This window comes from Chenopodium quinoa, unplaced genomic scaffold (assembly GCF_001683475.1).
Source record: "Chenopodium quinoa cultivar QQ74 unplaced genomic scaffold, ASM168347v1, whole genome shotgun sequence".
In the NCBI taxonomy this organism is placed as follows: Eukaryota; Viridiplantae; Streptophyta; class Magnoliopsida; order Caryophyllales; family Amaranthaceae; genus Chenopodium; species Chenopodium quinoa.
This window is the reverse complement of record NW_018742815.1, coordinates 5,854,639-5,978,129: the sequence shown is the minus strand read 5'-3', so window position 1 is coordinate 5,978,129 and position 123,491 is coordinate 5,854,639. Positions and strand designations below refer to the sequence as shown.

General features: G+C 36.9%; 8 protein-coding genes and 1 long non-coding RNA gene across 18 annotated transcripts; 1 reads left to right on the top strand and 8 right to left on the bottom strand.

Moving 5' to 3' along the window:
- Positions 1 to 2,942: 2,942 nt before the first annotated feature.
- On the bottom strand, positions 2,943 to 21,744 carry LOC110725893 (sterol 3-beta-glucosyltransferase UGT80B1-like). The gene is made up of 14 exons (XM_021905367.1): positions 20,853 to 21,744; positions 18,890 to 19,044; positions 17,911 to 18,153; positions 16,913 to 17,024; positions 9,905 to 10,075; positions 8,775 to 8,838; positions 7,631 to 7,688; positions 7,362 to 7,539; positions 7,093 to 7,223; positions 5,973 to 6,075; positions 4,614 to 4,690; positions 4,276 to 4,323; positions 3,755 to 3,904; positions 2,943 to 3,146 (listed from the first exon to the last, which is right to left on the bottom strand). Exons 1-14 carry the CDS (start codon positions 21,073 to 21,075, stop codon positions 2,943 to 2,945), a joined length of 1,917 nt encoding a protein of 638 aa, XP_021761059.1. The 5' UTR covers positions 21,076 to 21,744.
- Positions 21,745 to 23,510: 1,766 nt separating this feature from the next.
- Positions 23,511 to 38,525, bottom strand: LOC110725892 (sister-chromatid cohesion protein 3-like). Its single transcript, XM_021905366.1, has 22 exons — positions 38,259 to 38,525; positions 38,001 to 38,172; positions 37,304 to 37,416; positions 37,034 to 37,126; positions 36,584 to 36,747; positions 36,264 to 36,500; positions 35,199 to 35,343; positions 34,550 to 34,728; positions 34,319 to 34,464; positions 34,109 to 34,230; positions 33,812 to 33,985; positions 33,549 to 33,710; positions 33,260 to 33,460; positions 33,025 to 33,162; positions 32,734 to 32,934; positions 32,453 to 32,597; positions 31,207 to 31,313; positions 30,877 to 31,014; positions 29,745 to 30,010; positions 29,536 to 29,660; positions 25,018 to 25,318; positions 23,511 to 23,856 (listed from the first exon to the last, which is right to left on the bottom strand). Exons 1-21 carry the CDS (start codon positions 38,307 to 38,309, stop codon positions 25,065 to 25,067), a joined length of 3,333 nt encoding a protein of 1,110 aa, XP_021761058.1. The 5' UTR covers positions 38,310 to 38,525; the 3' UTR covers positions 23,511 to 23,856; positions 25,018 to 25,064.
- Positions 38,526 to 39,140: 615 nt separating this feature from the next.
- LOC110725525 lies at positions 39,141 to 40,517 on the bottom strand. Its single transcript, XM_021904990.1, has one exon. It carries the CDS (start codon positions 40,515 to 40,517, stop codon positions 39,141 to 39,143), a length of 1,377 nt encoding a protein of 458 aa, XP_021760682.1.
- Positions 40,518 to 44,572: 4,055 nt separating this feature from the next.
- Positions 44,573 to 47,186, bottom strand: LOC110725891. Of its 4 annotated transcripts, none has more exons than XR_002512248.1 (8): positions 46,867 to 47,186; positions 46,344 to 46,605; positions 46,159 to 46,258; positions 45,931 to 46,058; positions 45,777 to 45,855; positions 45,588 to 45,699; positions 45,131 to 45,506; positions 44,573 to 45,050 (listed from the first exon to the last, which is right to left on the bottom strand). XR_002512248.1 is itself a non-coding variant. In XM_021905365.1 (8 exons), the coding sequence occupies exons 3-7, from the start codon at positions 46,031 to 46,033 to the stop codon at positions 45,229 to 45,231; spliced, it is 501 nt and encodes a 166-aa protein (XP_021761057.1). In that variant the 5' UTR covers positions 46,034 to 46,058; positions 46,159 to 46,258; positions 46,344 to 47,186; the 3' UTR covers positions 44,573 to 45,050; positions 45,131 to 45,228. The 4 variants fall into 4 exon arrangements, 3 of the variants coding, with proteins under 3 accessions (XP_021761057.1, XP_021761055.1, XP_021761056.1); XM_021905365.1 differs by having other exon boundaries at positions 45,131 to 45,251; positions 45,323 to 45,506; positions 46,344 to 47,186; XM_021905363.1 differs by having other exon boundaries at positions 46,344 to 47,186.
- Positions 47,187 to 48,177: 991 nt separating this feature from the next.
- On the bottom strand, positions 48,178 to 49,472 carry LOC110725479 (probable glucan 1,3-beta-glucosidase A). The gene is made up of 2 exons (XM_021904949.1): positions 48,468 to 49,472; positions 48,178 to 48,262 (listed from the first exon to the last, which is right to left on the bottom strand). The coding sequence occupies exons 1-2, from the start codon at positions 48,830 to 48,832 to the stop codon at positions 48,244 to 48,246; spliced, it is 384 nt and encodes a 127-aa protein (XP_021760641.1). The 5' UTR covers positions 48,833 to 49,472; the 3' UTR covers positions 48,178 to 48,243.
- A 946-nt stretch (positions 49,473 to 50,418) lies between these two features.
- On the bottom strand, positions 50,419 to 52,816 carry LOC110725524. Its single transcript, XM_021904989.1, has 3 exons — positions 52,619 to 52,816; positions 50,579 to 52,391; positions 50,419 to 50,513 (listed from the first exon to the last, which is right to left on the bottom strand). The coding sequence occupies exons 1-3, from the start codon at positions 52,814 to 52,816 to the stop codon at positions 50,419 to 50,421; spliced, it is 2,106 nt and encodes a 701-aa protein (XP_021760681.1).
- Positions 52,817 to 66,498: 13,682 nt separating this feature from the next.
- LOC110725890 lies at positions 66,499 to 69,393 on the bottom strand. The gene is made up of 4 exons (XR_002512247.1): positions 68,974 to 69,393; positions 68,134 to 68,221; positions 66,798 to 67,123; positions 66,499 to 66,707 (listed from the first exon to the last, which is right to left on the bottom strand). It is a non-coding gene; the product is annotated as an uncharacterized LOC110725890 (long non-coding RNA).
- A 4,242-nt stretch (positions 69,394 to 73,635) lies between these two features.
- LOC110725888 lies at positions 73,636 to 80,983 on the bottom strand. 7 transcript variants are annotated; one of them, XM_021905357.1, is made up of 8 exons: positions 79,929 to 80,983; positions 79,515 to 79,580; positions 76,495 to 76,635; positions 76,114 to 76,344; positions 75,574 to 75,766; positions 75,376 to 75,480; positions 74,407 to 75,288; positions 73,637 to 74,293 (listed from the first exon to the last, which is right to left on the bottom strand). In XM_021905357.1, the coding sequence occupies exons 4-8, from the start codon at positions 76,312 to 76,314 to the stop codon at positions 73,800 to 73,802; spliced, it is 1,875 nt and encodes a 624-aa protein (XP_021761049.1). In that variant the 5' UTR covers positions 76,315 to 76,344; positions 76,495 to 76,635; positions 79,515 to 79,580; positions 79,929 to 80,983; the 3' UTR covers positions 73,637 to 73,799. The 7 variants fall into 7 exon arrangements, with proteins under 7 accessions (XP_021761051.1, XP_021761052.1, XP_021761049.1 ...); XM_021905356.1 differs by having other exon boundaries at positions 79,515 to 80,009; positions 80,789 to 80,983; XM_021905358.1 differs by having other exon boundaries at positions 80,789 to 80,983.
- A 2,239-nt stretch (positions 80,984 to 83,222) lies between these two features.
- On the top strand, positions 83,223 to 88,874 carry LOC110725887 (GPI mannosyltransferase 3-like). The gene is made up of 9 exons (XM_021905355.1): positions 83,223 to 83,650; positions 83,757 to 83,874; positions 84,053 to 84,157; positions 84,713 to 84,999; positions 87,036 to 87,317; positions 87,404 to 87,605; positions 88,132 to 88,283; positions 88,376 to 88,538; positions 88,612 to 88,874. Exons 1-9 carry the CDS (start codon positions 83,427 to 83,429, stop codon positions 88,693 to 88,695), a joined length of 1,617 nt encoding a protein of 538 aa, XP_021761047.1. The 5' UTR covers positions 83,223 to 83,426; the 3' UTR covers positions 88,696 to 88,874.
- Positions 88,875 to 123,491: the final 34,617 nt, after the last annotated feature.

Here is a 123,491-nt window from a genome sequence, read left to right as displayed (position 1 = left end):
CTGCCCCTCCTCCCTTCTCTCACCACCGAAACCGACGAATTTAACAAGGGTGATCTGGGTTGGTGGTTGCGGCGGAGGAGAGATAATCCAACGGTGGTGTTGGTGCAGATTTGGGTTGGTGGTTGCGGGCTTGCGGCGAGGATAGACGGTTGCAGGCTTGTGGCCGGGGAAGGAGGATGGTTTTTCGATGAGGATAGGGAGGAGGGGATGGGGCTGGGGAAGGGGACGGTGTCCTGGTGGTCGGATTTGGGAATGAAGGGTTAGCTGTGGTGGCTGAAGGGAGGAGGGGTGGTTGGGCTGATTTTTGTTTTTGTTAAGCCAATCATGTGTTGACATGTGGCATTTAAAAAACAAAAAAAAAAGTTTACCTTTTCAGCAGGTAACCGGTTTTTGGGACTGCTGGAGGAAAACTGACTTAATAGTTGGGATTATTGTAGAATAAACGATAGTTGGGATTATTGTTTATAAATCGCCCATAGTTGGAATTATTAAAGTGTATTTTTCCTAATTATTAAAGAAATACAGAGTATTGTGTCACGAGAATCATCAAATAAAATACATTAGACTTGTACTTTCTTTGTTAGTTGGTTTTTTTGTTTTTTGTAAGATGCATCATATGCGGAAAAAAAAAAATCCTCAGTTTTTTTAGCTAAGAAGAATCGTAGTAGAAAAAAAGAGGACTCATGTGATATGAGAGAGCTAGAGAGAGCTTATAACCTAAAAAGGAAAATGATGCATCTAATTTGAAACTTCCTTATTTGGAATTGATACATTTATAAAGAATCAGAGGAAGTTTATGATATACATGCATAAAGAATGTGACTTAGGGCCTGTTCTCATACAATTATTTTCAGTTTTCAGTTCTGTTTTGTTCTGTTCAGTTCACTTCAGCTCAACTCTAATAAGTTCAGTTCAGTTCAGCTCCTAATTTCCTTTTCTTATAAAATATTCATTTGAGTTCATGAGATCAGGCCCTTACTTTTTCACCTTGGTTCTCATGTTATGATTACTAAAAGTAATATGGAGTGTGTCACAAAAACCATCGCTCAAAACATGTTAGACTTTTGTGTGAAGTATAACCATACAAAACGTTTATGTGAAGTAAAGATGGCACTGGGACGGGCCGGCCCGAAGAACGCAGCACGAAAAAAGCACGGCACGGCTCGGGCACGAAAAAAGCACGACATGATACTATGCATGTGGATCGTGGGCTGCCTTTATGTGGGAGAAGCACGATAAGGCACTGCACGATCGGGATGGCATGTCAAAGCATGCTAAAATCAATGCAATTTTTCTTAGGCACGCAAGCTCGGCACGGCCAACACAATGGCACATGAGCTTGGGTCGTGCACGAGCCAACCTTTTCAAAAACTTTGGCCCGACACCGGTACGAAACTCATGGGCCAAGCCTAACTAACCCCAAAGCACGTGTTTTGGCACGGCCTAGAGCCATCTTTATTGTGAAGCTTTGGAAGCATACGCATAAGGAACGTGACCAACCATGTTTAGGAAAAAAATGACATATAGTGATGTGCTACCGTTTCAATACTACATTATAGTGATGGTTTTGCCCTTGCTTTTTTTTTTATCCTTTCCTTTTTCTTATTTCCCTTGTTGATTGAACAAAAGATTTGTCCACACACCTAAATAATGTTTTGGAATAAAATCACTTTTGGCTTACAGTGATTTATAAAATAGTTTGAAATATTGTATTACCAGGATCACTACACAATACACATGTCAACTAAGACGCATGCAAATGCACAAAGGATTACCATGATTTACACACACCTTTCCTTTAAAAATTTATTACAATTGAAATTAAGGATGCGTTTTCTATTTATTCACGAGTCTAAAAAAAAATATCTATTCACAAGCCTTAATATAATTTAGAAATTGGAATGAATTGACTTATGATTTCAAATTATTTGAAAGTGAACTGAGTATCGTGTTATACATCCTGAACATGACTAAGTTTTTACAACGGTTTTGGGGTGATAATTATTAATAGTAATATGGAGTGTCGTGTCTCGAGAACCAACGTAGATAACACATTAGACGTGTGTGAAGTATACACATCAAGAACATGACTTTGATTTTGACCTCAGTTCTTAGGTGATAATTATTTAAGTAATATGAAGTTTCTTGTCGCAAGAACCATTATATATAACACGTTAGACTTGCATGTGAAATATATGCATAAAGAAGTGACCTGTTATGGTTTAGTAAAAAGGTGACATTTAATTCTGTCAAAAAAAAAAAAAAAGTGACATTTAAGATTAAGACTGAGTGAACAATTTTTTCATGCTCCTTGGTGGTAAATAGGAGTGCAACTTTTTTTAATTATAGAATTTTGTAAATTAGTATGAAATACTATGTTAACTTGTGTGTAAATGAACAAGATTATTGCGTGATGTATGCTTTTGATAAAACATGACATTTATTCACGTGTCTTAATACAATTTGGATTGAAAAAATTTGCCTTGCTTTGAAAAAATGTTTAACTTTCTATTATATTGCAATGCTTACACCTTAATACTACGAATTGTATTGCAATGCAATTTCTATGTTGTAGAATATAAACTCTATGTTTAAAGTGCTATAGATTATTAGGATAATTTGCCTTGTGATTAGTGCTTAAAACTCAGGTCAATTGGTCTTCAAACAACCTTTAATTTATGCTAAAATAGAAATCAAAATTTATATGAAACAGAATTTGATTACATGAATCATTTATTTCCCTGGTGAAAGAGAGGTCAAGCACCAAAAACAATATGTATACATAATCAACCCCCGCCACCCAAAAAAAAAAAAGTTTCAGCAACTAGTTTTCTTCTCAAGCTAAGCCATTCCGTAAATTAAATCAAGACGCGAATAAATTGCACATGAGCAGGATGAAAATCTATGTAACTGTACAAAACCTCTAGCACCAGCAGAAAAACCTATGAACAAACACGGCAACAAAAGTTTCCGATCTGCAAAAACAACCACTGAATTGGGTTCAAATATTCATCTTCTGCTGGTTCTGCTGCTGCTGGAGGTACAGGCATTTCATGAGGTAAATGCCGATGAAATGCATCAACTGCAGCAGCAACACCATCTTCATTCTCTATCAGCTTAGCAAGCTCCATCACCCGTGTTTTGACCTGAAACATTACAGTGTGAAGCTAATTTGTATCACCAACTTTAGGCGAGAAACCAGAATATTAACCCCCAGTAATTGTGTATAATCCAGCAATTCTATTATGTTTCTTTTTTTCCAGCAGTAGAAAGAAAAACTTCAGCCCAACTTCAGTGTGTAGTAGCTTAATGCAAGACAGAATTACATATCAATTCATATTTATGTATCCTAATGTCATATTTCTTCCCCAGTGTTTAATTTCTCCATAAGTACTCTCCAAGCAGAACAGTTCACATAATGTCAATCGCAGTATATATTATCCTAGAAGGCTCATGATGTCAGGTCCACAGAGAGCCTTTAAATCAAAGACATCTCCACCTCAAATAACATATGCCATTCAATACAAGAGAGCTTGCTTGAACATGGCTTGTATCTATTCTACGTTCAAATACAAAATTGCAATCAGAAATGTATAGATCAGGTAAGTGGGAAAAACAGCAACTGACGAATATAGTTAAAAATACATGGCATGTATCTATTCTACGTTCAAATACAAAATTGCAATCGGAAATGTATAGATCAGGTAAGTGGGAAAAACAGCAACTGACGCATATAGTTAAAAATGGAAAGTACCTCAGGTTGGAGCATAAATCGTATAGCACTTGACAGAGCGTCGATGCTGAGCTGAGCAATAGGAATTGGTTCAGGTCCCAGACCTTTCTGATGAATTCTATCACCCCAAAAGAACTGATCGCCAAAAAATGGTACTACAGTTGTTGGGCACTGCAAAAAATAACATAGGCAGTCAAATTACTTTCTCAACTACATCGGGGTTGTAGCATATGAAAATATACGTCTTCAGCATCAAATTCTGACTGCCAAAAGGCAAACAGCAGAAGCTATACATTGCTGATTATTAAATCCAGAATATTACAAGTATTACTTAAGCAATTAGATAACAAGCCCGATAAGAGTGGGCTGAATATATGATTCAATAGTCTTTAATGTCACTGAAAGATGGAAAACGAAGGATTTAGAACGCAGGCAAGTTCAGCTTTTCCCAAGGGTGCATGAAGCAAGTGAATTTTAGGCATGGATAACATAAGATATTCACATGTTCCAGAAATGAGCAACGAACAAGCTGAAAAACTTACACCAGCTCTTAGTCCAGTGGCTGTCGTTCCAGCACCACCATGATGAACCTGTTTATTTGTGGAAAACAATTGAATTAGCGTTAATTCACTGAGAGCATAAGGCACACTATTTATTATATCCATATAAAATAATATTGCATATGATGTAACATAAACTGAACAGTGAACAGCTATTTTCAACCACAACCATTGAAGGTCACAATCCAAGTTGGTAAACCTTAATTCAAATTGGGACAAGAAGCTTCATATTATATCCATGAAGCTAGATTTCAATCTTTTTTCCCAAAATACAAATCCAGACATGATACAAGCAACTAGCATGAGATAGTCTAACTCACCACGGCAGAACATTGAGGAAAAAGCCAATCATGAGGGCAGTTCTCGAGAAGGAAGATATGATCCGGAATTTCTGAAACTGCATGACACAGACTATCATTTAGATGAATAATAGAGCAGATATAAAATTAAGGCTTGGAGGTTAATTATCTTTCTTATTTAGTTTTCTTATGTGTCCTGGACAGGGAAAGAACCGTTATCAATTTATTTTTTATGCCAATTGTGCCCATGAAGTCTTGACTTTTGAGTGCTAAGTGCTGATGGATGAGAACCAAGCCAAAAAATATGAACTCTCACTCATGTTGCACTAGAAAGGTTTAGGGCTAGCATTATATAGCAAGACTATAAAAAGCCTTTAGTAGATAAGGAAAAAACTTGCAGAAAGCTATAGAAGAAATCAAGAAATGGAGTTATTACAAAAAAAAACATCATTTTCGAGCATGTTCTGGGGAATAAAGGGATGTTGGATAACCATGAAGTGGTTAGCTTAATGCAAGTCCAATATATTCAATGTGCTTCACCACTTCTTTCCTTAATTCAATTATATTCTTGCTCTGAGTCTTTGTAAATGTTGTTGCATTGCTTGGGACCATTTGTTGTATCACTTAGTACTTTATTAGTGAAGTATTGTGCATTTTACTGGCTTACAGAGCCACAGCAGATGTTCTAATTTTGTGTTTCCTCCCCCATTATTGTGGAATTTGAAAATTGTAAGCTTTCCTTAATCTATAAGGTTAATGGAATCGATCTCTTATCTGAACATTAACACCAGAGTTATAATCACTCTCTTATTTGAACATTAACACCAGAGTTGTATGTTCATGAAGCCTGGATCTGTTAGACTACTTGAGATACAGCTAGAACAAGTCTTATAAGAAATCCACAAGCACCGACTTCTAGAGGAAAGGCAGCAGTGCCAACAGAGAAGCAGAAGAAGACAAAGAAAGCAAAGGAGCAGCAGCAGAAAATAATAGAAGCAAGTGGTGAACACTGACAATAGGCAGGGGCAGGGCTGATTGACAATAGAAATCATATTGTGGTGAAGAGAGCCAGAAAGGGTAGCAGCCAAGATGACACTTTCAACTATTCTCTCTTGGGCATAATCTATGGGAAGACTTTCTGGTTACATATTTATCTAATCCACTAGCAAGTCTAATAGTCAGTTCTAAATCTATGCGCCTCCAACCCCATTCAACCTATGGGTAGACATTCAGGTTACAAAAAGATAATAAAGTAGTCATAATTTTAACGAGTTTTTCATTTATATTACAAAGCCGCAAAATAATGGAAAGACAGTTATGATAACTGCAGACAGAAATGATCAATTGACAAGGAAAGGTGGCCAGGAAATGAACACTTACAAATACCAAGGTCTCCCCAGCCACGATCGAGTATTCCACGTTGTCCAGTATCTTTTAATGCTTCCAATATGATACTGGTCGTTTTGCTGGGATCTTCAAGAGGCTATACATGATAAAATAATGAGTAAGAACACAGCAAGAACTCCTAAAGACAAAGTGGTTTAGGGTAAGATGTAAAACTACGGAGTAATATATTATCAAGCAATCCATAGTGCTTCTTGTTCTTACTTAAATTAAGTAGGGAGCTTCTTTTATTTTTTAAAATCCTTAAATTTGGTGGGATTTTGGCTATCCAAATCCAACAGAGTACAGCAGCTGTAGAAGGCTGGAAGTTTTCAATCAATAAAGAAAGTAAAGTACGAATATAAATGATAAAACCTAGAGGGTCCAGCTTTCACATGACAGAGAGGAACATCAACAACCAAGGGAAAAAAAATCACAGATGAAGCTGCAAAAGTGGCTTTTGTAACGAATGAATGGAACAGATTGCAGCCTCCACAATGTGATTTTTTTTTATATTTTTTAAATGAACACATTAATGGATTTTAGCCTTATTTTTGCTTTTTAAAATTTTAAGAAGTATTCTTTTAACACAATACAAACCAACCTACAATACTCCCTTTGTCCCAGATTACTCACATCATTTTGACTTTTTGCACTATTCACATACACCACCTAGAACATCTTTTTATGCTAATGAGAGATATGAAAACAAATACTAATATGTAGATGGTGTTGGGTTCATTTAATGTATATATTCAAAATATTATTCGTTTCATAACTTTATTACTGCAATTGATAATTATAGATCTTAATAGTCAACGTTTTGAATTGGCAACATGTCCAATCAAAGTGATGCAAGTAATATTGAAAAAAGGGGAAAATACAACAGGATTGTATATTTGGCTAATGAATAACTTGAACTTTAAATGCTCCAAACTTTATTATTACTCCATACGCCTTTTTTGTATGCACCATTAGTGTTCAACTGTTAATATTCACCATTACAGACGTGTCATGAAGGATGTGATTTTTATTGCGGCATTATATAACGGCATTTTGAAAAGTGGCAAGTTTTACATAACTGTTAGTGTTCATAGAAGGATTAAGGTGGTCTTACCATACTCCCAAATCCAATATAGATGGGTCTCTGCCCTTTCTTTATCCACTCAACAAATGCTCCCTTTGGTTGATACTTAGAACCAAGATTTAAGAAACAATAACCAACAACATCAACCAAGGGACCCCAATCTGTAAAACATAAGTACATTAGAGATCTAAAAGTAAGAAGTCCAACCAACAGAGAAAACAATAAACAACATTAAGCAGATATCTTGTCATTGCACCAATGGCTTGAATATGACATGGTTATTAAATCAATACAGTTACCTTTTGGTTTTGGAACAACATGAGGACTCCACATGTATCCTGTAGGCAAATGAGATATAGATCCATGGTACATGCTAAAGTATGCAATAGGAGGAAGTTTCAGCTTCCTTTTCCTGAAGTCATTGATATAGCTCCTTATGCCCCACCATATCAGCAAGTCAACAATTATGTATGACAACTGTTCAGGAGGTGCAAACAAAAAAAAAATGTTAGAGAAAACGAGTTGGGGTAAGAGAGGGCCAGGAAATATACCAATTACAGTAACATACCCAGTTACCATAGCTTTGTGGTACACGAGCCAGTGGATGTGGGAACTCATACGTTGGCCTGCCTATTATAAAGAAGTGTAAGGAGAAATTATAACATATTACAATTTTTTCAGGAGCACATGAAAAATTGCTACTCCCTCCTTCCACAATTAATAGTCTTCTTTCTCTTTTGCAAAAGTTTTAGAAAGCTAAAAGAAATGTGGGGTTCAATTAATTAACGCTGAATATATAAAATAAGATAGTGGAGTTTGGTTGAATAAAAGTAACTATAAATAAGATGGGGGGGCTTGGTAGGTTATATATGAATAAAAACAAAATAGATAAATGTGAAATGGGACCTTTATTTAGGGACAAGGTTTTTGGTTGAAATGGAACTTTTATCTAGGGACAGAGGTAGTGATTAGTAATGATATGAAGATATTTCATTTTTCAGGTAAAAGTAAACATGTTCACAAAGAAGTATTGACAGACTGCCTGAAGTAGTGAACTGCATATGCATGTCGATATTAGTAAAATCCCTAAATCCCTTTTAACACATGCCTCAATATGCTACATCAAAAAATTGATCTGGAGTTCAAATATAAGGATGTGCCCAAGAAGATTCTTGTGCTCATTTCCAAAATGTGCAACAAGAAGCCTGTAAAGAAAGCATTGCCCATTTTTTCAAACCCAGCTGATTTTGCTAAATTACCCACATTAATAGCTGCTAGAAATATCTGCCTTACCAAGTGTCCTGAATTACCTATTTCAAAGCTGTTTTGACACATGGAACCAGAAATTTTTCAAATTTGGCTTGGGCTTAAAGGACAAGGTAGATCCGATATATGATCTTAATGTATTCAGTTTTTATATGATCTTTCAGATTAGCTATAGATTGCTCGGACTAAGTATAGAGCAAACTTTTGGTGGATTTAAAATTTCTTCTCCCTTTTTTACAGTATTACATCTTCAAGCAGATGCTAAAATACAGACAGCATGCATCGACACTTTACAAAAATATAAGTTCCAAATTCATGGTTTTGGGTCTATCTTGGCCTCCCCCTGCCCCCCTCCCCCATTAACTACTCCAAGAAACCCACTTGTGGCGCAGAGACAATGTACATCCAATTTAATAAGATAATACAGGTGAAGTGTGAAAACTTACGTCCATGGCATTGTGAAGAATATGTGTAGAGGTACACCAAGAGCTTCTGCAGCATGCACATGCCCTGCAATATATATCAACTTATTATTAGACTACCTTATAAGAGAAATAAAGAAAATGATCAAAAGTGCCTATCAGACAACAAATGAACCCCGTTATGACAAATTGACAAATGCTCACAATGCATAGACAGCTTCAAGATATGTATACAACCAACTCTTCCAGGTACACTTTTGCTCACATTCAATTATAGACTATGTTGCTCAAAGCAGTTGAGCAGTTAATCAGTTGATGTATTTTCCTATATAATATATCATCTATCTTTTATGTTATGCATGTTAAGAATAAAGTTTTATTACAAAGGTTCACTAGTTACCACTGGCTAGTAAACTAGTACTCCCTCGGTCCCCTATTGATAGTCCCTTATGGGCATTTTTCACGGGAATTAATAAACACACATAAGAATAGTTAAAGTACATTGAAAAAGTAAATTAACATTGGGTATGCAAAAAAAAAAAAAGAGGGAGAAAGTAATAAAAGTACATGGGAAAACAAAATTTACATGGGAAAGTTAAACTTGCACAAATATTGTTGCAAATTGGAGGGAATTTTGGTAAAAATTTAATTTAATGGTTGTTGGAAAAAACAAATGGGGTGAACATTTTGGGACTAAAATGTGTCCATAAGGGACTATCAAAAGGGGACGGAGGGAGTAGTATTTTATTGATATTTCATCCTTATAAGTGACAACTAAGATTGCACTAAATACTTTAAAGTGACGACAATAAAAAATTAAAAATTAAAAAAAAACGTCAATTGGATAGAAAATATAGAACGGAGGAGCACAAATATCTAAGCAAAGTTCAAGACCATGTTATGTGGTTCCAAAATTTTAAAACAATGTTGGTATCAGTTGCAAGTCTTGCAACCACTATAAAGAAGCTATAAAGGTATATATCCCTGCATCCAACCACAACCCTGAAATAATAAAATATCACAGAAGGATTTGAGACATTTACGATAGAAAGCTATTATCAAACTCCAGCAATAACTTGATAATTGGGAACGTCACATTCATATATGATGCGTCAACACTCATTTTTCAAGCCTGTCATGACTCATGAGCTTACCATAAGCAGGAGGATTAGCAATGATTGCTTGAGCTCTAAAAGGCATGCTAGTCTCTGTATCTGGTTCTGTACATGCAGGAAGAAGTGATTCTATAATAGCCTTCAATTGCTTCCGTTGAATTGAAATTTCTCCTGGGGCAGAGGGAATAAGCCCCTTATTTCTTGCCATATCTGATTCCCGGAAAGCAATGGAAAAAAGCTATCTCAGTGGTCTAAAAGATTTAGATGCAACAAAAAACAAGCTACCATGTAACAAATGGGCGTGATAATAAATGACGAGCTACAGCATCTATGCAATGCAAACAAAATTTCTAACTATTTTCTAAGGGCTTGTTTGGCATTGTTTTTTGTTTTTAGTTTCCGGTTTTTTGAAAACTAAAAACCAAAAACAGAAAACAAGAAAAAGGTGTTTTCACTTTTCTGTTGTCAGTTTTCAAAATTATCATGATTTTAATAAGTTTGACTAATTTTTGATTCATTATATGATATATATCATATGATTTTAAAAAACAAAAACAGAAAACCACAGTGATACCAAACGAACCCTAAACAAATAGTTATGTGTAGAGTCATGCAACGTTGATGTAGAAACAATTTGTATAATTGTATATAGACCACAAAATCAAAGTATAGTATTCAATTTTATTAAAAACATTATTCATAAGAAATTGGAAAAATTGTATGATTTGGTAATTGTTGAAAGGCCATGCAGAATGCAGACATAGGCTAAGTGTTAGAATCCAACCTCTTTGTTATGTATTCTTCTTTATTTTCCTTATATTTTCCTTATGTAATGTCTCTTTAGTCTTTCTTTTTATTTTTCTAGACCCTAGGGAGAATTATTGTGTTACTGTCATTTCAACGTTCACTTGTAATTCTCTACTAATGCAATATAAAGCTCTTTAGGGAGCGAATGGTTATTCAATCAAAGCTCTCTACCCCGTTGTTATTGCTTTAAGACTTGTGTGTTGTTTAAGCCTTTATAGATATTGTGCTTGCCTTGTTTTAAAGCATCCCCCATCAAACCAAGAGACCCTAGAGACGTCCTCATTTTCGTCGGTTCCGCTTGTGCCCGCTTCGAAGTATCGGCCGTCACAAGCCCCGACTCCGCACTCGTTGTTCTCGTGCGCCCTCTTGAGACACCGTAGGTCCGTGTTGCTGTGTGCTCACGAACCTCCTTGCTTTAGGCTTGCGCCCTTGTCGCCAAAAGACGAGAGCGCGCCGCACGATCTGGTGTTGAATCACTCGGACCGTGACAGTTTGGTATCAGAGCCAAGTTTGCCGTAGAGATGGCAGAAGAAGAAGAGATGCATGAATACACATTCGAGGAAAGACTTGCTTGGCTTGAAGGCAAGTCCGAACAGTGGGCTATGCTTGAAGAAAGGCTGCCCAAACTCGAGGATATTGTAATAAAACAAGCCGACCAAATAGAGAGGCTTGCCGCTACTGTGGATGGGTTAACGGAGCAACTTAACTTCGTGCAAGGCGTCGCTGATGAAGCACATGATAAATGTGCAATCTTAATGCGTGCCCAGAGAGGGCTCGGGGGAAGTGGAGGTGCCAAGATAAAACCTCCCAAGCCCCGGACCTTCAATGGCACGAGAGATTCAAAAGAAGTCGATAATTTCATTTTCGACATGGAGCAATACTTTCGGGTCTGTCAGTTGGAGAATGAGTTAAAAGTTGATACCGCCACTATGTATTTGGTGGATGATGCAAAGCTTTGGTGGCGCACCAAGTACACCGACATCCAAGCTAAGAGGACGTCAGTGGATACTTGGGAGGATCTGAAGAAAGAGCTGATGGCCCAATTTTATCCCGAGAATACCGAGTTTGTTGCTCGCACCAAGCTCGCTGCTTTGCAGCATAAGGGTTCCATCCGGGAGTATGTCAAAGAGTTTTCAGCGTGCATGTTGGAGATCCACAATATGTCCGAGGAAGATCGCCTATTCAACTTTGTGCGTGGTCTTAAGGAATGGGCCCAAAGAGAAATTTGGCGCCAAAAGATTGATACTTTATCGGGAGCCATCGCTGCAGCCGAAAGGTTGATGGACTACTCCTCAGAGAAAGGACAAGGTTTGAAGAAAGGGAATAGCGGGCCGACACCGAACCCTCCTAGGAACTCCGGACATGGCTCGCAAGTGAGCTCCAACAACTCGAACAATAGATACAATAGGAGTGGGGGAGAAGACTCTCGGAAAAGTGAAGCTTCTTCCTTCTCTAGTAGAGGAAGCACCCCTAGTTCATCTTCGACAGCCAGGCCATTGACGTGTATCCTTTGCAGAGGACCGCACAAGTGGTTTGAATGTCGACACAAGGGAGAAATTGACAATCTCCAAAAGAAACTGTCCTCCATGTCCTTAGAAAACCCCGAGGGTGAAGAAGCCGATGAGGTAGTACCTAGTGAAGGGGAACATTCCAGACTGGGGGCCATTCGCATGATGTGCGCTATGGGAAGAGAAGGCTCTGAGGGCCAACCCAAAAACTCTGGATTGATGTATGTGAATGCGTTGGTAAACGGAAAGGAAACTCGTGCCATGGTGGATACCGGTGCTACCCACAACTTCATTTCAGAAAAGGAGGCAAAAAGACTTGGGTTGAAGCTCCTACCAGAAGGAGGCAGTATGAAAGCGGTGAATTCAGTTGCCAAACCGATCCACGGCGTTGCCAAGAAAGTAACAATGAAGCTGGGAGATTGGAGCGGACAGGTGGACTTTACCGTTGCGCCAATGGACGACTTCAGCTTGGTGCTCGGCATGGACTTCTTACACTTTAGTAAGGCAGTCCCGATGTCGCATCTTAGATCTATTCTGGTGCCCGGGCAGCAACCATGTCTCCTCCGAACCTGCGATTCGGGAAAAGGGCCGAAAGGGCCCCTCCTTTCAGCAATGCAATTGGAGAAGGGGTTGAAGAGGAACGAGCCCACGTTCCTAGCAACACTTTCCACGAAGGAAGATGAAGCAAGTGGAGACTTTCCGCCTGCAGTTGCCGAGCTACTATCAGAGTTCCAGGATCTCCTCCCGAAAGACCTATCAAAAGTTCTCCCACCTAGAAGGACAGTGGACCATGAGATTGAGCTGGTTCCAGGGGCGAAACCCCCAGCACGAAGCCCTTATCGCATGGCCCCCCAGAATTGGCTGAACTCCGGAAACAATTGGAGGACTTGCTTGAGGCAGGCTTCATCCGCCCATCAAAGGCTCCTTATGGGGCTCCTGTGCTTTTTCAGAAAAAACAAGATGGAAGTCTTCGATTGTGTATCGACTACCGAGCATTAAATAAGGTTACGGTGCGCAATCACTACCCTATCCCTTTGGTGGCGGATTTGTTCGATCAGTTAGGGGATGCAGTGTACTTTACAAAGCTAGACTTGAAGTCTGGCTATCACCAAGTTCGTATCGCCGAAGGAGATGAACCAAAAACTGCTTGTGTGACGAGATACGGGGCATACGAATGGCTAGTCATGCCCTTTGGCTTGACGAATGCACCTGCTACGTTCTATACTCTGATGAACCAAGTATTTCGAGAGTACTTAGACAAGTTTGTGGTCGTGTACCTCGATGACATCGTTGTCTACAGCAAGACTTTGGAGGAGCACCTCGAGCACCTAAGATTGGTCTTCGAGAAGCTGAGAGAACATCACCTTTTTGTGAAATAAGAAAAGTGTGCCTTTGCGCAGGAAGAAGTCGGATTTCTTGGACACTTTGTGGGGAAGGGTCGATTGAGGATGGACCCAAAGAAGATATGTGCTGTTCGCGATTGGCGGGATCCCAAGAACCCCTCTGAGCTGCGATCCTTTCTAGGACTGGCGAACTATTATAGGAGATTCATTAAGGGATACTCAGAGATCGCAAGTCCCCTCACCGACCTATTGAGGAAAGATTGTCGTTGGGAATGGTCAGGGCCCAGAAGGAAGCTTTCCAGAAGTTGAAAGAAGCAATGGTGAAGGAGCCGGTCCTTGCCCTTCCAGACATAACCAAACCATTCGTGGTCGAGACGGATGCTTCGGATTTTGCTTTAGGAGGAGTGCTCCTCCAAGAAGGACATCCTATTGCATTCGAAAGTAGGAAGCTGAATAATGCGGAGAGAAGGTATGCGGCACAAGAAAAGGAGCTACTAGCCATTGTGCACTGCCTAAGAGGATGGAGGCACTACTTGTTGGGGTCAAAGTTTACCGTCCGCACAGACAACACCGCGGCGAGTCACTTTCTCACCCAACCCAAGCTGACAGGAAAACAAGCTCGGTGGCAGGAGGACTTAGCTGAGTTCGACGTGGAGTTCACCTATAGAACGGGATCCAGCAATAGAGTTGCCGATGCCCTGAGTAGGCGGGCCGATCTTGCTGCGATGTACAAGTTAGCGCCAATGACGGCAAGCAGCATTGCCACATCCGTTAGAGATCAAGTTTGTGCTTATCTCCCACATGATCCGATGACAAAAACCATAACAAGGATGATTGAAGAAGGGAAGACTAGACGCTTTTGGTTGGAAGATGGCCTCATCTTCACCAAAGGTACAAAGCTGTTCATCCCCAAAGCAGGGGGATTGAGGATATGTTGTTGAAGGAATGCCATGATACGCTGTGGGCGGGACATCCAGGTTGGCAGAGAACCCTCAGTCTACTCGCGATGGGGTACTACTGGCCAGGAATGAAGGAAGATGTGATGAGCTACACCAAAACCTGCCTTGTGTGCCAGCAAGACAAGGTTGACAGACAGAAGCCCGGGGGCCTCCTTGAACCTCTTCCTGTACCAACTCGACCGTGGGAGAGTGTGTCGATGGACTTCATTAGTGGCCTCCCGAAGGTTGGCCAGTTCTCTTCTATCATGGTGGTGATAGAAAGGTTCTCAAAATACGCAACGTTTGTACCCTTGCAGAAGGCTTGCGGAGCAGAAGAAACGACATCTCTCTTCTTTAAGCATATTGTGAAGTACTGGGGATTGCCAAAGAGCATAGTAAGCGACAGGGATACCAGATTCACGAGCATATTCTGGTCTGAGCTATTCCAAATGATGGGGTCTGACCTCAACATGTCGTCATCTGATGGGATGGGCAGACAGAGAGATTCAATGGGGTTCTCGAGGAATACTTACGTCACTTTGTGAGCGCCAACCAGAAAGATTGGGTGAGACTCTTGGACGTCGCACAACTTTGCTTCAACGCTCAAAGGAGTTCTTCTTCCAACAAAAGCCCCTTTGAGTTGGTCATGGGTCAACAACCTCTCCTCCCGCACACAGTGGCTGACTGGGAGGGCGGTAGGAGTGCTCAGGCTCGAGATTTTACAAGAGAGTGGAAGCAAAACACCGACATTGCAAAAGCCTACCTAGAGCGAGCATCGCGCCGGATGAAGAAATGGGCTGATCAAAACAGAAGGCCAGTTGATTTTGCTATTGGGGAGAGATCGTCGCCTCATTCGGAAATATGAAGGCCCCATCCGCATCACTAAACGGATTGGGAAGAACGCATACAAGGTAGAACCGCCTGCGTGGATGAGGATTCACCCCGTCTTCCACGTTAGTCGTCTAAAACCCTACCATCCAGATCCCGACGACAGCAACCGCAACGTCAGCTACCACGCCAACATCAGAACCAGGACAAGAGCCACCCCTACAACAGAAGACTGAAGCTGCTAAGATCTTAGTGTAGATTTTGTAAGTCGACGAGGACGTCGACGACTTAAGTGGGGGAGGATGTTAGAATCCAACCTCTTTGTTATGTATTCTTCTTTATTTTCCTTATATTTTCCTTATGTAATGTCTCTTTAGTCTTTCTTTTTATTTTTCTAGACCCTAGGGAGAATTATTGTGTTACTGTCATTTCAACGTTCACTTGTAATTCTCTACTAATGCAATATAAAGCTCTTTAGGGAGCGAATGGTTATTCAATCAAAGCTCTCTACCCCGTTGTTATTGCTTTAAGACTTGTGTGTTGTTTAAGCCTTTATAGATATTGTGCTTGCCTTGTTTTAAAGCATCCCCCACCAAACCAAGAGACCCTAGAGACGTCCTCATTTTCGTCGGTTCCGCTTGTGCCCGCTTCGAAGTATCGGCCGTCACAAGCCCCGACTCCGCACTCGTTGTTCTCGTGCGCCCTCTTGAGACACCGTAGGTCCGTGTTGTTGTGTGCTCACGAACCTCCTTGCTTTAGGCTTGCGCCCTTGTCGCCAAAAGACGAGAGCGCGCCGCACGATCTGGTGTTGAATCACTCGGACCGTGACACTAAGGCTACAATTTCTTCTTTAGTCAAAAAGTCACTATTGTCTATACTCAGTACCTGCAAATAGTGGAAGTCTAGTAATACCTCAAAGTCATGATACTTCCCATTCCACGAATGTTTGACACAGTCACAGATCACAGAGCAAAAAAATAAACCATTGTAATTTTTGTAAAAAACTAACAACAATATCAAATGGAAATTAGTGTAGTTTTGAAAACATTCAAGATTATCAGTGTTGACAATAGTGTCAAACAATAGAGGATGTCTAGCATGCATTAATTCTCCAATCACAGGTAAAAACCCAGAGACCATTTGAAACTCGCTGATATGCAAAACACCACATTGCTTACAAACCACAATTATAATGAGGCAAGAACATGAAAAGTGAACTATTTGGATTGAAAAAAAATATATATATATTGAGCTTTAGACAAGCTAGTCTCTGTTATAATCAATCTGACTTTAGCCATGGCTCACATTTATAATCTGGTACCATGGTCATATGGATCAGTAAGCTATAATGGATGTATAAAACAAATATTAATAGAGCTATTGACTTTTGGTCTTTTGCAATCAATACAAACAAAATCAAGGTCAATCTTTAATTCTTTAGGATAGCTATTCCTAGTCGATGCTCAGCTCACAAAATAACTCACGGAGGCCAACTGTAAAACAGTAATCAGCAGATAAAGCTATAAGGGGGTAGATGATAAAGCTAATGAAGCAGAAAAAAAAAAAAAAAAAAAAAAAAAAAAAAAAAAAAAAAAGAAGAATAAAAGATCTGAGACAACTTACATCCTGCCAGAACTCGAGGATCACCACCTAAGGGATAGAATTCAACACCAGCAGATTTGACAAAATCTCTAAAGTTGGCATGCGTAGCCAATCGAACACGATGACCAAATTCCTGCACGTAGAATAGATGAACTTTTAGCCCCGTAAATTTGCAAAAGACTTACAAGAAAGACCCACATTAACAAGGAAAACAATGCACGAAGATATGCGACAAAATTTAGTAACAGCACACTTAGTCTCTCTTGACAAAACACAATACCGATATAGTTAGTAATATAGCCAACTATGATCAAAGTGAGCAATTTCAGCAAAGGCGTAATTCTGCAAGCTTTAAAGCAGCATGAATAAGTGCAAATCAAGAGAAGAAAAAGGTATATTTCTCACATCTCATTGTCAGTGAAGGGTTCTAGGATAAAAAAACTCAATTACTCACACAGGTAATCCAAAATATGATCAAAGTGAGCAATTTCAGCAAAGGCGTAATTCTGCAAGCTTTAAAGCAGCATGAATAAGTGCAAATCAAGAGAAGAAAAAGGTATATTTCTCACATCTCATTGTCAGTGAAGGGTTCTAGGATGAAAAAACTCAATTACTCACACAGGTAATCCAAAATAATCATGTCACATAAGTATGTAATGTTGGATATTCATGCAACACTCCAAACACTCCCCCAACTCCTAGCCAAATAAAATTTTAGCAGTATGAAGCAGTCAGTCTCACAAAGTTCTGACTAGTCCCCCATCCCTCGTTGATCGCACACAGAAACTTAATTTTCACCAGAAGGGCGGAAGTTAGTTTGAGGTGCAAACAAGTTAACTAGTTAAAGGTCACTCCAAACATTACTTCCAACCCACACACACACACAACAAAATTCCCTTTCAGATGTACGAAAGTTCATTGTTGGTACATTTTGTAAGCTAAAAGCATGATCATCAACAATCAGTTAAAAGAGCATCTAACAAAAAAGAGACAAATTTGATTAAAGCTTGTGAGCCTGCCTGAAGTCTCTTTGCCATAGCTAGAAAAGGTTGAACATCTCCTCTTGTCCCAACAACAAGAAAGGCAATTTGCAATCTTGGTACAGATTTATTGTGATTAGGAACAATTTCATCAGCAGGAAGAGAAGCACTTTCAACAGAATGAAGCTCCAAAAGCTCAGAAGTTACAGACGAATTTCTAGATAAATCCACCTCCACAGTTCCATCATTCTGTATTTTGACTAAGTTTGCAATAAGCTTTTCCTGAGATTAACAAGAACAATAAACATCATCAATGATACAGCAACTCCATGCAATCTGTACGTCTGAAAGCTACTAGCAGAGGAAAATTTACAATGAGTTTTGACTTCTTTAAGGTACAATGAATGTAAACTTAAGAAAGCAGGACTCTTTTAAAAGTAGCAAATAAATCAACATTATACCCATCAGCTCATTACCAGAAAAAATAAATAAATAAATAAATATCTCATAGTGCCTGCACGCTGCATCTGACAAAGAAATATATGGTATAAAGACATAATTTATTATTTAAGGGGATAAGGTCTTTACTATCTCAAAGCCTTTGAGTCCATAACTAGTCAATCGGAATAAAAATGATAACTTTCTGAAACAAATTCCTGGAAATTGACATTCCAATTTAATAAATAATAACCTTTGATGATAATCTCAGTTTAAATACTACTACTTTTGAAATTTGTTCCACTTGGACATTTTACATCAACAGAGTTGATTCTTCCATAAAACCTCAATGATGAAGACAGCTCGTTGTACCTTGTATGTTTAGTAAATTTAGAAAAACAATAATTATTAAATCAGGTACATTGATTTCAATGAGCCTACCGTCCCTGTACATTTTGACAACATTGATCATTAGCCAATTCTAGCTATAAAACACATTGTCACTAAATGAATAGAAACAGGTGCTAACTTTAGGTTTGAAAAGACACCTGCAGTAGCAGATATATTCAACTTATATTACCTTATCATGCTGTGATAGTCTATCCAATCTCATATCATGTCTTCTGCTATCCTGATGACTCTTAGACTTGCTCATTATGATGTCTTTTTTATCAACCAATAAACTTTTATGGGCTTCAATACCACCTGAAGGTGCTGTAATACTGTGATCCAACACTGCCAGGAGAGATATTGAGCATTGTAAGAACATCAGTGCAGATATGAGTGAGATCACACTGCTTAAAGGTTAAAGGTTTTTATACTTTTATAATAACAAGTTATATAAGTATTTTTCAGGTATCCAACTCTGACTGCTGAACCACTTTTTTACAATGGCTAATAATACAAAAGACCACCGCCCACATTATGTACAAGTTTAAAAGCACATGGTCCTTGAAATACATGATAGCGACCTTATAGGATTTTGAATGAGATTCATTTACGGTGTGTTTGGATTGAAGCAAATGGAGGGAAAAGAAGGTAGAGAAATGGAGAGATTAGGCATCTTTCATTTGGATAACAAATGAGGGAGGAAGGGAATTGGAGGGGAGAGAACTGCAGGGATTAAATTGTAGGAAATTCATCCCTCCAACAATGGAGAGATTTGGAAGGAAAACCCACCATTCTTCCCTCCCTTCCCTTTCCCTCCTCTCCTCTTCTCCTCCCTCCCCTTCTTTTCCTTCCCCTTTCTCTATCCAAACACACTGTTAATGAAAGTAGATAGCTCCAACAGCAGTGCCTCTTCACAAATTCCCAGATTGAACATCTATAGTTCATAATAACAGATACAGCAAATTTGACATTTGGACCTCAGGATACAAAGTCTAAGTATCTACAGCACAGGTCAAGACGATTGACTAGCTAAGTATTCTAATCAAATTACTAAAAACGGAGTTCAAGAATAAAAGAAGGAATTGAAAAGTTGAAGATAGAAATCTATAGAAGAATATATTCCAATACATTCCTTTATAAGAAAGATACAAGCCAGAAATTAACTTTTGTACATTCGATCTACTAAACTGAGGTACTGCGTAGCTATGGATCAAACTCCAACGAAAGTAAGACTTTTTTTTTGTTTTGTTAGGAAAGAAATTATTTTTACATAAGCTTCAATACAAAACCAAGACAGCTGCCTTGCAGAAAATAATATACCAAGCTCTGTAAGATAAATGAAAAACTGATTAAATCAAATTGAGATTTAAACGATTATTTATGTTTCATGTTACTGTTAGAATTAATTCTTTGGGGAAGACCAATCATATAATATAGTCATTGTATCCGTTCTAGACTTTCTAGTACTTCTCACGATCATGAATAACCACAATATGTATATGAATGATATTATTTTTTACCTCTGTTGGCTACAAGGTGAGGAACAGTGATTAGCCAACTACATGATATCCAAGACTCCTTCATAACACTAGAATTAGAGACAAGGGCATATTATAATGGATGTAACTGTCAATAACTTAATTATGCACTTGCTTTGTCTATACCCTTGCACAGGATGACCTCAACAATTTCTAGACTAAATACTAATACAACTGTACAACAAGATTCCGACTGAACTCGAAACTAGCTCCACAGCTATCATCTGACTAAACTCAAATTTAGCTCCACAAGTCCACAACATTATTCTCACTAAACTCGGACTTTCCAACCAAACTCGAACTTAGCACCATGGCATCATTATTATTCTGACTAAACTCGAACTCTCCTACAGTCCTACTAAACTCGAATTTAGCTCCACGGAAATATTCTGACTACACTCGAATTTAGACCACAACTATGCTCTAACTAAACTCGAAATTTGTGACTAAACTCGAATTTAGCTCCACATATAACATTATGACTAAAGTCGAACTTTCCAACTAAACTTGAATGTAGCTGCCTATCAACAAAACTTTCCAACTAAACTCGAATTTAGCAACACAACAAAGTTTAACAAAACAAAATGATCACAAAAGCAATAACAAGAAATATACCTCTTTTTGGAGGATTGGAATGAATTTCTGGAAGTGAAGATTGCCTCAAATAATGCACATGATGATCTTTCTTCACATCATCATTATTATGTAAGACTTTATTGTCTGCCTCGGAATCGGCAACAACTCGAATTTCATGTTCCTCAACAATGCTAATTTCTTCCCCAATATCATATCTTTCTTCTAAATTACTTGCCTGATTATAACACCCTTTATTCTCCATTTCAATTATATCATACACAATTTCTCAAGCTAATACCCAAAATTGCCCACAAAAATCAGAAGCAAACCCAAAAATTTAAATATCAAAAAATTGAAGAATTTAACCCAAAATCTTAAATATAATTAAAACCCAATTCAACCAGAAAAATTCAATTGAATAAACTAAAAAAATAAATTAATTGAACCAATCAAACATAAATCCCCTGAAACAGTAGATATGGCCAGAGTTTAAACCGCTAGTCAAAATCAAAGTATAAAAAGACTATTAGGTGCAGCAACTTTTCTGCGTAAATTTAAATTTGCAACCCAAAAAAAAAAACACAATCTTTATAAAAAAAAATTCCCAGAAAAGTGGGGGTTTTGAAGTGGGTTTTTATAGAATTAATTACTCCATACTTTTGTATTATTGAGAAGTTTAAATTGTATAGTTGTAGGCTAGTTTTAGGAATTGAATTATTTTTTTTGTTTTATGCTGCAAATTGTAATTTACAGTAATTTTTTAACGAGAGAATTGGGGTGATGATAATTGGAGTAAAAGGAGAATAATGATTGGGGTATTCGTATTGGACATGCCAACGACCACGTTTGTGTAGCAGTGCCCGTGAGTTAACTTGTATGGAAATTATGACGATAATGTGCAATGCATATGTAGGCCCACAATCAAGCTCCCCCACCTCTTAGCTGTCAGATTTGGTGTGCAAGCCGGGTTCGGAATAGGTCTTGTCGGATTGAGTTTATAATGGATCAACACTTGAGAGTAGAGGGGCAAATAAGGGGGTCCTCTTACTCCCAGGTATATGTAAATAATAGGTTTGAACTTTACAAAATTGAGTTTGTAACGCGTCAACACTTGAAAGTAGAGGGGTAAATAAGGAAATCCTCTCATTCCTAAGCATGTGTAAAAGATAGGTTCGAATTTTACAGATTGAGTTCCCTCTCATCTCCACCAGGAAGCTTGAAGTTTGGTTTAACGAATTTAGGATATGCTAATTCAATTTGTCAAGTTATATATGCAAATCGAATTCAAGAATAGGTCACATTGTGTTTGATCAAATTATTTTTTATAGCTCTAGATAGAAGCACTGGAGTAAACTTATTACTCTTTTTTTTCTGTTTAATTCTCTTTTTCCAATGTAAGACATGATAGTGTATTCGGCAAGGCTTTAAGGGTCTGTTCTCATACGTTTATTTTCGGTTCAGTTCAGCTCCTAATTTCCTTCTCTTATAAAATATTCATTTCAGTTCAGTTCAGCTAAATTCAGTTCAGTTCAGCTGATTTCAGTCTATTAGAACAGACCCTTACTGCCTTCGACAAGGCTTTTGGTCTTATACATCTTTTTCTAATACTTCCGCACAACCTGCCTCTCTATTACTATTCTCCATTCAATTTCACTCCAAAAATGTATGAAAAAAGTTTGATTAAATTTCAATCTTCTCTTGAATGGAAATAGTTGATTGATAATTTTCTTCCCTTTTCCAATATTTTTTTGTGCCCAAATTCTTATCCATATGCACTTGCCAAAAACATCTCTTAATCAATTTTCAACAAATGGATATCTTCCCCCTTCAATTTCTGTGGGATTTGTTTCATGGCAATATTGCATTTTCTATGTAGAACCCTCCCTTCATGCTAGACCTGGCAAATGGGTCGTTCACATCAGGTCAATTTCAGGTCGAGTACGGGTTGAGCCGGGGTCATTTCGGGTTTTTGGTATGATTGGGATCATGTATCGGGTGAGTTCAGGTTGAGTCATTTCTTGTGAAACCATTTTCGGGTCAAGGAAGTTCAGGCCATATTCGAGTCAGGTCAAGTTAATAATTTTATATTTTGTTATTGTTATAGTAAGAATTATCAATTCGGTTTATGAGCTTAGCTACAGTTGAAGAACAATTTGAGTTATATTTGGCACCTGACATTTTTAATTCAATTATAAAGTAATTTTAGCTCGAGATATTTTGGATGTCGGGTCTGTTCGTGTCAATTTCCGATATCGGGTTTGTTCGGGTCAAACACTTCGGGTCAATTTCAGATCGGGTGAACTTTGGGTCGGGTTTGTTCCGATATTATGCCAGGATTGGGTCAACTCTATTTTTGGGTCGAGTATGGGTCGAGTCGAGTCATTTCGGGTCAATATCAGATCATGGATCTGGTTCAGAATTGGCAGGTCTACTTCATGCCCGTCTACTTCATGCCCTCCAGAAGTCCATATCTTAACAAATTTACTTCATTCTTTTTATTAATTTGACCGCCATATGTTTTTTTTAGATACTATTGGTGAATAATGGTGATTGTTTATTACAGGGTCACACAGAATGTGGAATGCCAATGGTAGTAATTCATTTCGTTGATGTCTATTAAGATACGATTCGAAGTAAACAAAAAAATATGTAATTGCTGTTCATTGTTAAGCTTTATGTTTATGGGTGATACGCTGGTTAAACATGTAAATGCTAGACAAAGCTGAAATAATTAAAACCACCTTATCAGGAGATCTGTATGAGTACATATGTACATCATTCTATATTCCTGAATACTGTTAAAATTTATATCTCTACACAAAGCATGAAGAAAAGCATTCAACTGGTAAAAAAATTCCTCTATACAGGCGAAAAATGGAGTTGCCCACTTTGACGAGACAAACCCTAGCTAACTTATACATTTACAGAATCAAACAGGCTACTCCGAGAAAGACAACCTCAATTTACATAGGAGATGATAGATCTCAGGCATCAGTTGCAAACTTGCAATTTGCTCAATACCTAGTTCAATGGCTCAATGCCCCTGCAGAGAAAAGATCAAATTAAAAGTTTTTATTTTTAAGAAAAAACTATAAATACAAGAATGGAAGACAAATCCTCATGAATCATAACGGCAAAAAAGACGACATATTAGTCCAACTACATTGAAAATCCACCGCCTGAGTAACTTATAAATAAACCCTGCTGCCTTAGCCAACAAAGAAGCTAAACAGGTTATCCTCTCCCACAGCTAAAAACTGCTTAAAACGACCTGTGAAAATTCAAAGTCTGTTCTAAACACTTTAGGAGAATATTAAAACCAAATCATAGCCGTATATATCTTGATTAACTAGCAGTGCTACTATTCTTCAATAGATAGGGTAAACTTTGCATGTTAACACATCTGAAAGCAGGTCTGCTAAAAAGATTCAATATGGGTATATACTGTGCAGTAATAGCAACAGTAGAAAAAACATTTAATTTAGATTGTACTTGTAATAGTTATTGGTATCAAATCTGAAAAAATATTGGATTAATAGCGCATCTATATTCTAAAGGAACAAGTAATAGCGCATTGATATCTACTTAACCATGATCCAATTACGAGGAAATATCTGGCCAGCAAATCAACCACTTCTACTGATCAAATTTCTCGCCGAAACAGGTAGAGGTCCACCTGGGAGGGTAAAGTGGGGATGAAAAATTTGAAACCCTCCGCACAACAGGAACATGACAGAGAAACCAGCAACTCACCTCCTGATCCTCTTTTTGTTAATATCATACTAGTAATATAAGAGTAGCATATCAAGTTCTAAGGACTAGAATACTGTGTCATTATTGTTATTGTATACTTCTGTACACTAATAATGAACTGCTAACTGACACTATTACCACCCAATAGACAAACATCAACAGTAACATAGATAATAACACAGTTTGGGGATTTCGTTTTATAAAAGTTGCACGACCTCCTGATCCTTTAAAAAAGAGAGCCTTTCCAACAGTTAGATGACTTAGATCCACATGCAACTCATTCCCTAGTTGTTTCCACTTTTCTTAAACCAATTAGCATTATTGTAAGAGCCAGACATTTCAGCTTATGTGCTTAGTCATTTCCTTCATGATTTTCAGTAAATAAAAATTCATCCTAATTTATCAAGAGAGAAAAAAAAATAAAAAAATCAAAGAGCGAGCTTATCTATACCTGACATTCAAGAAGCTGTTCAATTATGTGTTTGTCCAAGTCTCCAACTACAACTTGTCCTCAGGTCTAGAAAGTTTCTTGGACCGAAACTTTGATGACTTGATTACATCAATTAAAGTAGCATCCTCGTCTACTTCATCCTGCTCATCTTCCTCATTAGGAGCTTCCTGGTCTGACGAACTAATTCCATCCTCTTCCCCACTTGAACTCTGCTCATCAAATAATTTTTTCCCCTGGAGATTACGCTGCTTGGGTGGTCGGCCTTGACGTCTTAAAGATGCTGCTTCTTTCTCATCAGCACCTGAAATCACATTCCACGTCGTCAATAATATGGATTAGCAAGCTTTCTCAATTATTATCATAGCAGTTCTATTTTACTAATTCAGCTGCAAGCTAACCTTGGTAGCTTTACTTTTTTCTTTTTCTTTTTTTCTTTTTCTTTTTTTTTTAAGGAAAACCTCACTATCATCTTAAATAGCTTATATAATGGAAAGCAGCATCATTCAACCTATCCAGGGGAACAGAAAAAAGATTTCAATTAATGGCCCGTAAATATTTCATACTACAGTATTTTCATACTATTATGATATGTTTATTTAGTCATTGAACTTTTACTTAAATAGATAATTCCATCATGCAACATTTTGTCAATTTGACAAACTTAACTAGTTACATACTGTAACTAACAAGACAACAAAAGAAAGCGGACAAATAGTGAGTGCAAAATGGAGTGTGTGTGTGTGGGGGGGGGGGGATGATAGATTTGAGGGTTTAGCTAAAACAAGTCAACCTAGAACATGTTGGTTGACACATTACACACCATGTTACTTTGGGTTAGGTATTGTGTAAGATTACAATTTGACTATATGGACAGGTTATCTAGTCAATTGAAACTTTTCCAGGGTACTTGCCTCAAATGAAATTTCCAGGATAAAAAACAAACATGGCAAAATGAATCAGCAAATACAAGAAAAACAAATTATCCAGGTTACATTTATTCTGAAAACAGTATGAAACAACTAATTCAATTTAAATCCTGAAAATGGAAACAAGCTCCCCAATGGTAAGGGGTAAGATTGAGCATATTTATCTCCTCAGTGCACCCCATACTAGGTTACAGGTATTAATCGTACACTCAATTGATTTGGATTTATGGAAGCCGAGATCTCGCAAAAAGAGAAGGCTATCAGTTAGCAGCAAATCTAACAATACAATTGCACATCCTAGTTACACGACCACAAGGATGTAACAGATTCCCAATAGAAAACAAGCAACAAACAAACTGAGCAAGATAAACAAAGGAAGTCAGAGCACATACAACTATACAAGACCCAAAAAAATGATAAATCCAAAAATAAAGGGGAAGAAGAAGCTAAATCACTGACACCTGGAAACTTCAACAGACACGACAAAAGAATAGAGAAAGGCCGAGATTAAAGCAGTTTTAAGTCGAGTAAATGGAAGAATACTGGTAGACACAGGGTTTGCACCCAAGAAACCTCAGTACTGAAGATCTAGGATCAATGCATCATCTTGGAGCTCTTGTGCACCACAAAAGTAGGCTTATTTGGTAATTTCTTGTTTTTTCCATCTAAGCAGGCTTCTTATCACGGAAAAAGCTCTTGTGAAGTTGAGTGTGTCCCATGACCATTTAAAAAAAACTGTAAACTTCTTAGTGCTTATCTAGTTGAATTTGGAAGTAATACTAGCAATGAAGTTGTTTTCACATAAAGTTATACAACTCCTAAGATGTGAAACGTTGTTTGGTTGATCAAGGAAGTAAAATTTTCCAAGGAAAGTTCCACTTGCCTAGGGAAGATAGGTAAGCAACTTGATTATGTTATCTATGTTACTCCTATGACAACCAAAGCCACTCCACAATGCCATATTATGTTAACCACAAGCACTTCTAAAGTTCTAACCTTTGTGAGCCTGTGAGGAACCTTTGTGAGGGACTAAAGGCACTGCCTAGCTTTCTTCATTAATGTGGGTGATTTGACACCCAAAAAAAAAATAAAAAATAAATTAAAAAAAAAAAACAGAACCTTTCGTTCACTATCACTCTGTTTGGATAGCTGTTTAGGAAGGAAAGGGAGGGAAGGGGTAGAGAGGGGAGGGAAAAGAAGGGGAGGGGAGGGAGGAAGAATTTTTATTTCCCTTATTTGGATAGAAGAGAAAGGGAAGGGAAGGGAGGGAAGCAACAGCATAAATGATAAATAGTAGTAAAAGCAACAGCAGTAACCTCAACACCCTTCTCCTCCATTTCAAAGCCAATTCAGGATCACCCTTCCCACAAAAACTCCTAATCAAAATCCCATAAGAAACCTCATTAGGAACAAACTCATGTCTCTTAGGCATTTCGTCGAACGGTTGGGGTACATTATCATACAACTTAGAATGATTACAAGCAGCAAGCAAAGCATTATTATAATACTATTATTCGCATTTATATTTATTGAAAAATTGCGAGTTTGATTACAGAGCAAGTCCTAGCTTGAGTAATTCTTAGCAAAACGCTTAACAATTCTCATGAACACGCATCCTAGCTTGAGTAGAAGAACAAAATTGCACTCCACAAAATCGCATTAAAATATTCAATCAACAAAATCAAACTAAAATTTGACAAGTATGAGTAGATTAGTAGTGAAATCGCACTCCACAAAATCGCATTAAAATATTCAATAAACAAAATCAAACTAAAATTTAACAAGTATGAGTAGATTAGTAGTGAAATCACACTCCACAAACCCTAGAAATTGGGGGGAAAAATTGCATTTTGGAACCCTAGAAATTTGGAAATATCGTGAGGAGAGAGAAAAAAATTACATCAAAAACTGATGTTCAGATTTTTGTTAGAAAGTAAAGGGTATATTTGTCTTTTTACATTACATCAGTTTTTACATAATTTTCCTTCCAAATCTTTTCAAAATTGGAATGATTTTACTCCTAAGTAATTAATGAATTATTTTCCACCCATTTCCTTTCCTTCCATTTCCTTTCCCTTCCTAATTTGCTATCCAAACAAAGGAAATTGTATCCCTCCCTTTCTCTTCTCTTCCTTTCCCCCCAAATCCTTCTATCCAAACACACCCTATGTGTCTATGTGCAAGAGTTGTGTTTTTATGCTTTCTCCACACAAGCTGGCAAGACTTATCCAAGAATTTCAATTTCAGTAGTCCTTATAATTTTCAAAGCATGAGTTCTTTGACCTTGAGATCTCTTCTTTTGGCCTTGAAGCATCAATAGTAACCACATCATACACAGCTGTTTCCACTTCAGCTCTGGGAAGTTTGAGTAGCAGTGCAACTATGTTGAACTCTGAAGAAGGGGAATATAATATATCTATTTCAAGACCTAACTCACCTAACTCTGCCTAAACCAAACTGAGTTCATGTTAAATAAAGCTTTGTTATAGTTAGCTACGGTCATCTCGTTTTATAAACTTATTAATTTATTAATAACGTAACATAGTGTCATCTTAATTTTAAAGGACGCCAGGCGCACAAAGGCGCAAAAATTCCTTGGAGCCTAGGCGCAAGGCGAAGGAGCGCGCCTTTTGTAGGTGAGGCACACTTTATTCATTTAGTTAAGAAATAATAATTTCTATTAAATAAGTGTAAAAATGAAATTATGAGAAAAGTTAAAAGGGTCATGTGATCAATAACAAGGGTTCTTCAAAAGTTCAAATCGAATTATAGGATATGGGATTTCTCTCTCCACGAGAATTGAAGAAAACCTGCCCATAACAAAGTCTCATGGTATACTTCAGGAAAAATAAACTTACACCATAGCTATTGATGCTTTAAAACATAAAGCGCAAAATAAGGCGCAAGAAGCAGCCTAGAAAAAAAAACAAAAAGGCATGCGCCCTTTTTTAGGTCTTTGAGCCTCAAAGAGCTAAGGCGCCAACTCTTGAGCCTCACTGTGCCTTGCGCCTAGGCGCACCTAAGGCATGCTTTTTAAAACTAGAGTATCATACAAAAATATAATTTCTATTCCAACTTGCAACCGAAAATGGTGATTTTATTATAAACCAATCTCGAAACTGAGCCAAGCGTTGATGTCTAAGACAAGGCCGAGCTCAAAATCTCAACTAATCAAGCCTCAATGAGCTTCAAGCCTAAATTTAAATTTTAGCAAACTCAAGGTCAGTTCATCTTGTACTCTGAGAGCAATCCTAGTTTTTGCATTAAAATCAGGTGCATTGCATCAAGAATCTCAATTAAATTAAAACATTAAGTCCCTAACTAATGTTTACTAAGAGCTTAAGAGAGGAATATATCAAATAGTTATCAGCCCTCCTTATAAATATAAATAAGCAACATCACAGCCCGTTACTCAAGCGAGATATTAGCCAGAATGCATAGTCTATTTTAAATAGAAAGAAATTTTACAATAATAATAAAAAAAATAAAAAAAATAAAAAGAAAAGAAATCAGCCAGAAATAATCTTTCAAGATGTAGTCTATTTTAAATAGAAATAAATTTTAACGCAATAAATATAAAGCATAGCTCTACCTGCAAAACTTTCCATCTTTGCACATTTTTCCTGCAGGGTCTCAACAAATTGATGATAGGGTCGCCAACCACTAGGATCCTCATCTGTTTTTATATTCTCTGTTCGTCCTTGGATGTTTCTTAAGCTACATAGATCAAATAAGTGGCATATTCTATGTCATTAGAAAGGGAATTCATAGATAAGACCAAAATATAGAGCTAAAACTTACATGTCAGGGAGATCTGTGGGTGGAAGTTTCTCAACAAAGGGGATAACAGCACCAACTAAGAAAGACAGCCGCTGAGGTGGATCTGCAAAAGCATAATCTACACCATCTTTCACAAATTTCAGAATTTCCAGTCTATGCTTACTTCTGGCAGCACCCACGATTGTTCCTGATAGCTGAAGAGCGAGTTCTTTGCAATCAAGAAACGACTTGTTTGCAGAAGATTTATCATCACTTTTAGAAAGTTGAAGCATATGACGATGATGTGCCTGTCAATTCAATACAAAATTGAGAAAAATTGAAAGTTTAAAATTCATGTGCTCATAAAAAAGGTAATCTTTCCATTTCATGTTATTTGAAGACTTTAAACGATTCTCATTCCATAATATTATCTGCCATTTAAAACATCAATGCACATTTATTTGTCCATTTGAAATACTAAGACACTATTACTTTACAACTAAATAGACCATTGCGATAAATTATATCTCAATCTTTTTTCAATTGGATAATATTGGATTTTTGCATGACATAATTCATTTTATCGTTATTATACATTACACAGGAAAACATTGCCATGCGGGGTCTTAATAGGTTCTTGACAAGATGTATTTTCAAAGCATTGACGTAATATAAATTTACTTATAGATACTCATAATTATTAATAGTCAAAGTTGTGCATAGGCAAATGTGTCATGTCAATATGGTGCAAATTAAAAAGAAGCAAGTATCTTCGATAAACTTCAGCATAACCTAATGGACAGTTAATAAGGAATGGAGGTTGAATAAAATCATCTTTAAAACATACAAAATATAACAGGATATAACATATTATCCAATCGCATTGTCAAAGCTGCAGATTTCAGCCAAACTTTGCATATAAACTACATGAAAATTAAGCAAATGTGTTTCACAGCTCGGCCCATCATATCCTCTTCGACAAAAATTTACTCTTTTTTTTCATTCAAATTATAAAACCATGACTCTTTTCTGGAACAAAGTGAACGTTACAAATATTATAACGTTACAAATAATTCTAAACTCACTCCGGCAGTCAAAATCCATAAGAACAACAAAGCAACTCAATGATAAATGGATAATTATATCAATCAAAAACCAATTAACAAAGGCTTACCCTTTTTAGTGCTTCGAGATATATACCAAAGATATTCTCATCTTTTTTCCTTAGAACAGCTATTAGCTGCTTAACCACCTCAGCTATGTTGCTCCCATGCATTACAAAATGAGAAATAATCTCGGGAGCAAGGTACTCCTGGATCAAGATTACAAAGATATACTAACATGAACAGCCTTTTTCCAATGAAAAATACCATGTGAACTGATAAATAATAGGTATGGACACAATATCAAGCAGCATACTAAGCAGCTGGGTAAGTTTTAACAGTCAATAGCAATGCCTTAAAGAAAATGAAACGTCACTTTATCAAATCTTCTAAGTCTTTACCATGGAAACCACATCGCTAGTAACCAACTTCCCAGCAGCTATAACAACGGCATCTCGAGTTGTCTCTTCCACATACTCTCTGTTAACATCTTCATCTTCAGTCTCATCTGCAAGAAACACTAGGTTAGGAAATTTGATTCTCAAAAGTCAAAGTTTGGAACCAAGATCATACTACCATATAACCCCTATCCTCCAGTGAGGCCCCTACATAGGGTTGAGTAAATACGGGTTCAAATATGTACTCTCAGATGGCAAAAAGGCTCTTAGATTTCCTTAAAATGGCTTAGAGACATGTTTAATGATGAATGTTGGATGCTTACAGAGGATATTTCTATTAAACTTGATCTGAAAGACGATAAACTAGCCTACTACTTCATAACAAATAGGAAGAGGAAGAATTGTGAGTCATTTAAATTTTATATTATTTTACCTTATTTCATTTCAGAATTGACCCCAATGCTACCTGTTTCATGCCACTTTATGGTACAACAAACAAGTATGGAAATGAAATCTGCTACCTACTTCTCTGTAGCTAGTCTAAAAGTGTTAAACACTAATAAAGTCCATAAAGGCAGCAAGTCATTAGGTAGAAAACAGTATAGTCCCAATTGAAAATTGACAAATGCTTAAACAATGTAGTAAACTGATAACTCTTTGATATAATGCATACAGCCCGAATTCTTTATCACTTTTGGATTTCTGATGTTCGATGTTTGATTGTGACATTTATGCAAAGAACCAAATATTTCAGATATTCTTTCAAATATAGGAGATTTGAAATCCAAAATTCAACATCTGATATGGTATCCGATACATCAGATTTCCAAAAGAATTTGGATTACATATGGAACGGATGTTCAGATGGTTTTGCTCTTTCCTAATACTATGTCGCATTGAATATCCAACTTCCGCCTTGATGTTTAATTTTGTTTTTGGGTCAAACAGTAAAATTAGAGGTAACGATTCAATGAGTTATCATGATATTATGTCCCACTAGGAGAACTTTGAGGGTGGTTTTTCCTCCCCTCCCCCCCCCCCCTCCAAAGTTCTTGGACAGTTGTGATTGGCTAGGCTATCTCTGCAGATAGGAGGTCCAGCCCAAGGCCCATAATTATACCTACACAAATTTGTACTGGATATGTAAAATTACTCAGTTTTTGTTTCCAATATTGTCATTAAATCGAATCAATCATTTGTCAAACTGCTGAATATTGGTGACTAGTTAAGGACTCAGAAAAGAACTTACTTGATACATCAAGCTGCTGTTCACAAAGTTTCCAAAATTTCTCAAGAGTAGACTGCTGTGGCTGGAATCCCAGACTTTCCAGGGCTGTAGAAGAGAATCTAGATTTTCTGAATAAGCACCAGAGCTCAGCAAGTATTGCACAAACCTAGTGCACAATAAGGGATTATGGGATCATGTGAAACAATAGTTCGGCATCAATAAACCACATGACAAAAATATTTGGATAGCTAATTAATTAGAAGCAAACACTATGAAGGAAAAAAAAAAAGGAAGAATTTTACTCTGCAAGCAAGCTGATTTCCTAGCTTCATCTCGGCTCCAACTTGAGAAGGCAGAAGAATATACTCTACTTGCTTTAATAAAGTAGCACGTTTAGAGAGTAAAGAACTAACAGACGCCTCATCAACAGATTCAGAGCTCACAACAGAGTAGAGACACCAATTTACGAGAAGAAACATATTAAGCAGCAGAAAACAGTTCACCTGTGAACAATGATGAAACAGATTCAATTAAAACCACAAAGTGGCAAAGGAATTTGAAATATAATTGCTCATTTGTGCTTTATTACACACCTCCTCATCTACATTTCTGAAATTATCAAGCATGGAGGCAAACTCTTCATACAAGTCATCAATAGTAACAGATCTCGACAATTGAAGCTCATAAAGCCTTTTTAAGTTCACAAGAAGAGGATATTCATCATCACCATCCTGTTGGGGAGACAAATGGGGAGGAGGAAAGGGAAAAACATCAGACTGAAGTCTTTATATTTCAAAGAAGGAAAATCAATATTTAGACTGAGAATACCTCCACTTCTTTCATAGCAGTCTTGAGTTTTTCCACAAGTTCATCTTCAAGTTCCTTTAGTTTATTGTTTGCATATTCTTGCAGCTCTCCCTTACTCTCCACTGAACAAAAGTTCATAGCCTTAATGCAAGACCTAAGTGTGTCTTTATCTCCATGTTTAAAAAATGCCTCCTTCATCAGCTGAAGTACAGTCTTGAAATTCTAGATGACAAGAGAAGTACAATGTCTTTTCAAGAACTAAAATTTCCTTCAAGTAGCATAGCTGAACAAAAGAGAGCATATCACTAACCTGTTCCTGTCTCTTCAGAGAATAAAGCTCAAGATCCATATACAGAACAATTTCAATCAACGATGGGGCTTTTGCCTTGTCCACTACGTATTTCCGCAGAAGCTGGGGGTAGTTTTTCATCATCACTACAGTTACTTCCCGCTTATTGGTTACAAAAACTTCCTGAAACATACAGAAATATGTACTGATGAAAGAAGAATAGAGTAGAGAAAGCTAGTTTCTTTAATAAAAGATTATTGGAAGCTTCTACACAGAATGGAAACCTTTTGAGCCTTGGTATAGTATTGTTTCCGATTATCAGTTGCAGGCAAAATCCTCTCCCCAACAGCCTTCTTGACAGATGCACAAAGGAGCCGGATCAAATTTGTTGCATCAATTTCAGTAAGCTCAATTGACGGATTTTCATCCAGTAGTGCAGAAATTATGCACTTCCAATCCTATGAAAGACATATCAGATAAATTGTTTACCTTATCCATTAGAACATAGAAATGTCATTTAAATGGTAAAAAGGTACAACTTTGTAAATCACACTGATCATCATTCAGTCTATATCTCTTACTTTCATGGCCGGCATGTACTCCCAGACATCATCAATGACATAAGTTATTAGAATAGGATCACTAGAGAATTCTCTCAGTATTTGTAACATTCTACTAAGAGTAACCAGAGAAGACTCGCTATCTGCATCAATATACCATGCAAAAGAATAAACAAGAATGTCTCAACATAAAGTGAAACCCAAGCTGAATAAAATGAATTAAGAGAAAACCTTTTGGATGAGAATGCGAGCTGTTAAATTTTTGCGCAATCAAGTGATCATAGACCAGCTCCCCTATAGCACGCCTAATTTCTGGGGGCTCAACAACAAGCAGATCATACAAAGGACCCAAGTGATCGTCCAGTAAAAGCTGATGCCTGGAAGGACATACAAGATGCGTCATAAACACAAGCAATTACAAGCTAAATTAAAGTACGATTTTCTAATTCAAGAAATGAATACCTCAGCAATTGTTTAACAAGTCCTATGGCACACACGGCGACAGAGACATCAATGTCATCAGCCAATTCAATCATCCTATTGGAGAATCTTTGGGTGAAGAGATCCAGAGATGGAACATTATCATCCACTTCATACAGGCTTTGCAATGCAATAACAGAAGCTTTCCTCACACCAGCACTCTGCATACATGAAAGCCAAAGCAATGGAAGAAGATAAAAGGAAGTTGAGTAAGACCTTCAGATAGAAGAATACAACACAAAATTTCAACTTAATTAGTCTCTTGGCCACCCTTATAAACAATTCTCCCTCTGTTCCTTTCTATTTTTGAATGATCGTTTCTGGCATTACTCGCTTGGGATTTCTTCCAAATAGAACCCAAGGAAGGATCCCTTTTTTACGTTTCTTTTTATAAACAATATAAAAACTTTATCTCTACTTTTCCAGTAAAAAAATGTGCCCGTATCAATTTTATGTTCATCCAATATTCCTGTTACATCTCCTAAGTCTCCCATTTTATTAATCATAAAACTAGATCAGTCATTTTAAGTTATTATTAAAAACAATTTCCACTTTAATTATTCCTTATCACCATGCAGATAAAGAATAAAAGGAACAAAGAGAGTTATAAATAAAAATAGATTGAAAGCACCTTGTCATTCAACGTCCATCCAAGATACTTCAGATATCTATCCTGCAGGAACAGTGACGGGTAAGACAAGATCCAGACACCCAAAGACTGTATGCAGGACACTCGGATATTGGGATCAATGTCACGATATCGATGCATAAATAGCCTACAAAAAGAAGTCACCATGTCAATATAACCATATCTGAGCTTGAAAGTAATCTTTTAAGGAAAGAAACATACACCAAAAACCAGTTTCGATAATCACAACATCTATTCTTCTTGAATATGGAGACCATCTGACACTGCAATCAGCAGATAATTTGCCTATAACTCTAACTCACTACTCCATTTTGTTTTAAAATAAACCAAAATCCAGAAACAAACACTTGGATATCCTTATAAAAATTTAAGATTCAAAAAATGCCAATACTATTTTTACCATTGGCAGTATCGACCTAAATTCAAGTTCATGGCTATAGAGCAATAACTGACAAAGGAATGCCAAAACAAAAAAAAAACAAAAAAAAAAAAAAAACAAAGAGAAAAATCGACAGAATGGGAGCACCTCCCAAAGAGGTAACACAGCACAAAGCATAGGCTGCTGATGGCAATTGAGGTCAACAATTTATTAAAAAAAAAAATAAGAGTTACAAGTCAACCCTCCACAATCTTGATAGATTTGGACAGAAGAACCATTCAGATGTGCACACTTAGACTCCAAGTTCTGCTATGCAAGTCTTCAGCAACATCCGAGTGTATTAAAGTTTGCAATTACATCAGGAAAGCAACACATGTATTAGAACAAAGTTGTTTTAACGAGTTTATACGCCTAAAAATGATATAAATTTAATATCTAGAGTTCATTTTGAACAGCATAGAGTGATTTTTATCTTATAAAATAGGATTAATAATAGGAATCAGCATATCCATTCCCAAAAAAAATAAAAAATAAAACCAAATTTTTGCATTATCCTGACAACCAAATTTTAAATTCTTCAAAATTATTTGATGTCCATGTAATTCTGGTGGTTGTGCTTATGCACCAGCACTGAGAAAAAGAGCTAGAAAATTTTTCAAAAACCCTACCCTTTAAATATCTTGTCCATCATCTCTTCTATTGCAGTTATCTTTTCATGTGTAGTCATCAATCTCTTATTGAGAGATTCTGCTCGAGGGCCTTCTGCCCTTTTCTTGTTTTCAGCATTTAGCTGCCTCTGAGTGGTTTCGCGCTGTGATCCAAGCATTTTCGCAATGGTGATGAATGATGTGACAAGCTGAAGGCCAACCAAAGAAGCCACTTGGCGATAAATTCGAGGCGGGGTACTAAAAACAAAAGATAAGCAAGTTAGCGAAATAAAGTAGCTACAATCTGTCAAACAACACAAATCCATCTTAATATAACTGACCATGATAGAGCAATCACATAATCTGTGCACTTTTCAAACAAAACGCCATCGAATAATGGTCCATTCTGACATTCAATGATCAATTGGTCCCAAAAGTAAACAAGGTTATCTTTTAAGTTGTTGAAGTCCTTTCTTTTTGAACTTTGGTAATCCTCAACTTCACCCTAAAAAAAATAAAAATAAAAAATATATATACTTAGAGATCATTGGACTATTTAAAGGTAAAAATAAAGATTAATTCTTAAAACTTGATTCTGAGAAATAAAGAGCTTCATTCTTAAACTAAATTCTGAAAAATAAAGAGCTTGATTCTTAAACTCAATTCTGGAAAACAATGAGCTTGATTCTTAAACTTATTTCTGAAAAACAAAGAGCTTAATTCTTAAATTTCTAGAAAAATAATCTTGGTAAAAGCTAAATAGACTATAACAGTTTAAAAAATGAGGATACCTTTCTCGCAAGATTGACCAAATCAAGCACTACATTGTCAACATCAGTCTCCTCAAACAGGTCACCTTCTATGCAATACTTTGCACCACATGACTGCAAAATTAAAGCGCATTAAGCTTATCTTAACAACAACAAAGATAGGGTATCAGCAACTTTCTTCCGCATCAAAATTAGATGTACAACTAATGTAGCTTGTGAATAATCTCTGATAAGCCAATGTGGGTACAACTAACTGTTATCTTCCAAATGACTGTGGATTTATTTAATTACCTCAAACAACATATTCAAAAGGTCTCCAGTTGCTGGTTTAGGGTCCTTTTCATAACGCTCAACCCAAATCTTGACCACTGGAGGTATATTTTTCCTGCTCCCTTTGATGGCCTCTGCATTTAACAATTATACCATAAATCATACATGGGAAAAATTATTGTTGAAACGTATTTTCTGCAGCTAAAAAATAATATTCTTATGATAGCTATACATCGACCACAAGTCAATATGCAAATAGGCCAGTTCTCCTTGATTACACGAGGACAGCGTACGCCTTGATACTTAACACTTTTCGTTTCTATCACTTAAAATTGACGTGTCTCCTTTACTCTTGAGCGGCAACAGAGACATAAATAAATTCCTCATCATATCAAAACCCATGTCAAATTCTTTAACCTCAACCTCAGCTAATCAAGTCCTCATAGGTCAAATATTTCATTTGGCATGGGCGAAATAACGTTCGAAACAAAGCATCAAAAAATGCATTGCAGCATAGTATCTATCAAATAATGGTCCACTCTAACTAAACCTAAGCAACATAAATACAATCGAATTGCAATACTAAACTGAGAATTGCATTAATAGTCCAAAATAGCAAAGTAAACCTAAATCAATACAATTCTACCAAAATTATCCCAATTATCAGTATGACACCACAATAATCAAAATTCAAAACCCTAAATCAAATCAAACATACCAATCAAGCTAATCTCCTCAAAATTAACACTGGTAGAAGCCTCAACAGCGCGATTCCGCTTAGCTTTAGGGCGAACCTCCTCAAAATCGTCGAAAGAATCATCAACATCAGGATCAGTCGGAGTTCGCTCAACAACAGGTTCTCGATTCAATTTCCCAGCCCTAGTTCGTTTCTGCAAACATCCAATCCACCATTACAGAAATCATTCAACAAAGAAGAGAGAGAAAGTGAGAGAGATAGAGGAAGTGTTGAACTGACCGAGCGACGAACTGATGCTTCGGAAGTGGCGGCGGCGGCAGCGTCGTCCATAACTGAAGTGGTGGTTGTTTCGCCGGAATAACGGTTGAAGGAAGACGAAGGAGGAGAGAGAAAGAGAGAGTGGTATAGTAGCGCTTAATTTAGAGGTGTGTGAAACTTGCTTTGCAATTTTTGTGAAATCGGAAAGTTGCTAGTGTTGAAGTTTTTTTTACACTGAATTAGCTCCCGCCATTTCCCATTTTTCAACGAGAGTAAACGCCTTACTAGTCTTTTTTTTTTTTTTTTTTTTTTTTTGTTGTTGTTGTTGTTGTTGTTTAGAGAGCCACAAGGGCGGGGTGAGATTCGATCCCAAGATCTCTTGGAATCGGGAGGGAAGCTCTAACCACTTGAGTTATCCCTCACTCTCACGCCTTACTAGTCTTTAAAGCATCATTAGTGTTGGGGATACTTATATCCTTTCCCGGTTTCTCTCTCCTTTCTTACACTTGACACATCACTTTCTCTTTCCTCCACATCATTTCCCACTATTTCCATCATTTTACTCATCCTTTCCCTTCAAAATTTCCAACATCAATGAGTATCCTTTCCCACTTTCTCTCTCCTACTTACATATACCCCACCATTTATTCCTTTTTCAAATTACATATATTTATTAATATACTTAATTATTATTATTGTTGAAAATGTTGTTAATAATAATTAATAATAGATCGTTCTATTAACCGACACATTAATTAAACGAGACGAATTCAAAAACATAAAATTCATTGATTAAAAACATGAAATACATTGATTAAACGACACGAATAAAAAAAACATGAATTACGTTGACAAAAATAGCAAAGAAAATAACAAACATAAGTTTAAAAATAACTGAAATGTTTAATTTTCATCGGACCTCATAGACTGTGCCCATAAATGCTCGATCAAGTCGTTCTTCAAAGCCATATGGACGTCTCTATCACGAATTTCCCCTCTCGAAGCTATCAATCTACCGAAATTATCTAGATCATACTGTCTAGGAGTTACGGTGAATGTTGTTGCATTCCTAGTTGAGGACGACCCCGGCATATTCTCATGCTGTTCATCGGCAAACTCGAGTGGATCCTTATAATTTAAATATGTATCACGCTCGTCTTCAACAATCATGTTGTGGATAATGATGCAAGTCATCATAATTTTCCACAACAGATCTACACTCCATGCCAAAGCAGGCTTCCTGATTATTGCGAAACGAGCTTGTAACACACCAAAAGCACGCTCAACATCCTTTCTCGCACTCTCTTGACGTTCAGTAAATAACGTATCCTTAGCTGTTTGAGGGGCAGTAACCGCATCTATAAATGTCGACCACTTTGGATAAATCCCATCGGTGAGATAGTATCCTTTTGTGTAAGTGTTTCCATTAACTGTGAACAGAACTTGTGGAGCACGATTATTTATTATATCATCAAACATAGGAGAACGTTGTAGTACATTAATATCGTTGCACGACCCAGGAGTCCCAAAGAAGGCGTGACAAATCCATAAATCCCTAGATGCAACCGCTTCCAAGATAACAGTGGCCGTTTTAGATCGGCCTTGATACATTCCTTTCCATCCAGGTGGACAATTTTTCCATACCCAATGCATGCAATCAATGCTTCCTAGCATGCCGGGGAAGTTTCTATCCTCCCCTTCTCTTAGAAGACGCTGGATATCTTCCATTGTTGGCTTGCGGAGGTACTCAGTTGCAAATTGAGCAATAACTCCATCGACAAATTGTGAAAGACATTCTCTAGCAGTACTTTCACCAAGCTTTAGATATTCATCTACTTGATCAGCTGAACAACCATAAGCTAACATACGTATAGCCGCGGTGCATTTTTGAAGGGGTGAAGCACCAAGACGCATGGTAGCATCGGGACGTTGTTGGAAATAGCAATTACTTGCACTTAATGTGTCCACAATGCGAAGGAACAGGGGTCTCCTCATACGAAACCTCCTTCGAAATACGGTATCATTGTATACCGGTTGATTACTAAAGTAATCTGCAACTAGATTGTCGTGAGCCGCTTCACGATTTCTAGGCACAGTTACCCTTCGTTTTCTCGGACATTTTTGCTTTTCAGGTTGTAATGAATTAAGCACTGAATTTTGCATCGCAACTAAACGTTGACTCTCATTTATAAAATTCATGACCATGTGATCATAAATTTTATCAGTTATACTTGAGGAGGAAGAGCTTGAAGAACTTGAAGAGATTGAATCTAAGCTCATATTGTGTTTGGTGTTTTATTTTTGGTGTGTTTGTTTGTGACACTAGAAGATAGAAATCATGTACTTTAAATAGACAAAAATAGGATATTGTTGGTCAGAAGATAAGATTTTGTTAAAACATAATTGGTGCACATAAGATATGGATAAGATAAGGATTGTATGGTGAGAATTATGACCAATGCATGCAGAATTTTGTAAGGTCAGTTTTTTTACCAATGCATGCATGAGTCTTGTCAAAAGGTAAAAGAGACATCATAGTTTTAAAAATAAATTAAAATACACTAATATTAATTTAATACATAAACAACAATAACAACACTACATAAACATCAACATTACTAGTAGCACAAACAATTTTTTAAAAAAATAACTTGCGTACCTTACAATACTTAATTAAAATACAAACATTGCAAATACTAAAATGAAATTAAAGCGAAAACCTACTACTAAATTCGTCTCTCAGTTTGTTATACATTGCTAATTCCTAGTCATCAAGAACGGGCTTCTGCATTAACCTTTCTAACATTCTGAACTTCATGGCCTCCTCCTTCTGCCTTTTCTTTTCTTCTACCCGGGCCTTTTGTTCTTCATCTCGTTCTCTCATCTGATCAAGTAGTCGCCCTCCCAATTGACCCAATTTCTCTCCCATGTCATTAAAATTTGTATTTAAAGAGTCAAGATTTACACTTGACGAAGTACTTGATGCTTTACCTTTCATCTTTGTCTGTTTTATGCCAAGAGGTCTTTTAGCCCTTCCGCTAACCTCACACTGTGAATCGGGTTGGGATCTTTTACCGCTCCCCCCACTATCTGTAGATGCTTGACCACCCGGTAACATATCGGACTGAACTTTGGACAAGGAGGGATCCCATTTGGGGTATTTCCTCAGAATTGCAAAACAATGCAAATAACAAAACATCTTATTGTTAGTTGCTTTGTAATCTATGTGAGCGAATCTCTCCAAATTTTGCTCATATTCACCACTACCCTTAGTTCGAAAATGATAACCGTAGGCGTCAACCCATTTACTTACATGTTCATTTATGTGATCCCATCGATTTTGCAAAGATTTAACGTTTCTTACCTTAATCTCATTGAGATTTTCAGCTCTAGCCTTTTCGTACTGGTTGTGAATTTCTGCCCATAACCCGCTTCTCTTGGTCTTGGTTCCCCTCTCCACATCGCCTCCTGCATTTATATAGGCTGATACAAGAGCTTTGTCTTCGGCGATACTCCATGCTTGGTTTTTCCTTTGTGCAGATGTATTGAGTTGCACTTCTGGAACAATTTCGACTTCAGCATTGTCAATGTCTTCAAGATGTTGTGGTCCCGCTAATTCTTTAACATGTTCACCACTTAACTCTATTGGAGTAGCATTGCTACTACAAACTCCACCTGGAGATTGATTCATATTTTGAGTTAAATGTTCTGATATAAGGAAAAAAGGGGTATTACCAAAAGCTTGTTGATAGGATTGGGAATTATGAGGAAAATTTGGTTGTATTGGTGGAATATTATTGAAATTTGTTGGTCTTGGTTGACTACTACACCATTGAAAAAATGCAGCTTGAATTTGAGGATTACTCAACAGATTAGGGTCAACAGGAGGATTAGATTGCTTAAATTGAAAGTTTGAATTGTTAGGAAAATTCGGGTTACGACCGTAATTAGAATTATTACGATCCATATTGAAGACTCTAAGAAATTGGAAGTGAAATGGAGAAAAATAAACTTGAAAATATGGAGATTAGAATAATTTTGTGTTTAAGAGTATTGTACAAGTGAAACTGAAATTTTGTGAAAATATAGCAAATTTATACTGATTTTATAGACAAAAAATTTTTATGACCGTTGGTGTTTTCGGATTTCAAAAATAAGTTACCGTTTGCAAATTATAGCCGTTATAATATTTTGGAGCAAAAAAAAATAAAGAAACAAGATGTTGACAAGTGTCAACAAGTTGAGCGTTGGATGATTTCCAATATAGCCGTTGTATGCTTTTGTTTGTGATTGTTGAATTAACATGGCACTTGGGCCGAGGCGAGATTTCCTTTCCAGATCCTTTCCCTAACAGTTATCTTTCCCAAGTAATAGCATCCATCAGGATTGGGAAAGGACACCAAAAAGCCACGGAAAGGATTGTAAAAGGCCTTGATGCTGGTGCTCTTAGCCCGTGCAATAGTGTAATCTCGTATTTATGTTCACTACCTCAAATGATCCGTTCAATATCGCTATGGGCTATGGGAGATGATACACATCCAACTGATACAAGTCACATGCAACACGGCAACACTAAAAATTGATAACGCAAGACGAGTATTAGCTAAAAAAAATGAGAGGGGCAACTGATTAGGAAAAAAAAAATAGTTTCTGGCGCCATTTATCAGAAGTAGGCGAGATGAATTTCATTGGCATCGAACAACCTTGTTACTAAAAGAATATTTTATATTAGAAATAGAGACAAATTTTTGTTATTAGAGATAATAGCATCACTAATGAAAATATATGTTTTTTATAAGAATCGAATTATACTTCATCTGACGTTGTTTTACAAACTACAAATCATAGAATCGTTACAAAAAAGTAAAGCCAATGAAATTATTTTTTAATAATTTTTTTAATAGACATCCATATCGCTATATTTCGAAAATGTTATGAAATTTGTGATCTTATGAATAAATGTTACTCCTAGTAATTAGTTGTTATTTTTACTACTAAATTCAAACATACTAACAAAGTAAAAAAATATATTTTTATTACATACTAGGGTGGCCAACGCGCGCATTGCGCACTAGTAGCTAGCCCTTATAAGTAAGTTTTATTGGCTTGTTTATACTCTTGACGACAAGGCATGAACGTCTAAGGAAAATTTCGTATACTACGCATAAATTTTGAGTTTTGTAGAAGTTTTATATTGTCAAAGTTTTATATTGTATTTTGGCCAAGAAAGTTAAAAATTATACGAACTAGATGAAAATTAGAAGCAAGGCACCAAATGAATGAAACAAATTTGTAAATCTGTACAATAAATTGTAACTGGCTATCATTATCCATTACTAATCAATTTGATTATAATTGGAAAGCATAGAAAAGGCGTCTTACCTATCTATGCAGCTAAGCCCTAGGTTTGAGCAAGCCAACATCTCTTGAAGAATTAAATACTACTTCCTTCCATGATGACTTGGATGAGTAAGATAATTTCAAAATTACTAATGATGAAATCTGCAGTACATCTATAGCTGGCAAATACCATCCCATGTCGGGGTTAAAATTATTGTTTCTGTTATTGAACGAAGAGCTCGAACATAAGATTAAGTACCCTGAAGCCATTTCTTATTTGATCTCAATAAAAGAGTTCTTACATGGCACATAGATTTAGATTAAGCCTAGTATTGCGAAGTACATAGATATATATAATGTTTTGCAAAAAGTGTCCTTATAGGGCACGTTTTTTTTTTTTCCCTGGTATAAATATATAACTAAGGACAAGGTGCTATTTAGAGCATACACAATGGTTGCCCAACCCCATCTTGATTATTGATTATTTTATTATTTTATCCATCTTCCACCTCACTTATAACCGCTCTTATAACCATTTAATAACCAATGTATGCCAATAGTTAACCATAATATTTTGGTTATACATTTTCTCTCTCCTACTTTTACCCAACCCCACCACACAATTTATTACTTAAATTCTATTATTATTAAATAATGCATTTGGTAATAATCGTTCAAAATTAATAATTATTTATTAGCATACATTAATTGAGATTTTGTGAACCGTAATTCGGAAAATTTTGAAAATTTGTATCTAAATCTGAGTTGAGATCAATTGGAAGATTAGAATAGTAAGGTTGAGGATTTGGATTATTTTGGGGCTGTGATGAGTTATGAGATTTTGTGGATTTTTTTTTTCTGTTAGATTTTGGAATGTTCATCTTAACACAATTTGCCAATAAGAAGAGTAATTTTCACTTAAAAAAAAGTTGTTTCAAAATACTTCAATATTGGGCTCATTTTATAGAGAAAAATAAAATAGAGCCGTTGGTGTATTTTTTTTTTTTTCAGAATTGTATTTTAAAAATTATGGCCGTTACAAAAATTACAACGGTTATAAATTCAGAGCAAATCTCAACCATTGATATTTGTATTACGTGTCAAAATCTTAGCCATCCATGTCAACCAAAAAGCAAAAAAAAAATTGCATGACCATATACATAACCGGTTATTTGAATAACCTAGTTATTCAATTGATACCTCAATAATTTCTCTCTCCTCAATATTTTATTAATATTTTCATTTTCTCTCTCTTAATAACCACCCAAATAGTTAATGGCTGTGGGTACTCTTAAGGACAAACAACTGCTTGTTTTGTTGTTGTAGCTCTTGCATATTTAGTCATATTTCAATCTCCTTGATAGCCCATTTGAGGACCCCGATTCTAGTGAGAGAAGTTGTTGGTGCAATTTTGAATTGTATGGTCTTCGTCCTCAGGTTAGTAGCTATTTCTTCAAACTCCGGTCAATCACCCTGTCCAATAACGCAGTTAATGTTTTTGTTTAGTATTAATTTGAAATTTATGGCCTTTGCATTTTTTTTCCAGTTCTTACCGCCAATTTCTTCTCATATATCTCTGAAGTTGGGAGACCACTGAGTTTTTCCCAGTCTTCAGCAAAAGCAGTGAGTCTTAGAGTCCCAGTGGCGTCACTCACATCGAATGTGAAATTAACCCTGTGTGTGAAGGGACATTAGTATTTTGGTTGTTGTAGTTGTTGAATTGGTTGATTTTAATTGTTTCTTACCTGACTGTAGCAGTACACTTTTTTTTTTTTTATAGCAATTTAGGCATTTGAAAGTTGTGTCCCTTGCTTCTTGGCAGCGCTTTCCATAGTTGTTACATCCTAAGTAAGCAATCAGATTTTCCAACTGAGCATCAGGGATAGTGGCTTGTATCCAATGGCGTGCTTCTTGCATTGTGTTTCCAGCCTGCAATGTTTGAAAAAGCTTCAGTTATCTGTTAATAGGTAGGTATTGGGTAGCTATCGGGGTGGGGGTTGTTGTCCTTACATTTTTCTGCTCAATGTCACTGATAGTTTTGGCTGCTGTTGTTCTTGATGGTGTTCTGATATGCAGTATTTTTGTAGCCTGGTCAAGAAGCATTTCTTGTTTTTCTTTCATCCTAGGATGTTTTAAACGAATTTAGTAAAATTGATTAGCACTACATATTGTAAGTGCGGTGTGTTTTTCATTGCTTACCATGTTCGAAGAGCATGTGCTTCCTCCCCAGTAGGATCTGAGATGATAGTAGTTGACATTGAGCTTGCAAGGGAGAACCCTACATGTTTAAAAGGTTTTGAATTATGCATTGTGTTAAGGTATGTTAGCAATTTGAGAACAAATGATAGGCTACCTTTATATGTGGTTGGTCGTAAGTGTGTGAAGGCTGCAACTATTGGGCTTAGCACCCAACCTGCAAGCTTCTCGGTGTCAATAACAGCAAGGCCTCCCCACATTGAGATGGTGAGCGGCTATTCAGTTCTGTTTATGATGGCATATAGAGTTAGGGGTAGTTTTGGAGTTTTGTTTAAATGGTGGAATACATTGTTATATTAGGTTATTATTGTCATTGTTTATGTACCTTTGGTCAGTGACTATGATTTCACGTACATCCATCATGTTTCCTCCTGATGTTGGTACTTTCCTGACCTCTTCTATGTAGAGGACAACAACAAGCAAATCTGTGTGACAGGTTACATACGGTTAGTGACTGCTGCATAAAGTGTCGTTACTAATAAAGTTTATGTGGGTTAGCACTGTACTTACCGAATCGTTCATTTTTAAAGTTGGTTTTTGGAATTGAGTTGATGGTGATATAATTTGGCAGAACTGGACCTGCAGTTGGGTCTAGTGGTTCGATGATTGTTTGTCCGCCGAACGTAATCTGGCAGTCATTTTCTCTTTTTTGGTACTTTGGATCTATTGCTTTCAGTGGAGCATTTGCGATCTCATATTCTTTCCCTAGTTGGAGGACGTCCTTGAAAGTGTCTATTTCATCACCAAAAAGAGTACCTCCAAGATGGTTACCCTACACAGCTTACAATAGTGTTATGTGAAATGTTTATATATATTCTACCTATTAACATGTAAGTGTTTTTTATATTAGCTGTTGAAGTTGTGAGTTGCCTTTTATTTTTTGGTAATTTGGTTGTTGATTAAATCTGTGAATGAGATATTTTATGTCCTCTTTTTCTTTTTTTTTTTTTTTTTTTTATGGCTGATCGTAGAATTACAAGCAATTGTATATTTATATTAGTGTTTTTAGTGCCTAGTAAGAAAGTGAACATACCTCAGTATCCTCAAATACAAGGCGTTGGTAGCGCTTCTTGTTTGGTGATTGTTGTGGCTGTGATTTTTCTACACTTTGGATCTTACTTTGTAAGCTTTGGTGCTTGGAGTTAGTTTCCCGAGTGAAGTTTGTTCTGGCTTCATGATTAAACTCTGCATCAACATATATGTACAATGCAAAACAAAAAGTGTAAGTTTAGAAACGATTTGGATATAACCAATGTGATATAATACTTGTGTATTGAACAATACTGACCTTTTTTAAAAGTGAAGGAGACTTTGGATGGCGTTGGTGGAAATGACAAAGAATAAACCACATATATATATAGGTATATAGTGTTGTTTAAGACCAATGTGTCAGTTTCAAACTTATGCTTTGTTTTAATTAGAATTTAATTTTATTGATAATAGGAACTAAATGAACAGAATTTGAAAAGAATTGTACTATAGTTATTTGTAATTAGGACTAATTATTGCTAATTATTTTTAAGTAGTATTGGAAGCTTCCCGTGACTGTTTGTTAACAGAAGATGTTGTGCAATAAATGTGCTATAACCTCTCAATTTAACAGCCTAATGGTTTATTTGGTTTGCAGTTCTGGTTGTCTGACATTGCCCAAAAAATGTTGTAACACATGGAATAACATAAATCTACTGACTTTTTCTATTCCCACTATATGAGTCTAAAATTGGTTTAAGTCTACTCATCAATTACATTCATCAGTAATTCTAAAAAGTCTACATTGTCAAATAAAATGGAACATAGGGGGCGTTTTTAATATAGCTAACAATTTCAAACAATATACTAAATTAGCATTTGAAGGTAAGAATAGGTTCAAGCAAGGAAGAGTTAAGAGTTGATGCACGTTACCCTTGGCAAATTACCATATTATACTTAAAGTGAGAATGTGTTCAAAAAAATAAAAAAAAAAAACTTAAAGTGAGAATGACAAATCTTTAAGCATGAAGTGTTGAAAGTTTGGCACATAAATGAAGCTGTAACAATTGTGACATCACATAAAATTATGATATTGTTCTAAAGGGTGAAAATTCCCCAAAAGTAGCCAGAAAGCTGCATCAAATCTGTGAAAACCGCTATGTCACGAAATATTGTTTTTGAGAAATTGTGTCCCTGACTTTTTGTCCTTACCTTATTAAGTTTTATGGGTGTACAGTTATATTTCGTGGAAAAGTGCGGTCCAAATTCAAATAAGTCGATCATAGTATCCAAAGATTCCAAAGGATAACTGAGATGTTCACAATAATGTACTTTTAATAGAAAGTGGCTAAGATCATAGAAGCTATACCTTTGCTCTCGAGAGATGGAATCTTTTGAGAACCTTTACCACCTTCCTCAAGTTTTGCTGCTGATATATCCACTACCACAACATGACCAACCTGCATACAATCAATGATAACCGAGATATATATATCAATCACCTTCAGTATGCAGAAGAAACAATAAGCAATAAAATCGCATCAGTAAAAAGATTACAGGGATGAGATTGTGCAGTCAGACAACGGGTATATGTATATGTAAACAGGATTTTAAAAGTGGAAATTATAATGTAAGAATCTGAAGCCTCCAGTTCTGATCAAGTACCTGGAAGCTAAGAAGTGGATAACAGCAACACTCTGTTGTACAGTAGCATCAGTTTTCCCCCATTCAAGATATCCATCTCTAGTCCCACTGTGTTCATTCCCATTTTGTGAACCGGGTGCTGCGTGCAGGTCAACTATAACCTGGTTACCATATTTCCTGCAGGTTCGACACACACAAATAACACCATAAGTCCATAATTCACAAATTAGTAAGTCATTGTGAAGGTAACATAGAAAGGAAAAATAGAAAAAGACATATTGTGCCCAAGTGAAGGCGTTGTCCAAGGTCTGCAAAGACCCTCCCACAAAAGGCTTAGGGGGTGTCGGGTCACTGGGTATCCACCATCCTACAGGAATTCTGTCCATTCTGAGAAATGAACCTGAAATCGTCCTCAACAATGATTGTGTTCCATTGTTCCTGATATAATTAACATATTCTTAAATCTGTCAGAATGTTCCTAATAGCATTACTACTTTTGAAGTTCATAACCTTGAATCATATATATTTCCACCTCTGTATAAATTTCTGTCCCAAATCATAGTATCATACCTATCTTCTTCTTCCTAGCTCTAGGCTGTAGCTTTTAAATTTGTAAGCATAAGATCATTGATACTATTTTCATATCATCTGTCAACGCACAAGTTACAAATTTCCTATCCACAGGGGTTATAAAATATATTTTCATATCATCTTTGGGTGTCGCAGATTTTTTTTTTTTAGGAATTCATTCCCCATCCATTGACGTCCATCAAAATGGCAGATAAGGCTCTTGAAGCAGCCAATTATATTTGATTTTATCATACTCTAAACCTACTATCACAAACAAGCCCGCTAGCTTTTGCACATGGAAACACGTTGCATCATAACAACCAGTATATTCGTTTGATTTAGATGCTCCAGATTTATCCGTTGGAACTGTAGCTAGTGAATTGGTTTTTGTAACAATTGATGGCCTCTGTGCAACAGTTTTTATTAATGTTGATGGTTTTGATTTAATTACATACATTTTGGAAGTAATTTGAAAGGTGGATTGAAAACTTTCTCTAAATATTTAATTTATTATCATGATATATAAAAACAGCTGACGTAATTGAAAATGGGAAAGAGGATAGACACTAACATGATATACACTCTGTGTTGACATTTCACATATATTAACAAGTTCACATGATGAATGGAGGCAATCAATCAAAAATATTTTAGTAGAGTGCATAGAAAATTGATTTAGAGATAGAAAGACCTGGTTAGTGAGATGATGGGCCGCACCAAGGCCACCCAACCCAACTGCCAGAAATCTTTTCTTTTCTTTTCTTTTTTTGGGTTGTGGGCCGTGATTTATGGTACCGTCTGCCCTGCACCAAAATCTTATACTCTTGTTATGTTTAAATGATTTTGAAAGAAATAAAGGGGTAATTTTGAAGCAAGACAACATTCATATAATGTAGACATCATTCCTAGTAGAAATCTTAACAAAAGACACACCAATTAGGAAGTAGTTGCTTCTCATTTTTAGAAGAAGAAGTAATAGATTGTTTCAAGAAACAATAACATTTTGTTTTATTTGAAGCTGAACTTAGTTTATTGAAATATTCTCCAACATAAAATGTTAAAGTTGACTGAAATTTTGGTTAGGGGACATCGTGCAGATAAGCTGACCGAAGTTCCTCTTTCAGTTGTTCCTGTCATACAAGAATGGGTTTGACTTTAACAGCTACACATTAGGTGAACAACATACATTATCAAAAATAAATCAAGAGGCTGTAATTATACTGACCTTGAAGGAGATTGCTGTGTAACACCTGATCGTAGTAAGATCTCAAATAAAATAACATTTTTTGCACTGTACAGATGCTGATCTTCAGTTGTAGGCTTTGTGAGTACCCTTACATGTTTAGAATTCCGGGCCCGAGAAAGGGCAACATATAATTGTCCATGAGAGAAGCAAGGTCGTCTAAGGTATATCCCTAATTGAGTGAGTGTTTGACCCTGGGCCTTGTTGATTGTCATAGCAAAACAAAGCTTGATTGGGAATTGTTTTCGCTGGAACTGGAACGGGTAATTAGTTAAGGCAGAGGGCTGCAAGTCAATGCGTGGCAGAAATACATATTCACCAGTATGATGGCCAGTTGCAATTACACACTCAATCATGTTAGGGTAGAATCTTTTGCATATGAGTCGTGTCCCATTGCATAAGCCTGAGGCTGGGGCAAGGTTCCTCAATAGAATAACGGGGCAATTCTCCTTGAGAACCAATTCATGTGGACTCATTCCTCTGGGGCATAAAGTGTTTAGGAATTCAGTTGTGTAAATTTTGCAATTTTCATCAATCAACACATCAAAACTCTTGTAGGTTACAGCCTCACCAAGGTGTTTTGAAATTAGCATAGTATTTATCTCATCAACATCATCGTTGAGGGGAGTCAAGATTGCACGTTCAGCGAAGATGTTGTTACTGAAACCACCTGCACTTAGTTCTAGGAATATTTGGCTTAGTAGCTGGTCCAGAGAGTAGTTTTCATCCTCAAGCGGCACAACCAGTTGTCTTGGTAGATGAATGTCAGCTATCTCTTCTGTTTGCATACGGCCGTCCCCTAAAGCAAGCAAGAAATCAGAGAATGCAGGATCAGTCCGGGCTCGCATGTTTTCAGTAAGGCGTATTCGTTTGAAACCATGGCATAGATAAGACGAGACTAAGCTTGCTTGTACTGCTTCTTTTTGTGATTTTTTGGGTACCACAGGCAATACTTGCCGAAAGTTCCCACCAAAGATGACAACTTTGCCACCAAAAGCTGTACGGCTATCACATAAATCCCTAAGCAACAAGTTTAATGATTCTACATTTTCCTTGATTGCCATTGATGCTTCATCCCAAATAATCAAGGAGCTTTCTCGTAGAAGACCAGCTAAGCTGCTTTGTTTAGACACATTGCAAGACGTGGAAGCTGTATGATCTAGAGGGATTTTAAAACGCGAATGGGTTGTCCTCCCAGTCACTATGTTTGAGGCAGCAATTCCGGACGTAGCTTTTGGTAGAACTATTTTGCCCATTTTCCTAACAGCAGCATACAATGCACAGTAAAGGTATGTCTTGCCAGTGCCTCCTGGTCTGTCAATGAAAAATGAACCGGGTTTGTTAAGCTGCACATGTTTAATGATGCAATCAAAGGCATCGCATTGGGCAAGGTTGAGCTTGTCAATGGCTTCAATGTATTCAACCGGTATTGTAGCATTGAGTGCATCGACAATATCCTTCGTTTGCCGTAGACCGGAGTCTGAATTGGTTATCAACACCCCTAGGCCAAAATCTTCCAAAGTTTTCCCCATTTCTTCTAGGAAACGCTCTACCCCTTGCACAGTAAGGGCCTTCACTATGTCTTCCATTCCTAGATTTTGGTGCCTGATATCTTCGGACAAATGAATGTAGTACTTCTGCCAAATGGCTAGGGGATCTCTTAGCATTCCGAAAATCAATATTGTAGCGAATAATTTACGCAAAGCTTTTGGCATATGTGCAGTAACAGCCTCTGCCATACATTTATCAACGACGTCATCTTCTGCCAGAAGACCAAGTTTCAAGGCTGCTTCTTGAAAAGTTGCACAAAGTTGGCCATTTACCGTTCGTAAATCTTCAAAGGATTTTGGTCCCCTTACATTAATTAGTAGCAGCCTGAGAAAATATCTTTCCCCTTCGGATGGAGCCACAAAAGTCAGACGCACTATGGCAGTTCGCAAATTAGCCCTCTTAGACCATGTCTTTGTAGCATGATTCCACACATAATGCGCACAAAATTCTGCATATGTGTATTTTGGTATGTTTAGGACAGTGTTGTTCATTATGAAGAACTCTGTTAATGAAGTACGGGCTCGGCGCCTATCTGAAACAACAGAGGCTAGTTGTTCATTGGGAGAGAACCTCACACTATGCTGATTAGGCAGGTGAATTAGCAATGTTACTACTGGGGGCTCATTTCAAACAGGTCAAACCCAAAGATTCTCCATGCGGATTCACAAGGGGATACCTAACGGCCTGCTTGAAACTGCTCAATCTCATTTACAGGGCCTGATGAAGCTTGTACGTTATATGATACCCGATCATGTCCTTTATAAACGTATTTGTAAAGGTACTTAACTGCTTGTATTGTTGAACATACCTCCACATTCAAGTGGCAATCGAATAAGGCAGATAGATAAGGGTTATATGGAACGACCCAACGGTTGTCCAACCTTTTCCTTCGAATCACAATAGACTCACCTGTGTCCCGGCGTCTGTATTCAGGATACCCACTTTCATGGCTTGTTGTAATATCAGAAAAAGACTTAGGGTAGTCGTATTTGCACTTCCCCTCCATTCCTCTATGCTTCATGCATGGGCATTCAGGGTTATCCTTCCCACATGGGCCATGTATCATATGGGTTAAGACCACTTTTCGTAAGTGTGGGTTTTCATGGGAAGGAATTGAAGGAGTTATGTCTTCTGTTGAGTCCCTTAGGTTTTGATTGATAGTTTTGAATGATGACAAACAGCTAAGGGAAACAGGTCCTTGAAAGTGTTCGATACAGTTGGGGGAACCAGCTAACATAGAACACTGTTTCCCCAGACAAGTTATTACTTACATGAGTTTTCTTATTGAACTAACTTGTCTTTATACAGGGAACAGTTATATGATAAAAGTGTTATGTACTGGTAGGGAACCAGTATGTACTGTTTCCATGGTTGCTACGTGGTACAACAGTTACTTACTTTATGTTGTGCATTAACCATGTTACATGTGCAGTAGTTGAGTTGATTCCAAGACTTGGAGCATAGAAGCCTCTCGAAGATATTTCGAAGAAAGATTGTTTGCTCATAATAGAAGTATTCAAGGAAGATTCAAGTCTTGAAGATTACATGAAGAAAAGACGATTTATGCTTTAATATGTTATCTAGGTTTTCATGTAATATGCTCCGTAGTATGCTTGCATGTTTGGGTTATATAAGTGCTTAAAAGTATATTGAAGTATGATATGAAATCTGGTACAAAGTTGGAACAGGTTTCATAACATGTTTCAATTCAGGGAACCAGGTCGGGGAACCAGGTTCACTGTACGAAATATTCGAGCTGCCGTTTTGGAAAAAGATTTTACAAAAAGATTTTTTCGAAAAGATTATTTTGAAAATATTTTGTGCAGCTGGAAATAAGATGAAATATTCTTGGTTACCTAAAAACTAGGAGTATTTATCTTAATTGATTCTATCTTTGTGATTAAATCAAATAAGATAAATACTTTCCTAAAATTACAATATATCTTATTCTCTAAGATTGTGTGATTTAAGGAAACTAGGTTTTAGGAATCTAAGCTTATATAAACTCATCTTATTTCACATATTTCGTGTGCCTCTCTAGAAATTAAAAGAGCAATTATTTGAGAGCATATACTTAAGCACTAATCCCATTCATCAAGTCATATACAAGAGCATTCTAGTACTTAAACTTTTTCTCTTAATTAGCTTCGTAGAAGTGAGATCAAAGGGGAGTTCTTGATTCTTGTATTGAGTCTTTAACAAAGGGGTTAAAGGCTGGGTGAGTGTTTGTGAGTTCAAACACATTGGGCTTACGAGTGTAAGTCGAGAGCACACTCGGAGTAGAGTGTGGGGTTTGCTGGTTCCCGGAGTAGGGAACAGCAGAGTGTTCTTTGTCTTTGTTTTTCGGAGTAGATTAATAAAGAACTTAGGATAGGAGGACGTAGGCCTGAGTTGGCTGAACCTCGTTAAATTTGTTGTGTTCTTTATTGCTTTGTTTTATTTCGTTAAATTTGTTGTCTTCTTTATTGCTTATTTATATTCCGCTGCGTACGGGAACCAGTACAACTGGTTCCTCACACATAATCCGAAAAGAAGCAAAATTAGCCAACGATTACTTAACACTCAATTCACCCCCCCCTCTTGAGTGCCCATTGAACCTTCAATTGGTATCAGAGCCTAAGCTTCTCGAAAGAGTAACATCTAGAGGAGTTAAGAATGAGTACTCAAGAATTAAGTGCAATCGGTTATGACAACAAGTCACCCAAGTTTAATGGAAATAATTATGCTTGGTGGAAGAACAGGATCCAGAATGTTATCATGGGTATTGATTATGAATGCTGGCTCGTAGTTAAAAATGGTCCTAATATCATTCTCAAGACAGATGTTGAGGGGAACCAGGTTCCCAAGAAAGATAGCGAATTGGTCACTGCTGATTACAAGTTGCTGGAGAAGAATGCTAAGGCAATGTCAATACTACAACAAGCAATAGGTGAGACCGAAACAAATCGTATATCTGGCTGCAGTAGTGCTAAGGAGATATGGGACACCCTTGAACTTGCGTTTGAGGGAACCAGTGAGGTAAAACGGTCTAAAATTGATTTAATCATGTCTAAATATGAATTGTTTGCCATGAATAAAAATGAAAAAATCAATGATTGCTTTCGTAGGTTTATGACTATTGTAAATGATCTTAGATCTCTTGGTAAAAATTTATCTGACGAGGATCTTGTGAGAAAATTATTGCGTAGTTTAACAGATGCATGGACAGCCAAGGTAACAGCAGTATACGAAGCAAAGAATCTGTCTACCTTGTCTCTGGAACAGCTGATTGGTTCCCTTATGACTCATGAGATGCTGATTGACTCTAAGTCTGAGAAGGAACCAGCAAGAGGCATGGCGCTTAAGGGAACAGTAGAAGATGATGAAGATGAAATTAGCATGATTGCAAAAAGATTTGAGAGATCTCTTCGAGATCAAAGAAAGAATTTCAAAGGTAAGCATTTTAAAAACTATAAAAAATCTAACTCTAATTCTTCTTCTACAGGATGTTTCAAGTGTGGAGAAAAAGGACATCTTATTCGAGATTGTCCTAAGTGGAATGACAAACAGTCTAAATCCGGAGATAAACAAGCATACAAGAATGCCATGATAGCTTCCATGTGGGGAGACTCTGACTCAGGGTCAGATGAAGAAGAAGGATCACCCAACTCAAATGTTTGCCTAACTGCCTTTACAAACATCAAGGAAAACAGCACTGGTCCAGGAACCAGAGGGGGAACCAGTACATTCAACAAATGCTTTATGGCAAAGAAGGATGTACTACATGAACGCAAGGTAAGCTTAGAGCAAATTAGAGAAGATATGCATGAATATGATAGAGAAAATATGCTTGCTTGTATTGATTCCTTACTAGATGAATGCTATAAACTAAGTGAAACATACATAACTTGCAAAAGAGAATTAAAAGAAAAACGTGGTGAATGTAATATTGCTATTGCTAGTTGTGATCATCTAGAAGGAGTCTGTTATGAACTAAAAAATCAAGTAGCAGAACTAGAGGTTGAATTGGACAAGTGTAAAGTGGAACTAGAAAAGGAAAGATCGTTTGAACCAATTGATGGTGAAGAGGATCTGACCTCCTGGTTCCCTAGAGACTTATCAACCACTAGTGATACTCTTGATTTTTCAGTAGCTATAAGTAAAGCAAATTCGTGTACTAGAACTTCCTTGTTGAAGGCCTTTGAAACATTGGCTTACAACCTGGAAAACTCTCACAAGGAAATTGCTTCACTTAAAGCTGCACAGTTCACTGTTTCCCCTACAGGTACCAGTGTAGATGTCAGTAATACGATTGATAAGTATGAAAGTAATATTTGTGATTTGCATGCGGAAATCAATCAACTGAAAAAGGACAAGCAACCAGTGGTTGTTGACATGTCTATTGACTCTATGGTTTCAAAGCTTAATCTACAATTCGAAGCTTTAAAAAGTAACTTTGATTTTCTTAAAGAGAAAAACGAATTGTTAACTAAAACACTTGAAATCAGAGAAAAAGAACTTAATGATAGTCATAGACATGTGGACAAATTATTGAATGCTCAAGAATCCTTAAATTACCTGACTTCATCAAGAGGAAACAGAGGAAAAGTTGGTCTTGGTTATACTAGACAGAGAACCAGGACTAACTGGTCTCCCAGAGAAACCACCTGGATCAAAGAATATCAACGAGGCAAGTATGTCATGACTAAAGAGATGCATGTGTGTTTTCATTGTGGTAAAAATGGACATAAGATACATGAATGTCCAGCTAAGAAAATTAGTGCTAATAAGAACAGCAAGGGTGTAAAATATGTGTGGAGAAGAAAGGATCAACAAGATGTTAATGTTGTTGAAAAGGGACCCAAGTATGTTTGGGTTCCTAAAACTAATGTTTGATTTGCTCTTGCAGGCTAGAGTGAAGGGAGACACCTATTGGTATTTGGACAGTGGTTGCTCAAGACACATGTCCGGGGATAAAGATCAATTCCTTTCACTAGTGGCCTTTGATGGAGGAAGTGTCACCTTTGGGGATAACAGCAAGGGAACCATCACTGGTTTAGGTAAGGTTGGTAAGACACTTTCTAACGCAATAGATGATGTCTATTATGTTGAAGGCTTGCAACATAATCTCTTGAGTATTTCTCAATTATGTGACAAAGGTAATATAGTTGAGTTTCAAGCCAACCTATGTCACATAGTTAACTCACAAACAGGAGAACTTGTATGTGAGGGAACCAGGAAGCATGATGTTTACATCACCTTCTTAGATAAAATCCCTCAAGACAAGTCCATCTGTTTGAGAGCTGTTTCGGACAATAATCAATGGATTTGGCATAAGAGGTTTGGACATGCTAGCCTAACACTTCTAAACAAACTTAAAACACGTGACTTAGTTGTAGGCCTTCCTAACATTAAGTATGAAGCTGATAAAGTTTGTTCTGAATGTGTAAGGGGGAAACAGGTCAAAATTTCTTTTAAGTCTAAAACTGTATTGAGTACCAGCAGACCCTTCGAACTTGTACACATTGATTTGTGTGGTCCCATGAGAGTACAAAGTCGAAGAGGTCATAGATATGTCTGTGTTATGGTTGATGATTATTCTAGGTACACTTGGGTAATGATGTTACACACAAAGGATGAAACGTTTGAAGAATGGGTAACATTGGTGAAACAAGTGGAGAACCAGCTCACCCACAAGCTGGTCTCGGTAAGATCAGACCATGGTACTGAATTTGATAATGCTAACTTTATTGATTATTGTAGGGAACATGGAGTTAATCACAACTTCTCAGCCCCTAGAACACCTCAACAAAATGGTGTTGTAGAAAGGAAGAATAGAACTCTTGAGGAGATGGCGAGGACGATGCTCATTGAGAGTGGTCTCCCAAAGAGTTTTTGGGGAGAAGCTGTTGACACTGCTTGCTATATATTGAATAGAGGTCTCATTAGACCAAAGTTAAATAAGACTCCCTATGAACTGCTTAAAGGTCGAAAGCCCAACATTACATATTTTCGCATTTTTGGATGTAAATGTTATGTGCATAATAATGGGAAGGACCAGCTTGATAAATTTGATCCTAGAAGTGATGAGGGAATCTTCCTTGGATACTCTTCTCACAGCAAAGCATATAGAGTCTTTAATAAAAGGACTCTTCGTGTTGAGGAGAGTGTCCATGTCATTTTTGATGAATTTAACATGTCTTCTGAGATTGCGCAGGTACAACCTGATGAAGTGATTGGATTGATGGATTTCACGGGGAACCAGTATACTGGTCCCACGGATGAAGTGCAAGCAGATCTAGGCCTACCAAATACTCCACCAGATGATAATGATGAAGTGGCTAGAGAAGAAAATGAAGATAATGAGGACTCTGAAGGGGAACCAAGTCCTGATGGTTCCTCAAATAATAGACAGGTAATGAGTTCAGGGGGAACAGAAGAAGGTACCACCCCTGAACCTGAGGTAAGTAATGATAGAGGAAACAGCATGAATGTGAATCCTCCTGGCTCCTCAGAAGAAGGAGAGATCCATGAACATGCTGGTTCCCAACATAATGAGAAAGCACAAAACAGTCTTAATTTTAAAAGTTATAGATATCAATCTTCTCATCCCACTGATCAAATAATTAGTGATATAAATAAGGGGATTCAAACGAGAACAAATGTTTTTCAAAACTTTTGTGCTTTCTATTCTTTCCTGTCTAATGTAGAGCCTACTGACTATAAAATGGCATTGACTGATCCTGATTGGGTACTAGCTATGCAAGATGAGTTAAATCAGTTTCAGAGGAACCAGGTTTGGCACCTGGTTCCCCGTCCCAAGGAAAGATCAGTCATTGGCACTAGATGGGTCTTTAGAAACAAGTTAGATGACCTTGGTACTATAGTTAGAAACAAAGCAAGGCTAGTGGTGCAAGGGTACAATCAACAAGAAGGAATTGACTATGATGAGACGTTTGCACCAGTAGCTAGGCTAGAGGCTATTAGGATTTTAATTGCTTATGCTGCTCACATGAATTTTAAGCTGTTTCAGATGGATGTAAAGACTGCCTTCCTCAATGGATATTTAAAGGAAGAAGTATATGTGGAGCAGCCACCTGGTTTTGAAGATGCACTGTTCCCCCAACATGTGTACAAGTTGGACAAAGCATTATATGGATTGAAACAAGCTCCGAGGGCTTGGTATGAAAGATTGTCCAATTTCTTGATGGCAAATGATTACAAGAGGGGAACAGTAGACAAGACCTTGTTCATAAGAACCAGGGGGAAACACTTGATTGTAGTACAAATTTATGTTGACGATATTTTATTTGGTGCTACTAATCAGGTTTTATGTGATGAATTTGCTAATCTTATGCAGAGTGAATTTGAAATGAGCATGATGGGAGAACTAGGATTCTTCCTAGGGCTGCAGATTAAGCAAATGGATGATGGAATAATGATCCATCAACAAAAGTACTTAAAAGAGTTGCTGAAAAAATTCGGCATGGAGAACAGCAAAGCTTATGATACACCTGTTCCCCCATCTACAAAATTAGATGCTGATCTTAAGGGAAAAGATGTTGAAGCTTCTCTTTATAGAGGAATGATAGGTTCTCTACTTTACCTAACAGCTAGTAGACCTGACATTGTGTTTTCTGTTGGTTTGTGTGCTAGGTTTCAAAGCAATCCAAAGGAATCTCACTTGAAGGCTGTTAGAAGGATACTTAGGTATCTTGTAGGAACAGCAAATCTGGGATTGTGGTACCCCAAAGGCAGTACCATTGATCTTATTGGATACACAGATGCAGATTATGCTGGTTTCTTAGTTGATAGAAAGAGCACATCAGGTATGGCACACTTTCTTGGCTCTTGTCTAATTTCATGGGGTTCTAAAAAGCAAAATTCAGTGGCCCTATCCACAGCAGAGTCTGAATATATAGCTGCAGCTTCATGCTGTTCCCAGCTACTGTGGATAAGGAACCAGCTGAAAGATTTTGGTGTTATTTATAAAAGTGTTCCTATTTTTTGTGATAACACTAGTGCAATCAATATTTCAAAGAATCCTGTGCAACACTCCAAGACAAAACACATTGAAATAAGACACCATTTTTTAAGAGACAATGTGGAAAAAGGATTGGTGGAGATGTTGTTTTGTAAAAGTGAAGATCAAATTGCTGATATCTTCACAAAGCCTTTGTGTAGAGAGTCTTTTTGTAGGTTAAGAGTCCTTTTAGGTCTAGTTAGATTTTAGGTTTTGGCTTCAATTACTTCCTTCAATGATTGGTTAGAATGGTATTCTCTTGTATAGTGTGTGTACATACTTATGTTGATATCTTTCAAGTGTTGTGTAGATGGTTCAAAATCTCAAAAGGATTGAGAATCATTGTTGTAAGAAACAGGTGAAATCAGGCTGAATTGCCAGAAACAGCGTGACATGGCTCTATACAGGTACCAGCAAAGGGAAACAGCAGACCAGCTCTGATATGTCATCCGATAATATCTTTTATTTTCGGAAGATTACTATAAGATATTTCCTTTTGGAAGGAATTTATCTTATTTCAGTTATTTAATCCCATATAAAAGGCAAACATATCATATGCCTTATTTATAGTTGGTTGAGATAATTATGGTAAAAGATAATTACCAAATTTTTGATTTCAATTTAAAAATATCCTTTACAGTTGCTTTTTATTGGCTCAACTAACTCTTTTCTTTCCTTCTTCTCTCTTTGTGCTTCATTGTTAAAAATATACACTAACCCTTTGTGCAGATCATCAATCATCATCACTCGAAATTCTCTTTCTCTCTCTCGTATGCTTTAAATTCATCATTGTTCATTCGGTTACTGTTCACTCAAGGAACCAGCTCAGTCTCAGGGGGGAACATCAGAAGGAAGCATAAATGTTCTTAAGCCCGAAGTTGGAGGAAATTCAGAAAAGTCAGAGTGAAAAGGATGAAATAGAGGTTGTTGGTTATTATGAGGAGACACCCACTGCTAAGACCATGGTACGAAGTAGAGTAACTCAATTAAAGAAGTTCACTGAGAAGGTGCAGGAGGAACAGTCCATTGACGCTGTTCCAGGAACCAAGAGAAAAAGGGTACCAGCAAGAACCTCTTTGCTTGATTGATGTGATGCTAGTCTTGTACTCGTTATGCAACAAGGAGAACTTTATGAATAAGTGCGGATCTCTCATGATTTATAAAAAAAAAAAAAAAAAAAAAAAAAAAAAAAATAGAGGAACTAGCAGGTCAGGAAGTGGTTTTGAAACAGATTGGGGAATCACAAGAATATGCTTAGTAATATAATGATTTTGGTTTAAGCAGAGCATGGTGACAAGGATGAAGAGGAATCAGATGATAATACAGAAGATGTTGCAAAGTTCGAGGAGGAGGAAGGGAACGAGAATGATGATGAGGAGTGATGCTGTTTCTGTTCTTGTTTCCTCACCCTCATGTTTATTCTAAAATAACTGATTTTGTTGGTCTGTCTACTTCTCTCCATTCCATGAACTTTCTTTTTGGATGGATTTGGGCTTCTTTGGTTGAACTTTGTTGGCTTGTATGAACTACTAACTCTGCTATGGTATGAACTGTTTGACTAATCTCTTTTTGCAGCATAATGCTTGAATGGTGGTTGATGCCATTGTATGGATAAGCACATTAACTTGTGCACATTGCTTTTACTTGTGGATACTTTTTAATGATGCCAAAAGGGGGAAGTAGTCTGAAGTTGAAGCCTAAGGTTTAGCTAGTTTAGATTGAGTCAGTTTGAGTCTTTTTATTTCGTATTTTCTATTTTCTGCTTAGGGGACCAGTTAGCCTAACTGACTTGTTCCAAAGAGTTTTGAGTCCTTGAAGTTTTTGACGGTTTTCTTTTTGAGCATGTCCACAGGTTCAGGAACTTCAAAAGTTTGTCATCATCAAAAAGGGGGAATTTGTTGAGTCCCTTAGGTTTTGATTGATAGTTTTGAATGATGACAAACAGCTAAGGGAAACAGGTCCTTGAAAGTGTTCGATACAGTTGGGGGAACCAGCTAACATAGAACACTGTTTCCCCAGACAAGTTATTACTTACATGAGTTTTCTTATTGAACTAACTTGTCTTTATACAGGGAACAGTTATATGATAAAAGTGTTATGTACTGGTAGGGAACCAGTATGTACTGTTTCCATGGTTGCTACGTGGTACAACAGTTACTTACTTTATGTTGTGCATTAACCATGTTACATGTGCAGTAGTTGAGTTGATTCCAAGACTTGGAGCATAGAAGCCTCTCGAAGATATTTCGAAGAAAGATTGTTTGCTCATAATAGAAGTATTCAAGGAAGATTCAAGTCTTGAAGATTACATGAAGAAAAGACGATTTATGCTTTAATATGTTATCTAGGTTTTCATGTAATATGCTCCGTAGTATGCTTGCATGTTTGGGTTATATAAGTGCTTAAAAGTATATTGAAGTATGATATGAAATCTGGTACAAAGTTGGAACAGGTTTCATAACATGTTTCAATTCAGGGAACCAGGTCGGGGAACCAGGTTCACTGTACGAAATATTCGAGCTGCCGTTTTGGAAAAAGATTTTACAAAAAGATTTTTTCGAAAAGATTATTTTGAAAATATTTTGTGCAGCTGGAAATAAGATGAAATATTCTTGGTTACCTAAAAACTAGGAGTATTTATCTTAATTGATTCTATCTTTGTGATTAAATCAAATAAGATAAATACTTTCCTAAAATTACAATATATCTTATTCTCTAAGATTGTGTGATTTAAGGAAACTAGGTTTTAGGAATCTAAGCTTATATAAACTCATCTTATTTCACATATTTCGTGTGCCTCTCTAGAAATTAAAAGAGCAATTATTTGAGAGCATATACTTAAGCACTAATCCCATTCATCAAGTCATATACAAGAGCATTCTAGTACTTAAACTTTTTCTCTTAATTAGCTTCGTAGAAGTGAGATCAAAGGGGAGTTCTTGATTCTTGTATTGAGTCTTTAACAAAGGGGTTAAAGGCTGGGTGAGTGTTTGTGAGTTCAAACACATTGGGCTTACGAGTGTAAGTCGAGAGCACACTCGGAGTAGAGTGTGGGGTTTGCTGGTTCCCGGAGTAGGGAACAGCAGAGTGTTCTTTGTCTTTGTTTTTCGGAGTAGATTAATAAAGAACTTAGGATAGGAGGACGTAGGCCTGAGTTGGCTGAACCTCGTTAAATTTGTTGTGTTCTTTATTGCTTTGTTTTATTTCGTTAAATTTGTTGTCTTCTTTATTGCTTATTTATATTCCGCTGCGTACGGGAACCAGTACAACTGGTTCCTCACACATAATCCGAAAAGAAGCAAAATTAGCCAACGATTACTTAACACTCAATTCACCCCCCCCCCCCTCTTGAGTGCCCATTGAACCTTCATCTTCGATAAGTGAAATTACTAGATATATCAAGGATCACTATTATGGAGATAATAAGTTCATTCTATAGGGTCGTCAATGTTTGGTGCTAGATATGACAATTGATATTTGGGCTAGCTTAATGGCCCAAAGCCTTATAGAATGGATCCTACAAGGTCACACATAAGAGTATTGGGTTAAACAAGTTAGAGACCCATTATTGGGCCTCATGAGTTCATGACATACCATATTGATAATTGGGCTTGGATAATTAGAAGAGTCTAATGGGTTTTGGACTTGACATTGTTTTATTTCTAGATATGATCTATAAATATAAACCATGCCTAGGGTTGCATGACAGAACAATTGACATACAGTGAATTGTCACACAAGTAACCAGGTTTCCCAAAAACCCTAACTCCCTCTCTCTCTACTCGGCCCTCTCTCTCTCCTCCCTGTCCGTACGGCCCTCCTCCCCGGGTGGCGCGTGTGGTGGCGTGTGGGTGGTGTTGTGGTGTGTTCGTGGCTCAAATCTCCGTTGAAGGTTGATTGAAGTGTTCAATCACAACTAACTAGCAATAGTGGAGGTTTAATCCATGCTCGTGGACTAAGTAGAGGAATCACGCTTGGGGTTCTTTATCTCCCATTGTTCTTGCTCGATCGCACGTGGAATCACGCTTCAAAGGTACGATTATATGTTCTTTATGTGTTATGCATTAGATCTTGGGATTAGGTACTGTATGAATATGATTCATGTTTTTCCGCTGCGTAGTACCTATAAAATTCCCTACAGTGGTATCAGTTAGCCTATTGCATTTACGCATATTAACTATAATTCTTTGATAGTCCACAATTTTAATTCAATTAGGAGGGAGAATAATTTAATTATGGGTCAATTATTATATTAAATGTGATTTAACTCTTGGAATTGATTAAATGTGATTTAATAATGCTCAAAATAGCCATGAAGAGATCCGAATTTTGCAAGAGTTAAATCAATTCCAAGAGATCCTAATTATGAATTAGGATTGGCTAGTAATTAGGATAGAATTAGAAAAATTTTGTGATTGGCTAGTAATTAGGATAGAATTTCCTAACTTTGTTAGGATAATCTTTGAGGATAAATATGATTTATCTTTTAAGATTAAAATAAGATTTGATTCTATCTCATGACTAATTTAGAATATATGATATTTTATTGATGGTCCTGATTAATATATGTAATTGCATTAATTAAAAAAATGAGATATTTTTGGTGCCATGTTTCCTTAATTTTGAACATTCGATGTTGTAGTTTAGAAAAGCATGATGAGTGATTTATTATGTGGCAATTTTATAATATATGATGTTATTTATTGCTATATAATGACTAGTATGGCCCAGTAGATTACTAAATACGATCTGCGCATCGTGATGTATTTTTGTAACCTTAGTACGGTCTACATACCGATAAAGTATTTTTGTAATTTTATTTCATTTTATTTAAGTAGTAGATAGAATAGAGTAAAATTACAGGTTGCAGTTAATCCAAGAAATCCATGGAGTGAAGTCCCAAAGGAGCAAGATGGATGAGATCCATGAAGGTTCAAGTGGGTACTTTTTGCTTTATTAGTTTCTTAAGATTAGGGGTCATGCTATGTCTTGTTTATGCATTCAGTTTATTATGCTTGTTAGATTTTATTGATGTTTTGTGATGATGCGCTAGAGTTCACTATTTAATCACAACATAATAAATCTAGGTCCCAGTAATATTGAGATTGTTTTTCCAATTAAAAACCCGATGAAACCTTCGATATTTATGACAGGTCATGCCTAAGCTGGGTGTCATACTATATCTTAGGGGAGTGGGGGTAAATCACGTTTTACACTTTTACTTGGTTATACTCAACAAGGTCACCTAAAGAGTTTAGAACCTTGAAGCTAAGGGTAATAATTAAACATGTGATGATTAATTATTCAACCAAGAGTTACAAAGAGTTGTAATCAGTAAAGAGTTTACTCACCTTGAAAATGCAATACTTGATGGTAAGGCCTCAGTCCGGTCAATTATTGCACAAATAAAGGATCTTGGAATCATTTTATTCAATAGGGATCAATTAAAATTGAATAAATGCTTTAAAGTTACCAACTTAATTCGCTTACGATAATTTAATTAAACATTATTGAATTTTGCGTTTACTTACAAGTAACATGTCGTTCTAATTTTATTATTATATATAATCTCCTCGATTGGAAATAAAGTTGAGAAACGTTCTCAAAAGGTTAAAAGATAATCCATAAACCTATATTCCAATTTTGCTAAGATGGTTCTAAAAGGCAAGTTTAAGAAATCCATGTCACATGTCTAGAATGGTTTGATTCAAAATGTTTGAGTAAAATGCCAACACGTACATCTTCATTTTGAAAAGTGTTTCAAGGGATATAATGAGATGGGAGGTACAAACCCTCTAAAAGACAAGTATAGAAGTCCAATAAAATCTCTTATCTTCAATATGATTGAATATAAGAAAGTGATTGGAAATTTCTATGATCAAAAGTTGATCAAATGACGCTATTCTTCATCCACTTTATATAAGAGTTAAATAGTTGATTAAACTCTAATATGAATGATGATTGAATAGACTTAGCAAAATCATGAAATGTGCTTAAAGTAGTTAAGCAAAGCATCATTTTGAATTTAAGAGAAGTGTTCTAAGTGGCTCAAATGGGAAAGGTTTAGGAATATATAAGGATTGCATTAAGAAGTTATGGGCCAAGAAATGCAAACAAGTTGCTACTTCTCAAACCTAGAACTACTTACATGCTAAAAGTTGTTATGAACAATAAATGTTTCAAATTAAACACTAGTGGAAAAATAGCTATCCGTAACGGGCAAAAAAGGCATATCCGTGACGGGCAACGAGCGCGTTACGTATGCCACCGTTACGGATAGCAAGTGTTATTTGTAACGGGCAGTGTCCGTTACGAATAACAAGTTATTCGTAACGGGCAGTTGAAATGCCCGTTACGAATAACCCGTTATTAGTAATGGACATTTCAAGTGCCCGTTACAAATAACCCGTTATTTGTAACGGGCTTTTCAACTGCCCGTTACGAATAACAAGGTTATTTGTAACGGGCATGATATATGCCCGTTACAAATAGTGTTACCCCAATTTTAAAAAAAATCCAGCACATTGTGCTGGATTAGCTAGCTTGCATAATAATTATAGCACAATTATTTTATTAATTAACTGAGATAAAAATAGTACTTCATATTTATACAATAATAAAAAAAAATACATTTATTATCATCTAATAACTAAAACTAAAAAAAACAGAGCAAAAGAAAATCTCAATTGCAATAAGAGATTTAAATGATTTTCCACTAAATTAATGTTAAATCATTTACATCTTCCACCAATTTTTCAAGTTAGTGCAACTTTGATCTCAAATTCTGTGACAGCATCAGTTTACACTTCATCTTCCGATCTGGTCGACCTACTTGATCTATTACCAACTCCATTGCTAGTCCTCCTGTTTATAGTAGTCTCCACAACTTTACCACCTACCAAATATTCAATCAAAAACCCACTTCAAAACCATCATTCATACAACATATATCAAGCAATTAACGGGAAATAAAATCGATTATTACTTCGGCTCGCATGTTCATAAAGAATGATTCAGGGATCCTTGTTAGAGGATTATTATTGAGCATCAGCATAGTAAGTTCTGGGGTCAAAGATGCCATACCACTTGGAATCTTATCGATTTTGTTATGACTCAATGACACCTTTACCATACCATTGCTTCATTGCTCCACTTCAGGCCTTTTTCCTGGATGTATCTCTGCATTCTTCAAGACTATGAGGTTATCTGATTCAACAGCAGTGAGAAAGTCTACTTTTCTCTTATAAGTCTTCAACTCGTCATCTAAGTTAATAGCCAATAAATTGCACAAGACTCCTTTCATTGCAATTCCTGAAAAAGAATTAAATATCTGTTAGGTAACATATATTGTAGGTATGCCTTGAAAGTTTGTATTCGATTTCCTTGCTGCATATTTCCAACATCAAATAAATGTATAATATTCAACTAATTAGCTTGCTGAAAACGTGGTATATCTAATCGGCAAAAAGTTTAGGAAAAGCATGACAAATAAAAGAATGACAATGCTTGAACTTGACTGATTAGTAGTTGTTATCTTGTTCTGGTAACTTAAGCAATAGTCAATATAAATGACTAAATGATAAACAAAGAAAAAGTAACTAGAAGAATAAGAACAATCCAAAATGCAAGAGATTACAATCAAATACAAAAAAAAGAAAAAAAAATTGTCTTTATACTTCTTCCATGGTTGCAGTTCATTACACATATTACTAGAATACTAGTATAGGTCAAGGTTCTCAATATTACGCCTTTTAAAGCTAGATCAACAAGTACATTGAGTTGTAGGCTAGATTATGATTTATGAATGCACATAAGGAAATAATGAAATCAAAATTTCATCACCCTACTGGTTTGTCCCAGCAAAATTCACTACTCCCTTTGCTAAAAACGTAGTTACGAAAATCAAACAATTTGGCTTTTGAAAACTGATGAATTCATAACCAGTCGAGTGCCACAAGCAGATGTACAACAAAGAATTTCTTTTTCATATGAAGTCAAACCACTAGATGCAAACCAAAGCTGGCAGCACTTATCAAGGAAAGTACTTGAAGGGGAAACTCATTCAAACCTAGAGAGCCTCGGTAAAAGTCAAACATACACCTACATTTTTAGATCATAATAGGACTATTATAAACTAATGAATGTAGTCCACAATAGAAACTAGTTGAAGTCTATGTATCAACCAAGTATAATAAAGCTCCACAATTATAACATGATAAGTAACTAAACATGAGCCAGAAAAAAAAAACAATTTAAATGAGGTTAAACAAGCAAATAAGTAAAGATAAACAACAACAAAAGCTAATAAAAAATATGCTTACCCTGATGGTGTCGTAGTGGTTCCAACTGACTTCCATTGATAGACGGCCAAGCAAGCAGTATTTGTGACCCTTTTGAAGCCTCAACACCCTGAATTAACCCAACATGAGACAATGTTAATACTTAGAGGCAAAATCCCAATTGAAAACTATATATTTACAGATATAAATTGAAACTAACACATTGAAAGAACATTAATTAGCATATTTTAAAACTTAAAATCCCAATTCACAACTAGAAAATATCTTGCTTTTTTCACATAAAGTTTAGCTTTATTCTACTAAAAATAAGAGTTATAAAACAAAACATCAGCCAAAAATATCTTACAATTTGTTCATGATAATCCAAAAAATCAAGAAAAAATTCAAAAATCTAAAATAAGCATCAAAACCAATACTCACTAAATAAAGACGAAATAACACAAAAATAACAAACACAAAAATTCAAGATAGGTTTTGAGAGGACGAAAATTCAGATAAAAAGATAACAAAGAAATTGAGTAAAAAATGAAACATATAACACAATCATAATACCTAATATGCATATCCTAAATTTAGGTGAGAAACTTCTAGACCAAAGCAGATAGTATCTCAAACACCACAAAATCCCAAAATCAATGAAAAAAAAAGCCAAAAATCCGCGCTTAAGAACACATAAAAATGCATATAATTGACAATCATAACATAATCAAAGCAAATAATTCCTCAATTACCAGAAAAAAAAATGCAAAAACATACAAAGAAGCAAAGAAATGCATAAATAATTACAATTAGAAAATGTTTAAAAATTTGAGAAATAGTTAAATTCGGACTAAAATTAATTAAAAAAATGGTTGAAATAACCTGAATATGCTGATAGAGGAAGGCAAGTAGTGTTTGGGGAAGGAAGAGGCGCCATTAAAGAGTAAATTTGCCACATTAAAGCATAGTGTCCAACAACCATCCCCCCACCAGGAACCCAGATTCCACGACGTAATTCACACCCACGAAGCCAGAAACCCAGATCTGGCCATGAACACCACCCTCACAAACCCACAAAATCCATTACCCATGAAATCACAATACTAATTTAAGAGTAAAGCAACGAAAAAATTAAGGAATTTAGATAGAAAAATAAGGGAGACTGAGTGACGGCGGCAAAGGGAGACTTAGTGACGGCGACAAAGATAGATTGAGTGAGTAAAAGATTGAAAATGAAGGGAAATGAAAGAGGAGAGAAGATAAAGAGGGGGGAGGGCAAGAATTAAATAAATGTTATTCATTCTTGCCTCAAAATACCATTCAATGTTAGTAATGACTAAACATCTAAGATTAAAAAACGTGGAATAAATGTTATTCTATGCTTCATTGAGTCATAATGTGTTTTGAGATTGCTAAATAGATTCAAAGTTCTATATGATAGAAATTATTAAACCATTTCTATATATAAATTGTCTCTAATATGTCATTTAATTCGAATGAAAATGAACATTTCATGTGGAAGATCCAAAGGGATAGACTTTCAATATCATTGGATTATGAATCCATTGATATATGTAAATATCATTCTAATTTGAAATTATTGACAAAGTCACCATTTAGAGAAATGATGATGCGAACTCGAGGTCGAATACATATCGATGTAAGAAAACCAAAGGTTCAAAGGCTAGAGACGGACAATGAAACTTCATTTGTGATACGATCACTACTTGTGCTTAGTTGAAGCATAAGAGTGAAAATTTTGAAAAGTTCAAAATGTTCAGTATGAAGTTCAGTATCAACTTGACAAGATAATAATTACACTAAAATATGATTGTAATTGTGAAAATTTAAGTCAAGACATATACTTGGAAACACATTCAAAGTATTGCGATATGATCGTAATAATGAGAATTTAAGCCAAGACCTTGATGAACATCCAAGAGTTGTGAAATCGTTTTACGACAAACTCCGAAAGAAAAACTTGTGAAGTGTTTATGAAGGGAGCTATCAATCTATTTGAGATATATTTTGATAATGGATAAAATTACCTATCTTCCAAACATTATTCAGGGAATATACTTTTAAGATAAGCTACAAAACTAAACAAACTACATAGGTCAAATCAAATTGTAGCAAAGGCTTCATATGTGATATGGATAAGAAAAGTTCTTATTAAGTCTTTATACAAAGCAAGGAATAAATATTGTATTAAATCGTTTAATGCACGATCAATTCCTACACAGAGCACGGGGTACTACTACACAAATCATACTTAGCACAAAATGTTTGTTGCTCAAGTAGGTGCCCTTATGGAAATTGTTCCAAAAGGTCAAGTGGGAGTAGTGTAAATCTTGACAGAGTTCGAGAAAAGCAACAAACAAACATGGTTCAAACCATGGTTGGTTCACCCTATGCTAAAAGTGCCTCCTCAAAAAGGCAAGTGGGAGTATAAGAATCTTGAAAAGTTCGAGAGCCTTGAAAGAGTTCAAGAAAAATGATTTCGAAAATCTTGAAGAAATTTGAGAAATAATCTAATCAAAGCAACAATATGAGCATGATTCACCTCATGTTACAAACGACAACGCGTGGTCTCATTAAGTGTAATGGGAATAATAACCATGTGTCAAAGGTAGTACATTCCAAGTGCACATCCTCTATTGTCGTTTCTCATTGAAAACTAAACAAAGTTGTTGTATGAGTTTCAATTGTTGCGTCAAACCCACAACGATGACTAGCATATGTAAAACTTAATCAAAGAAATATGATTTCATATTGATTAAGAGTTCTAAAAACATTCATTTTGGAACATGATGATTATGCAAGTAACAAAGATGATTTGACAAGTTATAACTCCAAGTGGTTTAAAAACCATGAAATCTGAAATAGATTCTAAGTCTGTAAGCAAGTGTATGACACTTGACTAATTTGCCTAATTGGGTGAGACCCATTATAAGCAAAACAGACAAGAAAGAAAAATGTTTTCTAAGTAAGCAAAGACTTGTTAAAGGATTCAACTAATTCATAGTATGACTATGACTACGACGAAAACTCTACATTAGTCATGTTGCAAAGATCTATTAAAGATATTTAGTGATTACTACCTTATAAGATTTGGTAGATGGATTTCAAAACACTTTCTTGAAATTGTTCATGAAAGAAGATCTGTATACGATACAATCAGAATGATTTTGAAAACCAATAACCATAGGGATGCATAAAAGATCCTTATTGGATTGAAGTTAGCATCTGGGAGTTAATATTCTTAATTTTGTGAGTTAATCAAATCGTTTGATGTTCTCGTAAAATGAAGAAAAGGTCTTGTGTGTACAAGATGTTTAGTGGGAGATATAAAGTCTTCTTGGTCTAGTATAAAGAGCAAATTATTCATTGCTTGAAGAGTCAAGTGGTGGGTAATGCATTTTGTATGAAAAACCTTGAAGAAGAAGATGAGTACATTTGGGATTCAAGATCTATAGAGATAGGTCTCAAAGGATGTTTGAGTTTGGTTATGAAGCTTATATTGATAAGATTCTCATAAGGTTCAACATCATATTGAAAGGAGTTTCAATCCCATGTAACATGATACGTTGCTTAATGATTCAATGCTTTGAGAAAGGTTGATGAAATTAAGGTTTTGAGTGATGATCCTCATGCAATATGCAAAGGATGCATCATGCATGTCATGGAATATAATCGTCTATTTGATTCACGTGTTTTTAGAACAAGTGATGATAGATTTCAACCGAAATCCAATGTAACGTTGGAATACAAATTAGAAATTTCTAAGTTCCTTGTGAAAGGATGAAGGAAAATTCTTAGTGTATGGAGATGAAAGTGATTATAAGATTAAGAAATTGCAAAATTCATGTTTATGAGAATGTCTCATGAACTCTACTTAGCAAACCCCTTCCATTTCCAAAGCATGAGAAACATGCTAATGAAACTGGATTGAGGCAAATGATGTAATTAGAAGTTGTATTTGTTTTTGGAGAAAAACAAGTTACATGTGTAATACATTCATTTGCAGAATTATGTTTATCAATTGAAACAAAGTTTCAATCTTATTTAATCGTGGTTTCAAGATTAAATAAAATGTCCAAAATAATTATGAATTGATGGGCTCATCAGGTTGATGACCTGTTGAATGAAACCCCACAGGTAAACTAAATTCATAAATTATTTAAGTTCCTAGTTCGGAATCATTAAAGTGGACATAAATGATTTCATAAATTGGACTAACATGTAAGATTGATTGGATAGTGCAGTTTCATGGGCTATAGGAGCATAGTGATGATGCTTGGTCAATCAAATGGATATGCATAAATGATGCATGATCGAACCATTGACCTACTTTGAAGTTCAAGTATAGAACTTCCGGATATATTAGTGGATTCCTTTGACATGAGTGCAACACTGATTCCATTCAATGATTGATGTAGCTGTGGTACACTCAAACGTCCAGCCGTAACTGGGGATTATAAAGGGTGTTTCCCGGTTGCTTCATGAGTTGAGTGGGAGCTTTGGTTGCCACAAGATTGGATTGAGTCTACCTATTAAATAGGAATGTGTCTTGGCCCCTTGAAGAGAGAGAATTCAGAAAATGCATGGTCGTGCTCAAATGCATTACATAGTAATCATTTGTTCAGTGAATCTCACTCAATTTTTCAAGAAAATATTTGTAGACTAATATGATCACGACATGAGATGCAATCATATTATCAAATCGACACACATTGACTTAAGGAATTTTAATATTGCGCACTTGTCTCAGACAAGTGGGAGATTGAAGGAGTTATGTCTTCGATAAGTGCAATTACTAGATATATCAAGGATCACTATTATGGAGATAATAAGTTCATTATATACGGTCGTCAATGTTTGGGCTAGCTTAATGGCCCAAAGCCTTATAGAATGGATCCTACGAGGTCACACATAAGAGTATTGGATTAAACAAGTTAGAGGCCCATTATTGGGCCTCATGAGTTCATGACATACCATATTGATAATTGAGCTTGGATAATTAGAAGAGTCTAATGGGTTTTGGACTTGACATTGTTTTATTTCTAGATATGATCTATAAATATAAACCATGCTTAGGGTTGCATGACAGAACAATTGACATACAGTGAATTGTCACACAAGTAACCAGGTTTCCCAAAAACCCTAACTCTCTCTCTCTCTCTCTACTCGGCCCTCTCTCTCTCCTCCCTGTCCGTACGACCCTCCTCCCCGGGTGGCGCGTGTGGTGGCATGTGGGTGGTGTTGTGGTGTGTTCGTGGCTCAAATCTCCGTTGAAGGTTGATTGAAGTGTTCAATCACAACTAACTAGCATTAGCATTAGTGGAGGTTTAATCCATGCTCGTGGACTAAGTAGAGGAATCACGCTTGGGTTTCTTTATATCCCATTGTTCTTGCTCGATCGCACGTGGAATCACGCTTCAAAGGTACGATTATATGTTCTTTATGTGTTATGCATTAGATCTTGGGATTAGGTATTGTATAAATATGATTCATGTTTTTCCGCTACGTAGTACCTATATAATTCTCTACAGGAATTTCAGCGGAAACGTACTTGTCAAATGAGTCTGGATGCTTTATCTTAAATTCCGGCTTTAAAATAATGAGCATATGAACATGTGGCAAGCCACGTTTTTGGAACTCAACTACATAAATGAACGCAGCCACCTCTCCAAACACTTGTCCTTCTTTTATTTTTTTTTCAGTGCTATAAGCTTTGCTCCAAAAACACGAGCTAGAAGATCGGGTCGGTTTTGTGCTTTTTCCCCGTGTGCCAGCTCTGCTTTGATTTCTGGCCAATTTGGGTTGCAGGTCATTGTTATGAATAAGTCCGGTTTCCCAAAACGTTGTACAAAAGCAATAGCATTGAGATAACGTCGTTGCATATCACAAGGCCCCCCCAAAAAGGAAGGAGGGAGGATAACACACTGACCTACATTCGATGCATTTGCTTCACCGCCTTCTAGTGTATATACTAATCCCTGATATAGCTCAGCTCTAATTTGTGCCTGATTTTGTCTAAAGAAATCCAGCCGAGTATTCTCTATCTTCACATACATGTCTACAATATATTGTAAGAATAGCCGCCCAGCCCGTAGGATGAAATTTCCAGCACGCATTTGAAACTTGTATGCATAGTACTCCTTGCAAGAAATAAGCTTGCCCTTCTTCGCCCGAGCAGCAGCTGCAATTCCATTAGTTTTTATAAAAATAGTTACATTTAGATGATTAATATGGGAATGACATAAATAAAAATAACATAATTTAGGTGTAAGTAGTCACAATTTGTTGTCTTACCAGAACCTTCTTCAGTTACCAAATCAGCTGCCTCTTGAACATTGTCTGAAATGACAATATTTGAAAGGTCTTCCACTTGGGACCGTCCTCCGTGAGATATTTTTAGTAAACCGTGATGCCACCCACAGTCACCTCGAGGAAATAGAAGTGGGTATTGTAGCGGATCGTAACAGCCATAATAATGATATATCTTATGGCTCTTGTTTGATTTTCCATGAGCAATGATATGTGGGCTGTTGCTTTGGCTAGATGAAGTACCTTCACTCCATATCACAGCTACTTCTTCGGATGTCGGAGCATTGTAAACACGTTGATCAAGAACGGGGTATTTATTGAGCCTGATTTCAGTCTCTTCAGTGACTTCAATCTCCCGAAGAGACTTGAAAAACTTGGCATATGGATTCAAAAGCATAATAGCCATGATCAAGGAAATTATACTTGGACTTAAGTTTGGAAAAAGACCATGTCTATTTTCTGCCTCAAACATAGCATCATAGAAGTAAAGTTGTAAATATTTTGGTGGTTCATTATCAGGCAACAGGTCAGGAATATTATGATAAATTTGGCCATGAGCCTTCAAAGCATATATTCCTTTATGAATATCCCCATCCATAAATCCACCAATTGAGCTAAAAGCAAATAGGTTATTGTAAAGGCGAGAATATGCTTGAAAATGATCCGAATCATCGTCATTAGAAGTATAAAGTTTATATGATTCAGGGGGTAAAGCATTGGAAGTAATTTCTACTTCACCATCACAGCAACAAAAATGCAATGACTCAAAGGCTAGCTTTTTTGCACAACACTTATCGCAAAAATGAGGGGCAGACAACTCCATGGGCTTAGTAGGCAGCGATTGGCCCACATTTATTGCGGCACCAGCTATAAGCAGTTTTAAATAAACATTCAGTCGAAACAATTCTTTAAAAATTCAGACAAATGGATAGCTTATTATTTAGAGACATTCACCTGTCTTTGATTGCTTTTGGCGTTTAGGTTTTGGAATCCCCAAAATCGCCCGTTGTCGAGCACTCATTCTTGTCTTTGATGTTGTAGGATATTCTGGGAAATCTGCTACAATATGAAACACCCCTTATTTAAGTAATGTGAAGTTTCTTGGTTTTAAAAAAATGGGAACTCATGGGGTAAAAGAAAAATTGTACATACCCATCATATATATAAGAAGTTCAGTTGTTGGACAAGTAAAAAGAGAATCAACTCGAGAACCTGCTGCTTGTAAATAGCTCCGATTTATACTCCTGCTTTTCAGCTTTCTTTTAACCTTTGATAATTCCCTTGAATCCCTTCTTGCTTTCTTCCACCTTTCACCATAGTTATTTTGTACTCCTGCATCAACAACCTTTTGGTTCTTCATTGGGCAGTAACTAATGTTGTCATGGAATTATTCTATTTCTCATTTAATTACTAATTAATTGAGTAGACCTTTTAAATTCATCCATCTAACTGAGTCACCAATCAGAGATAGAATTTGAAATTAATAGTTTCTGTAATTTTGTAGATATAATTTATCTTTTTTGATAGAAAAGAATAGTATATACTGTAACGCCCTTGTCCAGAAGGCTAAGATACAAAACAGAACACAAATTCTGCAGTGAGTAAACACGTTTATATTGAGTGCAAATTCAATCATAAGAAAAGGCACACCCCCAACAATGCATTAGCAAGAATCAATGAAAAGAGCCAAACCTGGTAAACGGCAAAGCTAGGGTTGATTCTAGCACCATTGACGTCTCTACCCTGGACATACAACCTCCTTATAGAAGGCACCATTCCCTTTGGGCATACAGCAATCACAATGAAATTATTGGGAAACTCCTTTCCCAAAGACTGCAGATGCCCCAAAATAAATCCATGAGACAACCCAAGAATGGTGCGTGTTAGGTTCATGTGGGAGAAAAACTTTTCATAGTTGTCAGCCTGAAATGTAGACAAAGGAAAGGGTAAAGTTAATCTAACCATCATAAAACATTCAGCTGAAACTACGGATACGATTTCCACTGCAAGTTCATAATTAACAGAGAACTAATTCAAATATGCAGAGGAGCAAGATTTCAGAGAGACATAAACCTAAGAAGAGTCAGAAATCAGCAGCATCACAAGATCACTTTCGGAAATGGTCTCCCACATCTCACCTAAAGTTTTATTCTCTTCACTGAACCCAGCAGCGCGTGCGTCAACTAAAGAGTTAGATCCTTTGCGGAGTCCAATCTGCATCACAGAGTGTAATCCCCCGTATTTTTAAATATTTTATAAATGAAAATTTATTTTATTTATAATATTTATTTGTTATTTTTCATAATTTAATTTCAAAAGTTTCAAATTATTAATTTGGGTTGAAAATTATTTGAACAAATTATTTTATGCACCTTTATTCTACAATTTATGTCCAATCACACAATCCTAACCCATTTGTTTACTTAATCGACCCATTATTTTTATGAGGCCCAATCTTTTTTTTACCCTACAATAATTCTCTCCTATAAATACCCCATGAATCTCCAAAAATTTCCCACACAAAAACGTTAGTCTTATTTTCATCCTCCTTTGTTTCATTATTTTGCTTAATGTTAATTTAATTGTTTTGGGTTTTGATTTTAGTATAAAGATTATATTTTTAGTATCAAATTATATTTTAATGGTATAAAGATTATAAATTTCAAATTATATTTATGTTATAAATTTCGTATTTTATGAATTATAAACCTAGGGTTTCAATTTATTGAAAATCATGATTTTAGGGTTTTTATGAACAATTGATTTAGGGCTTTTATAGTAATGATGTTTTGAAATTTTGGTGATTATAACTACTGATTAGTTTAACTTAATTCCAGATTATTTTGAACACGTAGATTCGTGTTTTGATTTTTAGATTTTCGTTCGTTAATATTAATCCCGTTTTAATCCCGATTAGATTCTGAACTCATCCGATTTTGATGAAAAAGTAGTGTTTTCCATGTGAAAACAACATTTTAAGAAAGACTCACTACCAAACCACCCTCTTGTGGCCAAATTCAGCCTCTAAATATGATTTTCGGGCAGTTTTTGATTTTAACGAAGTTTTTTTATATTTAAAATATTATCCTTGAGTTTGATTAATAAAATTAATTACGTTTAAAGTTAATTAAGCATAAATATATGTTTTTTATTGAAGTTTTAAGTGCTGAAAATAGTTTCTAAGTACTACTTTTGATGTTTTATAAAGAGGGTTTAATCACCCATTAAAAAGGGAGATTTTTAGGGGTTGTTATATAATTTTCAGATTTTTATTAGACTTTGAACTTGCTGTAATTTCATGTATAAGAGTGTATTTTAAGGTTTTTATGAAGAAAATTTAAAGAACTATATATAAGCCTTTAATTTTAACTAAAGGGAAGGTTTTAAAGTGTTGTTTGATTTGGATTTTAAAGGTTTTAAAGTAAGTTAGTATTGCTGTAAATTTGATTGATTGGGTATTAATTGAGATGTTATTATTTGGCTTAGGAGAGGAGTTTATTAAAGGTGATTTCTACTTAGTAAAGTGGCATACCAATTCGTTTGCTCAAGGTACGTACAAGTTACGAAACCTTTCTTTTAGGTGCATGTTTAAGGACGACGGATCGAAAACTTAGTATCATGTATAGGGATGACTGAGTTAAATTTTGGTTATACATTGTGAATTTCGTATGACGTGCACTATTTTATATTGCAAGTATTATTTGTGCTCTAATTATGCAAGGTGCGCTTAGAGGAAAAGGTATATGATTGGTGTAATGATTAATTTATTACTCATTCATGATTATGCAAGCAGGATGAGTAAAGGAAGAATTTAAATCTTCTAAGACGAGGTTAAGGTTTTGGGGTGCCTTATGCACTCAAGGTGGTAGTAAGGGAATAAATAATAAATGTTTCTTGCCACTAATAAATCAAGAATTGAAATTGAAAAGTTGTTTACTTGATTGAATTGATATTGGATTGATTGTATTGTTATGCATATGAGTCATCACCAAGTCTAAACATGTAAATCACGTAAAGTGCAAGATGGATGAGCAATAAAACTCTGGATTGGTGCACTTCTGGAGTAATGACAATCAGGGGTTGGGGTACATGGGGTATTAGCCGTGTACTTTTCTCGAGGTCATCTGATATACGAGTCTCTTATTTCAAATATTTTTCAAAACTAGGAGTTAGGTGAGATCTCATACTAACTACTGTCACGGAGTCGCGCCCGTGGTCGTTGGATGTTTATTGATGTTTCCGAAAGGAGGCATGGGGTTTTTCTTTTATTGATGTTCCAAATGGAGCATGGGTTGGACAACCTTGTCTATTGTGTAATCCAATGAATAAAAATAATGATTTACCTATTATTAGTTAATGGAGTCTTAGTAATATAAATAGTTGAGTCGTGTGTTGAGTCTATAATTTAATGATGTATGATGATTGAGTATTAGTAGCATGTTATGGATTTCTTAATTTATTTCGCAGCTTGTATGTACTCAGCTTTGCTGATTGCGTGCTTTGTGTGTCTTTCTTTGGTCATGGCCTTCGCCTTTCAATGACCCTGTGACGATCCAATTTTTACACTTGTAATATTGGGGAGCTGAATTACCACAGATTCTTACACATGCAGCATTCATCAGGGTTGTGGGATCTTGAGTAGAGAGTTGGTTGTTTGCATTTTATTTCTTTTGCAAGTTTGAATTTATTTTAATTTGATTTTATTCAACACTATTTCTTTTGGGTTTGAATTTATTTGAACACTGAATTTAATCACTTACTACTTTTATTGGGTTTTGAATAAGGGTCTTAATGGTTCCAAGTTGTATGACTTAATTTGGTTTCATTCGTTGGTTTTGAAACTTATATATAACTGATTTAGTTTTTTCGCTGCTGTTTTCTGATAAAGCCTTAACGTTTGAACACGTGGCGGTAGCACGCCAGTAATTCTCTTGAATACTGTTCAGGGTCCTCACAAGTTTAAAGAGAGAATTATTGGGGTGTTACACAGAGGCAATAAAGCCATGACAATATATAACTTGAAATCACACATTTTCGTCATGTAATGACAGAAACTTGATGAAGGGATGATAGAAATTTAGTATTCAATAAACCTCGACAACAATATCAGACTATGCCTCTGTCAGAGAATCCCTCAAGGTCTGAGCTTGAGCAGGGCCCTACAAAAAAAAACCACTTCAAAAGGAAAATTGTAGCTACTAAAACTCGTTACTTTCAATAAAAACCACTTCAACATAAATTTGTACACATTGTTAACAATATCGTTGACTTGTATTAACACCAAACAGGAGAGGAAGACTGTTCATAAGTAACACTAACGATATCTTATTTAATTGTCATTTATATCTCCTTCAATTAGTTTCCTCTATGCTCGTCGTGTAAAAATAAGAAAGAACTCGATAAAATTAATCTCACGTATAACACTTGGTAAATTTAAGTGGCTTTTATATAGCATTTGTTATTAAGAATTACTGCTACAATGAAATTTAAATATCACTAAAACTGACCTTCCATGATTACCGTTCTGCAAACTAATGGCGAAAAAGTGATCACTAATACCCTTATTTGGCACTCTATATACCAGCATACTGATGCAATAAGAGTCAAGGTAATTCATTTGTCAGCTTAAAAGCGGTTCTTTATAAGAAAAAACAAAACAAAAAAAACCACATTAATTCATCAAACCCCATTAGCTTAAAAGGGGATCCGGTAACATATCAATTCTATACAAAGAATAAAATGAAGTACTTTTACTAATTTCGCTGAATATTTAAGGGCATGTTGGGAAATTCATTTAAATTCATCAAGGGAAAATAAAACAATTAAGATTAGATGTATTGAAAGTTTGAAACCATATACCAAATGGTGTACTTTTACACATAAAAATTGAACAAAAGATTCACACTAATTCACAAACATGCCATTGATATACACAAATATGAACTACATATCAATTTTACTTTATGAATTTCCCAGCTAGAAAAAGCACTAATTTAATCAATGAATTTATACTATTACAAAAATAGCCATACAAAAAACAACAATCAAAAACCCTTTTTGCCTATCCAAGTTTTTTTCACAACCTTCAAATTTATAATCACAAATTTCAACAATTCAAAATGAAAAAGAGCCCAAATCTGATTGGTGGCAAATTTAGGAGCAAAAATCAATACTCTGTACTAAACTATGCAACTAAAAAGCTAGACTCAATTATTTATCAACTAATTATTCTAAATCAATACTGAACTATCAAAAGAAGAACACACTCTATCTCTGACTGGTGGAAAAATTGTGAGTATAAATCAATACTAAACCAATTGTTGACCACAATTCAGAACTAATATTTTGTTAGTGCAGGAGTACAAACCTTGTATTTTTGCACTGTATAGAGAGGAGAGAGAAAGAGGCATCAGTGATCGGTGACCCACCTCCCATGAAGTCTGGCCGTCATCTTCTGCCGCCGCCCCCTCGACAGGCAGCTGTGCTGTCCTACCCCCTTCCTCAACGTGGTCGTCACCACCCGATGGACCACGAAATGCTTCTTTGATGTCATTTCTTGTATCAATTTTTCTCAATTGAAAATGTAAATTCACAATTTTAAAATTCAGCACTTCAATGGAGAATTGTAAATTTAGAATTCAGGACTTAATACTTCTGTTCAGAAATTTGAACAGAGATGGAATTCTCCATTGAAGTGCTGAACTTTGCAATTCTGAATTCAACACTTAATACTTCTCTTCGGCAATATGAACAGAGATGAAGACACATGCAGAGGAGAGAAAGACACATGGAGAGGAGAGAGAAAGCTGAAGGGAGAAGGTGTTAATTATTGTGGGGGTGTGTTAATTATTATGGGGGTAATAAGGTAAATAAGTAAATAAACAATTTTGAGGGTATAAAGGTCCGACCACTGTTCATAAGAACGTCTTTCCACTTTTTATAAAGTAGGGATAAAGTAACCGTAGAAACAATTATCAAGTATTGTACGACTTGATTTATACATTAGAAGGTTTAATATATCCGTTGAAAGGTTTAAATTAGATAATTGAGAGTTGAAATGAAATCATGAAAGGTTATGTGTTCATAAATAGCAGTAATTCACGAAATATTAATCAATTTGCAACAAATTATCTCCACAATCAAATCTCCAAATTGATTTCAAAAACCTTAATTACACATCCTTTCTATTGAAAAAAAGAAAACTTGTGTGGGCCTGGTTCACATTAAATTATTGTGAACCCAAGATCCATAAGCGCCTAACTGACTTTATGTTCAACATTGTGACCCTAATTTTAACCATAGTAATCTTTACTTTAACATAGTAATCTTTATTAAAATTTGTGTGACCTTTAATATTATACGAACCGACAGTGCTGCGTTATGTTGAACATAGTGATTCATTCTAATATAGTGACCTTTATTTTTCATATTAACCAGTATATTAAAAATTTTGTTACAACATTCTATGACCTTTACCATAATACAATGACTTTTTATTTTAACATATAATAACCCTATATTTTAACATAGTGACTTTTTTTTTTTGTATTGATAAAACAATTATAGTGTCCCTAAGTGGTTCACAATAAAATTAATGTAAACTAGGTCTATTTAAGAGTTTGTACTTACTCTTTGGGTTGCATGATCCTTTGGTTAGAAGAACAATAACAAATGAAAAACCCTTATTTAAGCCCCTTCATCATCGTCGAAAACCCTAGCTGCTTTGAGGTAGGGGGGAGTGGCGGTTAGAGGTTTTGAAGTGGAGGCTAAGGTTTTATTATATTGGTGGTTGTGTGGGGGTTTCATAGGGGGGGGGGGGTTTGATTGTTTAGAGGGAAGTGGGCGAAGATGCTAGTGGTGGGGAAAGGCCAGAAGTTTGGCGGAGGAGGAGGATAGTTGGGCGGGTGACCGGATATTTAGTGTGGTTAGGGTTTGGCTAGCTAGTTTTTTTTTTTTTTTTTTTTTTTTTTTTTTTTTTTTTAATAATTTTTTTTTAAAAAAATTAACCTATGACTTGTGTTATTTAATAAATAAATAAATAAAATAACCATTAAACTGATTATTGATAATTGAGATTGAAGAAAGTAAACGACTCAAATTAAAATTATTCCATAATAATCCAAGTTGAATTATTAAAAAGTAGTGAGAAAAACTAGGATTATTAATATCAACTTTTTCAAAAAAATTATTACTCCCTCCGTTTCATAATATTAGTTCATATACTATTTTGGGCGTTTCAAAAAAATCTACCCATATTGATTATGTTCAATTATCTAACACAAGTATGTTAGAGCAACTCCAAGGGCAAGCTAATTGCCAAATTAGCTTGCCATACCACTTAGGATTGCAAAGCTATTATTTCTTCTAGCTATTTCATACCACAATGGTTAGGCTAATTAGCATTTAGATTTTTCAGCTTTATTTTTTAAATAATTAGTATTTTATTGGAGAAAATTAATTTCTAAGCTAATTAGCTTAGTAAGCTAATTTGCTTGGCATTAACTTGACCAAGCTAATTATCAAAGTATCCTCCAATGATTTGGATATTAGCTTGAAAATTATTAAAATTATTTTTTTTCTTTTAAGAATTAAGAAACAAAACAACAACAACAAAACCTTGTTATCCTCTAATTAGATTTTATTGGAACAAATACAAAATTGATAATACTACCTCCGTTAAATGTTATGTGCAACTTTGGGGTATTATTTGTGAGATATAAAATATTACAAAGTTGTACATAACAATTAACAAAGGTAGTATATAATTGAACAAGATGTGATTGACATGTGATGTAACAAATCCTTAATTGTATCTCCCCTTTCCTTTGTTTAAGTTGAACTAAATCACAGCAATAATACCTTTCTTGTTAATCTTCCATCTTTCCTCAATTACAACTCCATAATATCCATTTTTCCGGTCAACTCCTCTCTTCGCCGCCGTCCTAAACCCTCTTTACTCAGATTAATCACTGTAATTAATGCCAATTATTGTTATTAATTAGATAATGAGAATGAAGCAAAATGTATCTGATAAAAGGGAAACAGTAGATGTTCCAGCTTCTTTCGATGTTGATTCAAAGAACAATCCAGAATCTTCTACTGCATCATGGAAGTCCGTTTTCTACCTTTGTCTTGCTTTGCGTATGGTAAATTCATTGTTGGTGCAGACTTACTTTAACCCTGATGAGCATTGGCAGTCCCTTGAAGTTGCGCATCGCCTTGTGTTTGGGTACGCAACTAGTTATTGGCCCGAGTGATGCCTCGAGTTATTATTTCAAATACCCGAGTTTGAAATTATATGTTTTTAACATTTTTATGTGGGTTTTAAATTGCAGATATGGACATTTTACATGGGAATGGAAAAGGGGAATTCGCGGTTACTTGCATCCTCTTTTGTTTGCTGTTCTTTATAAAGTTTTGGCTTTTCTTCACCTTGATACTCCTTGGATTATGGTAATTGTTTGGATTCCTTATTTCTTTTGTGTTTTTGGTGGGTTGAGTTTATGTTATGATATGGCCCAAGAAACAATCATGATGTAATAGATGGAATGTTTATTTTTGTATTATGTTTGTTGAATTGTTTTGTTTGATGTAAGAGCATTTTGGTGATCATTGCTTATGATTGTTTCAGATGAAAGCACCAAGGTTGCTGCAATCCATTTTTGCTGCCATATGTGATTTGTACTTGTACAAATTTTCTGACATGATTTTTGGGAATCAAGTTGCAAAATGGACTGTATCCTTCTATTTGGTTTTCTTTTAAAAAGAAGCTTCTTTTTTTGCAAATTAATGGTGTTTCTGTTAGATTTATACAGATGCTTTAATTGACCATTTTAATAGGAAAATATTGGGGTTGCAAATGTAGTATCACTCGAAAAATGAGGGCATCGTTGGGTGTTACTTTGTGAGGTGATGAGTTGGAAAATTTTCACTTTGTCATTGTAGATTTAAGAGCTGTGGCACATATATTTAGATTATAGCTGAAAATGTACCTTTATAAACCAAATCTATTAAGAAAAGTATCCATATTTTTGCAGTGAATAAACATTTTTTGCATGTAAATGTATTGTACTCGTTAGCTTAACAGCTTTGAACAGATTTAAACGGCTGAAGCAGAGAATTTTGGCTTATGTCAGATGTGGTGTGGTTTTAAACACACGTTACGGAATGGCATTTCACGAAAAGACAAGTTGAAATTCCATTACTGAATGGCGGGAACAGCCTTAATTTAAATATCATGGTTTATCAAAACACGTTTATTATCTGAGTTGTACTTAACTTGCAATCACAGCTTTTCTCTCACCTTACAAACTGGTTTGTGTTTTTCTGTTGTACGAGAACTTTATCAAACAGTTTAGAGACTGTTCTTACTATAGTCAGTCTTTATTATTGGCCATGCATGAGAGTTAGCTCTGGCAAAATGTCTTCAAGTTCAAGAAGGTGGGCTTTGGTTATTGCTGCATTAGCCTGTGCTGTTCGTCCAACCAGTGCCACAGTATGGCTGTATGTCGCTGTTCTAGAGCTGCTTGTGGCTTCCGATAGACTAAAATTCGTCTTTCTTGAGGCTGCTCCTATTGGGTTGGTACAACTGCTTATCTTCCTCTTTTTCTCATGATCTCACTTTTGAGTGTATACCTGGGTTGAAGGTTAGGACTCAGGAGCCTGTTTAGAACGTGTACTGCACGAAGTAAATAAGTCTCTAGTTAAGGCTTTGGAGCATGCAACACACACATTTATATGCACATTGAATATCTTAGTTTTATTGAATCAAGTTGGTAATGTCATAATATTATCTAGCGTTATGTAATTCATTCTATACTCTAGAAGTGGTGTTGGGGCAGGGTAGGGGAGTCAAGAGAAAATGTTGCTGGCCCTTTGTCTTTAAGTGCTAGTAGAATGCTAGAGCATTATATATTCATATGTTAATGTGTTCAATGGTCTTGTATTGACAATGACCATGGATTTCCACTAAAGTCTTGTTTTGAAATATGCCATGGCTTTCCACCAAAGGATGGAATTGAATATTTTACACAATATGTGAATCACTGTTGTCACAATTCGGTGAAGGGTTACTGAGTAAGGATGTGATATGAGAGGGATTTTTCTTAGTAGCCTTTATCATTGCTACAAGGAAGATAGCTGTGAAATCTTGTCAAAGCATAACATTTGATGTACAGGAATGTTGTAATTGTGTTGCACCCTATAGCTAAAAGAAATCAAAATTTGTGAATCACTGTGAATCACTGTTGTCACAATTTGGTGAAGGGTTACTGAGTAAGGATGTGATATGAGAGGGATTTTTCTTAGTAGCCTTTATCATTGCTACAAGGAAGATAGCTGTGAAATCTTGTCAAAGCATAACATTTGATGCACAGGAATGTTGTAATTGTGTTGCACCCTATAGCTAAAAGAAATCAAAATTTGTTTTTCTCTTCCCTGGACAGCTGAGAATGACCCTCAACTCTTCTCTAATTTTTTAGGATAACATCTGTGCACCTAGAAGAACTTTAGAAGCAATAAGCCACAATTAGGTAATTAAAATCTTTTCTTTAGTTGAACTAGCTTCCACGATCCAGTTCTGTTCACTGCAGATGTTTATTTGAAGCCCTGAGCAATATTCCCAGCTATGAGAAGGAAGGAAGAATAGAGAGTGCAAGCTGAAAATCTATCTGTAGCGATTGAGAAAAGAAGTTTACAGAGGCAGGGCTGTAATGGATCAGGTGTGGCCCTTCCTAGGCCAATGAAGTTTAATAAATTGCTAGACTCTGAGATGTTAGTCTTTGGTAGTTGATTTGGTCGATGGAAACTTATTAGCAACAAATCACGTGTTTAGTTATTTGGATTTGGAAACAGCTTTGTTATTTCCCACTTACAAAAACAGCTCTTCTCTGACAAATATGCCATTGGTAGAGAAGCTGTTTCAAGTATTTGTGATCAGTAAAGCTAGGAATATGTAGCATATTACTACTTGTTCCTGTACCAAGCCATAGAACATGTAGTTGAAAGATTACAGCTGAAGTAGATTGAATGTAGTAGCTAGTAAATTATAGCAGAGGTTCTGAAGAAAAGCGAAGAGTGTAAAACTCCTTTAAAATGTCTGCAGACACTGCCCTCAGCTTCAAAGGCAGTGGCTTCACCTTTCAGCTTCTTGTTCAAGGGTGTTGTGCTTAGCCTCAAGTTTTGTGTTTTCATCTTCAACAATGTCTTCTATCACAACAGTCTTTAGATTCCATTACAGGGCTTTGTTTGTGGAAGGGCAGTTGTTGGACCAATTTTAATGAAAAAGTAGTCTGTTTGTAGAAATTCTGCAAAGTCTTTGAAAGCGTTGTAGTCTCTCTGGCAGTGGGAAAAAAGAAAAAATGATAGCCATTTCTTGAATTTTATAAGTATTTTCTGAGCATGTTTGATCCATAATGTTTGATTAAGATGTGCATACCGTTTCTTTGATGTGGTATATTTCTGAAGTTGGCATTCTAAAAAGCTTCTCACATAACAAACACATGACTCTTACAAACCTTTGTAGCTACTCATGCTGCATTCACATGAATATAGAGTAATCTATTTCTTAATTGACTGGATTTCGTGCTCTTATTATTCTTCAATTACCTTCTCAGGACAGCAGTTCTTGCAATCACAACTCTGTTGGATCGTATGGTTTACGGGTCTTGGGTCATAGTGCCTTTAAATTTTCTGAAATTCAACTTTCTTTCCTCTGGCGGAGACTATTATGGAACTCATCCTTGGCATTGGTATTTCACTCAAGGTTTTCCTCTGATGATCTTCACCTTCTTGCCATTCTCTTTGGCAGGCATCATAGACTCTAAACACTGGAAGCTGTCTGGTTTAATTGGCTGGGTTATAGGCATTTACAGTTTGTTGGGTCATAAAGAATTCAGGTACATTTTAATTCATGTTTTGATATATGATGATTTTCTCACCTTAGCTTTATGATTTTTATAGAGGCTAATACTTTTGCAAACAGGTTTATCTTGCCTATTCTTCCAATAGCATTGTTGTTTTCTGGGTATTCATTAGCAGCTCTTGAAGCACCTGACTTACCACTGGGTAAAAACAAAAAAGCGTCAACCACACATACTAAATGGCCTGTAAAGTTGCGATTAGCAGTTTTCTTTTTGCTTGTCACCAACATCCCGATGGGCTTCTATATGAGTTTGGTTCACCAGGTATATTCATCAAGTGAGAGAGTATCAATAGATTTTTGGGAGTAAATATTGGTCCGTTGGTCTTTTTTATCATCTGTGGTGTTACCTTATCTCCTTGTTGAATGAGAGGGATGCCCCCTGGAGAAGAATCTCTGATAGTCATAAATCATAATAACTTCAATACTTGTAGTATTTTATAAGGGAGAATGCAGCTTTTGTTGAATACATTACCTAAGACTCTAGACCCTAATTCTCACAAGATACCTTCACTGCTTCTGCGCTTCATGTCCCACAAAGTAAGTACTTGAAGACCAGGAGGGGCATAGATTTCCCCAAATTTTTTGTTTGGGGTGAGAGATTGATAGTTACGATGATTCATGTTAGCTGACCCCAAATCATTTTGGGAATAAGGCTTTGTTGTTGTGGTGGTGAGAGATTGATAGTTGTAGTTTTATGTTCTACTAGGTCGGTACTTCGACTTAGACTAGTCTTTTCAGTCCTGAAATTTCTGTTGGGTTGGATTGTACTGACTTTAATCCTTGGACAGAGAGGACCTGAAGACGTAATGCAATATATTGCAAGAGAATCACTCAATGGTGAAGTCAGAAGTGTACTCTTCTTGACACCATGTCATGCCACACCTTATTACTCAGCTGTTCACCAAAATCTGCCCATGCGCTTCTTGGACTGTACACCAAGGTTTAAGCTTGCAGTTTTATTTCCGATAATGTACCTCTTTTGCTGCATATTCTGTTTCTGGATGGTAACATCTTCTGGTTTTATCATATTAGTGAACAAAGAGGAACCCTAGATGAATCTGACCGTTTCATGCTGGATCCACGTGGTTTTGCAACAGAACTTGCAAAGAACTGGTCTTTACCTAGCCACATTGTTTTATTTGATTCTGAAGAGAGGAAGTTGAAAGAATTTCTAATCTCACAATCTTTTAGAGAGGTAAATCTCCAATTCTTAGCACTAGTTATTCATTTTGTGCTGAAGCTGAACTTAAGCTTTATTGGTTTGGCAGGTGAAGAGATTCTTCCATTCTCACTTTAAGGTAGATCGTGATCTTCAATCGTCAATGGTTGTGTATATGTACACAGGGTGGTGATAGAACTGACATATGCCAGTTTCTTCTTCTGATCACTATTTTTGGTATTTTCATACTCTGGCTGGCTAATAAAAGTGTTCTCGTTTTTGACTCGACTGTATTAACATTGATTTAGCTGTTGAAATTTTACATTTCTTCACTAATTTATACCGCATAGAATCACTACTGATTGTTCTTAATTTAATTATGGTGATTGTCACTTTTCCTTGATTTTATTATCGTTCCTGGTACTGTGCTTACACATTTGACTGCTGCGCTTTTGACCTGCTACGATTGTCTATGCTGTCTTCTTTGATCCGCTTTATGCCATTGCTCATGGCTTTCAGTCTTTATGGCAACAACCAACACTGGATTTCTTACTAAAATGGGGCAGTAACAGTAAGATGCATGTAGGTTTATTTTTGCATGGAATCTGTAAGAAGAGTTCAAAATGCATTTATGTATCTATAACTTAATATGTTTTCACTGTCTGATGCTGATGTAAAGAATCTCTGATATTTGAGGTTAATGAGTCACCTAATGTCAATGTAAATGATCCTCTTGAGTTTGACATGAAGAGAAATCAATTTGAAATTGAAATAGGGTGCAAGCAATAGTTTGTGGGTGAATGCAATAGTAAGCTGAGAGGATCATTGGTTTTGGACGATATGATGACAGAGGGAGGCCTGAGAGATCATCGGTTTTGGACGATATGATAAGAGGGAGAGAGAGAGGAGCAATAGGAATTCCAATTGCCAGTATATTGCTTTTTGTTGAATGGATCATCCATTATTACAAACTACTCTGTTGGTAACAATGGCCACATAGATCAGCAGTTTCATGGGCTCGTTGTTGTAATTGGATAAAAGTTTTTACAGTTTGTGAATAACACACCAGTGACAGTGAGAGTCCGGTTTTGATACCTTCAAGCTCCGATCACAGGTAATATCCCCAGAACCTATCAAGCAGTAAAGAGTCAGTATGAACGGAAAAGCAAATTCTAGATTCAGCTTGAAGCTGTGAAGTGCTGAATAACCAAAGCAAGCCTCGTCCACGAGCCTATGATTCTCCTAGCCCTGAGACTTATTTTAGCCAAGTTATGCCTGATGTCGCTTGCTTGTCCCGTGATTCGTCAGGGTAATAATGAAGGCTTCCTGAGCTGATCCATTGTCATACTGATGGAAAAGTACGGTACTCCTAAAAAATTACTCCGTACTTCGGATTCATACAATGTAAAACGCTAGCTACTTGTATAAGATTAAGATGAGCAAAAATAGGCCAAAAAGCACAAAGAAAGCAAACTTAACTTGCTTAATTATTGTTGAACTACTTAAAATAGTTAGTAAATAAAAGGCACAAACTTTCGTCAAAAACCAATAATTAGCTCTGCTAAAACCTCGGAGATCATATTGTCAGTCACAGGGGTAATTTCGTCAATGATTATAGATATTTTTATATTTATTTTTTATTATAGATAAGATAAAATAAAATTACAAATTTAACAAAGTTTCTAAAAAGATGGAAATGTATCCTGTTACAGAATGGCAACAGCTTCTTTTTCAACTACTAGGCAGTCCTATTTAAACGCTATTTTTAGTAATTGTTGTTCATTATTTTCCTCCCTCTCACTTAGTTTCAATGAACTGTATAAAAAATTAATTTTATTTTTATTTTTGACAGGAGTATAAAAAATTAATTAAGAACAAAAAAAAAACAAAAAGGATTTTATTGAAGGAAAAAAAAAAAGCAAACAATTTCGATTATATGGCAACATAATCTTCAGGTTTACTTTTTATCTTCTTTACTAAATGAGTACTCTGTTTTTTTTTATTCAGAGATTATATTAATGATTTATTATTGAATTCATCATGCTTACATTTTATATTTTTATTAGTGTAGCTCTTTGGTAATTGTTGAAAAAAAAGTTAATGGTGTTCAATTTCATAGTTTGTTTAGTTTATTACTTATATACTTGTATTAAAAATCCTATGAAATATGTCTTAATTCAAATTTATTTTAGATCCTTCCAAAATATATAGTAGGGAGTATTAATAGTTGAGGAAGCCCAGGTTTATCAATTTGATAAACTTGAAATGTTTATCAAATGGCAATTTGGTAATTATTTTGCATAGAATCTCGTGCTGGCTAATTAAAAAATATTTTCATCCTTTTTTTAATCACGTGCTGAAGATTGGTCCCTAACTAACGGAAGTTACTCATCTTCTCCCTCTAAACAGAAGAAAGAGAAAGAAGACCCAGGTTCTCCATTCAACAATGGAGGAAGGTACCATTTTCATCACCATATTTTCTTCAACAATGAAGTCGTCAATTGCAATAATGGTCCTTCTTCTTCCTCTTTCCTCCTCCATTGAAGCTCACATCAAAGGCGACACCATTGAAGACGGTGACATTGAAGATGACCCCATTCGGCGCCGATATAAACGAAAAACCCTAGAAATAAGGGTGAAATTAAGGGCATGGTCAACCCCAAAGGGTAGGATGACCATGTCCTCCATTAAAGCTAAAATTGGGCTTGAAGATTGAATTTCTCCATTATAATTTTCTGAATTTTTTCCATTATACATACACCAAATTGGAAGAAAAATCGACTTACAAACTCACTGGCGTTTGGTCGACTCGCCGACTTTCTCCAGTGAAGAAGATGAATTTGCTTGTAATTTTTGACTAACGACAAGGCTAACGCTGTTAGTTGAATTTGCCTAACAAAAATATTAAATGGCAAAATTGTCCCTACTATTCACGAGTAAATAGTCCAATATACCCTTTGATAAACAACTCATGTTTATCATATTGATAAACTTGAATTTTCTCTTAATAGTTTATGTCATCATATGTGGTCCGAAAGGATGTTTTTTTTTTTCGTTGGGTGTTGTACCCTGTTCACCATTTGAGCTATTTCGAATTTGAGGATCAATTCTGGATAGTTAGAGGGATCAAACATGCAGTCCTCGCTACCAAGTGTAGTCCCAATCACCAATATACTGATAACCAATTAGTAGAATGATTGTTGTGGAGTCTCATTAATCATGACATTATAGTAAATGAAAAAAAAAATTGAAAGAACTCATTGGCTTATAATGTTAACATTGATAGATATGACGAATATGACTCATATGAGGGTTGTTGGAGGGTATTATTGACATTTCAGTAGGCCAATACGAAGGAAAAAAATTCAGCATTTGCAGCGTGAAGGTATGTAATTACGTGTTACTTGTACGAGAGTAAGTATTACTGATCATGCTGCGTTATAAGATATCACATTGATGAGACAAATCTATTATTCCATATGATTAGGTTATAAAAGTTTTATTATAACACATTGATGAGACAAATCTATTATTCCATATGAATAGCCGAATAGGTTATAAAAGTTTTATTATTTATTTATATGGTAAAAAATTAATTGGGTCCCAATCGAAAGCTCCTATCACACGAAGCCTGGCTGGGAATGCCTAAAGATGGGGTAAGGGGATGGGATTTATGCCTGATGAGAATTGAACCTTGCACCTCAAGGATGCGAGTAGACCTTTGGGCCACAAGTCCAAGAGATCATTCTCTTATAAAAAATTTATTTTACCACCAACTAAAAATCTAAAATTTATTGTTTACCATTTGCTGTCAAAATAACCAACTAAAAATCTAAAAGTTATTTTTCACCCTCTGCTGTCAAAATAACCTAGCTATATATGTGGGTTATACAAGGGTGCAAGTGGAAAGCGATGCCATGTCTGTCATCCAAGGCTGAACTCTATGTGTTGTGGTAATGCTCTTGTCCACCATTTATATCAGGATATTAGAAAGAGTAGCTTTGATTTCGATTATTGTAGTTTTTCTCATGTGAAGCGGTCTTGTAACACAGTTGCCCATAATGTTGCTAGGTGGGAAGCTAATAACTGTGACGAACGTATTTGTATTGGTGATTTCCCTCAAAGTCTCTCGACTTTGGCGGACCTTGATTTGATTTAATACAAGGCCGAGCTACCTTTTCTTCAAAAAAAAAATATTAAATGTTTAATGGGGTCAATTTGGTCTTTTTGGTTCGATTAAAGGTTAGAATTGACAAAAATTATCGTAAATACCTTATTTTGCCTAGTAAAAATACCTCGATTTGCATGACAACACAAAACGAGACATTGTCAATATTTTAAAGTCATTCAGACCTCAAGTCAGCCCTAAAGAACCAAAATGACACTCAAAACCTCTAAAGATCATGTTTTTGGCATAAATATTGAATATTTTATTTTTAAACTGTTAGATTTCACGATTCTTTTGACGACAGAGGAAGAAAAATAAATTTTAGATTTTTTGTATTGGTGGTAAAAACAATTTAGTGTTTTTTTTTTAAATACTCTATGTTTTTTTTTTAATTTTTTTTATATTTGCATCAGTTTGACCGGCAACTAGACATTTTGTTGATTAGTAAAGATTATAACAAAATTATATTATGAAACTAGAAATTATGACAAATCTAATGATATATTATATAATAACAATTATTTATTTTATAGAGGTGAAAAAATTAAGTCAACCATGGTATTTGAATAGTGCAAAAATCAAAGTGATGCATTTAAAAAAAATCAAAGGGAGTATATTTTTTTAAAATAAATCAAATAACTACTACAAAAAGAGCAACCTTCAAGATTTTTCAACCAAAATTTAAGGATACATCATGATGACCATTTTGATTAACAAGAGGCACTCTCATGGCTTGGCCGTGAACCTCTAAAGCTCACGACCGAACTAGGGTTGTTTAGTTGCCAAACATTTTCTCAATAAAACTTTTCTTTCTTTCTTTCTTTCTTTCTTTTTTTTTAAAAAAAGTCTTAATTCTATCCAAAATGATAATTTTATATAAAAAAAAACACAAACACTCGAGACATTGAATTTTTTTTTTTAAAAAAAGTAAAAATTGAAAGAGGACTCGGATAAAAAAAAGGAGCATCATCAAAGGCATTAGGTATGCCATGATTATGCACGGCGAGCAAACCAAAGAATTTTATCTTCATTGTCCACTTAAATTCTTAATCGTATCAACTTGAGATAATAACTAATTAACTATACGATTTTTTCACCACATACCTTTGAGTTTTTTTTGCTTATCATCATATACCTCTGAAAATTTTCAAATTCACCATATACACGTGAGTTGTTACAAAAATTTACCATATAACCCTAATAACATCAAGATGAGTGTAATTTGGTTAATTATGCACTGAATCAACCTTATATCTCTCCCACATCCCCAAAACTACTCTTTTCCTTTCTCCAACCCTCAAATCCAATCCAAATTTCCATAATCACATAAATATGCTTGATTTTGAGGACGGGAAAAGGAAACTTGTGGTGGTTTTGAGGGGGTGGGAAAAAGGAATGTGGGTGGTTTCGAATGTAGGCGAAATATATTTAGGGTGGTTCCGGACATAATTGACCCTAATGACTTACAAAATTAACAATAATTAGCCATCAAGGGTAATAGTGTATTTTTGTGAAAACTTAATTAAAGGTATATGATAAATTTTAAAAAGTTTAGGGGTATATGGTGAATAAACAAAAAAACTCAAGGATATATGGTGAAAAAATCGTTAACTATATGAAGTAATGATGGGAAACGATGATATAGCGAAAATAGAGCATTCATATAATTAGGGAATAAGAGTAGTTTGTTGATTTGAGCTTGAGACTAATGGGAAATGCTCTTAAATACTTGAGTTGATGGCATTTCTTTGTTTAATTGAGTTGAAAATCACCTAACCCACTACTATTTGAATAAGCAAGTGGCTAATTTATTAACTAGTTTCAATAATGCACCATTAAAAGATTATCCTAGCAAAACTTTTCTTCGCTAGCCCCTTTTGTCCAGATACAAACAATACAGTTTTATATAAGGAAAAATTAAAGTAGATAATATTGTATTTTTTTTTTAAAACAAGTAGATAATTTATTTAATACATAGTTTCAGTAGAAAATTATTGTTAATTGTTAGCTTTATTTCAAACATCTTATAAAATAAAACGGCATGTTTAACAACTTCATAATACTTTTTTAACTTTAAATTGACTAGTCCAAACATAACAAGTCACCACTATTAAAATAGACCGGTGCCTAATATCATTATTACTCCCTCCGTGTTTTAATAAGTTTTACACTTCTTTTTTGACAAAAAACTACATTAAAATACTATATCTCTGATCTCTCTCGTCTCATGGTCCTCACCCAAACCCACTATTACTTTTTTTTATTATACATTTCATTTCACATTCATTACTTTTCAATAAATTATTAACCCCACTTATCTTTTATCTTATTTAAGTCAATTAAATTGCCTAAAACTATGTGCCGGTCAATTGTAACTCTTAAAAAAATACGGAGGAGTAGAAAAATTGATTTAAAATAGGAAAATTTATCAAAAATAACATGACCTTTCAGCGGTCTTCCAAAAATGAAACGACCTTTAGATTATCTCAAAATAACACGACCTTTGACACATATCTTCCAAAATTAAAACGAAAAACCGGTAACTTGTTTTACAGGTTACATTTGACACGTGTCTTATTGTAATTTGTTAAGATTTTTTATATTTAACATTATATTAATAATAATGATCTTATATAATAAAAAAAAAATAAAAAATAAAATAAATCTGAAATTTTGAAGAAAAAAAAAAATCAAACACCACCATCTTCCTATGAACCTCCACTACCTCGACAACCACCACGAACTCCCCCAGAAACCACCCCAATTCAGCCAGTCATACCGGGAACAACCCCTCTTCCCAGCACCACCATCGAAACCGCCTTCCCTCTCACCCTCATACTTGAAACAAACCCACGAATCCCCACCCATCACCTTTGAATCCCCACCCATCACCTTTGAAACAAACCCACAAAACCACTAACAAAATTGTAAATTAGGGAAATGTCAAATCAGAAAACACCGCCCTACCTCCCTATATCATCGTGAAACCACCGATCTGCCCTTGAAACCCTAACATATGGGAAAATAAATAGCTTGCTTGTAGGTTATGGGGGTGCTAGCATCTGAAAATGTGGTAGGGAAGGGGAACGAAAATGGAGATGGGGTAGGACGTAGGGTGGAAATCGGGGACAAGCTGGGAAGAGGAGGACGGAAAAAGGGGACGGGAATGAAAGGACGCTGAAAAGAGGGTCAGGGGAAGCATGACGCCGGCGAGGAGGGGTGGGACGACGCCGACGGGGATAAAGGTAGTGGAGAAGGAAGGGTGGTTGGGCCGATGGAGCTGGGTGGTGGTTTTTTCTTCTTTTGATTAAGGTTTTTATTTATTTATTATTTTTTTTTTATGTTTTAAGGTTTTTTTAAAAAAATTGTAAAAATAAAAATTGACCAATGACATTTTGACACATGTCGCTGATAACCTATTAAACAGGTTACCGACCGGTCACGTTTCATTTACGGAAGATATGTGTCAAAGGTCATGTTATTTTGAGATAATTTAAAGGTCGTTTTATTTTTGGAAGATCGTTGAAAGGTCGAGTTATTTTTGACAAATTTTCCTTTAAAATAATCTCAACTATTAACGATCGATGTGTGTAAATTAATACAACCTCAACTATTTACTATGACTCTATGAGCAGTACAACCTTTTGTAATATATGTGAAAAATGGTACGCCAATCAGTGAAGAAGACATCGTAAGGAGTATTCCGTCCATACTCATTATTATATTAGGGAATATTGAGTTAAAATAATCTCAACTTTTAGCGGTGGGTAGAAAATTAAATAATACGACTTCAGTTATTTGCTATTAACAATGCTACCTTTTGTAGTATATGTACAAAATGGTAAGCAAACCATTGACGAAGAAGGTATCTCGAGAAATACTCCGTCCATATTCATTGTTATATTATTTTATATTAATTATTTATATTTTTTTATTCAAGAGACATATAACACCTACATTTTTATTTACAATAACACACTACTCTGACATGACACACACTTTAAGAGATATATTATACTAGATTAACGGACAAATTAATTAACAAAATTCTACCACCAATAAGAAGAAAGTGTTATGGTTTTTTTTAATTTTTTTTTTTAATTTTTAAAAAGTGTTAAGTTGCTACAATTTAAATTTATTACATAATTTGTCCACTTACATAGTCTAATCACTTTTTCAAATTGTTTAGCATGTCAAAAATGTGTGTTGTAAGTACTAGTATGAAAAATAAACAAAATATTTGTTAATTTTGATTTTTAAATATTTGTTTTATAGTAGAAATTTTTTCTTTACATAATTTAATTTACTAGCTTAACAAAGGGGTGGGGCACTTTTAAGTTTGGTAGGAGGAAATTATTAATGTAAAATGTATTCTGAAAAAAAAATTATAATATTTGGTGAACATAAACTATAATTGATATTATTTTTGCTTAACTGAAATTATATTTTGTGAACTTCAATTATTTTTACTGAACTTAAATTATTTTTTCTGAACTAAAATTATTTTTTTTTACTGATTTTCTATTATATTTCTTTTTAAAAATTACTAAATTTTACTGAATTGAAATTATATTTACTGAACCGAACTTATTTTTACTAAAATAAAATTATTTTATTTTACTAAACTAAAATTATTTTAATGAATATTATTTTTATAAGGTGAAGTAAAGGGCTATTGAATAAATCCGGCCACACACCAGTTTACATTATCAAAATCAATCATTTATCTCATTACTTACATAATTCATAACATTAGTCCTTGCTAGCAATATTATATGCTCATTACCTACATTATTAAAAGAAATCATTAGCTCATTACTTACGTACCATTATGCCTTGCTAGGCAAGAATAAACCACTGCTCACAACACACAATTGAATATTTGAATACTTGAATTTGGCAATATATATGACATCGTGAGTACCTAGTTACCTACAACACCTTCGAATTATCATTTCTTTGATCAAAGTTTTTTAATTAGCATTATTTATAAAGTTAATACTCTAATAGCAGTGTTATATTGTACGACACCTTCATTTTTTGTACGAGCATTATTTATAAAGTTAATACTCTAACATTTCTACCCCTTTATTATTTTTTTTATTATTTTTTGAAACATTCCCCTTTATTAGTTGCAAATAATGTTTGTTCATTATCCTCGTATGTAAGCTAATACTCCCTCCAAATTTATTTGTTAGTTTAATTTGCAATCTTTTTGTGAGAAAAAAAAAACAAAAAAAAGGCTTCATTTGTTTTTTAACATAACACTATATTTGGATAACAATAGTAAAGGGAAAGGGAGGGGAAGGAAAAAGAGGGAAGGGAAGGGAGCTTCCGTTTTCCCTCCAAATCTCTCCAACAATGAAGAGATTTGGTTAATTAAAAGGGAAAGGAAAATGGATCCCTTCCGATCCCCTCCCCTTCTCTCCTTGTATTAGATATCCAAATAAAGGATGATGCATCCTTCCTTTTCGGCCCTGTTTGGTTGGATGTATAATGTTTTCAATGGAAAATGAGTTTCCATGAAAAACCTTTTCCATTAAAAAATGTAATTTCCTACACATTTTTCCTTGTTTGGATATATATAAAACAATTTTCCAATTTAAACAAAATAAAACTAATATTAAGTGAGACAATTTATCAAACACTTCGTGGGCATGAAAAAAACATGTAAATATATGAATAAAAATAAAATTTGTAGCAAGTAGATTGCATCTAATAACAAGTTCCCAAGTTATGATCATCTTTAGAAAATTTAATCACATAAAAAAATTATTACGAATTAATGTATTTAATAATTTTTGTGCAAAAATACCCAAAAATAATCAAAATATCAAGTCAAAAAGAGAGAGAGAGAGAGAGTTGCCAAGTTACAGCAAGAGATCCAGTGAGAAGATCTACTTGAATTTGTAGTTAAAGAAGAAGGGGAAAGATAGAAGGAGAGTGGAAAACATGACTTCCCTTCTAATTTGGGGGAAAACTATTTCTTGTATAAAGGAAAATAGTTTTCAGTCCAAATTTTTTTTTTTTCATATTTGATCCAAACCAAACAATGTAAAATAAGGAAAACTATTTTCCTGGAAAAAGTTTTCAACCCAACCAAACAGGGCCTTCTTTTCTTTTCTCTTCCTTCCATTTTTGTATATCCAAACATAGTGTAAGTCAACTTGAAGTTGGTCAAAGGCTCAAAGCCGCATATATGTTTTCATAATTTTATGGAGAATAAAATAAAATCTACTACTTATTTTTAGTATTAATAGTCAGATTACAGAGCAATATTTTTTAAAACTTATTTAAATAGGAAATTATTTCCATTTTATTTTATTAGTAACTTATAAAAATGTATATTAAAAAATATGGTAGATGTTACTTATTATTTTACTATAGTTTATGTTTGGGTCCAATTTAGTCCAATTGGGCCTAGTCATTAAATGATCCAATTTAAAGCCCAATGTCAAGGTTCAACTCTCCAATTGTGCTAAAATCAAAGATCAGTCCTCAAGGCAAGTCAATTGGGCTAAGGCCCAACTTCTCCATATATGCAAAGGTATAAAAGCTATCAATATTACATTTGTACATTCATTCAAACAAAGCCTCAAGCAATTAATTCTCTTGCATAGCATTCTCTTTCTACACACTGTACTGACTTTAGCATCGGAGGGGCCTTCCTCGGCAACACCCCCGAGGCTAGTTTACGTGTGTTTACTGTGCAGGAAACCTTCGGCCCAACATCACTTGGACCGAATCCAGTCTTCTCCACTTCATCGGACCTTCGACAAGGTCCCATTGTTTTCACCCGAAACAATTTGGCGCCGTCTGTGGGGACGACTTTCAAAAATCTTTAAGCCAAGTTTCTAACCAAAATCATCTTGCAATTATCTTAGTAGCAATGGCTAAGAACCGCAAGAGCAAAAGCCTCCGTCAAGGAGCGGGCGAAAAGCCTAAAACCCCTACACCATCACCCTCACCGGACCGGAACTCTCCCAAGGGTGCCAGCTCGGGGGGAGGATCATACAGGGAGGATTCCCTTTCTCCCGTAATTCATAACTCTCATCATAGGCCGTGTCACTCTCGGTCTAGCAGGGGTCAGTCCGATCATAGGACACATTCAGTGCCCCAAAGCCAACCATCGACCGTCCGCTCTCATTCCCATACTCAGCCGGGGACCCCTTTAACGGGGCCCAGCTCAGAGGAGGTGGTAAGAGCGCTGGCAGTGCTCATGGAGGCAATGAGGGCACAAAATATGCCTCCACCTCGCGATCGAACTCCTCTGCATACCCGGCATCAGCGGAGGAAGCTAGACCATGATGGTGGGAAACTTCCTTCCTTCCGGGAACTGGAAGAGTGGGAAGAGGATACCAGGAAAACTGAAAGAGAGAGGAAAAAGAACCCTCCATTCTTCAGAGGATCCTCGACCTCCCGACAGGAAACACATAAGAGCAGCAGCTCAGCTTTCGGCCAGAATATGCTCGCCAAGAACAACCTGAGACTGTTCGCCGAAGTGTTCTCGACCGACTCGGCGGCAAGGAACCGAGCGTGCACAGTCGCCTCTCGTTCCCTGCAGCCGAGGCCCAGACTTCCCAGCCAGGGACGAAAACCACTCCTACCTCTCTAAGAGGGCGGAGCGCGGTCCCTTCGGCCAGGAACAAGGGCAAGGCCATTATGCTACCCGCCAGTTCCCCATTCGAGCAATGGATACTGGAAGAGCACGTGCCCACGGTTAAAATACCGTCGCACATCACATATGATGGGACTTCGGATCCGAAGGACCACGTTGCCTCGTATGAGGCTCATATGCATCTTTGCCCCAGATCCGAAGCGACTTGGTGCAAATATTTCCCAACCACTCTCAAGGGGGTCGCGCAAGCATGGATCTCCAAGGGAGTAAAGCAAGGCTCTATAACAGGGTGGGATGATCTGTCCTTCAAATTTAGGAGCAAGTTTTCCACGGAAAACCGCCGAGAGAAGACTATTGCAGAACTCATGGGTCTGCAACAGGGGGAGACCGAAAGCCTCCGAGACTATCTGACCCGTTTCAGCAACGAGTCATCCAGCGTCTCTCAGCTGGACCAGGGGCTAGCCGTTTTTGCAATGCAGAATGGCCTTCAGCCCGGGAAGTTCCTAGACTTCATGGTCATGCATACCCCGCAGACCTTGGAGGAAGCTCTGAGCGCCTCGGATAAATCTAAGGCCAAGGCCAGAGGACAAAAGGGAAAGGCAAAGGCCTCGGAACAATCTTCGGCCAGCGACCCAAAGAAGGAAAAATCTGCCTCATACACAGGCAGATACGAGTCCTACACTCCGCTCTCTCTTCCACGCTCCAAAATTTACAGCTTGACGAAGGAGGAGCAGAGTTACCGAAAGCCGAGACCACTCCCAGAGTGGTATCAGCGAAAAAATAAAAATCAGTGGTGTGAGTTCCACGAGTCTTCGGGCCACAACACTGAGGAGTGTATCCAACTGAAGGACCAGATAGAGGACATGGTCCGGAAGGGATACTTGAAAAAATACATCGCGGATCACCGCGAGAAAAAAGAATCCGAGAGGTCAGCAAAGGACCCTCGGCAGGACCTTGATTTCCCCCGGAAAAACAGTAAAAAGCCGGAGGGGAAATTCCCTCCGATCAATGTTATCTCGGGAGGAATATACTCGCGGAGGGAGCACAAGCGCCACCTTAGAGCTTTGACTCACCAGGTGAACAACGCTGACATTCAATCTCCCCAGTCGCCGGTGCCGAACATGACGTTCACAGCCGCCGACTGCCGGGGGATCACGTTCCCTCATGAGGATCCGTTGGTGATCATCGCCACGGTGGCCAACCACGACGTCAGTAAGGTCCTTGTTGACGGTGGGAGTGGAGCAAACATTCTGTTCCGAAAGGCCTACAATCAAATTAAGCTGAAGCCCAAGCACCTTACGCCGGTACCCTATCCGGTATCCGGGTTCAATGGGGCTTCAACTTATCCAGATGGGAAGGTGACACTTCCTATCACCATCGGTTGCGATGAGGCAGCCCGGAACGTCATGATTGAATTTTTGGTCATCGACGCTCCTTCAGTGTACAACGTGATTTTGGGGAGACCCATAATTCACGAGATCCAAGGGGTCGTCTCAACTTATCATCAGCTGATGATTTACGTCTCAGACGCCGGCTTCCCCGAAAGGATACAGGGCAACCAAAAGGACGCCCGAAGGTGCAACTACCTCAAGCCATCCAGTAGTCGCCCAGATGACGACAAGGATGAGAAGGAGAAAGAAAAAGAAAGAGAGTCAAGCACAAAAAAGCCGAAAGGCCTAAGTGCTTCGGCCCAAGGATCTGTGCCCAGAGAAAAAGGGCCCGAAAGGGAAAAGGCTAGCTCTTCAGCTGAACCGATAGACTCAGAGAGCCAGCCGAAGAACAAAAAGACTAGGACACCTGCTGACATAGGCAGCAGGCCAGATTCTGAAGAGTCCAGTCCATCAGCAATGGACATGGACCAACAGACTGAAACAGTTGAGTTGGCCGAAGGAGACATTGAGAAATGTGTAACAATCGGGATGGACCTTGATCTGAACACCCGTTGTGAACTTATTCAGCTCCTTCGGGACAACAGAGATGTGTTTGCTTTCTCGGCAGCTGATATGCCCGGGATAAGTCCAGACCTCATCTCCCATAAGCTTAATGTTGACCCAACGTGTCGACCAATTAAGCAAAAGAAGCGGAATTACTCCGCTAATAAGAACCGAGACATCGCAGCCGAGGTCAAAAAGTTGCTGGAGGCAGGCTTCATCGAGCCTTGTCAGTATCCAGAATGGCTTGCAAATGTGGTGATGGTTCAGAAGGCCAATGGTACCTGGAGGATGTGCGTTGACTTCACGGACCTAAATAAGGCTTGTCCGAAGGATTTCTATCCCTTGCCGAGGATCGATCAGCTATTTGATTCGACAAGTGGCCATGCCTTGCTTAGTTTCATGGACGCATTCTCGGGGTATCATCAGATCTTCATGCACCCCGACGATCGAGCAAAGACGACATTCGTCACGAACGCCGGGGTGTACAATTATAAAATGATGCCCTTTGGATTGAAAAATGCGGGGGCAACCTATCAAAGGCTGGTGGATCAAGTTTTCACCGATCAAAAGGGCCGAAACATGGAAGTCTACGTCGACGATTCGATCGTCAAAAGCAAAAAATCTGAGGACCATGTTAAAGACCTGGCTGAAACCTTCGCCACCTTAAGAAAGCATCAAATGAAGCTGAATCTGAAGAAGTGTGTCTTCGGCGTGAAGTCAGGGAAATTCCTTGGGTTCATAGTCAGCAAGAGGGGGATTGATGCCAATCCCTCCAAAGTCAAAGCAGCGCTCGACCTTCCTGAGCCGAAAACAAAGCGGGATGTTCAGCGGCTCACCGGAAGAATGGCAGCCCTCTCGAGGTTCATTTCCAGAGCTTCGGATAAGGGGTTACCTTTCTTCAAAGCCCTGAAACTCCCGAAAACAAAAGAGCTCGTTTGGGAGAGAGAGCAAAAAGAAGCCTTTAAGCAGCTTCGGGAGCATCTGGCTCAACTCCCAACGCTGGCTAGCCCAGCAGAAGGAGAAACTTTGTATCTGTATGTGGCCGTTAGCCCAGCCACCATCAGTGCAGTACTGCTGAAGGAAGAAAGCAAAAGTCAGCAACCGATCTATTTCGTCAGTCATACACTGACGGATGCCGAGACTCGCTACCCTCTACTCGAGAAAGTCGCTTTTACGGTAGTGGTAGCTGCTTGGAAGCTGAGGCCCTATTTTGATTGCCATCAGATAATGGTCTTAACTGATCAGCCGCTGGAAAAAGTTCTCGGCAAAGTTGAAAAATCTGGTAGGCTGGCCAAGTGGGCTTTTGAGCTCACCGAATTCAGCATCAGCTACCATCCGAGGGCTGCCATTAAGGCTCAAGCTCTAGCGGATTTCTTGGCCGAATGCTCATACCAGGAAGCGCTAGACAATGAAAAGAAAGTTTGGACCGTGTTTACGGATGGATCTTCCACCGAAAATGGTTCGGGGGCAGGAGTAGTGATAACCTCTCCCGAAGGCAAATCCTTCGAGTATGCACTAAAATTTTCTTTTAAGACCTCGAACAACGAAGCCGAATATGAGGCAGCAATCGCTGGCCTAGAATTGTGTATCTCCCTGGAAGCCGATCATATCTGCCTGAAAACAGACTCTCAGCTAGTTGCATATCAGATCAGCGGCAGCTACGAGGCCAAAGAGCCCTCCATGATGGCCTATCTTGCCAAGATCAAATCAGTCATTGCAAAGCTGAAAACTTTTGAGGTTTAGCTGATCCCAAGGGGTCAGAATACTCAAGCCGATGCACTCTCCAAACTTGCCAGTTCAACTCTCACTGAGCTGAACTGATCTGTATATGTGGAAGTGCGTCGAGAAAGAAGTGTCGACGAAGCACCTGAAGTGTGCTGCGCTGACCCAGAGCCTAGCTGGATGGACCCCATCCTAGCTTTCAAACTTCGGGGAGAGACTCCCGAAGATAGAGCTTTGGCCTCCAAGATGAAGAGAACCAGCTCAAGGTTCATTGTCTTCAGGGGGGAGCTTCTGAAAAAGTCCTTCTCAGCCCCATTGCTGAAATGCGTGGGACCAACAGATGCAGATTATATCCTACAGGAGATTCACCTCGGCATCTGTGGGAACCACATCGGGGGAAGGACCTTAGCCCACAAGGCATTGAGGGTCGGATATTACTGGCCCACCATGATCGCAGATGCTAAGGAGCTGGTCTGGAAATGCGAAAAATGTCAAAAATACGCACCAGTTATCCACCAGCCAGCAAGGGATCTTCAGTCGATCCTTAATCCACTCCCGTTTGCCCAATGGGGACTGGATATACTAGGACCATTTCCAGAGGCTGTGTACCAAAAAAAATGGCTGATAGTTGGTGTTGACTACTTCAGCAAGTGGATCGAGGCCGAAGCAGCCTCGAATATCATAGAGCAAACTGTCAGAAAATTTATCTGGCAGAATATCATCACTCGTTTCAGCATCCCGAGAGTATTTGTCTTCGATCATGGGAGGCAATTCGATAACTTACCGCTGAAGAGGTATACAAACCAGTTCGGTATCAAACTGGCATATTCAGCGGTATGCCACCTACAAAGTAACGGACAAGCTAAAGCTGCAAATAAACAGATCCTAAATGCCCTCAAAAAGAGGGTGGAAGATCAAAAGTCCAAGTGGCTGGAGGAGCTCCCTGGAACCCTTTGGTCCCTTCGGACAACTGAAAAAGAGGCAACGGGCTATTCACCTTTTGAACTAGTGTATGGTGCCGAAGCCGTTCTTCTAGTGGAAATTGGCTCTGAGAGCTTACGAGTGCACCACTTCTCGGCTGAGAATGAGCGACTGATGAAGGAATCTCTCGATTTCCTCGACGAAGTAAGAGACTCGGCCCGAGACAGAATGGATGCTTATAAGCAGAGAATCAGCAAATTTTACAACCGAAGGGTCCATGCAAGGCCTCTCAAAATTGGAGACCTTGTCCTTCGAAATCCTGCTGCAGTTCAGAAAAGCCGAATCCATGGAGACCTTGTCCTCTCAAAAGCTGCATGGGAAGGGCCCTACGAAATCTGTGATGAGCTTCAGCCATGGATATACCGCCTTCGGCAGTTGGAGGGAACTTAGTTGAAAAATCACTGGAACGCTGATGTACTGAAAAAACTATCATGTTTCGGGGCAGAACAATATTTGTAAGTACATTCTGAATTAATGAAAGGCCTTGGAGCCACCATTTATATAAATATTTGCAACTTTTTATTCTTTCAAAGTTTTCTTGGTTCTATCTACTCTTAAAGGGTTTTTATTCAGCATCGTCTGAAACCTTCGTCTTCGGGTAACTGGGTTTCAGATTGCTGACAAAACTCGTCTTTTTAAAGAACACTGGTCTTTCAGCTGAAGTCAAAATTTAGTAAGACTTGTTCTCCAAAGACGTGAGTCCATGGACAATTCTGGAATATTGCATTAATTGAGCCTTGTATTCCAGAAAGCCATTATCTGAAACATTGCCTTCAGCTGGCCCTGTGTTTCGGATATCCATTTTTTTAAAGATAGCCAGAAAATTAAGGATAACAGCAACTGTTGGAAATTGTTTATTCAGCCTCGTCTGAAACCTTCCCCTTCGGGTAACTGGGTTTCAAATTGCTGGCAGACTCGTCTTTTTAAAGAACTCTGGTCTTTTAGCTGAAGTCAAACTTTAGTAAGATTTGTTCTCCAAAGGCATGAGTCCATGGACAAGTCTGGGATATTGCCTTAACTGAGCCTTGTATCCCAGAAAGCCATTATCCGAAGCATTGCCTTCAGTTGGTCCCGTGTTTCGGATACCCATTTTTAAGAAATAGAGAAATTGTTTATTCAGCTGAATTGAAGAAACAGTAAAGCATTCAAAGTAAGACAAAGCAGTTGAAGAAAGGAACGTTAGATTAATAATTCATGCTCAGAAATTGAGCTACAAGTTCAAATAAATTAAAAACTATATCGGCAGCCGCCCACAAGCGGAAAATAACAGCTGCCGAAATACGTACAGAAGCAAAAAATAAACTGTTTGTACGACAAGGCAAGCTGAAGCAAAAAAAAACAAGGCAAAAATTCAGAAAGCGGCAAGTCTAAAGTTGAGCGCATGATGAACCGCAAGATTCTGAAGACGATTGCCCGAGTTCCTATGCTTCAGCCCGAGGATCAGACTGATTAGCATTGTGGGGCCCCATGGTGGCCTCAGCCCCAGCAGCAGAAGAAGCAGGCTTTGCACTCTGCCGAGCCTCCCTTTCCCTCTGTTCAGCCTCCAACTCCTTTCTCTCAGCTTCTTCTTCGGCTTCCTCAGCCTTAAGGATTTCAACTTCGATTGGAGTTGCATATTTCATATGAGGGTCTTCGGGATCCTGGACAAATTCAGCACATTTGGACCAGTCCAACTTCGGCTCAGCATGTAGGCAGACTCTTCGGCACACTCTGAACCCGTTTCTGAAACCCATTTCATACTCTTCTTGGGTATAGATACGGACTTTGAGTAGAGCCTCAGCATCAGCCAACTTCTTCTTTGTCTCCTCCAAGTCTTCCTTGGATTTCTTCAGCTCATCGGCGAGCTTGGAGGAGGAACCTTTCAGCTCGTTCAGCTCCTGCTGAACTTGGGAAGCCTCTGTCTGAGCCTGGGATAGTTCTTCTTTTTTGGCCATGAGCTGATCCTCAGTTTCTTGGAGCTTAGCTCTCTGAGCTTCAGCAGCATTAGCAGCCTCTGAGAGTTGGACATTCCGGGCTTGGAGCATCTCTTCAGCGGCCATTCTACTGGCTTCAAGAGCTTCCAGCTTTTGCTGCACTTCAGCTTGTGCAGCAACTCCTTCCTGGATTCGGCTCCCAATGGTAGCCTTGAACTTGGAGATGTCCACGCCCATGTGCTCTTGAAGGAATTTTTCCCCTTCCATCAGTGGGGGAAAAACTTCTTTCTCCATAGCATCGCAGAAGGTTTTAAGGTCTTCAACAACTCTCTTTTCATATTCTTCACCCTTATGCTGCTTCTCTTCAGCTGCTGCTTGCTTCAGCTTAGCAAGCTTTAGCTCCTCCTCAGCTACCTTCTTGTCATACTCGGCAGCATCTACCCTATCTTGTAGGGTATCTATCAGCTCTACAGTGAGAGTCTGATTGTGCACGAACTGGAAACAGGAGCACAAGAGATAAATGGGTCTGGAACTGAATTGAATTGAAGAGCTGAATTGAAAAAGAGATAAAGGCAAGGAGAATCACCTGCATCATCAGCAGTTGGTTAGACCTGGCTGGGTCTGGAACTGATCTGCTGGATTCGCCCATCCCAGCAGTGGCCTTTAGCGACCAGATTCTTTCCCTATCTACTTCGGACATGCCAGCAAAATCGCCGAAGTAGGCTGCAGCACCTTCTCGGTTCTGACCCCATATGAGGTCCCAGATGTGATCTGGGATTGGAATTCGGGGGGCCGAGAAACCCATTTCCCCAGACTGCAGCGTCTGGAAGGAAGGGAAGGATGACGATGGAGCTTCTTGAATCTTGGATGGCTCGGCATCCCCCTTCTTCTCAGAAGAGTCAATTATTATGACTTCTTCTTCTTCAGGTGTGAGGACGAAGGCCTCAACCTCTCTTGCAATGTCTGCCGTGAAACCCTCAGCACTGGGCATCACAACATCCTCATCTCTGTGCTCAGCAGCACTCTCTTGAACTTCCTCTTGGACCCCTCCCTTAAGTTCGGGAGTTTTCTGATCCACCTCCATCTCGGGAGGTGGCGGAGGGGTCTTTGGAGGTGATTGAGGTGGCGGCCGGGGAACCCTCGGCGATCCATTGCCTTCCTCGGGTTCCCTTATCTCGACGCCGATGGTCATCGACCTCCGCTGAAAGTCATGCGGGCCGATGATGGCCATTCTTCGTCGCCTTTTCTGAAGCGGCTGCTCATCCATGTCTGAGTCTGAAGACTCTTCTTGTGCCTGGTCTTCGGGACGAACAGGGGCTTTCCCTTCTCTATGTCTATTACTCTCTTCGGACTGTAAAAGACAAGGGGGAGGAAGAATGTGAGTAAAAAAAAAAAAAAAAACACAGACAAAACTAAGTCTAAAAGCTCACCGAGGTCTTCAGCAAAGCCTCGTCTTCTTCAGCTGCCCTAGCTGCAGCTTCTTCTTCAGCAGCCCTGGAGGACACTTCTCCTCCTTCACAAGCTTCAATAACCCGTGCAACCTCTTCGGCCGTACGGGCAGCTTCAGCTTCTTCGTCTAACAGCTGAAACCAGGGATCTCTCTTCTTCCACCAAGGCTTCTGCCTCTGATACAGAGCAACAGCCTCAATTTGGAAAAGGGAAGAGTCTAGATGAACTTCCCTATGCCTCGGTTCAGTGATAGAGGGGGCCCGATCAGTTACAACTCGTTCTTGGTTGACGCCAAGACGAGCGTAGTTAATTCCGACGTTGGTCTCGTCCCGCTCTGAAAAAAAAGAGGGAAAAGGTCAGTTCAGTTAGGTTGGCACAACATAAAAGAGCGAAGTGAAAACGGAGGAAAAGAGATAATTAAAAGGCCTCGGCCCCAGCCGAAGAAGCTTACCATCCCTAAACTTTCGGCTGAGGTCGACAGCTGCTAACATGTTCTCTTGGAAGACATAGTGCGTATCGGGGAGCCAAGTCTCCGGGATATGCTGCATTCGATCGCTGCCCCCCCGGTTCGGCAGCTTGCCGAAGATGTTTTGTTGATTAAGGTTCGGATCTGGGCCGTTATCTTCGGGGGACCTAAACTTCCCATGTCGGGATCAGGCTCAGCAAGATACCTGGGAGCGCTGAAGACGCAAGGGTGGCCCGGGTCCGTGGGCGCCCTAACCCAAATCCATTGACCTCTCCAGTCCTTGTCTGAAGAGTCGTTCGACCACATGGTTAGGTACTGGGGCCGAGACTCAATCCGGTACCACCCAGAACCGTGACTTCCGTGCCCACTTTGAATATTTGGCACTAGACGATGGAGCTTTTTGAAGCAGTGCAGGTTCGGCACATACCTGAAGAACTTGCAGACCCATAAGTATGTCATCACCCTTCAGATGCTAATGGGAGTTAGCTGACATAGGGAAATATTATAATGGATCAGCAAGTCTCGGACGAATACGTCCAAAGGGAACCTCAGCCCATGCTGAAGTTGTCTTGTGTACACCCCCACATACCCCGGGGGTGGACGATGGATTCTATCGGATGCCACGGGCATTCGGCACCAATACCCATCAGCTTCAAGGATGCCGTAATGCAACTTAATTTGTTCGGCAAACTGATACTGTTCAGCATTCTCCACCCACCATGAGTAGGGGCGGTTCTTTATCATGGCCGAAGCTACTTCAGCATCCTCCCACTCCGAAAACCCAGGAAGGATGTCCCAAATGATAGCGGGAACTCCATCGTCCCGCCCAGAAGCGCTCGGCCCCTCCGTTCTCTGAGGAGGAGCCGAAGAAATGGGAGTCGCCCTAATCCCTTCAGCAGGGTCAGGCTTTGCTCTCTGTCCATTCCAGGTCCCAATCCTGTTCCTGGGATCGGGAATTGGCCTTGCTCTTCTTGGAGCACGGGTTCTACCTCTAACTCCTCTCACCATGGATGAGTTTCGAAGAAAAAAAAAAGTCGAAAACAAGGGAAGGAGTTCAAATTCGAAGAAAAATAAACTAAAATCAAAGGAATTTACCTTAATCTGAAGCGAAAGTTGCCGATTTACGAATTGGTAGTGACGAGTCTCAGTTTCTAAGCTTAATGCTCGGGGAATTTGCGAAGTTTTGACGCGGGTTCTTGGGACTTTCTTGAGAATTCTGGGTTTGTGTTGGTGAATAAGTGAGGAGAGATGACGCGCCTCTAATTATATCTCCAGAAATGGGAATTCTAGGAGTCCGCGCTTCAATTTCTCTTAAACATCCCACTAAGTAACCGTTAAACACACGACCTTGCGATTAAACTGCCCATTATCCGTCCAACTTCCACAATTATTCGCCTTAACTGTTGTTATCTCATTAATTACGGTTTAAATTCAAATTTCTTGGATCAATTAAATCATTCACTTCCCTCCTTTTCTGATTAATCAAACCCGACCCGTCATCCTGCCAAATCGGGTCTGGGGGGCAAGTTGTTTGGGTCCAATTTAGTCCAATTGGGCCTAGTCATTAAATGATCCAATTTAAAGCCCAAGGTCAAGGTTCAACTCTCCAATTGTGCTAAAGTCAAAGATCAGTCCTCAAGGCAAGTCAATTGGGCTAAGGCCCAACTTCTCCATATATGCAAAGGTATAAAAGCTATCAATATTACATTTGTACATTCATTCAAACAAAGCCTCAAGCAATTAATTCTCTTGCATAGCATTCTCTTTCTACACACTGTACTGACTTTAGCATCGGAGGGGCCTTCCTCGGCAACACCCCCGAGGCTAGTTTACGTGTGTTTACTGTGCAGGAAACCTTCGGCCCAACATCACTTGGACCGAATCCAGTCTTCTCCACTTCATCGGACCTTCGACAAGGTCCCATTGTTTTCACCCGAAACAGTTTATGTTTATGACATGTTAAACTCAAAACTATAATCAAGGACTTATCTACGAGTAACTATAAAGAAATGGCGTATTTGAGTAAGTCTTTGCTTGATTATTAATTCTAATTATTTAACTATTTGGGGTCATTACATTCAAATTTTGTTGAGCCACCAGATTTGAGTAAACAGAAAAGGGCTAGATAAAAACTATTGCATGCCTGTTCACTTACGTTGAAATTCAGTTCAGTTCAGTTCAGTTCAATTCAGCTTAGCTCAGCTCAGTTCAGTTCAGCTCCTAATTTCCTTCTCTTTTAAAGATTCATTTCAGTTCAGTTCATGTAGACACAAATTTTAAATCTGTAAAATATAGATTCAAAACAAATGCAAAAAAGAATTAATTTTATTAATTTGATAATTTAGGGTACAATCTCTAATTTGCTCCTCTGATTCGATCTCCACTTTGACTTTTACGTAACTCACAAATTGACTTGATTCTTGAACGAGGGCCGTCGAGGCTTGATCTCGATCAAAGATTTGATGCAGAACTTTGACTTATGTTGATGTAGACTTTTGACTTGTTGTTGATGTAGACCTTTGACTTGTATTCTTGATTGAGGGCCAACGAGGCTTGATCTTGATCAATGACTTTTTGATGTAGAGGCTGAGCCGGTGATGTTCTTGATGATTTGAGGTTCTTCTTTCCTTCGTGTTGAGGGCCATTGAGGCTTGATCTCTTCCACGGATGATCTTCTAGAGTAGGACGACACATCGAATGCTTGTTGTTTTTCTAGTTTTGAGAGGTTTGTCCGGAGAGGTTTAGAGTATTTGATGAGAGGTTTTCTCTGGAGTAGTTTAAAGTATTTGCTGAGAGGCTTTCTCTGTATTTTGATCTCCTTGTTTACTCTAGGTTTTTCCTCTCCTTAGGTTTTCCTCTGAATTTTTCCTCCTCTCCAAATGAACTAGAGAGAGCTCTATTTATAGAGTGAGTGACTCTTAGGATTAGGGTTTGATGTACAATGGAAGTGGGTCTGCTTGATTATTATACCCATTTGGGTTTTAACTATTAAATAAACAATTTAATTAAAATAACTAAAATGGGCCAATTTAATTTATTCACCCCATTTAGTTAATTTTAATTAATAGTCAAATTAGCATCAAGTCAATCAATTGACTTTTGACCCATATAATATCCAATGTGGCACTTATATAAATTTTTCGTGCCTACAAATTGCTCCCTTCGAGTTCGGTCACGGGCACGACTTTGGAGTGTTTGATCGTGATCGAGTCACCAAAATTTTTTGGAACAAACTCAGCTATTTTTATTCAGCCAAATTTGGTTAGCTACTTGCCATACAAAGTAAAATCATGTACGGAGTACTACTTTTAGTTGTTTAATGTATGATAGTAATGAACATATCATGATAAGCAACTAAGTAACATTTCATAAACTGCATGAATTGGAACTTCAATTCATTCTTTTTTTTTTTATTTGTTTGTGAAATATACTTGAACTGTTGAACACATTTCAATACCCACGAGATACGGATCTTCATGCTTATCTTTTTTTTTTTTCTTTTTCTTTTACTTCATTCACTTTGGCAGCAAATTGAATAATATTCAACAATTCCACCAAATTCTCAACAAATTGAAAGATAAACTTGACAGCAACTTTTATCTTGTTGGGAGTTCTTATCTTTCTTGGACCTGCAGCTTTATAAATATATCTCAAAAGGATGAAATTCTTCATGGAAGCAATCACGTATGGTTTTCTCAGCTTGCTAGAGTCCTATTTATCAAGAAGAGGAGGAGCCAATATCTTGACTCCAAGGAGTCTTGAAGGAGAAGCCATGCTAATTTCATTGTCGACATGGAGGAGCGCCACTCACCTTCAATAGCACGGAGAAGTAGTCATCTTTTGTTCCAAAGGAGTCTTATCGAAGCCTCACTTCAGCCACGACACTTGTATCTTGTAGTTGTATGCCCGAGCCTCGCCATCCATGACACACTCGAGCCCCACAAGGCCACATCACCTACTACTTTCATGCCATGGAGGAGCCACTAGAGCCACGCCACAACAGTTGCGACTTTGATGCCCCATGGAGGAGCCGTTAGAGCCGCACCACAGCGCAACAGTTACTTTGATGTCACACCACGACTCAAATTGGTGCCATGGAGAATTTTTCTTTCCTCACCACCGCAACAAAGGGAGCTGTTATGACACCTCGGAGCCATGAGCCAACCATCCACCTCACAAGTCGCTATCGTAGATGCCTTGGCGATGAATTTTATGGTTGTGTGGGTGTGTTTTATTTTGCAGGTTTGTGATTTCCTTGGAGCTATCATCGTCCATCACGTACGAGTCATGTATACGAGCCTCACAACTCGAACCTCAGCACCTTAAAGTTGGCATCACATTGCAAGCTTTGGCATTGCAGAGTCATATTCTCGAGCCTTGCATCCCAAACCTCGACAGATTAGAGCTACATATGGAGCCTCACAGCTGAAACCTCGCTTCCCCAAGCTTCACACCGATGAGTATTCTTGCTACTTTGGAGTGACGTACATCCTCGCTACGAACCTTAGAGTTAGATACTCGAGCATCGCAACCCAAACTTGACATATTAGAGCTGTGTACAACGTACTTGGAGCCTCACAACCTGACCTTGACGTATTAGAGATGCGCTCGGGCCTCACACAGTCATCAATGTATGTGCACCTGACTCAAATATTAAGCTTCTGTCAAGCCTTCATTTGTGATGAACCAGAATATATTTGCACTATCACACCGTCCAGCTTCCATCTCTATATTTTGAGTTGATTATCACGGGTGCTTGAAGCTTTCTCTAGATCTCAAAAATTTTGGTGGACTGCTGGTGCTTGTAAGCTTTCTCCAAACGTCCATGTTCGATCAATTTACGAATATCCAGTACTTGCAGCTTTCTCCAGATCTTCAAGTAAATTTGGTGAAGTATTGGTGCTTGGTAGCTTTCTCCAATCTTCAAATAGACGACGTCATTCAACTTGATGGAAAAAACTTTATACTTTCCCCCATCTTGTTATTCGTCATTTTAAATGGCTGCCCTTGAATACATTTTATATATCCAAGATGCCTACGTACCAATAAGTAATTCAAATTTACTTTTTGGATCAAGCCAAACGTAGTTCCATTTGTGTGATTTTTGCTTCTCTATGCAGTTTAGGCTCTTGCTTAGGAGCTTTGAGGACCGCTTTTTCATCTTTGCCCCCTTTAATTTGGATGTTGATGATCGTCTAATCAGATCTATCTTCACGATTAGAGTAGGCGTCGCTCGAAGTGCGCCTACGTTAAAGCATGTTGTGAATGTGCTTGGCACTCATAGGAAGTGGGAATTGACATTATGATTAGGGACAACGATTAAGGACAAATAAAGTAGGGAACCGCCAACAAGTTTTTAAGGAACTTGTAAACCGTTCACGGATCATAAAAGGCAACCACGATAAAGGGACAACGATAGGCAATAACGATTGACCCGTGAAGGTTACACCCCATTCATAATCCATGAGATTACTAACTCCATATGGTTCGGAACCACGAAAGGAGGATCGGGGATGATGGTACGAAGTGAGTCATGGAGTCACATTCGCCCGTATTGGCCTCTACTCGATTCTTATAGTGAAAAGCATTCCTGCGATCTCAAAGGCATACAAACAGAGATTCAATTCGCTCCAAACTATTATTATGATAAATTGGGTGAATATTAATGCAACACATAATTCTAAAATATTTGTGATCACTTGATTAAACAACAAGATTAAAAAGGAACCTAAACCGGTTGTCCAAATTATCTTATTAGGTGTGATTTTCAATTACATATTCCCTTTAAACATGCAATGTGGTGATCAATAAATATAATAAAATAAACATTAATATTGGAAGCAATTTAACCATAATAGCGTTAGTCAAATCAAATATAACATAACCTAATCATGATACTAGCAATAAGAAAATAAAATAAGAGTAATTAAATTAATTAATTACTCACATTCCAGGCGTTCCTTTAAATTGCTACATCATGAATAAAATGTTAGTAACTTCAATAAAAATATAAAGTAAATGGAAATTAAATTAAATAAATGTAGATTTGATTTGGTTCAAACCCTCATTTAATTATAGCTTTCACACCTTGGTTTAAGTACAAAACCTCGGGTATTGTATGAACTCCTTGGAGTGCTTAATTAGGGGAAGTATTTTGAGAGAATAGGGTGGCTAGTGTTTAGGTTAAAGAGAGAGAAGAGAATTATTTGATGATCAAGCTAGTTGATCCTTGAAAAAGGGGAGATTTGACCTCTTTTTATAGAGAAAAAAGAAGGTCGAAGAATCAAGAAAAGATCCGAATTAAATCGGAATAAAACTCGATAGACTGCAATTTTTGCGGTTTTTGTTTTTATCATATCTTTTGATCCAGAAATCGGAATAAAATAAATAAGATATTTTTGGAAAGCTCTTGAAGTCTAATTTTTAACCCAATTAAAATAAGATTAAAATATTTTTTAAAATAAAAGATATAGCCGAAATAGTGAGACGGTGTCAGTTTTGGATAGAGTTTGACATTTTATTCATATCTTTTCCGTTATAGCTCGGAATTGATATTATAATATATCATCGGAAAGAAAATTTTAAGGGATATCCAACCATATCAAAATTTGGATAAAACTATGAGGCACGACAATAATATCTATCTATATTTGAACATCTTTCAATTCGGATAGAAATAGGACTTTAAAAAAAAGGAGTTTTATTCAATTTCAAACTCTTTAATCTTATCTTTTCAAAAAGGATAATTAGGATCTTTTAGAAACTTATAGAAGCTTCTAATTAATCATAATTGTTTTAGGAATTGTATTAAATCATTTGGACCCTCCACATGATCATTGGGTCGTAGGTAAGGTGGGCTTAGGTTCGGTTTGGGCTCAGTTTAATATTTTGGCCATAACTTATTCGTTATAACTCGGATTTGGGCTTATAATATATCGTTGGAAAGATCTTTTCAAACCCCATCCAAATATTCAATCATTGGACCCAGATTATGGACTAAAATAAACTGGATTAAACGTTTTTTACAAAAATAACACGGAATGAATTATTTTGGGTTTAAAGGCTCGAAAAGAGGAAAATAAGTTATGGTTTGGGGAAATGGGCTAGAATTTGGATTGGTTTATGAAATGGAAATATGTATTTAAGCACTCCAAGATTAAATACTCAACCCGACCAATAATGGCGGTGAAAGGTTGTTCATCATCGGGTTTGGTTTTGGGGTAGACATTTTTAGGTGTCTACAATTAGCTATCGTAAAATCCATCTCATGAGATCGAGTCTCCAAGTCTTGGAATGTTTTGGGCTTGATTCCCTTCAAGATGTAAGCAAGATCCCAATTCATGCCTTCGATGCACATCTCGACTGCCGAAGTTTCGAACAAATTATCTTTGCATTGAAGGCTTAATTCTCGCCATCGATTGATGTAGTCCACGACTGGTTCATCTTCCAACTGGTTGGTTTGTGTCAACTCAGTCATGCTGACAACACGCCGAGTGCTGAAGAAGCGATCGTGGAACATTTCTTCCATTTGCTCCCAACTGTCGATGGATTTTCGAGGTAGATCTGTGTACCAATCAAAAGCAACAGTCTTAAGAGAGCGAACAAACTGCTTGACCAACAAATCTCCCGAGGTCCCAGCATTATTACAGGTCTCTATGAAGTGCGTGATATGTTGCTTAGGGTTGCCTGTCCCATCGAATTGCTGGAATTTCGGAGGTTGATAACCAATTGGCATTCTTATCTTGTCAATCCTCTTGGTGTAAGGTTTGCTGTAGCGACCATCTTTGTCGACGTCTCTACTGAGCTGTTGTTTAATAGCATTGGCTATCATTTCTTGGATTTCTTGAAATCTAAATGAATCGCCATGAGCCCTTTCATTTTTTGAACTTTGCTTCGTCATCGTGCTAAGTTCTGACCCGCTGCTATCACCTTCACTTTCTTCAATTGGGCGCTTCTCGAGTCTTCTTTCGAGCGCAGAAATTTGTTCGCTTTGGAGCTTAATTTGTGCCTTCTTTTCTTCATTGTCCTTGATGAGCTTCTTAAGAAGTAGCTTCATATTTGCTAACTCCTCCTTGATGGTGTTTTCTTCAATTGCCATGACATTGACGACGTCGTCTTGTGCATCGTCTTTTGTCATCATTCCTTCTACGTGCTTCATCATTTCGATTCGTGGAGAAAGTGATGAGAGGTAGAAATCGTCCCACCGAGCGTGCCAAATTTGTAGACAAAAATTTAAAATCTATAAAATATAGATTCAAAACAAATGCAACAAAGAATTAATTTTATTATCTTGATAATTTAGGGTACAATCTCTAATTTGCTCCTCTGATTCGATCTCCACTTTGACTTTTACGTAATTCAAAAATTGACTTGATTCTTGAACGAGGGCCGTCGAGGCTTGATCTCGATCAAAGACTTGATGCAGAACTTTGACTTATGTTGATGTAGACCTTTGACTTGTTGTTGATGTAGACCTTTGACTTGTATTCTTGATTGACGACCGACGAGGCTTGATCTCGATCAATGACTTTTTTATGTAGAGGCTGAGCAGGTGATATTCTTGATGATTTGAGGTTCTTCTTTCCTTCGTGTTGAGGGCCGTTGAGGCTTGATCTCTTCCACGGATGATCTTCTAGAGTAGGACGACACGTCGAATGCTTGTTGTTTTTCTAGTTTTGAGAGGTTTGTCCGGAGAGGTTTAGAGTATTTGATGAGAGGTTTTCTCTGGAGTAGTTTAGAGTATTTGCTGAGAGGCTTTCTCTGTATTTTGATCTCCTTGTTTACTCTAGGTTTTTCCTCTCCTTAGGTTTTCCTCTGAATTTTTCCTCCTCTCCATATGAACTAGAGAGAGCTCTATTTATAGAGTGAGTGACTCTTAGGATTAGGGTTTGATGTACAATGGAAGTGGGTCTGCTTGATTATTATACCCATTTGGGTTTTAACTATTAAATAAACAATTTAATTAAAATAACTAAAATGGGCCAATTTAACTTATTCACCCAATTTAATTAATTTTAATTAATAGTCAAATTAGCATCAAGTCAATAAATTGACTTTTGACCCATATAATATCCAATGTGGCACGTTCAGTTCAGTTCAGCTCAACTCAGTTCAGTTCAGCTCAGTTCAGTTCAGCTCGGTTCAGTTCAGTTCAGTTCAGCTCAGCTCAGCTCAGTTCAGTTTAGTTCAGCTGAGTTCATTCAATGAGAACAGGCCCTAAATAGGAAAAACCGTAAATGATAAATATTTATCATATTATCTCTTTTAAAATAATTCAAAATAATTTATTTTGGGTTCTTTCACAAAAAAAATAATTTATTTTGAGGAGTGCTAAATGCAGGTGGCATTTTGCCTAAATGCAAGATAAGATAATTTTTTTTAAAAAAATATTATACTTCCTTAGTTCTTTTATGATTGCACCACTTGCCTTTTTAAGAAGTTTCACAAATATTGCACCATTTCCTCTTTAGGAAAAAAATTATTTGTGTTCACTCTAAAAATACCCAACATACTCTTGCTTTTTCACACTTACTTTTAAATTTATCAATATGTCACATGGGCAATTTTGTATTTTTACCTTTCTCTCTCTTACTTTTTTCCACTACCAAAATATTTGTACCCAACCCCTATAGTGAAATAATAAAAACACGGAATATTTCTACTAACCCCTATGGTACCAAAATATTTGTATTTCAATTTTACCCTTGGTAAATTCAAATCCTTCCACTCTTAACTACTCCCTCCGTTTTTAAATACTTGCTCCATTTCTCTATGCGCGGAGTTTTAGGAGAAATTGTAGAAAGTAATAAAATATAGAGGTAGTGGGGTTAGTAGAAGAATAAACAATTGTAAAAACCCAAAAGTAATGGAGAGAATTGAAGGAGAGAATATGGAATTAATATTGTTGGGTCCACTTGGTGAGAGAAATTAATTGAATATTGTAAAAGCTTTCCAAATAAGGAAATGAAGCAAGTATTAAAAAACGGCCGAAAAAGGAAAATGGAGCAAGTATTTAAAAACGGAGGGAGTACTTCCCATTCGTATATAATCATCCCTATTATCTACCATCTAATTGCAAAAAAATTGTAGCGTGTTTAACTTTTTACATGTTTAATATTTAACTAGTGTGTCACCCAGGTGTAGACACCCATTTGTGTCTCCCCAAAACCAAACCCGGTGATGAGTGCCTTTCACGTCGAATCATAATCGAATGAAACGAAAGTGTGGAAAGGTCTAGTGTTGCGGAAAGTTTTATTTCTTTTCTCTTCTCCCTGTTTTTGAAAACTTTATTTTAAGAAAACAGTCAATCCAGTTTGGTTGGTCCATGATATGGGTCCAATAGTGGTGTAGTTGGATGGGGCTTGCAAAGACCTTTCCAACGATATATTATAAGCCCAATTCCGATGAATATTGAGGAAATTATGGCCAATTTACTAAACTGGGTCCGGATTGAGCTTTATGTACGACCTAATGATCTAGGGGGGGGGCTAATATGATTTATCATTCCTAATGCAATTAGGAATGGTTTTAGTCTTCTAGAACATTCTAGAAGGTTCTTATCATTCCTAATTCGATTAGGACTTTTCAGAGTTTTAATTAAGATCAAATAGCATTTTCGAAGAAATTATATTATTTTATCTTCCAGTACGCTAAACTTATCAGATTTTCGAAAACGCGTTGGAATTAAGACTGGCGTCCAACCCCAGGCCTTGGCGCCTGGAACCAGGCTTGGCGCCAGACGCTAGCCATTGGCGCCTGGCGCTAGCCACTGGTGCCTGGCGCCAACTAGCCAGGGCTGGCGCCAATGTTGATTTTCGATCTTCAGACTCTGTTTTGTTAAATTTTCTTTTTTTTTTGGATGATTTTCTCTATAAATATCGTATCAAAAACTCCGTTTTCATTCACTAAGAAGCATCAATCATTCATCAATTCTTTTAATTCATTATCTTCATCTTCATTCATCATTCATTCATTCATCAATTTTCAATAATATTAATTCATTGGCATTCTTTTCTTTTCTTCAATTCTTTCTTGCTTTTTCATACAAAATTCCGCATTCACAAGATCTGGAAACACCTAGCCATATTCGAAGTTGCCTTCGCCCTAGGCGTGAAAGGTTTAATTTCTGAGGGTTTGGTCCCAAATCTCTCTTTCAATTATTTAATTTAATTGTTGTTTATTATTTTCCTTGAAGTTACTAACGTGTGTATTTTGTTATTAGAAAGAGGTACGAGGCATCCAAGTAAGTACTTTAATGGTTTAATTGATATTATAATGTAGAAATCATACTTAGATTGTTATTTTGATTCCTAGTACCATGTCTAGGGTAACTTTAATATTAAGTATGATTAAAAGTATGATGCTTTTATGCTCTTCCTAATATTTATGATTGTTAGTATCATGTTAGGGTTAAAGATTTGATTTTTATCTCTTAGTGACATGCTAGGGTTTGTTATTAATCTTGTTAGTATCATGCCTAGGATCTTGCTATGCTTTAACATGATTATGATTATCATTATTTATGATTGATATTATTCTTATTAATGATGTTGATTATTGATTGATTATGTTGCTTGATATGTATTATTTATTCTTTATTGCTTGATCACACCTTTGATGCATGTTTAAAGGGAATTTGTACTTGTAATCACGCTTAATAAGATAGTTAATAATCTTATTAGGTTAATTGTGATTATAATTCAAGTGATTGTCAATAATAGTTTATTTGTGCATTTAATTCAACCAACATAGATTAAACAGGTTTAGGGTTAATCCTATTGATTGTATGTTAGTCAGAAAGCGCACATGAATACGAGAAGAATAAAGTAGAGGCCTATTATTAGGGAAGGTTCAATCTCTTTTAGGTTGGATTTGTACCATCATCCCCGGACCCTTATTTGGTTCATGACCTTATGGAGTTGACGATCTCTTGGATCGTTAAGGGGGTGTAACCTTCACCTCGTGAACGGTTTACAAGTTCCTTAAAAACTTGTTGGCGACTCTTTTGCTCTATCTTCTTCCCTTTTGGACGCCACCGTACTTTAGTGTATGATCACAATGGGGTTCGAGCTAGTGGGATTTTTAAGGCTTGAAATTATTCCCTACACCAGGCGATGCCTCGGGTTACTGCTTTGCTTTTGTTTTTTTATTGAGCAATTGGTTAGTCCATTATGGTGTTGTGTATTCCAAATTTGTTACAGATATTGTTCGGCCAGATAGTGTTGGAAGACAATAGTGATTGGTTTGGTTTTGTTTGTTTTTTTAATATTTTTTTTTTGTTCTTGCAAATGGCTTGGTCGTCAATTTTTTTGATTTTCAAAGTTGCTAAAGATTATCTTTCGAACATAAAGTATTGGTAAATAATAATTTTTTTGTATAGCATATGTTTTGATTTATTTAAAAAGCTTCTTTCTACCAAATTGAAATAGCATTATTATTTTTGGTCGTTAAATTTGCTAAAGATTATCTTTTGAACACAGAGTATTGGAAGACAATATGTAATGCTCCATTCTTTGCAAGTTGTTGATTATGCTCCTCTAATTTTTCTTCCATTCTGCGCTTGTTGTTTTTTCTGGGCATTTTTGTGTTCCATTCACTATTCAGCTGCTACAACTGTTTGGGTTGTTGATGCTCCATCTTCTTTCTCGTTCTCCCTGTATTTCAAAGATTACGTGTTCCTTGTTATCGTGGGTCATTTTTCAGTAATTGTTATTCATTGTGTTGAGATGTTTGACTTACATCTCATCTCGATTCCTCTTTTTTGGAGTTGTTTGGGTTTTAGTAATTCCCGTGTTGTCATCCTCAACTTGTCCCGCTTGGTGTGTGATGTCTTCCTGCAAATTGTAGTTATTTTATTAGTGTGTAGGTATTAGATTTAGGCAATGTCATGTGTAAATATGTTTCAACAGACCTGGTTTTTGATGTTGTTGCTCTTGGTAAGCCTTTTCTAATTTGTAGTTGATGTCGTATGTCTTTTGGAAAATGAGTTCAATTTTGTTACTTGTTGTGCTTAGCTTGACCTTGAAAACGAATTGTTTGCCAACGCAATGCTCCAATCATTGCAGCACCTTTTCTTTGCCGTTTTCCTACATTGTGTATATGGTCATTTTAGTTTAAAGGCATTATATAGTAGTTGTCGTTAGTAATTTGTAAGAGTTGTACCTTTTTCTCGAGTTCCATTAATTTGTGGACTGGACTTCCAACAATTTTTTCAGCCTCCTTGTCGAACAAAGCCATTGGAATACATGCACTTCCGTCGTCTATGTCAATAGTTAAGAGGTACCTGCGAGTTTGTTGGTGGCTAAAATGCAAGAATATTTTTTCTTTTTTTTTTCCTTATTAATTAGTGTGTAGTTGGTATTCTATTGTACCTTGTTTTTGGGTATTTGACTATATCATCGTAGTTTGAGCAGTAAAAAGTCTCATCTATCTTTTTCTTACATGCAGCACAAGAGTTGTAATGCCATTTTTTGTCAGCGTGAATGCTTGTTACTGTTGCATTGCAAGTAAACATCTCCTGCAATAATATTGATGATAAGCATACATGCATAGTCAACATTGAATTTATGCTGCAAAACTATCATGCCTTGAGTTGTGATGTGTGACGTTTTTTTTAACATGTATGCAAAAAATAAAGTTGGATTATGTTATGCTTCATAACATAGCCATAAGGAAATTAGTGGTTATTCGGAAATGTTTGATGCGTGAAGAATAGATGTATGGTAAAATCGATTGGTGCTTACCTTGGATTGTGGATCCAACTGTAGAATCTCTTCAATTTTTTTTTCTGTTTTTAAACATGGCTTCCTCAACTGGTTCATGTGGTTTCGCCTGTAATTGTTTTATGGGTGTTTTTGGCTCTACCATGTTAGCCCTGTAGTTTGATATTTTGTGTTTAGATTCTGGTTTTTTGAATTTGCTATATTTATATCACTGTAAAAGTTGCTTACCCTTGCTTGAAACTTTCCACTTCAGGAATTGGCAAGTTAATGTGTATCTTTGTAGCATGGGTTGAGCTCAACCGGTAGTTTCCTGCATGGTGCATGTTTGAAATGATGTTATTATGGTAGAGCGGTATGAATGTTTTATTTGAAGTGTAGATTTTGGACTTGTGTTTTTGATTTTTGTTGTGTTCTTACCTTGGTACATGGTGACTTCTGTAGAGGTGATGAGGAGTATTTTGCAGGAGTCTTGATCTTCTGTTATCTCAGTGCTTATTAAGTCAGCTTTGGCTCCCCATAAAGTTACCACGACCTTGACATTGCTGCATGGTTTTATGCGTGTAGTTTATTAGACTGACATACATTTGGCATTTTTTTTTGTAAGTATTGTTTTTTCTTACCATTGGTCTTCAATGTGTATCCTTCTTAATGGAGTTTTTTATTGGCCAACATTGACCCATGTCTTCTCTTCAACTCCAGTTAGCAGACCAACAACATCTGTAATTTTGTTTTTGATATTTAAAACACAGATTAAAATGATTAGATGATAATATTATCCAAGGATTAAGAGTAGGAAACTATTTATTGTAGATGTTGTATGGCATTTCTTTGAATGTAAGTTTAATCCACTGAATTTAAGGTAGCCAACCTATGGCGTAGCCCGTCTTTTTATTTGGTTCTTGCAAACGATCAAGAGGGTGTATTTGAAAGCTGTGCATCTGAATTTCAGCTGCACTTTCTTCTTCTTGTACCACAACAGTGAAAGGTGTAAATTTTATGATCTGGTCCTTTTTAATT

What these genes read in the sequence shown, in the direction of transcription:
- LOC110725893 (XM_021905367.1), bottom strand. Translation starts at nt 21,075, where the DNA reads ATGGAGAATAAAGGGTGTTATAATCAGGCAAGTAATTTAGAAGAAAGA. An exon ending in TTCCAATCCTCCAAAAAGAG is followed by an intron (nt 19,045 to 20,852) that starts GTATATTTCTTG and finishes CTCTCCTGGCAG; the next exon opens with TGTTGGATCACAGTATTACA. An exon ending in CACAAAGCTATGGTAACTGG is followed by an intron (nt 7,540 to 7,630) that starts GTATGTTACTGT and finishes CCTCCTGAACAG; the next exon opens with TTGTCATACATAATTGTTGA.
- LOC110725892 (XM_021905366.1), bottom strand. Translation starts at nt 38,309, where the DNA reads ATGGACGACGCTGCCGCCGCCGCCACTTCCGAAGCATCAGTTCGTCGC. An exon ending in TGAGGAGATTAGCTTGATTG is followed by an intron (nt 37,417 to 38,000) that starts GTATGTTTGATT and finishes TGTTAAATGCAG; the next exon opens with AGGCCATCAAAGGGAGCAGG. An exon ending in TGGTCAATCTTGCGAGAAAG is followed by an intron (nt 36,748 to 37,033) that starts GTATCCTCATTT and finishes TATTTTTTTTAG; the next exon opens with GGTGAAGTTGAGGATTACCA.
- LOC110725525 (XM_021904990.1), bottom strand. Translation starts at nt 40,517, where the DNA reads ATGAGCTTAGATTCAATCTCTTCAAGTTCTTCAAGCTCTTCCTCCTCA.
- LOC110725891 (XM_021905364.1), bottom strand. Translation starts at nt 46,033, where the DNA reads ATGTGGGGAGGCCTTGCTGTTATTGACACCGAGAAGCTTGCAGGTTGG. An exon ending in ACGACCAACCACATATAAAG is followed by an intron (nt 45,856 to 45,930) that starts GTAGCCTATCAT and finishes TTAAACATGTAG; the next exon opens with GGTTCTCCCTTGCAAGCTCA. An exon ending in GCACATGCTCTTCGAACATG is followed by an intron (nt 45,700 to 45,776) that starts GTAAGCAATGAA and finishes AAAACATCCTAG; the next exon opens with GATGAAAGAAAAACAAGAAA.
- LOC110725479 (XM_021904949.1), bottom strand. Translation starts at nt 48,832, where the DNA reads ATGGACAGAATTCCTGTAGGATGGTGGATACCCAGTGACCCGACACCC.
- LOC110725524 (XM_021904989.1), bottom strand. Translation starts at nt 52,816, where the DNA reads ATGGAGGGGAAGTGCAAATACGACTACCCTAAGTCTTTTTCTGATATT. An exon ending in ATTGCCACTTGAATGTGGAG is followed by an intron (nt 52,392 to 52,618) that starts GTATGTTCAACA and finishes CTGCCTAATCAG; the next exon opens with CATAGTGTGAGGTTCTCTCC. An exon ending in TGCAACTGGCCATCATACTG is followed by an intron (nt 50,514 to 50,578) that starts GTGAATATGTAT and finishes TACCCGTTCCAG; the next exon opens with TTCCAGCGAAAACAATTCCC.
- LOC110725888 (XM_021905359.1), bottom strand. Translation starts at nt 76,314, where the DNA reads ATGAACCTAACACGCACCATTCTTGGGTTGTCTCATGGATTTATTTTG. An exon ending in CTAGCTTTGCCGTTTACCAG is followed by an intron (nt 75,767 to 76,113) that starts GTTTGGCTCTTT and finishes AAGAACCAAAAG; the next exon opens with GTTGTTGATGCAGGAGTACA. An exon ending in GGTAACTGAAGAAGGTTCTG is followed by an intron (nt 74,294 to 74,406) that starts GTAAGACAACAA and finishes ATGGAATTGCAG; the next exon opens with CTGCTGCTCGGGCGAAGAAG.
- LOC110725887 (XM_021905355.1), top strand. Translation starts at nt 83,427, where the DNA reads ATGAGAATGAAGCAAAATGTATCTGATAAAAGGGAAACAGTAGATGTT. An exon ending in TTGATACTCCTTGGATTATG is followed by an intron (nt 83,875 to 84,052) that starts GTAATTGTTTGG and finishes TGATTGTTTCAG; the next exon opens with ATGAAAGCACCAAGGTTGCT. An exon ending in ATCAAGTTGCAAAATGGACT is followed by an intron (nt 84,158 to 84,712) that starts GTATCCTTCTAT and finishes TTGCAATCACAG; the next exon opens with CTTTTCTCTCACCTTACAAA.